The 112,283-nt window shown below is 40.6% G+C and overlaps 3 protein-coding genes and 1 pseudogene across 6 annotated transcripts; 2 read left to right on the top strand and 2 right to left on the bottom strand.

Annotated features, from left to right (window-relative positions):
• Positions 1-532: 532 nt before the first annotated feature.
• On the bottom strand, positions 533-5,362 carry LOC141796586 (aldo-keto reductase family 1 member D1-like). Of its 3 annotated transcripts, none has more exons than XM_074677798.1 (10): positions 5,157-5,362; positions 4,342-4,493; positions 3,944-4,111; positions 3,675-3,791; positions 3,260-3,337; positions 2,258-2,380; positions 1,515-1,624; positions 1,131-1,296; positions 868-950; positions 533-667 (listed from the first exon to the last, which is right to left on the bottom strand). In XM_074677798.1, the coding sequence occupies exons 2-10, from the start codon at positions 4,432-4,434 to the stop codon at positions 625-627; spliced, it is 981 nt and encodes a 326-aa protein (XP_074533899.1). In that variant the 5' UTR covers positions 4,435-4,493; positions 5,157-5,362; the 3' UTR covers positions 533-624. The 3 variants fall into 3 exon arrangements, with proteins under 3 accessions (XP_074533899.1, XP_074533898.1, XP_074533897.1); XM_074677797.1 differs by having other exon boundaries at positions 4,342-4,436; XM_074677796.1 differs by lacking the exon at positions 5,157-5,362 and having other exon boundaries at positions 4,342-5,135.
• Positions 5,363-5,648: 286 nt separating this feature from the next.
• Positions 5,649-17,640, top strand: LOC141796585 (transcription intermediary factor 1-alpha-like). The gene is made up of 18 exons (XM_074677795.1): positions 5,649-5,925; positions 6,095-6,213; positions 6,341-6,488; positions 7,635-7,767; positions 7,917-8,033; positions 8,221-8,335; positions 8,517-8,663; positions 8,851-8,965; positions 9,886-10,262; positions 12,186-12,317; positions 12,397-12,502; positions 12,588-12,648; positions 12,838-12,970; positions 13,469-13,806; positions 14,089-14,218; positions 16,137-16,211; positions 16,583-16,732; positions 16,839-17,640. Exons 1-18 carry the CDS (start codon positions 5,649-5,651, stop codon positions 17,055-17,057), a joined length of 2,892 nt encoding a protein of 963 aa, XP_074533896.1. The 3' UTR covers positions 17,058-17,640.
• Positions 17,641-20,786: 3,146 nt separating this feature from the next.
• Positions 20,787-59,283, top strand: fbln1 (fibulin 1). Of its 2 annotated transcripts, XM_074678483.1 has the most exons (17): positions 20,787-20,995; positions 26,377-26,485; positions 29,220-29,349; positions 32,218-32,377; positions 33,573-33,635; positions 33,732-33,818; positions 33,911-34,048; positions 34,137-34,274; positions 35,661-35,804; positions 36,027-36,152; positions 36,311-36,436; positions 36,791-36,910; positions 38,613-38,744; positions 38,847-38,970; positions 44,724-44,869; positions 46,634-46,774; positions 58,788-59,283. In XM_074678483.1, the coding sequence occupies exons 1-17, from the start codon at positions 20,941-20,943 to the stop codon at positions 58,925-58,927; spliced, it is 2,079 nt and encodes a 692-aa protein (XP_074534584.1). In that variant the 5' UTR covers positions 20,787-20,940; the 3' UTR covers positions 58,928-59,283. The 2 variants fall into 2 exon arrangements, with proteins under 2 accessions (XP_074534584.1, XP_074534585.1); XM_074678484.1 differs by lacking the exons at positions 44,724-44,869; positions 46,634-46,774; positions 58,788-59,283 and adding an exon at positions 39,713-41,980.
• Positions 59,284-67,148: 7,865 nt separating this feature from the next.
• Positions 67,149-101,729, bottom strand: LOC141796223 (sorting nexin-5 pseudogene; annotated as a pseudogene).
• Between the last annotated feature and the right edge of the window lie 10,554 nt (positions 101,730-112,283).

The raw sequence follows: 112,283 nt of genomic DNA, 5'->3' as shown, positions 1-112,283 counted from the left end.
ACTGGTGGGACTAGAGGATGGTTTTGGGAAAGACTGTAGATTTTTGTTTTTTATTTAACTGTGGTTAATGTTGCTGCCCTTACAGGCTTTAACACATGAAAAGTTGGGGCGTTGATGCATGAGATCACTACTCTTTGGCCAATACCAATGAAAGCCGTTGCCGTTTGTCTGATGCACTAGAATTTTTTATCAAATATCAAAGGATCAAAAAGAAACCAAATCTGCTTTAAAATGAACATAGTAACAGAACTATATTTTTATCTACATCTATATGATAACAGTTATTTACTAACTTTTGTCATTCAAGGCCCATCCGAAATTGGTTTGGTCCACCCAAAACTGAAATCCTGGCTCCATCCCTGTTACACAGAACTTGGGATTGAAAAGTTATGCAGGTAACAGAGTTAGAATTATTCAATCTGAAACAAGTTATAAGAAACAATCATCTATTTATGCATTTATATAAAAATTTAAGCTCATAAGAAAGAATAAGTAGCTTTGTCATCTGATGAAGTAACCCACTGAGGTGTCTGTTCATTGGCTGCTTTCATTTCTTGTGAGCTAGAGCCCTCTAGTGTTCGCTGTGAAAATGGACCACAGCTTGAGGATACTGACAAATATTTTTCAATATTCATCATGGAAAGGGTACTCAGGATGATCACTCCACCTGTGGACAGTAAAAACAACAAAGTGTTATGATTTGGCCTGTTTGGTAGATCTATTTCTCTGCTGTACAACAAACAAATAAATAAAAAGGAATGAATTCAAGTATGAACGGCATTCCATTCATATACATCACTGGATTATCACCAGTTTCAACTTCTTTCTTACAACTGTGTACTTTCTCCTGTGATGGTTTGTACTCACATCAGCAGTTCCACAAAGCGAATATTTTTATTCAGTGCTTCAATGCCTTTCATTTCCTCCTCAGTGAGGGAAAAATCAAATATCTGTAAAGAGAGATTTTATAGATAATCATTTTTTAAAATGAGTTAAATCATTTTGTAAAACAAAACAGAGTAGAATAAAATGTATTTTATTAATCCCCAGAGAAACTTAGGGCCGCAGCAGCAATACAAGAAAGTGTATGGTGCAGAAGATTCACAGGTTAAATGACGAGGTTTTCTGACCTGGAAGTTATGTTTGATCCTCTCAGCGCTGAAGCTCTTGGGAATCACTACAACTCCTCTCTGCACATTGAAGCGCAGAGCTACCTGAGCACTGCTTTTATTGTACTTTTTCCCAATAGAAACAAGGAGCTCATCCTCCAGCAGGGGGGGACATTTCAAATTCACCCTGAGCAAGAGACAATGAAAAATAAATGAAACCTGGACAGAAGCTCTTTAAAATCAGTGGACAATTATGATGTAGTGTCGTGTAATTTTTCTCCTAATGGACTTTAATTCACTGGTAGAGGCTGGATTAACTTGTTGACCAAACTTGTGTGTCATAATTGTTGAAGTATACACACTTATTTATCCTTTTTTTTTTAAACAAACTTTTCTTTTACATACCAGGATGCATCTCTGGAGGAGCCAATTGGGCAGTATCCAACTATCACTATGTCATGCTGGCGACAGAACTCCAGGAGCTTTGGTTGTGTGAAATATGGATGACATTCAACCTAAAGGTAAGCCAGAGGAAGAGTGACAATTAGCTTAAAGATACGTGACAGTGAGTAAGCTCCCTGTGCTCATGCGTTTTCTGAATAAAACAAGATTAAAATGAAAATGTCCAAACAATCAATCTGAGTTAAAGGGCGAAATTCTTTCATGAGGTGATTTATGATGATTTAATGTATCTTTGTTAAGTTGCAGGTATGAAATTTCAGCTTTAAGTAATCCAGAGTTCCGTCAAGTGAAAATAGCTAAAATATGAATAAAACTACCATAATATTTAACCAAAGAGGTAAAAAGGTATGGACCAACTAAGAACAGATACAATTTTCTCCAATAATTTTATAAGGTCAACGTGTATGACAAAATGCATGCATCCATTCCTCTGTTTGTGGTGAGTCTCAGTTTCACTGTAAATATACAGTAGTTGAGTTACACTGAGCCCATTACTGTGGGTTACTCTGACAACATTAACTAAAATTTAACAACAACAACAAAATAATTCATGACTAACTTGAAATTGATGGTTTTGGACTTCTGTATGACCCACACAGTTGAGTAATGTGATGTAAAATTGTTCCACAAAGACTGTGTTATCTCTGTTGTTAATGACTTCATTATCTCTGAAAATCACAGGTTACCTGGTTAGACACAGGTTTGTGTTTGAGGCCGGGTTTATTCAGCAACAGTTCCAGCTGTCTGCGATTAAAGTTAGAAACTCCCAGAGATTTCACCAGACCTGCGTCTTTGCACGCCTCTAAAGCCTGATGAGAAGAAAAGAGTGAGGCTGATTATCTTTGCAGACAGAGATAGTGGAGAAAAACAAGAAAGCACAGTAAAGAACAAAAATCAGACCTTTGAACATAGAGAGACTGTTTATGACAATGACCTTGGTGCTGCTTCAAACTGTTTGAGCATCGGCCTTCAGTTCTGAAGGACATTCATTCATCATGTACCAACTCTTTTCTATTTGATAACTTTATCCTGAGTTCTTTCACACCCATCTGTTCATCATAAGTATAATCCTGGATGACAGATATGACTCTTTCCAAACATGACTTCAATGTAAGATCAGCTAGTTGATCAGTGTGGACAAGAAGTAGCTAAATATGTCGCTAGGTGAGTTTGTTGAAATTACTCAAATTGTACATTTCACAAGACCAGCAGTTGAAGCTCCTGCAAGAATTTTTCATATGTTTTGAAACAGGCTGAAACTAATACTAATGCCTCTTTATGACATACAGAGATAAAATAAAAGCATCTGCACAAAGCTACACGTTTTTCTACACAGTATTTTTAAGAAACCACAGCCACAGTTGGTGCCAGAACAAGTGATCAGCAGCACACTGCTTAAACATGATCTCTGCCACTCTGTCATTACCTCACTTGTCTGTGACAAATGGTTTTCAAAATCGGCCTGTTATTTTTTTCAATACAGCTTACGTGACTGCTTTATCTTCGTTTATTTCTGTTTTTTATGTGCTTCATTTTAGGAGTTACATACAAATCTGTGCGCAACCCTGTGAATCAATATAACCTAAAAGAATGATGTATACATCTGAGAAACAGAAACCAAGTGTTGACCTGAAATCAAGTGCAAAAGTGTAGACATGAATCTCCATGCTGAACCCAGCAGAACATACCTCCCATGTTGCACAAAGGTCTGTGTGGTGGTAGATGTATTTTCCATCCTTGTCTTTTGGATAAAAATCTGCTCCAGGCTGAAATTAGGAACAATCATGACAATTATCAATCAACAAATGTCAATGACTGGGATATTAATGCTTCAATAAGGAGACTTAAGATTCATTTTTTGGTATTCAATGCGACACATATAAAGAATCGAACTCTGTATTTAATTTTGACAGGTCAATAAACAATTGGTTTGCTTTTAAGTCTGCTCTTAAGTTTTAACTTCAGACTTCTTCAATCAGAAAATTTTGCTTGACAGGAATCTATGAAAGCATCATCAAACCCGAACACCAACACTGTGACAGCTGCAATGGGAAGACAAGAGGAAGTTTGTTGCTGCTTTGTTGGTGTGAACTCAAAAGTCACCTTGAAGGCCATGGGAAGTTCAATAATGTAGAGGTCCACATAGTCTAGTTTCAGGGCCTTCAGCGTCTTCTCCAGGGCCGGTCTCACCAGCTCTGGTGGGTGGAAGATATTCCAGAGCTGAGGGAGACACAACAAAACCACAGAAAACATTGAATGAAGATAACATGGTGAACGGCACTCATTTTAAGGTGCCACGTTAGAAAGTTGTTTCAAGTGAAGAAAAATAACAATAGTAATTACAGAACTTGATAAAAAAACAAGTGTTTTACCTTTCCACAGTAAAAAATGTCTTCTCTTTTCACGACTCCTTCAGCAATTTTCTCTCTGATAGCTCGACCCACTTCATGCTCATTGAAATAGACCAAAGCCCCGTCAAAATGCCTGTAACCCACATCTATGGCCAGCTTGACACACTCAAGTGCTGTACCTTTGGGCGTCTGTTGAAAGATTCAGAGAAAATGTCAATAGCTGGTTTTGTTGATATAGATAAGTCCAAATATATATGTTTTCACAGTACTTCAATGTTTACTGCTAGCAAAGACATTGCTCAAACAACAGTTACAGTTTACCCACGTCCTTAAAGCCACTCCTACATGCAGAGAGTAGTCCTGGTTAAAAAAAAGAGTTGACATGCAAACCCAGAGAAGACATAGATTTTGGTTTATACCGTTCTGGGGTCCCCATAGGTGCCGAGTCCCAGTAGTGGAATCCGGTTCCCATCGCTGAGTGGAATACTGTGGCTCTGTGCTGTCAGGTTCATGCCTGCGAACACTGGAAAACTGAAGTGCTCCGTAGCTGCTCGTGCAAGTGGGTTGATAGCTAATAGGTAATTTATTGAATGACCGTGAAATTTGAACCCTAACACTTTAGTCTGCTTGCAAATATGATAGTGGCTTCTCACTGAAAGAGGTGGCATATGGTAGTACCTAAGCAGGTATACTGAGATGACTGTTCTGCATTGTGGTTTAATAGGTTTTGAAAAGTTTTAAGAAAAGGCAAAAATAAAGCATATATAAAGTGGATTGTAGAAGCTCCTTTTGTAATATAGTATAACAAATATATGATAAATACAATATAAACAATAAAAAATATAATTCAACAAACAAAAAATAAACAATATATTATTTTAAAGTCAATATTTGAAATTAAAGCTACCTCTGTTTTATGCTTTAATTTATTTCAGTTCATGTGTTGTCAACGTTCCCCTTCTATTTCAACATCAAGATTATTACTCCCAAAACACAGAGTGATGAAAATTCTAAACAAAGGGTGTTCTGATATTAAGACATATACCTACCCCCCTCCAGAGGTTTTAGGCATTAGAAATAACCATATACAAATGACATGCTGATAGTCTCATTTTCTTGCATAAATCATCCAGAAACTGACAATTTTAACTGAAGTCTGTTTCTTCACGAGATAAAAACTCATCACAGGGGCTTTAATGTAAAGCACAGAAATAAGGGGACTCTTTAAACTTACTGTGTCCTTGTTGTTTTTCATGCAGATGGACGCCATAAACAGTACCAGTATCCAATCATATACAACAGCATAACCTTACAGGTATTTACAACGCTGAGAAAAATAATTCAAATGATGAAAAACTATGTTTTTGTGGCTCAATTAGCCTCTGAAGAAGCCTGAGTAGAGCTTTCTCAGTCTCTGAGCATCTCATCGGCACGCGCGCACAGTTTGACCCCACCCCTCTGGTTCTGCAGCGAGCGCGAGCGGTGCAATTTGAGCAACATCCGCGGCTCGCGACTGTGAAAGGGACGTATTACATCCTTTGGGCTACAGTTCCCGTCGTATGTCGACGTTTTCAGAAAGGCTACATGTAAGTAAAATTCTTAATGTACGAACTGCCCTGTTTTTACGAAGGTGTGTAAAGCTGCTCTGTTCGGTTTAAGATTTTTGAGCCTGCCCAGCTCACTTATCAGGATATATCACCCAGAGAAACAAATTAAAGGTGTGTAAATGGAGGGACGCGCGAATGACCAGGAGTCCACGGATGCTGCCGTCATCGTCGTTGAGAACGAAGCAGAGAGCATGCAAGTGCACCAAGAAAAGTCCGTCACAACCGACCAGAATTACCTGGACACCTGCCCTGTTTGTCATCTCAACTTTCACAGTCGAGAGCCCAAACTTCTGCCTTGTCTGCACTCCTTCTGCAAGAAATGTTTGCCTCCACCCTCCAGGAATTTGGCCATGGCAGAAACAGCAAACTCTCAGGTTGACAGGGCGACCAAACCACGTGAGTGACTTTGTTTACAAACACTGACCACAGCTCGGTCACAGGGCATCACATTTTCACGCATGTAAGATGTCTCTTTATTGTAGTTGCGTCGTTTCACATGTGGGTTTGACACAAATGGTTTCCTTGTTTCAGCTAACCTGTGTGTGTGATTCTGTTGTGGTTCCAGTGAATGTAATCCGCTGTCCGGTGTGCAGGCAGGAGTGCATGGAGGTAGATGTGATGGAGAATGTCTTTGTAAAGGACTGGGTAGAGGCTCCCAGCAGCACAGTGGAGAGGACTGTCCAGGTTAGTGACAAAACACACCTCAATATGGATGTGGGTATCAGCCAGTACTTAAATCCAAAGTGGTATTAAGAAAGAAAAAATGGTAACAGGACAAAAAAATCCCTGTTTTTGTTTCATCTACCTGAAGCTCTGTATGACCTGCGATGACAACACTGAAGCTGATGGGTTCTGTGTGAACTGTGTTGAGTACCTTTGTGTTACCTGTGTGGAGGCCCACCAGAGAGTGAAATTCACCAAAGACCACACTATCAGACACAAGGCGGAAGTATCACAAGGTATGCTGACCAGTGTCTCTGTTAAAACGTGTTCATCTGCATCGTGTGTGTTACCATGGCAAAGGAAAGAGCTAACATACAATCTAATTTAAAATGACATCTTTCTGTTCAATTCAACGGGTGCATTTAAACTGTGCAATAAATGTAACACAACAAACACAAAGTACACCTATAATGGCATCACCTGGACTAGATAACCTTACCTACAATAAGATGACAAGGTTACACGTATGACGACTGCCAATCTGTAAGTGTTTGAATACTTACATGCAGTAGTACTAAAATCAACTTAAATGGTATTTGTATGTTGTTTTCCAACACTGCAAAAAACTGAAATCTTATCAAGTGTTTTGTCTTTTTTGAGCAAAAATTGTCTTATTATACTCAATATGAGCCACTTTCAACTTATCAATACAGAAAAATGTCTTGTTTCAAGTTATCAGAGTACAAAAATGAGGTTTGAATCGCTTGCAACCAGTAAAAAAATCTGCCAATGGAATTAGAAAAATTGCTTGAAAATTTCCTTGAGACTAGAACAATGTCTTAATACAAGTAACTTTTCTCTTGTTCCATTGGCAGATTTTTTTTTACTGGTTGCGAGCAATTCAGACCTCATTTTTGTCCTTAAATAACTTTAAACAAGACATTTTTCTGGATTGGTCATGTGAATTTGGCTTATATTGAGTCTAAAAAGGAATTTTCTACTGAAAATAAGACAAAAACACTTAATAAGATTTCAGTTTTTGCAGTGAAGAAGGAACAAGATTTTAACTGCAGTTGCTTGCCAAAATGCTTGAAATAGTTAATTTCAGATGTTGAACGCTGTTATTTTAAATAGGTAACACTAAAATTAATCATAGGCAACAATATTTTGTCAATATCTAAAATGAATAAATAACACACCGTGTGCAGGACTCACACATGCAGGTTTTCTTTTGTTACATCCAGTGACCTCAAATATATATATATATATATATATATATATATATATATATATATATATATATATATATATATATATATATATATATATATTAAAACAAGCACTTATTTAATCTTTTGCTTCAGATCTGAAGTATCCAAGCAAAAAAAAAAAAATCAGCAATTATCTTTTACCCTGAATGATGAATCTTGTCTTGATCTAAGATTTCCTCGGTGGGTCAAGTCTGAGACCGATGTTCTGTGACGTCCACAAACAAGAACCACTGAAGCTGTTCTGTGAGACCTGTGACCTGCTAACCTGTCGGGACTGCCAACTGGCCAAGCACAAGGACCACAAGTACAGTTCACAGTTTATCATACATCAGACATTTAATCTCTTTTACCCCACACAGTGATCCAGGGAATCTTTCTCACACTGAAGTGACATTTTATTAACGAGACAGTTTTTATGTTGTTATCGCTGACTTAATGTCTCTCTTTGGTTAGTTACCAGTTCCTTGAAGATGCTTACAGCAACCACAAACAACACATGGAGAACTTGACCCAGCAGCTGCAGGAGAAAAAGAAAGTGATTGAGGAGGTTTCAAACTCCATCAACACTGGGTATGTGTTTCTACAATAAAACATACCTGTTTATGAAGCAATGACGCTCACACTTTGAATATCTGCACTGAAGAGAGTTGCCTCTTTCACATGATCTTTAAATATTACTGCCTAAATAAGGAAACATGAGTTGTACATATTTTTGCAGCTGATTCCTGATGTACTGATTGTTATATTCTGCTCCAAGTCTCCTTCAGGTTGACCAGAACCACTCGTCTGTTCATAATGAAATAAAGAAGTCCATCTGCACTTTGATTTTGGAGATAAACAAAAAGGGCAAGATGCTGATTAACCAGCTTGAGGTATGGTTTATAAAAGAAATGTTTCTCAAATAATGTTTCACTTTCACTCCATGCTGTAGACTTGAATCCAGAAGAACATCCCCTTCTTGCAATCTCTGCTGACTGTTTTACCCTGAGGCCTTGAACGCACCCCCTCAAGCTGTTTAAACACTGCAGATGTTCACTTATTCATGTTTTTCAGGCTGTAACAAAGGATCACCAGAGTGTATTGCGAAAACAACAAGAGGACATTGGCTATTTATCCAGACACCTGGATCACGTCATCAAATTTACCAAATGGGCCACGGCCAGGAGTGGGGGCACGGCGCTCTTGTACTGTAAACGTTTGGTAAGGTTTGGCCATCGTTGCAAAAGTATTTCATCACAGTTTTGTTTTTTTGACCTGAAACCAGACTTAGCTCTTAAAGCTCTGTTAGAGTCTGGTGTATTTGGATGTGATGAATGGGAACATATGCTTTCTGTAACACACTTACGACCTTTACTGAAAATTATTAAAACCACCCCGTCTGTTGCAGATTCTGTTTCAGATTGGAAACCTCCTGCGGGCAAAATGCAGTACCTCATTTGTACCACAGAGCACTGCACGCTTCCAGTGTCGAGCCACTTACTGGGCTTCAAATGTTGATCTGGGTAAGACGAGCATATTTCTCTGCTGTGGAAGCAATAAAAACCTGGATTTCTAAATGTCTGGACACATTTTTATGCATTCCTCTTAGTTTGATACATTTTGACTTGGCATGGTTTTTAGTCAGGTGGAAATGTCTTGTTTCACTTTAAATCTCAATAATACCATCATTTATGACAACTCTAAAAATAAGGAGTACCTAGACATCACTTAGAAGAGTCTTTACACCACAAATTACTTTAGTAATCCTGAATATTTTTCTGAAATCCTGAAAGTTCCCTTGTGTAGTTCATTTTATTTAGGGTTTTGAACTTTTTTTTTTTATTCCTGCACTTGGTAAATAATTTAAAGTATTTTGCATCACTTTTTGCCACTTACCTCATACAAATTGCAACACTTGCTGCTGATTTCGTCCCTTGCCAGTTTACAATACAATTTTATATCTGCAAAAATGTTATAGAGCCATAAAAAAAACTGTCTGTGCGGAGGTCCATCCATCATAGGATATCTATCATGATTATTGCTGCCCTTTGAGTGGCTTGATTCAGTTTGAATATTGACTGATTACAGATCATTACTCTCTGAAGAGTTTGTGGATTAAAATAGAATAGTTCACAGAAATCACATCAGACAGAAAAACAGCCTCTTCAGCATGACTGACAGTGGAATTGCTATCAGCGTAAAGTTTAAAATTTGTCGAATGGTGTAGAGCTTGACAGTGGCTCAAAATGTTGGAGAAATGTAGCAAATAAGGGCTAAGGTAAAGCATCCTTACCAGATGGTTTTCCTGCCATCCCAAACTTTTTACAGAACTTTAGTTCAAACCTGATCCCCCCACAGTTTTCTGCAGAAGAGTAGTCTTTATTGTGTATTTGTCACCCGTACTTAATATGCTCATCCAGTCTCTCTGTGTATATTTCCTCAGGCTCTTTAGTGGTGGAGAGTGTGCCAGGCCACCAGCTTGGTGGATTTCAGGGTATCCCTCACCAGCTCTCGCACCCTGGGCAGACCCCCTCAGGCTCACCCCACAGCTTTGCCCCGGGAGGTCTCCATAACACTCTAGCTCAGCTCCAAATGCAGGTAGACAAGCTGAACCCGCAGGCCCACTGGCAGCCCCAACCTCCTCCTCCTCCTTGGACGTGGTACCAGAGCGTCCGTCTGCAGAGAACCATCCCAGGGCCCCATCATGGAGGCTCTCCCTCCCACAGTATACAGCCCCAAACAGGACGCAGGTTTATGGTGCCTGCACCCAACCATGTCAGCCCAACTAGCAGCTTACCAAGCCCTGGGTTTACACCCCAGGTTAGTGTGTGTTTCTGCATGAGTGTGTATGTACGCTCATGTCCTTGTGACTGACAAGGCCCCTTAACAAGCAGCGACAGCAGATGGCATTGTCCTAAATAGAGCTGACAGCCTTCACATCCTGGGCAATTTGTGTCTTTCCTTGTCAAGACAGATTTTAATCTTAGACAAACTGAGGATTCAAAATCACAAAATACGAGTACGAAATCTGCAGAGCAGCAGGAGCCAACACGTGACAGAGAGCAGACAAACGATTTCACAAGATATCATTTCATCAGTTGTTTAGTCTAGTTCTTCGGGTGTTTTGGTTTTCAGCTCTGAAGTATAGGCTCATTCTCAGGACAATACTGGCATGTGAAGTGTACACAATAGTTGTCACACTGATGGGAACAAGCTGTTATCATTGCATAACAGACTCCCAAGTGTCCTATTTAATGAAGGAACAACCTGTGTTTTTTATATTTTACTATTGAGCAATGACACTCCAAAGGTCTTATTTTTAAAGAGTACTTTGCGTCAATGATTTTTTGATGGTTATCTTTCTTTTAGCCATCAAAGAAGGTGCATAGCGAGTTTAGTGTTTAGTCTTAATGTCAGAGTGTATCTGGGGAAATTAAAAGAAAATTTAACTCTACTGGATTAATGATGTGATGATAAGTTTTTCAAGGATCATAACATCCTCAAGATAAGACAAAGATAAGAAAGAGTACAAACATTTCCAATCTTGGACAGTTGATTCCCATTCAGAAAAATAGAAACCAGCAGAGACGCCTGAGAGGCTGTGAAAAGACAGTAACGGCTGCAGTCTTTAATAGGTGGTTTGTCTTGAGGCCCTAATTCTTCTTTGATTGTTATACTAAGTGTCTTCATGACACCTAAAATCTATAATTTTTTTTTTACTGATGCTTTAATTTTAGAAAGGAAGACTCGCTGTAACTGAGGTCTGTGTTCGAGCTCACCCTGCCGCATTACATTTAAAACAGATCAGAAAAAAATGGTTAGACATAAATTACAACTCTCTCATTCCTTCAAAGCCAAACCTCTTTAAATGTTTTCACATTTTATAACAATTCCAAGTAATTGTATATGTATCTCAGACACTAACGCTTAGCTGTCATTTGAAAATTATTCCACCCTGAAGTCGTCCAGTGCTGAGGTCTGGTTGGTGTTTGCTGTAGTGCAGCCTTCTGTCACTAGCTGGGGATATAGCTCCAGTTAATAGCAACTGATGTAATAATAAGGCTTTACTATCTGGATGTAAATAAGCTCAGATGGTACATGTTATCTTGTAGCACAGCCCAGTTCAGCGTTATTTTGATCTAGAAAAGCGAGACAAAGTTGTATGTTGGCTTGGATACACAGGGATATTGACAAATACATGCAGCACAGGTATGTGGATGTCAAGCTGTCAGAAGGACTGGAGGCTGATGGTCCTATTTCTGCTAATGCCACACTTTAATCTTTGTCAGAATATTCTTGCTCTCACATCTCTTAAAGAAAGTGTCCTTATCACCCTGTGTGAATCCAATGACACATCATCAGTCATTAGAATTAAATTTTGAAAGATTTTATTTGATATGAAATGTGTTTGAGAAATGCTCATTTCTCACTTATTTTGTAATCTGAAGACTTGCAGCATCATCCAGGTTAAAGCCACATTAGACCACTATAACAGGTCAGCCTGGATTTCCAGAGATTTCTTTACACCTTAACGGCTCTGCTCTGGTTGTTTCCAAAAGGTGTCAACCCACATATTCATCATCAGGGCTCCAAAGATGTGAACCCTCACATATCCATTTCCGTCCTCACAGTCAGATGTATGGAGGAGCTGACAGGAATGTATATGAAAACAATTGCATCATATTCTCTTTAATCTTGCTCTGTCTCTGTCTGTGTTTCTCTCTTTCTGTCTTCTGTTTGAAGCCTTTGGGGATGAGGGGCAGTAGTCCCAGTTATCAATCCAAACCTGTGGACTTGTTCTCCTCATCTCTCTACAGTCACATATCACCGGTGTCCATCAATGGTGGCGTCAGTTCATCTCAATCCAGGCACACGGCAAGTGACTGCTTCTTCGTGTTTCCTACACTGATATAATTTTAACAGTGTCCTAAACAACATGTGTTGGTGTGTTTAGATTGAGCCGTCATACGTGGAGAGGAGGAATGACTCAGGTGGCCACATGTGTGTGCTGAAAACAAACTATCCCCAGAGCCTGCTGCCTTCGTTACCACACAGAAATGGTAAGTCTGTACCGTTCGTGTATTTTTCATTATGCAGTCTGTATGGTTTGCTGCATTTTTGATCAAGGACATTTTTAATTCTCAGAAGTGCAAGGACAGCAGTATTCACCAGTGTACGCTGCTGTATCTCAGGAGGAAAAACCAGGGTGAGAACACAGCTGTGCACACACACACACACCCACACACAAAAACAGAGACTCTCCCTCTCTTTCCATATGCCTAATTATTCTGCTGCTTTGAATAGTACTGAACTCAAAGGACCTTCAGTCCCTTCATATTGTTTCTTCTCTCCTGTGAATTTCTTTATTCTCAGTGGTTCATGCTTTTCCCCCCAGGTCCCTTTCCTGGAAACCTCCAGAAACACATCAGGCGAGTGCAGCAGTGGGATCAGCTGCAAAGAAAAGACGAAGGTCCTCACCAGGGCCCATCATAGTCATTAAAGATGAGCCAGATGATGACAGTAGCTATGTAAGGAGAAAGTGAATTATTGATACCAGCCAATAAAATGTCTTCTGGACTCTAGATTTTGATATGGTGTATGCTTTTATTAAAAGTGGTGCACTAAAATCAAATTTTTACACTCTAGAGACGTGTTAGATTATTACCTGAAGGCTGTTTTTTTATGTTTTGGGGGTTTGGGTAGAGTATGCAGCAGGAGGAGACGCTTTCAAACAAATGTTTGGGAGCTGAAGTCTGCAGAATGTGAACAACTTTATTATCAATGCACACAATGCTCCAGACTATCACCTACTGGGCTCACACATCTACTCATCCTGTCATCACCCAGACCTTTCCTAAGGCTAGCAGGAAAAGTCTGCATAAAGTCAGAGTAAAAAATCTGCAAAATTTGTAATAACTGGAGGCATTACTTTTTTCACCAGTTAAAAACTCCTCATGTCTGTGAGTTAAATGATCAGAATATTTATAATGCTGTCTCCCTTCTTTATTTTTTTTTTTGCATTTCAGGTTCATCCAAACCAAAGAGCCAGCCTCCCTGACAGCACAGGTGACCAACCTCAAACCTGTGTCCAAGGCGAGCCGAAGACAGTCCTAACTCCTCAAAGCACTGACGACAAACTCCACCCCCCAAACAAACTCAGAGAGCGGAGTAAGCCTGATGGTCCAAATCCCATCCCCTCACTAGGCGGAGAAAAGCAGGCAGATCAGCACCAAGCTCCACTGGAAGCCTCTAATGAAGTTGTGTGTGCTGTTTGTCAGACCGGGGGAAAGCTTCTGCGGTGCAATAGGTGTACCAAGCTGTTTCACCTTTCATGCCATGTTCCAGCTCTCCTCAAATCTCCCAGGCAAGCTCTGTCAGGGGAAATTTATCCAATACTGGTCTGAGATGGAAATCCAATAACTCATGTTATTGCTAATTTTAAAGTTAGTTTAAAGTACACCAGAATCAAAGACTTATGGTCTCTCGTGGGATGAAAAAGACCCTCTAGCTGTGTACTAATGAGTTTTTGACAAGCTATATTCTCATTTTGGTTTAGACCTGACGGCAGTGTCATACCGTTGTCAATAGATGCTCTGGCTTACTGGCTTTAACAGAAATTTATTGTGTCTGGACTGTCTTTTTCCAGTGGGGATTGGCGTTGCTCTCTCTGTCTTGACCTGTTAGTGCCTGGGATGGAGCATGAAAACAAACCTGAAGCCAAAACAGTGAAGACAGAACCTGATTCTGACGGAGGATTTTCCCCTGTGGACAAACGAGTCAGTATTCATTTTTTTAAACAAATGAACAGAATTAATCCCTCAAAACAAAAGATTAAACATATTGTAGTAATCAGACAGTGTGATTGGTAGACTGGCATTGTAAAATCAGCCAGAGAGCTCCAGCTCTTTTCTCAATTAGCTGGTAAAAGATAGATAAATAACTTTGCTATTGGATTTTTCCCATAACTCTCCTCACCTAACCCAGGCAGTTGAAAACATTACCCAGCAAGGCTTTCACACATATGATGTCATTATAATTGCATAATTGGTTGTTTTAGGATGATTCATCCCGTAATCCTTCATATCACTCTTCTGGATTGCAAATATGCCTACAGGCCCGCTCAAATACACTCCCTACCCCTTGTTCAAAGCCGACCAGAGCTTTTTTTTTGCAGATGCTTGCAATAGTTTGCACATATTACTGCCCCCTCCTCCAGCTTCTTCAGTGGAGAGAGTTCTACCTTTATATTTGAAGCCGTACTAACACACCTTTAGACTTTATCATTTTATTGCCATCCATGACCAATGATCTCTCTCTTCTTTATTAGAGTTTGTTGTGTGCTCCAGGTCAGCGATCAGTTCTTTGGTGCACCCCCCTTGCATTGATTAAAGGGGCTGTGAGGATTTTTTAAGAGATCTTGCAAAAGTCTCCCTTCTAAATATATGCCTGATCAAAATCCACACTTTAAAATGAGATTATCAGCGCCAATATTACAGGTCACGGGTTATTTCCAAATGCTACTTCTTAGCTTCCTAATCAGGTCGAGCTGGACCGTATTGATTTATGGCACGTCTAAGTTTCTATGACAACACCGCCCAGGCTGACAAAGTTTAGAAGTGAGAAGATAGATGTGTGTTTTTCTCTGCTGAAAATGATTTCTGTGATTAGTTTGGTGGTGATATTGGACACAGGAGTGTAACTGTCAGACAAAAAAAGGACGGAAGAGCAGAAGAAAGCTAAACAGAAGAGTGACAGTGCACGAGCTTAAGGCTAAGACATGAGCTTCAGGCTGAAAATGCTAAGCTGTTTGTGAAAATGTTCATTTCAACCCACATACAGCAGTTATTCTGCAGTGGTCTCTTCAGACTTGAGATTCTATCAATAAAATGACAAGAATGGACTATCAGCTGCATTAAATTAAGATGACTACTAAACTCCTTATAAACTGACAACAGGTGAGGCAACCCAATTAAAACAGATCCTCCTAGCATCTCTAAAGTGCAACACAAACCTTGTCATGTTGCTGTATGTAATAGTTATGTGTAGTTAAAAGCCGGGGATCTCATTCTGCAACAGTAAGTTGGGGGAAACACACTACTGTGTTTTTAGTGCTTGTGTGCACATCCAAGATTGGAAAATCAATCTTAACCTGGTGAAGATGAGGATATAAATGGAGCAAAGCCTGCAATCTAGTTCAGACAGGTAACTCAAGCTGCAATAATTTCATGCATCATTCTCACAATAATCTGACAATCATATCTTCACAATGAGGCTGGTTGTTAAAGCTGCAGAGTTTTCCAGTCCTTTCCTCTGCTTTGCTGTGCGTAGACCATCAGCCCCACCACCTTACCCGCATTCACCTGCAGGCTCCAGCTTTAGGGGATTACAGATATTATCTCACAACTTCACAATTTCTGCATGTAAAGAGAATGAGGGATGAGGGGTGAGGAGAATCAGGTCCTAAACAAAACCGCTGATCTGCTGCTGCATCAACATTATGAGGTGACAGGCTGAACTATTACACAGCAAGTCAATTGTGTAGTTGACATAGAACATTTAATGATTTAAGATGTAGAAACTTAAGATCTACTAATAGGTTTAAAACTAACTTTATGTCATTATGTGCTCGTGCTAACTTTTCGGTGTCAGGTAAATGTTAAACTGATGTGAAAGTGTTTTTTTCTATTGCTGCAGAAGTGCGAGAGGCTGCTGCTGCTCTTGTTTTGCACTGACCTGAGTTCAGGCTTTATAAAGCCTACAACCCCTATGGTGAGTCTGGAAGCATGTCCGACTCCAAACAAAAAGTTAATGAGATTAATGTCGCATTATGTTACTACAACAGACATTTAATAATGTGGACTATGCAGTATTTATCAGTGAAAACAACAAAAAATTACTTTAGAGGCAGACAGAGCAACTTTAACAAGACACTGTAATTATAGATGTATTTTTCTTGCTGACCTTGCAGGTCTTTTGGTGTTTATGATTACAAAAAGAACATGGACATTAATGAAAAATTACACTCCTTCACAACATCTTGTGCAAGTGCCGAACTATATGAAATATTAATCTCAATTACACTGCAGCATCTTCCTGTGAAGTTTAAAGTTGTTTTATCTTTCCCTCTCCAAATACTGCAGCTATGTGCTAATGAGGAGCTGACTATAAGGGGACCAAAGAAGCTGTGCACTGTGAAAAAGCGACTGGAGGCTAAACAGAGTGAGAGCTATCAAAGCCCTGCAGAGTTTGTATCAGACATTCGACTTGTCCTTGGCAGCTGTAAAAGTGAGGTACTGAAGAAAAAAAACCCTAAACATCTTTTTCTACTGCTTTACATTTCTTTACAACTTGTAATAAAATGTTTCCCTCGTTCCTCCCTTTTATTTATATCCATAGGAGGCTGGCTCAGAGATTATCACAGCAAGCGTGAAGCTCAGAGATCTGTTTGAAGAGCATCTGAAAACTACCTTTCCTGATCAGTTGTTTCCAGAAATAAAGCTGGAGATGATTCCTGCTGCCCCTCCTGACTCTCAGCTCTTATGTCTTGATAATGAACCCCACCCTGCAAAGCACCAGCGCACATGCTCAGACTCCCAGGATACACCAAGCTGCTGAGAGGAGGGAGCCGTTGAAAAAAAAAAATCTTTATCATCATTTCTATGTTTGACTACACTACTGACCCCAGCAAATACGTGGTTTGTTAAAGTTTACATAAAAAAGTTAACATTGTTTACCTTCAAGTGTCATAAAGGGTTTACAAGTTTGTTTAAGGATTAAACTAAAATGCAATCAAAGAGCTTTAAAAAGAGTTTCAGTCTCTGGCTGAGTGATGAGGTTTAAGATTTGGACTGGTGCTGATCCTTAAAGTGTTTACAGGGTAAAACTAACTGGAAAGGGTTGTATTTTGTTTCGGTTCATTGCCATGCAATATCATTTTGTTCTGCCTTGGTCACAAGTCTGCTAACGGAAAATATATTTGTTTAAAAAAAAAGACACATCTTATTTATGATGTGGCAAGAATTTATGTGTTTTTCCTGCTTTGCTTTGAGTGTTAAATGTTTTTTTTTCTTTGTGGAGCAGAGTTTGATTTAACTTTTTTGGGGGCAAGTAAAGTGCAAACAACAAAAGAACCAAAGCTGTGTGATAACACTACTAATTGTTTAAGATTTGCTATTTTAATTGATCAGAATATATTGAAGATGTTCTGATATAATGTTTTATAGTTAAGTGTTAAGTTGGGTATGAATGCATGTGTATTTATTTATTTATTTATTATAAATTATTACACAACCCACGAGGAGACTTCTTTTTCTGTCATTGATTTCAGTGTTTTCCACTCTTAGTTTTTAAACCTGAGAGCCAGAACCAGACATCTGAATGGCAATAAGCTTTTGGATATGTACAGGGTACAATTAAATGTGTTTTTGTTCATTTGTGGTTTAATATACATCTTTACCTCTTAACTTTGAATTGTATGTTTCAGTACAATATTGGTCAACACAACTTAAAGCTCCTGTGAGGAACTCCTTTGTTGAGTCAATTTGGCACCCCCTGTGGACAAAAACGTTCTTCCTCTATCTCTGCTGATTTTTGTCTTATGGTCTCTCGGATTCAAAATGTTATTTATTTATTTATAATAACTATTTACTGTTGATCACTGTTACACCTTCCATGTGACACCAGCTCCTGGAAGGAAAGATAGCATTACAGAGTTATCGTTCTTTTCACCAATTGTCCCGTTTGCTTTTACTGGTCATACAGAGACGTCTGTATTAGTTTGAGTCTGTCTCATAACCATTGAAAACCTCCTCACAGGAGCTTTAGATATCAGTGGAGTAACCCTGCTCACCCCTCCCTGAACAAGTTTTCCCAGTTGTGTTTCTCAACAGTGAACAAGTCCTTTGGGTCCCTCCGTGCAGCACCGCTGACCACCCTGCTGTGTTAGTGGCCCTCTGCTGATTGACACAGACGTGGCAAGACGAGCTTTGTTAAGCTTCAAAGGAACTGTACTTCACCCCCAACAACAAGATTAACACTGTTTGAAAGCGACCTCGGCCTCTCCAATTTCCTCTACCTGTGAGTGAGGGGTTCAGCAGGGTGCTGGTAGCTCTTACTTAAGCCTAGATGGGGGTTCGATGGTGAAGAGAGGAGTAGAAGTTTCTGGATAGCTCAGGTGTTCGTTGCACACAAGGATAGTCCGAGTGGCACTGATTTTGCTCACATTTGAGAGTTTCTCCATTTTATTACCTATAAACACTTGTTATCTCTCTCCAGCAGTACACCATGGCAAAGATAAGATAAGGACCAGATCAGCCACGACAGGAAGTTCTCTGCTGATTTGATAACTGTTACAGTACAAAGGGGGTGGCACATCCTCAACATCTGCAGGAAGTACTGTGATAGATACAGCTGAAGGTATTGTAAAGTCAGATGTGTTGCTAGGATAATTTAATTTTTTCATGCTCTATACCACACATAACTTTTTTCAAACTATGTTGCCGTGCTTTATCTTTCTAGGTTCATTTTCTTGAGGTATTATCAACTTGCAGAAAGCCTGCCAAAGCTGGGTCTAAAAGAAAATCTGTCTGAACAAACACTAAGTCTTCTTTAGATTTTGTCAAAAGAAAACATTGAAATATGCTAAAGCTATTGCAGATTGATTTTTAAAGCAAAGAAATGTAGACATTCTCTAATTTGATGGATCACCTCTTTCAGCGAGTGTTCTCATTTTTTCACTGGAGAATGGTGTTTAACATATGTTTTACTGGAACCAACTTTCATTTAAAAAGGCACTTATAGGGTTAGAATAAGAAAGATAAATGACATGAAATGAAAGCTCAAATTCCCCATTCCTCTGCTTTAGTTAAGTGCTGCAATAGTAGTGTTACAGTATATTGTTATTGGAGTTAAATGACTGTCTGAAAGGTACAACAAACACCCATAAATGTAAATCATGCATTTTAATGGGCTGAAACATCCAAAACACTGGCATGGTCGATTAATATGTGGTCTTTCAGGAAGACTGTAAACAGAGTGTAATTACCAGCAGAAAGTGCAGACTGTGGTGAACTGAGGAACACAAGGATTGAGATGAGACTCGTCACACTAAAGCAGACCAGTCACCCATTTATAACAGTCGTATACTTGTGGTCTGCCCCGTATGCCTGTGGTGTGCTGATATCAAGTCTTTGGTGATGTTTCTAGACCGGCTAGACTGGTGGTGGAGACATATGGCTCTGATTAGACGATCATTTAACCTCTCTCTGTCACCATGCCCAGAGTCAGCAGACTGATTGAATTTGCAGAGGGCCTTAGTTGGTACAAAATGTTTATAATGCAGTCTAGCAATTATTTCTGTAGCTCCTTGCCAACTCTGGTAGACTCATGTGTGTCTGAGGCTTGTTTATACCCAGCTCCCTCTCACAGTCCATGATCACTTTGGCTGATGGTGAGCCCACATCTGTGGCACTGATACAAAAACTTTAATTCATGAATTTTGCAGGAAAATGTCTCATTTTCTTTGGTACAACTGGGAACTTCAGTAACCGAAGAGAAATAGACTCACTAGAAAGCCTATGGAGGCCTTAAATAAAAGATACAGCATCAAATGCATATATTATGGAGAATGTAACAGCACAAAGCCACACTTAAGTTTAAGCATGCACAAAGATTGCAGTGGCACCCATATTTGTAGATAATAACACTGATAATATCAATATTCTGACTCAGATAGCCAAAAGGTTTCGAAACTTACAGTCTGGACAAAGCCACAACAGATTTTTAAAATACCCCAAAACTGTCTCCAGATGTTGAGTAATCAGCACAGTCATTAGTCACAGACAGAGAAAGTCTGCTCTGCCATTGATGGGTAGACAATTTCCATGTGTGCATACATACCTTGCAGCACAGTAGCCTGAAGACACTTTTAATTCCTCCTGCAGCCAGGCAATAAAAATATGGCAGCCCACAGTCCCAAAGTAGTATTTCAGGTCTAATGCTTTCCAAGATGCATAAATGATTCAATCATATGAGATATTTGAGATGGATAGGGCTCTGTGTTAACATTCCTCTCAGAATTATTAGAATATATTAATGTGACTCATTTTGGGTAGGTTAGGACTTTTAATCTGACAGGACAAATAATAAATGTTGGCTTAAGTTTATCTTTAGATAAAAGAGAATAAAATGAAAATGCACTCATAATGAAACGTTTCTATTTAGAGTTAATGATGGAAAAAAACAATGTGATTTGATTAGCAGTAAGTGGTCGGTGTCTGTGGCCCAGCCCGCCCCTCACAGTGCCATAATTAGACGCTCATTCTTCCAGTCACGCTGCAACCACGACTCACCCAACTCCATCACATCCACCTCTGTGCCTCGGACTTTTTTAAAGGAGCTCAGCTACTAAGTCGCTTATTCTGCAGAATAACTGACACCAGGACGCTCAAAACTTTCGAAAAACGTTTGTTTCATCTTTATTTGACTTTACTTTGCTTCAATGGGTCCGTGTGTGGTGCTGCTGTGCTCTCTGTTCGGAGTTCTCCTTGGCCAAGGTAAGGCACCTTTCTGCGTCAGACTACTTACAGTGTCGACTGTAAAAGGGGCTGCCGAATAAAACCAAGGAGAAAGATTGCTGTACGATAAGGTTGTGTGTTAGTTTGACCCTGCAGGATAACTTTTTTTCCCCATATGGAATCAAACTGCCAAAGATTGAGACCCAGGGAGGTGATGAATGTGCCATAGGACTAGTTGAGGCATGTGATAAAACCACAGTTCATTGAGTTAGCTGCTTCAAAGAGATTCAGGTCTGTCTGAAATGGAATAGGGCTCAAATTTCTTATTAAAGGCTTGATGACAAGTCTGTGAACCTCCCAGTTCACTGTTTGGCTTCTTCCTGAGTCTGTTTGAAAAGCTTTCATCAAGATGATAAAAGAAAAAACAAATGAAAAATTTACGTTTTTTTTCAAATTATTATTTAAATAACTCTGTTATTCATTGCATTTCTTATACACCATAGCCACAGTTACATCATTTTACATATTGAGAAGCAGTTTCCCAACTGTCAGAGTTCTTGCCGCCCATGAAGTCCGACTTCCCCAGTGTCAAAGGCCAAGTGCCCTGGTATGCTTGACGCTGTAATAGAACAACCTGGGTCCTACCAGGAGAGCCAGAGGCATGATTTATACTCAACCCCCCACAGTAGGGTCACTCAGGCATTTATGAGCCATATCCAAACCTTTACTACCCCCGTGGGCACACATGGGACAGTTTTCACAGTCAGTGGGACTACTTTACTTTGCATGGCTTTCTTTGGTGGGAGAAATGTCACAGGTCAAGTTTCAGCTCAACCACTTGCATGACTCGAAACCCAAGAGGTACAAACCTTTTCATGTAGAAACTGATGGACAGATAACAGGATGGTTCCAGCAACAGCCACTGATATTGCTCGAGTGGTTACAGGAACAAAAACCCCACAGGTACCTCCTAGTTTCATTAAAACCAAGTGATAGATAGATTGATAGATTAATAGATAGATTGATATACCTGCATTGATATTGTTCCAATATCAATACAGGTATTAATAACACTCAGGCACAGGCTTTAAAGTCTTGTAGATCTCTCTTGAAAGGGAACAGGGCTCAATGCACCAAACCTCAAAAATGCTGGTTTCAGGTAAATTATTCTTTGTCAAAAAACAAAAACAAAAACAAACAAACAAAAAAAAAAGTTTGGTGGCAATATGTAAGTTCTTGAGAATGACAGTATGTAATCACCACTTACTGATGGACAGTACTGTTCTTCATCCTCTAAAAAAAAAACCTGGAGTGCAGGGAGCCTGTGAGAGAGACACGCGCTGCTCTTGTGATGTCTGGCTAAGGCCAATTTCTCTCTCCACCACTGGGATCATTAAGCCTTGTTTACATGAGGTGTCTAGACGCAGGGAGGCCATGTGCTGTTCTGCCAAGACAGAATAGCCCTTGCAGCCAGCACAGCCATCCAAGATGGAAATCAGCCTCCTCAGACGCTTTATCACTGAGACAGAGAACTGTGGCAGGCTCTATCTAGACAGGGACATGGCTGTGCTGGGTTCTTTTGATAAAACAGCAGCACACAGGGAAAAGAAACTTCTGTTCTTTCAATTTAGGTTTTTAGAGCAGCAGGCAATGGTGGGGTCTGTGATTCCTGGTGGGTTAGAGCCAGTGATCAGCTAACTGAGAGCTACGTTTAGGGGAAAGCATAGGGGCAGTGAAGGAGTACTAACTGTTTGAAAGAAACCTTTTCTATCTCAGTGAGATGCTTTTATTAACCCTTTCTTTTTTAATTCAAATATTTAAGCAAATGCAGTCAGCAGAGTTGTTGAAGTACAGATGCTAGTTTTGGAAAGGCCTCCCATTTCACCTGAAAGGGGGGTTTGACATCTGTAAAAAACTTGCGCTCGATCAATACAATCACTTATTAATGCTCATAAAACAAAACTTTTTTGTCTTCTTCGTAGTACTCTTTGGCTGTAATTAGGATTTTTTCTAAAGCAGCAGTGAAAAACAGATCACTAGTAGCAGATGGTGTAGGAGAGCTAGCAAAAGTCTGCCATGTATGTGAGGCATTTTCAAAATTCAAGGCTGTATTCTCCTTAAATATATAGCTCAGTAAAGTAAAACTATATCAAAAAAAATTAATTGAGTTGTTGAAGTTGAAAATTTACATTACATTTGGCACAGGGCATGAAAGAATCACTGCAGCTAAGCTACCTCTACTGTTAGCTTCGCTAGCTTAGCTGAAGTAAGTCTTTCAGAGTAATGACTCAGGCCATTTAGTAATGATAACTGCAATTTCACACCCCAACAGGGTTGAATTTAGGGGTTACAGCTGTCACCTAACAGTAGTGTTTCTTTTACACTTTTACTGTTTGAGGAGAAGCTAACGCAGCGTTGACCAAAGCTAAAGAGTAAGTCGTGTTGTCAGTTTGCACACAGTTTAGAGTTGGTCGTTATATCATCAGCTCTAAATATGAGGCTGTTATTGCATCTTTTTATGCATATTGTTTTATTTTCTTTAGCGACATAGTTTTATTACTCTCACTGGATCGACTTCCTTTGCTAGCAGATTCAGTCTTTGTATTAGGAGATGAGGAGAGACTTTTGACGACCTACTTGGTAGGCTTGCGTGAAACCCCTTAAAGTGCCATCTCATTTCATCCAGCTGCTTCAAGGGTTATGGGCCAGAGGATTCTGGGATATGCCAGACTTCCTCAGTTCAGTAATGAGTCAGCTAATGTGCCTGCCTATTAAATCCCCTGCACATTCGTATCTGCTCTTTCCTGCCAGGTCGATCCTTCACTTCAATTAGAAGCCATGGTTTTAAAGTTTTGTTTTCCTGAGGTCTGATGCTTGAACAATGACGTGTTCTCCTCATAAATACCACATTGTTAATCTTAATCAACTCAATTTTTATATCTCTTACACACTTAGTTCTAGGCTGCAGGATTGAGTTTATCGAAAGCTTCAAATAATTTAGAGAAAATGAACGTTTTATAACACTGCTCACATAGTGTTGAGCAAAGTTCATGCTGTTTGTAATGATAACTATTCGAGCTCTTGTGTCATCTTTAATTTAATGAGTATAATAAAATTCCTCCTGCCCCTCTGGGAGAAAGCAGCAAATCTGTAAAACTGCGGTCTGCTCTTCCAGACACTTGTCCTCCCTACAAAATCTACGCTCTATCTGAAGTTGCTAAATCTTGCCAGACTTTCAGGAGAGGCTCCATCTCAAACAGCTGGATTTGTTCAGCGCATTTCACAATCACTTTTCCCCATTAATTCAGAGAGCTGAGTCAGTAACCAGCTATGATCGGTATCCTATTACAGTGAATCAACAAAACGTATCTCACGTTGAGTTTGTTTCTCTCTTGAAGTGTGTTGATGATAACAAAAATGATGCAATGATACTGGATTGAGCCAGAGGCAAAAAAAAGAAAAGAAACACAAGCAGCCGATCTGCTAGAGTTATTTTACATTTGGCAGATCATACAAAAACCACAAATGGATGAATGTAGATGATGTGATTATGACGGTTGATTGTTTACAGAGTCAAGACATTTTTCTTTTTCTAATCCACATGAGTAAACAGCCAGATTACCACAGAGCTGGTCACACTCCAGGCAGAAAGCTTCTCCTGTGTCTGCAACAACATACCTATCATTCATTTCCTTTGGCAAAAATATTGCCTACAGACATTTTAATTTGCGAAGCAGATTGTGAATTTAGATTTTCCATCTGCAGATTTTTGTGGACAACAATGACATACTTCTTTTAACATGTATATTTTGGGTGGGTATCTGTAAATGGTGTATTCAAGCATTGAGTTTTTTTGTTCAACGTGTTTAGATCTTGAATTTTGTTCAGTTTTTTTTTCACATGTAAATCTTTCATTTTTGTCTCTGTTTATATGCTGGTTAGGGGAAAAGCTGGGATGTCAGATCCCCTGAATAAACCCTAAAAACTGACTCACATGTGATGTGCATTTTTTGGGAAAATATAACTCTTGATGCATTCTGTAGACATCATCATCATCATTGTTCAACTTTTTTCTATGGTCTGGTGTTAAAAAGGCAAACTAAATGTTGCAAGAATCAGAAATATTAAAGAATCTCAACTTAAATTGAATTGGCACACAAAAAATCATCTAAGAATTGGATCAGGAGAGAAGCCTATCGTCCCAGCCCTAACAAATATATGTTTTTCAATGGATGTCTAGTTATCATCACTTTGCTGGAAAGGATGTCAATCAGTACCTTTTCTTTGCCCTGAGCAATACATGTTTATCTCAAGATAATTCTCTAAAGCATGAATTACTAACTAACAAAGCAACCATGACGTCCTGATCTTTGGACCCAGAGAGGCCAGGTTTGGACTTTAAAGGGTTTTTGCATTGCTGTGTCCTCATCCTGGCTGACTGATAGATGGGTTGTCTCAGTAGCCATGGTTACATGAAGAGTTTTTCATCTGTCCGAATGGAATGACTTTTCCGAAAACAAGAGTATACATGTGAAGGAATATATCAATCTCTGGTCTACATGCGCCGCTACAATCAAACAAATGTATCAATCAAACGTAATTTATCAAAGTTGCGTCTTACGTTATATCTGAGCATGCTCTGAAAGAACGCACCCTGACAACTTTCCATTTGAGTGGATACATGATTCATACATGATTGGGGAAAGGATTATTCCACCCCTGTGAAACTGATTAAATGACCGTTCGGATTGGCACTTTTCTTTCAGAATGAGGTGTATACAAAGGTTAAATTCTTTCTGTTTGAGCAAATAAACCGAATATTTGGGTCCATATATATCTGGCTATTGATCACAGGTAGCAACAACATACCAAACTTCTAACAAGGATAAACTGCATACTGGACATAATGTGGTTTAACAGCCTGCATTAGCTCAGCAAATTAGCCATCAACGTCTTGGCTATCATTTAAAATGCATCGATCTACATACAAGTTATACGTTCACCTTCTAGAGAAGTCTTTTTTTTTTTTTTTTGCACAACTGTGAACTATTTGATTTGACATTTTCCTGTGCATTGTTTAGTTTTTGTCTGTACTATCAGGCCCCCTGCTAGCCCATGGAGAAGTTTCAAGTTTAAGGCTCTTTAGGCCTAACAGCGACGCAGTGCTTATTACTGCTCTATATACTTTTTTTCTGCTACCTAAAGAGCAGACACTTGTATCAGGGTGAGTATGTGTTATGTTATGCATGAAGATGTGATAAGATGCTAAATCATAACATCTGAGGTCCGCTCATCTCCTGACATGACCATAAAAACTAGACACTGCAATATAAGAAACATGTACATGGTGTGTCACCTTTCACAGGGTTATGTACAAAGAAAAAAAAGAAAAACTTTCATCTTGTTTTTGATGTCTGCAGGAGCAGAGCAGATCTCGATGGAGGACTGCTGTAAGGACGGTCAGGAGCGAGGCTTTGGTAACCAAGACTGCACGTCCCTCCCTCTCATCTCGGGGTCATCTACATGCATGTAAGCATGTGTTCTCTGCCACTTTGCTCTTAAATGGATACCTGTACGCCACCTGCTTGGTGCTTACTACGATTTACAAGTCATTACCTGCTGCACCTTTTGTCACAATCTTTCATTTTCTGTCTGCATCAGAAGCTCCTGCAGTATAAGCCCTGAGGGATCTGGCCTATACTATGTAAGGGGGAAATATCTGCAGTTCCTCAATATTAGATTGCTTTACCTTACTCTCATAAATCATCAGGCACATTATTCACTTCATGTGAGAGCAGAAAGCATGAACAGTGATGGGATAATCACAGGTCTGCTAGTAACCCTAGAAGGTGTACTGCCACAGGTTCAGGGCTCATAGGCCAGGCAGACCTGCTACTGTGAGCTCTGATGGTAAACCCATTTGCCATTGCCACCCAAAGTGATCCCAAATTTGTCTAAATTACACTATCAAGGAGGAGGGGCAAAGGCCTGTGGGGGGAGGTGGATGAAGGGGCTCATAAGAGAGGCTGTTTCAAAACCAAGAAATATTTTAGAAGTGAAACAGGACTTGGAGTGACGCTGGAGTGTAACAATAACTGGAAATCTGAATGATGACTTCAGGGAGAAAAGAGTAGGTAGAAAAAGAAAAACAGGAGCAACACTTTGCCCGTAAAAGGTTCTGCAGAGGAGGTGTGTGCTGTGACATGAATGTGAGATCCACTTTAGTTTATGTGGAAAGAAGTTTCTGGTAAGAGTTGATAAAGAGGTTTGTTGGGAATGAGGGAGAGGAGGCGGAGAGGTGAAGTAACAGTGAGACTGATCAAGGCCAGACAGACACAGTCATCTACTCTTAACTGATTGGACTGCTCTAAGAGAGCAAGTGCCAGATAATACAATGCAATCTGATAAACAGAAGTGTTAGGTTACTGATATTTTTGTAATATGCGCACATGTGTAAGGGTGTGTTTGTGTGAGAAACTCCAATTCATATTACTAATATGCAGTTTTCCTTTGATCATTAAGAGATTTAAAACTTATGAACCACATTTGGAATGCAGAGGCCAAGATCTGAAGCAGTATTTTTTACACAGTACATCACAAAGTCTCTGAATCCACTGAATATATATTCTCATGAGATTGTTTACATCAGGAACACTTTGTTGAAGGTCAGCTCCTCTTTTCTATTTGTTAGTCCAATGGAGTAGATGCTGCTGTCCAGTTGCTTCTGGTGAGTCTCAGTTTCACTGTAAACAGAGGCTTTACTCTGGCTTTTCTCAGCTGTTAGGTCCTGATAAAAATTGGGTTCCTTGTGCTTAACGTAAATTTAATCATAACTTTGCTGATACAGCAACATCATGATAAAAGCTTTTCAAGTCATTCCTAAAGAAAAAAAAACAGATTTTGTAAAGCTTTTGTTGAATCAAGGTCCATCATTCTCCAGTTCAGCCAGCCTCCACCTCCACAGGGTCCAGGACTGAGCTTCTTCAGTCATGCTCCATCTCTGTCTCCTGGATCCTGTCTGCTCACAGCAAGTGAAGCTCTTCCAATGTGGTGTTGGTGTCTGATGTTAGCTCCGTTAGCCATGTCTGTGAATAGCATGATGCTACTCTGCCCTCTGGTATTCCCTCTGTTGCTGGGTTAGCACGGCTAGCTCGTCCATCTTATTGGAGATAGATCTTACGTTCCCAATAACGATGGATGGAAGGACATCTCGATGTCGTCACTTCTTAGCTCTTACCTGAAAACCAACACATTGTCCTCACCTCCTTCTCTACACCTTGTGGGAAGACATTAGGCCTTACACCAGTTAGCATTGACATGCTACAGGCTGCAAACAGCTGAGTTCACATGTAAACAATGCAGCCATGGTTACATGTAGGATCTCCAGACAAACACAGGAGAAAAAGTAGTAAAAATATCCACAAAAAGTTTGGTGTCCATGACCAACAAATGAGCCATACAAAGTAATGATCCACTCCAAATACAAAGATTATGAAAAAGAGACGAAAAAATTACATGAAATGGACAAAGAAGAGAGAGCTGCTGCAAAAGGCAGCCATAGCCAACAGGGCGGCGCCTAGCAACTGCGCCTATCTGTTATAAGGATAAATCTACATAGTCAGATTGTGCTATTTGAGAGCTGACATGTCATGGATATTGTGTCTTGCCTGTTTTTGCTCTCCACGTGAACAGTTTATACTTCATACTCCAATTCCTGTTGATACCTGATTGATCAATTCTACTAGGGCTACTAGCCTGCTACCAATGGAGACCAAAGCACTTCTGGTCCAAAATCCAAGGCCCTGCCTCGCCTTTAACCTCGAGTAAACTGTATGTACTGGAAACTGTTAGTCACCCAGCTGTTCCCACAGGACACAGCATGCTTATTTTAAGGGAGCGGTTTGTTTTAGTGGTTATTATTCTCGAGTTACGTCTCCAAAAACCACCAAGAAGAAAGCACTGTGGAGGTGGACTTCCTGGGACTGAATACTAGTTTCCCACAGCGTGCTACTCAACCCAGTTTGAGCCCAGGGATGTACAAATCACAATAAACCTGCAACGCCATCTTCTGAATTCACACAGGACAAACTCACCAACTCATCAAGGCCTCTCAGCGCGACAACTCTGAAATCCCCGTCAGGCATGCCTCAGGCAGATTTTAATGGGCTATCCTGTAAGGCAGACTTGTATCGCGCTGTGGTGGTTATGTATGGAGCTGTGAATAAATGCACCACCTGTGTTTTGTGTTTTATTTTGCTGACAGGATCGTGCAGCAGCAGTGCTGTGTGGCAGTGCTGGAGGACAGTATGTGCAACACTGGCATCAACATGGCCAAAGACCAAGGAGTGTGTGATTCATTGTTCAACAACACCTGTGAGACCAAAACTACAAAGGTGTGTTGATACCACATGTGTTTGATAGTGAGTGTGAAGGACAAAAAGAGGAAATCAGTCTATCTGTGCATTGAAAAATCTTCCTCTACTCAATCTATGTTGAGTATATCACTGTGCTGGACAGCATGTTAAGAGGGCAAATGATTAATGAGAAGATTTGGAGTTTTTTGTGTGTGTGTGTGTGTGTGTGTGTGTGCATGAATATGTGTGTGCCGTGAGCAGGATGAGGCATGTCACTCTGGAGAGGAATGGAGCTTGTTGCTGTCAGATACATTATAAATTTAGCTCTGACTCCAAGATCTTCCACAGGCACACGTCCAAGCAATTTTTTAGCCCATCTATGTTTTTTTGTCTCTGTGCCCCTTTATTTTCACATCAACACATCACTGAGATGAATGCTTGGCAGAATATAAAAAGCTGGGATGCTAGTTTTTCAATGCCAAGAGAGGATGAGTGGAAATAAGATTTTCCTTGTTTTGGTTCTGGGGGGAACACGTTACTAAGTCATCTGTCTCTTAAAACATGGAAATTATTGCTCATTGACATAAATAAAGTCTATTTTAATTTATGCCACTTTGGATCTATATGATAGTATGCACATCACAATTTCTTTACTATTGTGCAGACCTATTCCCAACGTTGCTGAGGATTTCATAAAAAAAAACAGCCTGAGCTGTTAATTGAGGGTTAAACTATTATCCAAACTTTTGCTTTCACAAAATTATAGAAATAACTAAAATTAGCAATTTTGAAAATAAGCATGGCTGCTTTCTAATGGTGAACTAGCTAGCCTGCTAATTAGATAATTAACACTTCCTCTATGTGAATATTATAGCTATGTTGCTAAAACCTAAAAAATGTTTTGATCAATTTAGCATTAGGGCTGGGCAAAGAGGAAGCAACAAACTTTTTCTTCAAGGAAAATAAATTGTCTGATTGTCAGATTTTTTTTAACACTTTGGAAGGCTATCATTTAAAAAATGAGGTTATATGACCCAAACCGGTGTTCATTCAAGTATTAGTGTGACTATTAGGACCTGGCCAAGAGATGGGCAGACAGACTGGTGTAAAAACAAATGTTTATTGACACAGAAAGTTAAAATTTAAAAAAGCAAGGTTTAGAAATGTGGTAGGGATGCACGCTATAAAAAGTTTGGCCGATACCAATATCCGATATTAATATTGCTGTTTTGGCTGATAACCGATGTTAACTGATATTTACTGACATTAATATTGGCTAAAAAAACAAAAAACAAAACAATCTTAACACAAATGATTAGTCAAGGTAGTTCAGAGAGAAAGAGCAGCGATCGTAAGAAAAAATGACAGGGACCATGGAAAGAATCAAAGGATTCAACACAATCAAAAAAGCACATTTTCTTTGTTTTTTGGATCAAAAACAGGAAGAGAGACATAAAAGAAGAGAGTCCACTCTTCTTCGGTAGTTTTGGTGTTTACATATATATAGAAAACAACATTATTTAGGTCTTGAAAGATCGTTCAAGATGCTCAGAAAATTTCCGGCAGCTAATGAGTAAATATCGGCCCACTTCTACATATCTGCTAATACCAATATGTTGAAAAAATGACCAACATCGGCTGATACCGATATTGATACTGATATATAATGCATCCCTATACACAGGTTCTGGCTTTGGACGGAGCCAGGCTAAAATCTCTCCTGTCTCATGGTGCTAAGCTAAGCTTACTGTAATGATGTATGCAGTATTTTCTACAGTGTTGCACAATTTCTGTAACGATCCTGAGACACATCCCTGTTGTATAATAAAGGGTTTATTTATGCTGAAGACATTTACAGATATACATGCAGTTTGCATTGTGAAGAGTACGACAGTTACAGTCTGTCATATTTCCTAGCTTAGCTTTACTTAGCATGTAGTATGCAGCTGGTTTGCAGCCTCTCTGTGGATGCAAACTTCACAAGAGACCAAAAGAACTGTTCTTTTTTAGAGCTTCTAGTTCTCTTAGAGTTAAGATGAAGTACAGTGTCAGAAGACAGGTAATGGAAAAATGCATCCTACCCAGTTTAGGGAACCCTGGTGATATGGAATTTTAAGCAGATTAAAATAACTCTCATTCAATCAGGAAAGGATAACCACCTTTTAGTAGGCACTGGCACTGTTGTTTGCACAATTTAAGAACATGCAGCCTTCAAACCCTTTCCAGCTTCTACTATTTTTGCTGCTCTGGAAAGTTTGTAGCTGCAAAACCCAAAAAGCTTTTTTCGACAGCGTCAGGTTACTCTGAATTGCACCCAGTAAAACTCATCTCAAGCAGAGTAGTGTAAGATGACTAATATCTGGCTGATTTAAGGCACAGATTCAGTAATGCTAGGATAAAATAAACCAAATATGCCACACATGGCGTGATTTCAGCTATATGCTCTTATTGCACAGACTGAAACACAAACACACCCCTCCCCCAACACTCTGCACCTTTCATCATCCTACTCCCCCAGCTTACATTACCTGGCTGCCAGAATGATTGATAGAGTCTGCTTCTGCCACAGGGGATGATGTCATCTCATCACTGTCTGTCAGTCCACCCCTTCACAAACTCTCTGCGTCGCACCTGTCTGTCAGTCTGTCTGTCTGTTTGAAGCCTGTCAGTCAGCTTGGCTTCTCAATCATTGGCTTTCTGCCTGTCTGCTTGATTGAGCGTGTGTGTTTCTGTTTAAAGTACACCTCCCTTTTTTCAGTGTAAAAGTCTGCAGTATTTTACAAACCACCACTTATACTATCCCTCTCTTTGGTCAGGAGCTTTAGGTGACATGGTGTTATTCCCCTCTTTATTTAAAAGTAGAGCCACTTTTTTATACTGATTTTTTTTCCACTGTGTCGTCCACAGATGTGCTGTAACTGTTGTCTTCTTGGGAAGGCTGCCCAGGAGCAGGGCCTTTCTTGTGACCACAATCTGTCTGTAGGCTACCAGTGTAGTCTGGTATACAGAGCCTGCTGCGAGTACGAAGCCCAAGACAACCAGACTGCATCTGCAGGACAAATTGAAAGTAGGTGTGAAAAAAAGGGTGAAGTAGACTCAATATATATTTTTTTCTTTGTTCTAATTTGAGTCGGTAGCTATTTACATCATCCTGGATGTAAATAGGTATAGCATTTTGATCAGTAGTTATTGGAGGGTAGTAAAACAACTGTATACTTGAAGGTTTCATCACCACTTCCTGCTCTCAGTCAGAGCCCTTTGTAATCAAATAACTTTCCTTTTTCAGAAATGCTAAAACAGAAAACCTAATTTCAAGGGTTAAAATGTTGGCCCCAAATATCAATATTAGCTTAAACCACTGATCAACACTCCCCCTGCTGTATGTTAACAGGCATTGCATTTTGGTCATTGCTATGAATTTAAAGAAAAAACAAACATTAATGAAAATCAAAGGTCAGTTCTCTTAAAATAGAGGCTCAATGTGTGGTTGTCAAAGATTTACAGTTGTCAAAAAAAAGCATCACTGCCCCCTGCTGTATCAAAAAGTAATTACTTTTTGTTTGTTGCTGTATGATTTAGAGGAGGTAGATGTAAAACTAGTGATATACTAAAGAGTTTTAGAGCTGAGTTACAGTAAATATGGGCATTAAATTTAATAAATACGGGGTGCTGGTGCTGTCAATTATGGGTATACACTGCCTCCTGGTGGACATACACAGTCTTTGCTTTTTGGCTTTTGTAATACCTCATAAAGGAGTTTGAAAAACAAACAACAACCTAGTAAAAGATTTTAGGGCTGTTTCATGCTCCTAGACTAAGGATCAAAGAGTAGTTGTCATGTCGAACAGAAGCCTGTGCTGCCCCCTGTTGGCTTGACCCAACAAAGATGGTTGATTTATGGTTTTTAAGTCATTGGATGTGAAGAAAAAGAAGAATAATGATGGCAACTCATTTCCAATGCTGTTGACAGCACATTGCCCCCTGTCGAATTTGCATGGTCACTGCTTTGTGATAATGTTCTTTATTGTTAAAAGGGAAGACAAAGAGGTTATTTACTATAAAACTTGTGTTACATGTCAATGACAGTGTCACATACACCAACACTGCCCTCTAGTGTACACTGGTGATTGCACAATGGTCATTCATTTAAGTTTCTTAACATAACTTAAAAAATAAATGGTCTCTGAGCGGTGAAAAAAATACAGAATGTGAACATGTAATATTTATACTGTGTCATGAGCATGTGTTTTTGTTTCTTTCAGTACCAAACCAGCTTGAAACCAAGGAGGATGGAGATAATTCAGTGCTCAATGATCAGTGTAATGGTATGAAATAAATTTACATAAGGAAATAAATATGGTATTAAAAAACTAAAGCCTGATATCACAGATTAAGTTGTAAGCATTTCACTTCATTTTTAGGCAAGTGCGCTCAAATATGTGTGGGCAATGACACCTGTGCATGCTCCAGAGGTTATAAACTCAAACCGGATGGAAAAAACTGTGAGGGTAAGCTGTCCTTTAATCTGATTGAATGTGTAGGTTTTATTTACCTTTGGTTATTTTAAAAAAAAATAATTTGTGCCTCCGAACACTCACAGACATCAACGAGTGCTTGCTGGGAGCCAGTAACTGTCGTGGAGGAGAGCGATGTATCAACCTGGAGGGCTCTTTCCGCTGCCAGAGGGAGGTCAGCTGTGGGACCGGCTATGAGCTCACAGACACCAACAACTGCCAAGGTCTGCCAACAGACTCTTGTTTCTTTTCATCTTTTTATTTCAACACCACACGTACTTAAAGCCATTCTTGTGTTTTGTCTTTACCCAGATATCGATGAGTGTGAGACAATGATCCATAACTGTGGGCCAGAGTTTGAGTGCCAAAACACGCAGGGGTCATTCCGTTGTCTCCCCAGGATGAAGTGTGGTTCTGGTTTCATCCAGGACGCCCTCGGCAACTGTATTGGTGAGCAGAGCACTTGAAGCACTTAAAAACTTGAAAACAAAAATTGCATGCACTTGAGATGTCTTTGCAGTTTTTCTGCAGCAGTTTCAGCCTGTTTGTGCGCTAAATGATTCTTAGCTATTTCTACACTACAAAACGTATGACTAGTCTGGGTAATTGGAGAACGAGTACTTCTGACTTTGGTCAACTCTCAGAAAAGCTGCCTGAGATCCACTTAAGGATCACCAATTCATCAATTTGTGAAGTCCTAGTTTTCTTCGGGATGTTATTTACTCTAGGGTCAAATTATGTCTTATTCTCTAACACTTTAACTTTTTCAGGTTAACCCTTAAGATTTTTCCTGCTACAGGATCTGCCTGTGACACACTTAAGTAAGAGATAGTGTGTAGTTAGTCTAATTAAAATAAAACTCCAACACAGATCTCCAGTTAAGTCACAGATAAATACTACTAATGCTGATTCTAGATGGTTTTATGAATCCAAAGATTATTTCTTTATACAGTTAAGGACATTTTCTCTCAGCTTTGACAACGTGCCCTGTTTTATGGCAATGGTAATCTTACGATCCAACTTATGGTTTGAATGAACAGAAAACGTAACAACACGATGATGTGTTGTAACCCTGGGCATGTCTGTGTCAGTGTGACCTGGTGCAGGTTGTGCTGGGGACCTAGGTACTGATGCAGGTGTGGCCCCTGATTTGCCTGTTTAGACTGAAATGCATCTTTATGATGGGATGAAAATGGACTTCGCTGGTTTGAAATCTCTCAAATCTCAGCTGTAGCCTTCTTTCTCTGTCTCGTCTCGGATTGAAAGTGGCAACACTTTCAGCAGACCGGAATTTCACTTTACATTCAGTAGTAGAGTAGGAATAAAAACAGCACAAGATCTTCCCAAGATTTGCTGAAATGGTAAAGTCATTGCATAGTGATGTGGTTCATGATAAATTGAAGGGATGGCCTCAAACACCAAGGTCTGCCCATAGCTCTGCCCTCCCACAGGCCTCCAGAGAACCGGCCAATCAGAGGGAGGGGTTTGTGGAGCGGGGAGCTTTAAAGAGACAGCAGCTCAAACAAAATGTTTCACATAGAGGTTGCAATATCTTCCGTTGGTATTAGAAAGTGTTGTTTTTCACAGGTTGTCAGCAGGAAGAGATGAAATCATAGATAGTACACTTACATGTGCTGTAACTTCTTCACGGATTGATTTTGACATACGCAAATCTTTGTCAAGGAATTTTTGACCAGTCAAATATCTAAAAATAACTTCCTGATTCACCCCAAGAATTAACAGCCTTTCTCCAGTTTTATTAACACCATCTTGTACACAAACCATATTATGACGTTTCTGCTTTAATGCTGTCTTGTTGTTGTACTTGTTTTTTAGATATTAATGAATGTGTGAGTCAGACGGGGCCATGCCAACGAGGGCAGATCTGCATAAACACAGTTGGCTCTTACACCTGCCAGAGGAACTCTGTGAACTGTGGTCGAGGATATCACCTCAATGAGGAGGGCACACGCTGTGTTGGTATGCCTGAAAAATAGGATTAAAATCTTCTTCCTACAAAGATCCAGTTTAAGTTCCTAAATGTCAAAGTCACAGCTGGTGAAGTAGTTAGTGGCATCAAAATGTGTGGCTCACACCAGAACAGCTCAAACATTAAAAGGATAATCATGTTTGAATTACAAAGTCATTCAGATGAGCTCTGAATGGTAATGCTCTCTGATATTTGCACCTTTGTCTTTTTAGATATTGATGAGTGTAAAGGCATTGAGAAGGTCTGTGAGGGTCATGGCTGTATCAACTTGGTGGGCTCGTTCCGCTGCGAGTGTGAGCCTGGATACATCTTCAACAGCATCAACAGGGTCTGTGAGGGTAAGAATGTGGGCGATGACACAAGCTGATACAGGCAGCTTTTCCCTCTTTGCATGAAATAAAATGTACAGTTCATGCCTAGATCTCCTAAAGCAGCTCAATCTGTGTGAGAAAATTTAAAGCTTCTAACTGTGACACTTTTTGACTTTGTGTTTTAGATATCAATGAATGCAGACACTACCCGGGTCGCCTGTGTGCTCATAAGTGTGAGAATACTCTGGGATCATATAAGTGCAGCTGCACAACTGGCTTCAAGCTGGCAGCTGATGGCAGGAATTGTGACGGTACAGAAAGCATCGTACATTTGTTACACATTAATTATGCATTGGTAGTCTTCATGTCTTCTGAGATGATCCCACCAGTTTTAATGACTGCATATGTGGTTTTTTGGCTTGGTTGGTTCAATTGAAACATCCTTAAAATATTCCATAAATTATTCAAATGTTTCTACCAACATAAAGGTATAAATGTTTCATCAAAGACATCAGACCAGGCAGTGGTTTAACAGCCATTCAGGCAAATTTGACAAGTTTATATCCATCACTTTTGAGAAACCTATTAAGTGGCCTGCTAGGATTTTAACATTTGTTGAACTACCAAGTTTGCTCCTAAAGGCTCTGATTTGTTTTTCCGTGTAGATTTGAACGAATGTGAAGCAAATCCATGCAGTCAAGAGTGTGCAAACGTGTACGGCTCCTACCAGTGTTACTGTCGCAGAGGCTACCAGCTCAGTGACATTGACGGCATGACATGTGAAGGTAAAATGAGCAACTTCCACAGATTAAGAGCAATACTTTTCACTGTATCCTGTGGCATTGGTCTTGGTGGCTGGGTTTGATTCCAAGCTACAGCTCCTTTATGGCACATCACACCCAACTTCTACCCATTCTACATCCTTTCTATATCCGTCTTTGGAGCATCTGATTAAGAAGGACACAGAGTTTTACACACTTGAAGTATTCAGAGCAGGAGTCTTGTGATATTTCTTACAACAGAGACATTTTCATGTTGGACAGGCTGTCAGCCATACAGGGCAGGTGAGAGGAATATCATGAGATCACCTAAAACCACAAAAATCCTGCTTCACAGAGTCAGGTTGTTGAAAATTGATATAGGGGTTTCTGCCCTACTGTGCCAGTCTTAGGATATTCTGCCTTGAATTTAATCCAGACTATCAGCAGAGTTGAAGTGGTGTCAAACAAAGTTCAAGCTGCAGCTTTCATTTTCTTGAAAGTGTTGCATCCTTGTGCCATCTCAACGCTTGGGCCTTCTGTCCGTCCTTTTCAGAGAAGCTTTCCAGAGAAGCTTTCCAGCGATGTTCTTTTTTTGTCGTTTTAGCTAGCTGACGGGCTTGATCTTTTTCTGTGATCACAGCTGTACCTCATGTGTTTTGGTATTCTTATTTTTATTTTTTTTTTTTTACTTGTATTGCGCTCACAGACTGTAAAATAGTGGACATCCGCTTGCTCGGCTCGAAGTGAGGTCTCGGTAAGAACTGCTCCCCCTGGCTGGCTGCAGTATATGTTAAAAAAATCAGGCTTTCCAGTCATTCCAGATGGGCTGTGGTCAGACTTTAAAAAATTAATACACCCCGCCGAAATGTTTCTCGTGCGCCATTGTTGTGTTGATTTGAGGATATTATTTGGCTGTCTTGTATTCAAGTCCTCTTTTTTCTGAAAAGTTTTGTTTTACATTAGTTATACAAGGTTAAAAACGAAGTTTTACATAACGTGTAACGGTGACTGACAGCTGCCGTTCTCGTGTATTTTTTTCGGGGGACTATAAAATATGTCGGAAGGTAGAGTCAAGAAGTGATTATACTCTCGAAAGAAAAAAAATATATAATTTTTGTCACCCAGCTCCACTCAGATTCTCCCAGAATCCCTCATCATCTCTACTGCACAGACTCTGGCTGTGCCTGTGACAGAATTTTGGCTTCAAAACCGTACAATGATAAATGGTGGAGCCACTCTGTCTACTCTATATACGGTCTAAGATTACGCTACTACTTTTCTGCACAAAAGTTCCCTCTCTCCCCTTGATATTTTGATAACTTTAATAGATTTAATTTTTTTTACATTTCTACATTTGACTTATTCTTTATTATTTTATACTGACTGTTTACTATTTTTATAGTAATGTTAACTGTAGCACCATGGGCCCTTGAGCATTGCAGTTTCAATCCTCTGTATGCGTTAAACATACTGCAGAGGCGACAATAAAACTACCTTGAACCTTAAACCTTTGACAGCGACAGATGTGTCCAGGTGCAGAGGCACCTGTGATGGGCAAAGGCAATGGTTATTTTTCAAACTAAAAAACCTGCAGACTGCTCGTCAAAGACACAAATTAATTATGAATTTTATTTAACCTTTCTGCAGCCTGAGGTTGGAATCACCTGATTTACAGTGTATTTATTTTTCAATTCTGTTTCTGCTTTTCTCTCTGTAACATTTGTAGATATAGATGAGTGTGCTCTGCCCACTGGAGGTCATATTTGCTCTTACCGCTGTCTCAACACTCCTGGGAGCTTCCACTGTTCATGTCCTGCCACAGGCTACACTTTGGCCCCGAATGGGCGCAGCTGTCAGGGTAAGCTGCTGAGAGTGTAATGCCAGAGTTGGCCAGTATCAGTTGTAACACGGGATGTTTCATCAGTGATTTGGTATCACAGTTTGTCTTTGCCCTCCCCAGATGTCGATGAATGTGTGGCAGGAACACACACCTGCACAATTAACCAGAGCTGCTTCAACGTACAGGGAGGATTCAGATGCCTGTCCTTTGATTGTCCCAACAACTACAGACGTGTTGGAGAGACGTAAGTACTTTGAGTGACACAACAGTTGTAGATTGGCAGATACCAAAAATGGCACAAACACACTCTTATTTATTGTTGTCGTTTGAGTTCTGTAATATAATCAAAGCCACACAGTATAGCAGCTGTGTTTGCTTTTACAGTACATACTAAGTCCTCCACTATTGTTCAGTCAGAATTTGTTGAATGCAAATAATCTTTCTTGTCATTGATGGTCTGTAGGTCATAAAGAGATATCAGTGTCATTCTGTCACATGACCTGCTAAACACTTTTATTTCATGACTATGATGTGGTTTCATGCCTCGCCTGTTTTCATAACAGTATGAAAAAAAACCCAAACACTAATAGAACCAGAACCAAGTGAAGATGATCAAACAGTAAACACTTTTAGGTCCCCTGAGCTGACCCTCATTCATATGTATCAATAAATGCTCTGCATGTCCAGTTTGCACACAGCTGGAATGACGTAAGAAGAGATGTCGGCTGTAGCATGTTGTTTCAGAGAGAAAAACTGCATATGGATATTTTCTTAGAGGCTGTGTTTGATCACGCAGTCACAAAACGTCTTGCATGCTCCCTCAGAGGTCACCACGACTGGCTTGTGACTACGCTGCAGACTGGTGGTCCTCACAATGCATGCTATGCACGGCAAATGTAAAATTCACACCAGGTCTCTTTGTCTGTGTGCCTGTTTTGTTCTGTCCTGTATCGTCCTTTTTGTCCCCCATCCTCCTCTTTTTGCAGCCGATGTGAGCGCTTGCTTTGCAATGAGTCTTTGGAGTGCCTGACCATGCCCATGAGAATAACCTACTACTACCTCACCTTCCCCACCAACATCCCCGTCTTCACCAACATCTTCCGCATGGGCCCCTCCCACACTGTGCCTGGCGATGACATCCAGATTGCTATCATTGCTGGCAACGAGGGGGGCTTCTTCAAGACAGAGCGGGTGCCCACCGGCGGCGTGATGTCAGTGGCAAAGCTCATCAACAAGCCGCAGGACTTTGAGCTGTCTGTGGAGCTAAGCATACGTCGCTACAACGTATACAGCAGCTACCTGGCTAAAGTGCTGGTGTTTGTTACAGAGGAGGAGCCCAGAGTTCCTTACAACCCACTCCTAGAGTAAACACCAGAGATTGACCAGATTACACAGGCTGTCACACTCCAAACAAAATATGTTTAAATGCTCTGAAAAATTTGCAATCAAAATTAAGAAAATTACATGTAAACGCAATACATATACTGTACTTTTGAAACTTTAAGTTTGTTCTAAACATTTGAATGATTGAAAAAAATTGCCCAGATTAATGCAGAGAAATACATTTGATACTTTTCATAAGTGCACCTATGTAGATAAAAATCTTAGAGTCTACATCGAAGTTCTGATTTTATTTTTTCAGTATGTTTTATTATCTGTTAGAATAGTCCATGTGGAGAGGGAAAAAAAGGCACAACACACACCGCTGTAATGACATCCTGGCTCACATTAATTTTCTTAACTTTGTCAAAAAATATCTTCATGCGAGTGTAGCTAACAAACAGTTTCAGATCAAAAATTATAACTTGAGACACAAATCTGCTCAACACTAACATACCAGTCAACATTAGACTTTGACAAAGCGGGAGATTCCCCGCCGCCTGCCTCTGCCTCAACATTTTGTCTGTGCTTTGTACATTTACCTGCCAACATCTCCATTGTTTATGCTGAAATCTGATTTACAAACCTTACATCTACACGGCTCGCAGCAAAAAAAGGAAATGACTTGTACCAAGTTGAATTGAATAAGGGGGCGTAGCTCTTCTTCTTTGGGCCTGATTCAGACATCTTTGACAGCAGCTTTGACGGAGTGATGCATAGTAATGCAGCTTCAGTGAGGAAGCGTATGCGTGTGCCAGGTAGTGATTTTATGAATGCTTGTCACCGCCAAATTGGGTTGCCAGGTCTGACGACACTATAACGATGTATCCTGCACAGTCCTTGTAAATGAACCTTTGATTCTTATCAACATGATCAATCAGGAGATACTTGGGAGAAATTACAAAATGGGAGTACAGCAGGAGAATGGGTTAAAAAGTGGAAGGATCCCACAGAAGTCACGAGTGTTGGCAGGTATGCACTGTGTTGCAAAAGCCCGTCTGCAGTTGGATGCCCTGCAGCAAAATGATCCAACTGAGCTCTATTCTACAAACACTTAATTTTTTTTCTTTTTCTTCTGTGGACAGATGTGACAGAATAAGTGCTTATCATCATAAGTCAGTGTGTTGTCCTTGTAAACTTAAGACCCCTGAAATAAAAGTAAATCATTAGAAACCATGTTTCTGGAGTGATATAGTACTGTGGTACTGGAAACAGATTAAAAGAAACTATCTTGGGGATGTAATATACAAAGAAAATGGCAGCAATAACTTCTGCCACATAAATGCTGCATGTTAACTCCTGCTAAAATAAACTTCTACAGCAGTTCATGCTGATGATGACTGCTGGAAAAACACACTTTTTAAAAAAAGATGTTGTCCCTTCACAGAGGTATATGTTGCTTCTTGTCTTCTTCTAAAAACAGAAAAAACTAATGCTGGATAGATTCTGAAATCACATGGATGGTAATGGCAGGTAATAAGATCGACTTTTAATCTATGCATCAATTAATTACAATTCCTTTTTTTAAGTAAAATTCAAACACATGTAAACCCTTTTTGCTCATTCCCTGGATAATGGACTAAAGATGACACATTTTTTTGAGAATAATTTTAAAAACAACACATACAAATCAGAAACACAGTTTTAATATCACAGCATTTTACCTTATCAGCTTTCAACAGCAGACTTAAGGATCATCAATCAGCAGCCTAAATAGGGTCCACTTGATTGTATTGTGTTAGAGGTAAGGTGTCCTGATAGCCTCTAGGTGGCGTTCTAGGTTAGGGTAAATAATGGAACGGTTAAGTCTCGAGTCTGTCTATGGCTGAGTGTAATCTGATAATGGTTGCATGACACAGTCTGACGTTTTTCAGTATTTTATGGTTTATGTGTTGGATGAACAGTTTTCTATTAAAAGTGAAATAGAAATAACACATGTTCAAGTCATATCCAGTTCTTGATCATGGTGCATTTTGGGGTTTAATCAAATGCAGCCAAGGGAGCAGCTGGAATGTGAGGGACGAATCACAGATGGAGGCATGAAGATTTTCTCACATAGTTTCATGGTGCTTTTGTTCAGATGGCATCCATGGAGAGGAAATCAAATGATGCATGCTTTTAAAGTTATATTAACATTCTGATGGTCTTTTAAAACTTTGACGGAAGGTCTTTAAACCCTCGTATAAGCACTTTTATTGATGTTATTATTAGCTGCCATTAGTTAGAAATGTTTCCTGATGATTATAAAGTTTACCTGTGTGTCCACACAGAGCAAAATGGACAAATCTGAATCAAAAGAGAAACAGAAAAAATGTTACCACTATTATCATCTATGAGCCAAACTCTTGAGTTTTATGTCATGAGCGCATTTACCAAAAATTGGCAAACTTTATGTCTGTCCAGTAATTCCACACCTCCATTATTCTAGTCAAAGCTGAGCCTTTTATTGCATTCTTCCTCCCACTTCCTAAACATTGGTCACCATGCACCACAAATACATCTTTCTGCAGCAGTTATTTTCATACACATCTCTTTACCTCCTGTTATAATTTCAGCTTAATGTAAAATGCACAGATTTCCATTGCATACTGCGGGTGCAAACCCCAAAGCAGACAGATAACCCAAATGAAGGCTGAGTAAGTGACATGCGATGGGATGCAGTGGCAGAGGAGAGGGAAATGTGCACCAGCAGGAGAGGGTATAAATAGTCTGACATGCTGTGAGGCTGCTGCCTGAGGGCTGTGGCTTATAATAACTGTAAATTCAGATTTCGTAGGTTCCTCCTGTCCTGAGCTGTCAGGACCAGTAAGGATGCACTCAGTCCCTAGAGGGGATATCCTTAAAATAAGAACATAGTGGCGCACTGAGGGTTTTTTCCTCCTCTCTGACATTGAGTTATGGGGCTCTGGGCTCTGGCCGGTGGTCTGAACAATTTGTGGTGCAGTAACATCACCGCGCACAGAATGAATGATGCCCTGCAGTGTTTGTGTTGGGGCGTTATCAATGTGCCGACTATAAATAATAATTACCAAAAAAATAAAAGGCCTTACGCTTGACCAGAGGACTTTCATCCAAAAAGTCTGTTTTTCTTTCTGGTCTGAAAGTATTGGGGTTTTTCTCCTGGGCTGGGCCACGTGAAGCATGGAGCGATGAAGAGGACATGCATCTGTGCATGCACAACACATACACAAGCATGTTTGCATGCACACAAACACATGTGCACATATTAACATGCACACATAAGAGCTTTGGTTGCAGATGTACACATGCACGAACATACACGGAGCTGTAATTAGCTCCACTTGCTGCCCCTGCTTTGAAGTGCCCATCTGTGTGAAGGGGGGCAGTTCACCCTGGGTCATTATCTTCTCGTAAATTTACTTTCTGCCCCAGCAGAGCTTTCACCTCGTCCTCTAGAGCCCTGCTCAGGCCTTTCTGCAGCTCAGGCCGCAGTATTTTAAACTAGAAGAACATTTTGTGGGTTTGGCCTGGGCCAAAGCAAAACTTGGACCCACCCGCTAATTGCTAATTACAAGCCCCTACCCAGTGGTGGCTTGACTTTTTGTCAGGGGCTTCTCTCCTTGCTCTCTGTGGAAGGATCCCTGCAACCCAAGTCGGGCCTGTGCTTTGAGCTGCAGTCTATAGGTCCCCTGAGGAACTCCAGAGATCCACGGCTCACATGACTCACAATGCGGCTATATGGCTGCCATACACATTAAGTAGACTTGTACATGGCAACTTGGCTGTTTTTATAACCCAATATAACCATGTACCGACTTGTCTCCTCTGTGAAGACAAAGCTTCAATTTAAGATCTTGGAAGTCAAAGTCAGGGCTTTTATTTTGTTTCAATAGAGCTTTATAATCACAAGTTCCCCTTGGTTTCAAAGAAAAAACTCTTGATCTATGGGCTTGTTAATGCTGCAAAACCTCTCTGAGTCCTATACAACAGACAGGTAGTGAATGGCAATACTTTAGGTGGCGTTAGCTTTAGGAGCCAGCAGGGGCCCTCCATTCTCTTGGACCTGTCAGTGATTAGTCTGTGAAATAAACAAAGCCTTAAATAATAGGATGAGAGCTGCCCCGGGGGGGAGGAGGCTGGAGAGTTGTCTAGTCATGTTGCTCACAATTTAGGAGTCTTTTAGAACACTCCCCCGCCCCATAAATCCTCCTCAAGAGATTATCTGATGTGAAGCCGGGGATGTTCAGCAAATCCAAATATTTTCCTGAGCAGGTTGTGGATCATTCTCTGCGAGTGCCGTAATTCATTTCCCACACAGCTTGACATAGTGCATCAGAAACGCATCAATAGCACTGCCTGTCTCCACAGGCTACAAAATTTTACATCAGCATGAACTTGCAGCCACCTTTAGTTCATTATCCCTCCAAGTCACTTGGAAATTTGACTTTTTTCAATGTTGGCTGTTAAAGCTGTCCTTCATGGCAGGCTTTTGAGCTGGCTTCTCGGTTACACACCAGCCTGCTATCAAGGATTCCCTTTGAACTCCAAAAGCATCTCTGAAGTCTTCCTATAGACATTACCTAAAGGTCAGAGGCCATGTGTGTGTTTGTGTTTTCTTTTTTGTGTGGGTGTGTATGTGTTTTTTTTCTCTTTTAGAGTGACAAGACTTGAACGCTCTGACACCATCCGCTGTATTAAGATATGTCAGCCAAATGACAATGCCTGTATTCTGGACCCCACACACTCAATATCCCACACCTTCATTTCCCTTCCCACCTTCAGAGAGTTCACGAGGCCAGAGGGTAAGTACAGGTCCTTTCATCTTCCTGTAAAGGCTTGCTGTAAGTTTGTAGAAATCCAGTTAGGGAAAAATGCCACAAAAGAAAGAAAATGTACACAATGGAGTCATAAAAAGAACTTTACTTTGTAAGAAATGTGGTCTGAAAAAAGTAACGTTTCTAAAACACTGATTTTCATCATTCTTTCTTTCTTAAAAAAAAAAAAAAAATCATTGTTGGGAAGATAGTTCAGTTGGCTAACTGTCATTAACTTAGCAAAGGCACTTTTCCAGAAAGTATAACTACTGTCACACAGGCATTAAGACCATGCTATGTCAGGATGTATATCTCAAATGTAGGGCATTTGACCCATCATAAACAAATCATTGCTCCTCATCCACTAAAAACTGAAAAGATAAAGAGAAAGTCTGGAGGAAAATTGTATCAACCTTAAAAGTATAACAGCTAGGATAACCCAGAAGCAACAGACTCTGCTCAGTAGGCGCTAACATTAGCATTTAGCCTCTTCACAGCAAATTCTACCAGACAGGAAAAGGCTGATAGCTTAAAAAGCTGCCAGGTTGTATCTGTTGGGCATTTGAAACATATTAACAATTCATGTCTTCCTCACTGACTAAAAACTTAAAAGATGACACAGAGTGACTATCTGGAAGGAAACTGGTCACCCTTTGATGACCCAGATGCAGCAGGTGTGACATGCTAATATTAGCACTGAGTGTCTTCCTACAAAGTCTACCAGCTGGGACAAAGGTTGGAATTTAAAATTACTTTGCGGTAATGTCCAAGAATAAAAACCTGAAGCGGAAGAGTAAGATAGGAATTTATTTCTTTACCAGTGTAATGTTAGCTCGGATGGTTGATGGTTGCTAACATTAGCTGTTGTCCAAACTGAGCCAGTGGTTCATCAAATACAGTATGTGACTACAGTAATTCATAATTTAGTGTGCATTGAAATGTCAGTAGATGCCAGGTTTCCTAACTTTACACACTTTACATATGGGAGCACAGCAGTGTGATGCCCTAGCATGATTTTAGCCTGCCATCCTGAACTTCAGACAAGACAGCTAAAGTTTAAATGTAATGAACCACAAAGATACCTAAAAAAAAAGTTTTAAAAAATCTAGTTTGAAATGATATTAATTTCTTGTACCCCCTTCCAAAAACTAAGAAAAGAAAAATCTTGTAGCTAAAACTCTTAAAAGAATGTCTTGCACACTTTAGAAACTAGTTACCAGGATGCTAGCAAGCTTGTCTCTTTTATGATGATCCTCAACCCCTTTTATTTCCTTTTAGCTCCACTTTTATCTCCCTCTACCTCCCTTCATCGCAGAGAACCCATCAAAATATATTTTCCTACAGTTGTCCAAATCACTGCAACTTCTTCTGATCCCCACTTAGCTCCACTATGATGTCCTCCATGCAGTCAGAGAGTAAATGCTATGCTGCTGTGTAATCAGTTGACTGAAGTGACAGCTGACAAGCATCTATTGGCTGGGGTGTAGCGTAAGTCTCACATACACTCATAATCAACGTCAAGGGGAGTTGAGCTTGTGTCATTTCTTGTAAGCTCTGAGCCTGGTTTGTATAGGGAACGCTATGTGTATACCCTCTCTGTGTACGAACAACACAGGCCTCTTAGATTTTATTGTCTTGGGAGAAATAAACACAAAAGCAAGAACTGGTGCTTTCTGAACAGCACCATCACAGTTTGATGGCAAAGCTGCTGGTCTAAAAAGCTTTTTGTGTCTTGTTTTTATCTGCTTATAGAAATTGTCTTCCTGAGAACGACAGTGCCAGCTTACGGGACCTATAACTTGGGCAGCTACGACGTCAAGTTTGACATCTTAGAGGGCAATGTGGAGAACGCCTTCGACATCCTCAAGCGGGTGGAGAATGGAATGTATGTGGGTGAGTACAGGATTTGACTTTGTTGAGGAGTCAGGATTAAAAACAAGCTGATGCCAAACATTAGCAGCATTAGTGACATTGGAAGCCTGACAGACTTCTTAAGAGATTACAAAAGTTGGGGTGTCAGTTTCATCCAGGTCTCATTTTAAAATACATTATAATAGATTTACAAATTTCACTTTTTCCTTATCTTTTTCTGATTTGGAAATACTTACCTTTTTGACATGGGAGGTGTTTTTTCTTACCCCTTTTTCATTTTGAAATGCATGTGTTTTTGATTGCAAATCAAACTCACATGTGCACGTTGAGGAGAGACACAATAGGCAGAAAAATATGCCCTGAGGAATGTCTGGATGCCCTGACTAAAGTACATCTGACGCAGCCTGTTATGGTGTGTGCAATGTCGTGGCATCTTGTAGCTGTCATCGTCTTCATGGGGGTTTGTCAGTGTCTGTTTCTTTGCAGTGTTGTCCTCTGAGTGGCTTTACGAGACAAACGCAGGCCTGTGTCTGTCTCACCAAATACTTGGCGCAGATTTTCATCATCTTGTGGTCAGACAAAGCACTGTTTGATTCACTTATCTATGGCTACGTATAACAAGAGCTGATCATTACTCCCTGCAATAACTTAGAGGGATCTGAATGGATGGTAAAAGAGTGTGCTTGTCTTTCAAATGCACTTATGCATGGGTGATTGTATTTGACAAGCAAAACATTCATCATAACCTGCTCAGCCACCACCAGCATGCAGAAAAAGAGCCCTGAACAAGTTGTAGCAGTAGATACCATCTCCACCGGTGTGTAACAAAAACACGTTCGGTTGAAAGCAGAGTCTGACCGGGTCCAACATGGGGCCAGTGAGATTTCATGCAAGTTCATTTGCTGAGCCACTCAGTCTTTTTTAGAGCTAATAGTTGTTTTCAAAAGAAGAGTTTACTGGCGCTAGATTTAGCTTTGACCAAAACTCAGTATGTAAAAAAAAAAAAATCTGCAGTGTGCCAAAAATACACAAGGTTAGTATATCCAGGAAAAATTTGCTGCATGCACCAAGCAAGTCTACCTTGTATACTGTTTTCCACAACGCACAGCGCTAATGTTAGCACAGCGCTAATCATCTGTTTAAGTTTATAGGGGGAGTGCACTCAGTTTTAGGTGCATTAAATCCACCTACTGTGATGATTTGCTGGAGCAACTCCTAAACTAGAAAGCTAAAGTTTAACGGTCGATTACCAGTCACTTCCAATCATTACAGATGTAATACACATCTCACAGGTAACTGCTTTTTTCTAGAAGAATCATAAAAGACAAACAAAAATACTTGATTATGACCATAACTTAATGCCACAGAAGACGTTTTACTGTTAGCTGTACTTCCACTTTCCAAAACCATAAACAAAGCAAACTGCAATTCAGACTGAGCAGAACAGCCATACTACATACTGCAAACAACATGACAGCTTGTGTGGCTTAATCTTGCTTTAGTGTATACGTAAAATTGTCTGCAAAGGGCGTCTGTGAAGTGGGACGCTAAAAAAAAAAAAGTACTTTCTACCCCTGTGTGGGGTAAGTTACTGGTTTGGAAACTCTAAAATTTAATTTTTAGTACCTTTAAGATAGGCTTGAGGAAAAGCCATGAGCAGATTTGCATTAAAAAACCCGCAACCCACCTGCACAGCCACACTGGCTATTTGAACCGTGCTGTACTCAAGCACGATTGCTTCCCTGCAGTACCGTTCCCCTGCTGTAGAGTACGGCCTGCGGTCACACTGGTCAAACGATCTGGACGTGCTCAAGCATGGTACAGTTACTAGTGTGACCGTGTCCTTGATTAGACACTACAGAGGTCCGTTTACCTTTTCGTAGAGATGTTCCCAGGGAGCTTGTATTAACCTCACTGCCACAAACAAATACCACGTTCTGTTTCTTAAGTGAACTGTCCTACAGAACTGTTTCTGCAGAAGATCTCTGAACATAAAATTAAAACATATTAGATGTGACTAATAAATCGCTAAAAGTACAGAAAAAGGGTTATTTCCTATTTTGGCACCAAACCAGTTAAATTCATAAGATTGTTTGTCACTGGCCCATCAGGTGGTGACCCAGGGTTGTGGGAATGGCAGAGCTGAGCCTGACTTTGAGGTGAATGAGCTTAAAATGACAATATTGAGTCACTTTGTTTTGTTTTTTTTTGTTGTTTTTAGGCTGGGATGCAGGCAGAATGGTAGTTGTTGGGGCTGTTTCTTCTTACATACTGAATGGATGGAGCAATAGCCCGTTGGTATGCACATCTGTCTTTATAGAATGAAATAAAGGGAAAGGGAGGAGGAGAGAGTGTGACTGTCATTGGATCAGACTGGATTGTGGGTGCATGCAAGTGTTCATCTTTTGTACACTTGTACAGAAACAGATGTTTTCTTGTCAAACGCACCCTGCTTCAATTAGAAAATGTGGGAAAAGTAGCAAAATTCACTTGGTTTGCTGAGCTTTTAATTATGTTGTAGTCTCCTGTAATGGTTTGCTTTAGTTTGAATCGTCTATTTCTGCATTAGAGATAAGCCTTATTTTGTAATATTTCATCAACCGAGTGTGTCTGCGCCTGTGGGTGAAAGGGGTTTAAAAGTAATTCCCTGTTTATACTGCTGCTCGTTTGCAAGGGCAAGTATGTATGTGTGTGCAAAGAATAAAATTCCTGAGAGAGAGAGAAAGACAAAGAGGGAAACTGCAATTCAATAAAAGAGGAAAGAGAGAGAGAAATATGTGCAGAAGTAATCCTGGGCGCTTTGCTTCATGTGGTTAAATGTATTGTTCCATTTCCCCACGCTAGGCCTCAGTGTCTCGCCGAGCATTAGAGCACTTAAAACCGACGACCACATGAAAGGCGTGTTTGTGAGGAGCCACTTCTCTCCCAAACCCATTGGATGGATTCTTATTGGATGCAGCTCTTGCATGTTAGCACCAGTTGCCCCATCACATATCCAAATTTAGGCCTCGTGCACTGGTGCCTTACGGTCACTGCCTGCTCGCCATGAAGTGTGGCGTCCACTGTGCGTTGAAGGCCCTCTTGGTTTTGGTAAGTGGGCTGTGCTGCTGGTGCTTTGGCCCGTGTGCGGTGCTGTTGTGCAACCACTGTATGAAGCTGACGTGTCACTTAAGGAAGCTGAGTTTCCACTATCTCCAGTGTCTCCAACAGTGGTATTACAGCTTGGTGGGATGTGAAGAGAAGCAGACATAGAGGCTCCACTAATGAACAAGTGCGTGAACTCAAGCAAACTCTGGCCATTGTTTTTGGCCACTTTTTGTGTTTTCGAAAGGGACAAAAGAGGCAATTAGGAATCCCAAGAATCCATTGCTAACATGAAAAATTGAATTTTAAAAGGTTCGATTGGCTGATGCTCTCTTCGGCTACACTCAGTCATACTCAGAGTTCTAAACCAAGCCTGCTGAAGACACAATAGACACATGCACATGCAACCTCTCACATTTATACATGCACACTTAAGGGGTTAAGAGTGCACCAAATAGAGCAACAATCACACCAGTCTCTTCTAGTTTTTGGTCATCCATCACAGGCTTTCCCAACACTGTCACATCTGGTAGACAACCCTGACAGCCTTACGCATCTGTGCAAACACAATCGGCCCTCAGCACTTGGAAGACATGATCTGAACCAATTCAGCAGTTACGGATTCCCATGGCAACAACGGTAGCACACTGGCAACCACACAAACTCCCTGCAGGTAGGTAGACACTGAAGATATCCTAAGACAACATTTATGGCCCATCTTAGCATATTTGGAAACACAAACAGAGGAGGAATGCATTGCTCACACTGATGCTGTCATCCACTTCTGATTGGCGACAGGTTGTTTGGATTGGGCTGATAATGGGATGATTGATTTTGGCAGACAGCAGGTGGATAGATGAGCCCTCCCTTTGAAAACACTGAAGAACAGTGTGGTCTCTCTGCTGGAAGCACGGGTTAACTTCTGGGCTGAGTCTCTCACCTCTGACAAAATGCTGCTGCTTTTTCTGTTTGCTAATCTGTCAGTGACATAAATCATTGTGGGAAACAATATTGTCTTTAAGCGCTCCCAGAAAAGGTTTCTTGGGCTAATGCATTTTTTTTTTTACCTCTATGTAACAAGGTCGGAGTACTTAACGTGAATTTCTTTTAGCTTTGCTTAAACTCTTACATAGACCTCCATTCAAGTCATTTTCAGTAAGAAAATATTGTAATAACTCACCAATCTTGCTAAAATTACAAAAGCACTTTGCTAACTAAACAAGAACATGCCCTGCAACATCATTCAACCATATTGATAGCTGACCAATGATCAATATGATCTGGTATCTGTCAAAGGATGCAGATTGTAAGCTGAGTCAGAAGATTTTTGATACCCCAAGTTTTGTTTTGTTTTTGGCTTCATTTGTATTCAAAGCAATGAAATCCTGGTTCAGCCATTTTGTTTGTATATAGTAAAATTGCAGTCTACTTTTGAAACCAATAAGCTACGAGCATCAGCACAAAGATACAGGTAACAACAGTCCCAAGTGTGCCCATAAGTGTGAGTTCAACTTAAATTCATGGAATTTACAGAAGGGGCTGTTTTAATTTACACTTTTCACGACATAAACTTTGAGTGACAGTGGGGGACCTTTGTTGCCCATTGTTGCCTGGGTTTACACTGAGGCCTGAAGTCCTGTGAGGATCATACTAAACAGGCCAGTGACATATGGAGAAAAAATAAAAATAATGAATAGAATAATGAATAGAAGGTGAAGACAGGTTACCAAGACGAACTGTCCCACTTTCTGGGACACTTTGTTTGGGTGCCAGACTACACAGATCCGATTCCCAGAAGGTGGAGCAACAACACTGCAGACCACTGATTGGTCAAAAGAATCGTCACTTACCATGCGACAGACAGAGGCTGTATTTCTCCTTGCTGCACTAAGCCTTCTCAGAAACAAAGCTTGTTTGCACTTTGTAATAAAGTGTCACATGGCAATCACAAAGAAGACGAGTTGCTGGATGTCTGTACTGATCTAAACCAGACTGCTTGGTGGAAATGGGGCTTTAGTATGCAGCATTGCAGTTAGCCAATTAGCATGGAGGATATTTAGCCTATGCTAGTTTATGTTTTTTTTTGCACTGCAGATTAATTAGCTGAACTGACATTTGAAAAGTGGCAAAAAGCCCGTTTTAAAGCTTTTTTGGGAATTTGGAATTAGCTTTGGACAAAACACTACTCAATTTGATTTGTTTAAAGCAAAAAATTCAGTCTGTGTTTCACGGGTCACTTTTTAAAAGTTTTTTTGGGGGGGGCTTTTCATGCCTTTAATCAGAAAGGATAGGACAGTGGATAGAGACAGAAACAGGGTGAGAGTGTGGGAATGACACGCGGGAAACAGGCCGCAGGCCAGACTTGAACCCAGACCACCAGCTCAAGGGCGAATGGCCTTGAGCCTTAGACCACCAGGCCATCTGTGTCCCATGGGTCACTTTTTAAACCATAACAGTGAGAGATGACAGAAGCACATTTATACTGTTAAGATGGTTGTGTAGGAGTTATTAAAACAATGTGAATTGCAGGTGTGTGTCAAGTTTATGTGGATGGTAGGTGAAATAAAGCCCATGACTCCTTAAAAAAATCCTCAGCTCCAGGATTCTTTGATGAAGTACGCCATATGATTTATTCCTTTTTAGTTTTTGTGACAAAAATAGGGCTTTATTGTGTAGAAATTATATTATCTTACTTTATAATGACAAATAATACCATATCACCTCTATGAATTATTGCAAATCTCTGGAGAAACTGTACAGCCACAACTCTGCAGCTAAATTCCTACCATTTTTGAAATGCTGGTTGAAATATGCCTCTGTGGTTTAAATCCTGTAGAGAATACATTCTTTTTGGATGACCATGGGCACAGGGCTGGCAGCCAGTGAGGCAGACAGAAAGATGAATGGAGGAGGAAGTGGACAGTTTGTCTCTACGCAGGTAGTCATGGCCACAGATGCTGGAGGAATGTGAGCCGACTGTGTGAGACATGACTTCTTCAGAGCCGCTGCAGCTTGTGGCTCCTGCTTGTGGCTGTGCTGCTGAGGAGCTGAAGACAGCGGCGGAGATAAGCAGACACCTCGAGTTAGGATGAATCATGGCATTGGCAGCAGCGGGCCCACCAGAGAGCGCCAAACCCACGAGGAATCTTTGTCTGAACAGCACAGCTAATCAAAACAGGGTCTTCTCCTCCCAACATCCCCACAGACTCACAAAAAAACTCCCCTCGGGTGGTCCCCCATCAATGTACTGATGAAGAGATAGTGATTCAGATACTTCACGCTCCCAGAGACATACCACAGTCAAAAACACGCTGGTATGTACACATAAAGTTTAATCTTTGCAATGAAACTGTCTCAATAACTCAGAAGTTATCTCTCTTGGTTTGCCGGTCCATTTATTCTTTGCTGTCTGGCTCTGTGATTTTAAGAAAATGTAACTTTGTTTAAGTAATAGCTCAAAATGAATGAGCTTTTTTCTATCCATACTCATGCCAAAAGAGATAGCATTGTACTTAAACATCCCATCCAAGCCCTCTGTGCCTCCAAACACAGACTTTAATTTGCAAGTGCAGCAGATTTTCATGTCAAATCCTCTCCATTTAGCAAACATTTTCGAGTGTATTTTCTGCTCCTTGGTTATGGGCTTTTGCTTTGAAAGGTTACTGCAATACAGCGCAAAGGTTGTGGTGAAGATAATAGCGCATGTTATGTCATCTCAGCTGCACACAGGCCCACAACTGCTAAAACAGAAATCCTAGAAAAGCACTAACCGGCTCCCTACGGCTGCTTTACAATGATGTCACTGTCCAGATTGTGAGGGTGTCCTACAATGACCCACCAGCCACTGAAGAGATCTTTACTCACACATGATACGTCAACTGACCTTGATGTATCATGTGTGAGTCTTTCAGAGCAGGGGTGGGCATGTTTCCTGACGTCTGTGTGGAGTGGACAGACTTGTTTGAACAGCCTAACCTAACTGGACATCTTTGCACCAGTCAAGATCTTATCCCTGAGAGGCTTGTACTCATTTTTTCTACTCTTGATCATGTTTGAAAGGATCATATTTTTGCTTTGTGATGGGATCTCAAAACTTAAATTGGTTGCTTAGCTAATAGGGTAACAAGGGAGCTATTAAGTCTCTCAGCTTCTCTGGACTTTTTCAGGCAGTAAAAAAAACTCTTTGCCTTGTTCGTGTTGATGCCAATAACACTCAGCAGAACATCAGAGTTATAGTTAGTTACAAAACACATCACATTTTTAGCCATAATGATGCTGCAGAATGCCCTCCAGTACCCTCTTTGCAAAACTGTAACTTTGTACACCACCTGGACACTCTCCAGTGGTTTCACTGCAGTGAGCATGCATAGCGCCACAGCCAGTGTGTCATTATACAATACTGTGGTGAGGCCGATGCATATTTTTCATTTGTCTCCGGTGTTAAACCCGTTCATTTTGGAGTCTGTCATACACTTCCTCGCTGAGTTGTAGAAACCAGAAAACCCAGAAATTGTACTGTTTACATGTAACCCTTCAATATTGCAGCCCCGGTAGCCATGAAGGATGACAAATGCCTCCTGGCACTGACCTCACTTTGTTTTGTGGCAGTGTCTCTGCTACTATGGATGCATTTATTTATGGCTATTTTCTACTTAAGGGGCTACTTTACGGTTCGTTGGAATGTTTTTGGAGAGCGGACAGAGAGCACAGCTGTTTGTTTGATGGTTTCTGTTCAGGCCAGCACAGTCACATTTGCAGATACCTCAGTGAGATGGAAAGACACCACAAACCTTTCAAGCTTGACAACTGGATCTCCTGCAAGGGTGCCTCAGGCACCCAAGTGGCATGACCTTGCAACCCAGTCATATAAGGTTTTGGAAACTTCCTCTTGTGTATTTAGATGAATCTCAGGTAGTTTAGTCACCAGCCATAGTAGACCTGTTCTGTGGCTGTTGGCTCTTTGCCGTGGATAAAAAGTTAAAGATGAGTTTGCGGTTGTGGTTTCACCTCAAGTTCACTGTGAGTATGTAGAGGCCCAGCTGTTAGCTGATGCTTTCCCCTCATTGAGGATACTGCTGGGCTTTTGATGGAGAGCTTACGGAAACTTAGAGTCACCATAAACACATGCACCAGCTTTGGTATCGAGCTTCTCAGTGCAGAATTGAGCCCAAGCCCACATTATAACAACATAGTTACCTTTTGTGCCCTTTAGGCTGTGTAAAAAAACAATTTATCAAAGGCGAAAAGACAACATTTCAGTTCTTAATGTGTCACAGTCATAGGGAACATTTCACCAGTGAAGGCTATTGGTCTGCCAATGATCCACCTGCAGGATTATCAGGGGGCTAATTTTCAGCATTTGCAGGTTATCTGTAAACACATTTTATTTTAACAATGACTGATGAAAAGAATTAATTTAAGTCTGGGCTACTTTAACCCTGAAGCTGCTGAGTCTTAACAAATGCCAAACATCAACTACTGCAACTCTTACTTGAAGTAGAAATCTGAGCACTTTAATTTTTTGTTGACACATTCATGAACTGGAAGAAGGTGAACAGTTTCCAGAGATTCAAAAAACAAAGAAAAAACAAAAACAAAACTATAATGGGGATGACCATATTCATCTATAGTTATTGGTTTTAAAGTGGCTTAGTTCATCCAGTGATAGGACCAAAGTCTTAACTTTGACAGAAAGACATGAGACATTTTCACAGCAGAAATAAAAAAACATGTTTTTTTTTTTTTTACACACTGTACAGAGTGATTTATTTCTCACTCAGCAGTTTAGAAGATGTTAAAAATACAAGTTAACCTAATCAGAGGTACAGCTCGGCCGATTGACAGGCAGGCGCCCAATAGCTAGTGGTGGTGAGGAGGCTCAAAGCCTACCCCATTTCCAGTATGGCCACTGACTTACTTCAAAACCTCAGTTTTAGAAACATAGTGGTGATGTCACAGACTGTTGATTTAGACAGTCATACATACAGTCAGTGGTTGGCACCAGTCAATCCAAGAGTAGCTGACAACTAGTCAGAGCTTATCTAGCTGTGCCAGAACAACAACAACAACAAAATCATGGTCATAAACACAGACTTTGCTCTCCACTTAACCTAGCATCTAGTTTCACAGCTGGCTTCATCAGGGGCAAGGTCAGTACATTTACATGCACACAGCAGTACAACTAAGGTCATTGCTTGATCATATAGAGACCTAGTCTTGTCAGCATAAAGATAGAGAAAAGAGAATCATACTTCTGGCTGAGAACATCCCACCATGGAGGCGCCATGCCCCTTTTGCTAAGCAGTGCCGCTTGTGTATCGAAAAAGTGTCAGTTCACCTGAAGAGGAAGCAACATTCCAACGACCATGGCCGAGATGGACGCAGCTGTAGCTTCTTACGTACTATGTGTGTTAATTATGTTGCAACTCAACATTGAAATCCCAGTGCGTGCTGACTAGGAAGGTTGGACCTTATGTTCCATGTCAGATCATCACTATGTTACCAAGCATCTTAATAAACACCAAAAACAAATAAACAAAGCATCATGTGTCGAACAGAGTCCACTTGGACAAAGTGTAACAGATTGGTGGGGCAGTTGGGCACTTAACAGAATTTTGTGTTCGTAAAACACAGTGTTTCTCCCCACATGTGCTAATTTGACCACAAAACATTTCACAAAACACTAATTGGCCTCAAACACATTCCACATATTGCACTATTTAGACGTACTGAATACATATGAGACACAAATTGTTTTCAAGATTTCATCATTTATTTATGCGGTAAGATTGTTTGGCTTCTTTTCATCATAAAGAAAAAGAGTTTGAACCTTCAGCGGAAAAAACTTGCCCCTGGTTTACCCTTATTATGGAGTTTGGTCCTCATTAGACACAGACCACACTTCCTCCAATTAAAAAAAGGCTTAATATGGACAGAAGCCCATCTGTCTTTGAGGTGGTCCATATTGTGTTCATAATATCTTACTCATCCTCACTGTGTGATTACTCAACCCAGCACTGAAGCTCTTTAGTGGATTTTCTTTGGTCTAAGTACACGACAAATCATGAACCTTCTGAACTCACTTTGAGTTTTCATCACTCAGTTTAGCCAGTGTTTTTCGTCTGTTAGTGCATGTATGAGAACAATTTCAGACTCAAAATTTAATCTCTTTTTCCATGTTGATGGTTCTCTAATATTGCTGTTGTTAGGTTGAAGCAAAGGTCACCTCTGTCTGATGGTGCTGACGCTTCGGAAACAGTCAATTCTCGGCCCCGCTCTCCTCCGTGTAGTGTCACCATGCAACAGAGAACCAAAACACCAAAACAAGGGGGCAACCCTGGTAGGAGCGGGCCCCATCCCACGCTCCAACATTTGCTTATCACCAGAATCTGCTGGAGTCTCCACAGATCTGACTCCGAGAGGGACGAGAGTAAAATTTAGTGACAGAAAAAAGAGAGAGACAGACTGCGATGGCAGTTTGAGTTCCCATTGCTGGCCGCTCTCTGAGTTAAAGATGGATTCCTGGAGGAATGCCTCCATGGCTGAATCGCGTGACTATGACTGCTCCCCTCCATCAAACACATGGGACTCATTTACCCTTGTGGGCCGTAGTGATGGTGCCACAAACACCAGGCCCCCCTCAGGAAGGAAAGAGGGGGAGGAGAAGGAGTGGGTGGAAGGGATCTTCAATCACACAATGCCAGGGTCCCAAAGGGCGCAGCGGATGGCGCATAAGAGATCATCATTTGTCCTGTGGTGAACAACAACCAAATGGGTTTTACTGCTTTGTTACAAGTACCACAGAGAGGGTGTCATAACTCATGTGGTGATTTGTAGTCATTCTAATCCACGTTGAGTCATCGCACAAAAGGCTTCAGCACATCACTGACTCATTAATAACCATGAGAAACGAGAAGGACTTCATGAGAAAAAGAAATGAAACAGCTGAAGGTGTGACTGGCGGAAAGAGTTGGAATATTGCTGCCTGAATGCACTCTGACGATGGCTGTTCAAAGAGTGCGGAGCTGAAATGTCACCGTCTCTTTGTAGAGAAAAAGCCCGCTGACAGGCCGACTAAACACAAGATTTTCTCTCCCTGTAATCTCATGTTCACTCACAGAAGAACATCCACTGAATTCAATAAGCACTTAGTTTATTTATTTCTTGTCTCCTATCTCTTTCAACATGACAGAGGTTTATGGAGGCAGTTTAAAATTCATAACACAACAACAAAACAAATCAAAGGAGAAAAGTGCTGAAACCTGCAAATATGTTGGGTCTGCAGAGCATAAGCAACCAATTAAGACAGCATACGACTGAAACTAATTTACAGACTCAATAGATTATCTGATTTATTGAACTTATACGTGTATGAGATGAAAACCTCAAACATGGTTAATGTACAGCAAGGCTGGTTATGCAAATCAGAATCCTGACAGGGTAAGTGGGATCCCTGTGTGAAGCAGAAGGCCTTGTCTCATCCTGAGAGAGAAGAGATTCTAACTTACAATACTACCATTAATCATACATGAATTTCTTAATACCTCAACTACAGCTCTGAAATTTTTTTCATCAAACTTTGATTGACAGATGATTTTATGTCATTTCAAACTGTTAATTTATACATTTTTTTTCTCCAAACCCACAGTTAGTAACGCTTTCACAGCAGCAGACTCTCATCAGCCTCTTTGAGGGGGGATTTAAATGTACATTCACATTCAGTTATATTTACTCTCAAGTTAAAACACAGGCCTGCTTATTTTTTAAAACTTCTTTGAAGGTAGCGTTTAACTCGGAGATGGTTATTACTTCATGATTCTCAAGACCAGCCTCGGACAGCAACTCATTTCATGCTTTTGCAACAATTTGCATGAAGTGACTTGTTCTCAAACAACACATGTAATCCACATATTATGCCTGCCTTTAAAATTCTTTCTTCTGTCTCTTTCAGGTGTGGTTCGCCAGGTGAAGCCTCTGATTGGTCCAGTTACCACAGCACTCAAACTGTCAATGCGCAACCTGACGACCCAGGGTGACTTTAGCCAGAACATCATCAATGTCCATGTCTTTGTTTCTGAGTTTTGGTTCTAAATGACAAATACCAGGCTTTACCACATGTATGAAGCTGACCTGTTGTCAGTACTGTGCACATTGGTTTTGTTATATCAATGCATAGCTCAATGTCAAGGTTGTGATAGTAAGTTTGATTACTGCTGAAAACCTATGAGAAGAAAGGCTGTGAGCTGCTTCTGATGAGAGGTTCTGTTATTTTGATAAGCTCAGTCAGAAGATAGAGGGAAAATGGTAAGCTTCATTTGATAAAAATGATGCTTTCAGAGCGTATTAAAACTGAAAGTGCATGCATTTAGAAAGGATATGATTCAATTATGCAATATTTTATTTTATTTTTTACATTATAAGCCTTTATTTGTACCATTCGCTTTCCTTTCTCACTGTATGCATTAGATGACATATTTTTTGTATTGAATAAACACTATTTTATTTACCATACTTGTATTTTGAACTTCTTTTAAAAATTAATTAATATTTTACTGAAGTTACAGTGGTGGGCTCATTAAGTTCACTTGTTCAATATGTGAAAATCTATCAAACACTTTATTATCATAAGAGGCGACTAATAATAATCAGCACCTACTTGCATGACAAATTGGGCATTTAAGGCTACCTAAAAAACATTTACAAGGTACATGAATTGTTATTTTTGAAATGTTAGTATAATACAGTAATGATCTTTGATGTCCTGTGATGAGTATAACTATCGTTTCTTTGCTAATGGAAAGAAATAAAAATCAGTTATGACCCCTTGAAATGTCAGTTTCATTTTTTTTCACAGTAAATGTATTAATTTGTTCTAACTTTATAATAATTAACAAGAAGTTAATTCGCCGGAATTATTGAAATGTGAACACTGTTCACGTCTACTTGTTTTGATTTTTCAGACCTACGACTTCCTACGTAGCGGATGTGCTGACGTCATGCAGCAGCACATCAACTCAGCCAATCAGGCGTCTGCTTATGTCTATCGCAGTCGTGCGACATGATTGGTTTGTTCAAAACGAGCGTAGGCTCGCATATACAAACTTAATTGGCAGTGTCTCCGTTCAGTAACTCCATTTAATGAATACATTGAGTAAAACAAACGTTTGTGCACACATATTATCGTTTTCTGGGCAGCTTATGATGAAGAAAGGTCAGATCAAAGGATTTCAGAACTTTTTATTCCAACCGAAGATGAGGATGCTAACATGTGCTGCTGCTGATGAAGATAAACAACGAGGAGGGGATGAAGGATAACCCTGCTGGGGACCGAGCTGCGCCGATCCGGTAAGTTTGCGCTGTGAGATGCAGTACTCGTTGTCGTGGTGTGTGCCTAGCTACAGTCGGCAGAACTGCTAGCTGGAGTAACTGCTGTTGAAGCGGAATGCATCTGCACCGTCACGCATTGTTAAAGATACTTTCATGCGGGATTTGGTGAACTCACAGATGCTGTTGTTTATTTATTTATTTCTGTGTATGATGTGCAATAGACCTACAGTGAATTAGACAAACTAGTGATGAACATCTGGTGAGGTGGATCTGGTTTTGTAGGTCAGGGGTTCCCAAACTTTTCAGCCTATGGCTGACCTTCTAAATAGTAGTGACTGTGACTGGTGACCCCCGACATGTCAGACACTGGTAGGCCATTCTAGGCAGAGACAGAAAAAAAAAAAAAAAAAGACTTCCTATGTGCACATATTGCTGTGTTTCCAAAAGTAATCTACTGCCAATGCTACCAGTGTTTTCCTGGCTTGTCCCCTCAGGGGTCTTTTTGCAAAGACAAAATGTGGAAAACAGATCAAATATTTTCTATTTATGTGGTTTTGTATGGAATTATTGTTATTGTTTACATCTGTGCAACAGTGGATTAAAATCTGCAACCCCCTCTAAGCTCTTTTTGCAACCCGCACTTTAGGAATCACTGCTGTGGGTGGATCTTAACACCACGTCCAGATGAATTCAATCTTGTTTGCCCAAGTACGTTTAGTTTGTTAATTCTTCTATATATATATATATATATATATATATATATATATATATATATATATATATAAAACAATTTTATCCGCTGGAAATAGTTCAGCCCCACAATAGCTCCCTTAATCACATTTAGCTGCTAATAAAACCTGAGTAATGTTCTGTCTGAGATTAAGAGTCCCTTTCTATTTTCTTATTGAGATTAGTGACCTACACTAGAAATGAGAGCAGTTGCATTTAAACTCTGATTTCTTATGCACAATATAGTATCCAGATTTAATGCATTATAGTGAAAAAGTTATGACTGTACCATTTTTGCACAAAAAATACTGCATTTGAGAAATGGCACCAAATGATATGATCAAATGGTAAATGGACCAGTATGTCTATAGTGTTTTTCTAGTCCCTCAGACCACTCAAAGCGCTTTACATTGATAGTGTCATTCACCTATCCGCACCAGAGTTTTTTTTTCTATTATCCATCAGATTATCTACCATATTCACACCCATCCATACACCTCAGACCAACAGTGGGAGCAATTTAGGGTTCAGTGTTTTGCTCAAGGACACTTTGGTATGTGCACTGCAGGAGCTGAAATCCAAATCCCCCACCTTCCGGTTGAGGGGACAGCTCTACCACTGAGCCACAGCCGCCTGATTAACAGCGTGTAAATTACTGGTACACTTAGAATGTGTAACCCAGTGACCGTATTTTATAAAAAAGTGAACTGACTGGTGTTAAGTCTTTTTTTTCAAACATAAAAAAAATTCTCATCCAAATGTAACACACTCTCTCTAATGGTTTTCTACTTGAACTCTGGCCGCAGTCATAACCCAGCGACAGGAAACTTGATTACGATAATTCGACCATGTCAATATTAGCTCACCAACAGAGCCACGCAAATAGAGCTATCTCAGACAGTTTACTTTATTCATGGCAGTCTGGGGAACGTCAGCTTGCACAGTGACATTTAGAAAATTCAGTTTACACAGCACCCAGCGATATCTGTTGTGGGATGGTGAAGATTTAAATCAGCAGCTTGTCCCCAGCGTGCCCTCTGTAGAGGTACAAAGCACATAAGCTTCTACTCAAGATACTTTGTGTGCATGCAAACATGTTGGTTGTGGGTTTCATGCATGGTCTTTTTGTCTCTCTGGGAGTAAAGGAAATCCTCTTTGGTAGAAAAACTGAAAAAGGGGGGCTAAGGTGGCAGCAGTAGTTAAAGACCATGGGCAAGGATACCAGCTAACCACAGTCCTAATTACATTTCTCAGTGAACTAGAACCCTTCTCCCCATCAGACAGAAAGTGAGCTGAACACATGTCAGTAAAGGCCCGAACTATGAGACTCTAATCATCACTGTGCCCGGGCAAATCCAAAGCCTTCAGATTCTTCAAAGACAATGGAGGAGGAGGCGCATACATCAGGATTTGAAGTCGTCTGCTCTGATGGATTTTAAGGCTCTAGTGAAGGGGGATATCCTCCTCAGCGGAAATAGGGGCCAGCAGGTCAGCCTTGTGGTCGACATGAAAAGAGGGAAGAAATGCTGTGTATGTGTGTGTGTGAGTGGATGTTTGTGTGTGTGTGTGTGTTGGCTCAAGAGCCATATAACCACACGTTTTTATCCATAGGTTAAAACAGACTTATTTTCTAAGGCTTCTGATACAGTTTACAAACTTGATATTAATTCAAAAGTAATCTAAATTATATCACAAGAACTTACAAACACTTAGTCACAATAACTATGGCTTCTCTCCAGTCCAAATTCTTGCTTGTGTTGTACGTTGCTTTGGACGTAATTATCTGCTAAATGAAATTTTTGAATAGTTGAAGAAGAAGAATTACAAATGACCTGGTTTGGAGAGTCATTTTTTTTTTAGATTAATAATAGGTTATCCAGGATCCTTTTTTTGCACTGATGAGTTTAAGTGTTAAGATTCGCTTTTGCGACCTTTGTTTGCCAAAAGTAGGCTGTGTCCCACAACCCAGTGCAACCATAGATTGGATAGTGGTCAGCGTGGTTCTGCCATTAACCATTGTAAAGTTTTGACGCCAAAATTCCCCCGTCACAGGTGCAGCCATTGGCAGTAGTCGTTCAGCCAGAGTCTGTGCAGTAAAGACTGTGAGGGATTCTGGGAGAATCTGAGTGGAGCTGGGTGACGAAATTAATAATTCTTTTTTTGTCTTTTGAGAGTCTTTTCACTTCTTGACTCTACCTACCGACCTACTGACCCTACCTGCCATATTTTACAGTCTCCGAAAAAAATACACAAGAACGGCAGCTGTCAATCATCGTTAGACATGACACAAAACCTTGTTTTTAACCTCTTATAACTACTGAAAACAAAACTCTTCAGAAAAAAGAGGACTTGAACACAAGGCAGCCAAATGATATCTTCAAATCACCACAACAATTGAATGTGAGAAACATTTCTACGAGATGTATTAATTTTTAAAGTTTGACCACAGCCCATCTGGAATAACTGGATAGTCTGATTTTTTTGACTTATACTGCAGCCAGCCACCAGGGGGAGCAGTTTTTGTGGTGACCTCACCTCGAGCTGAGCAAGATGACGTCCATTTTTTTACAGTCTATGAGTGCAACCAGTACTACAGTTTGAAATGGAGAGAGAAAACATTTTACCCAAAAGGTGGTGCTGTAGTCAAGGTAAATCTCTGATGCAGATATGCGTCATCATCAATACTAGTGCAACCCCCATCATCACCATTCCACGCAGCCTAAAATTACTGAAAGTTTTCCTGCACTTATTAATTTTTTAAAAATCCAGAGATATCACATGGACTCAAAATTTGGAGCACGTCTCACACATAGCATGTGTAGCCCGTCTGACACACTACTGAAACACTGGTTTCAGAACACTGAGCTCCTCAGCAGATCACCTCTTGTGATCATTTTTCTGCTGTGCTCTAACTGTGGTTGTAGGAAGTTAGGGCAAAGAAAGTGGACAGTGTTCTCTCTAACTGATGAAAAAGAAACCATATCAAGCATTTTGAGAGTTCATAGTAAGCAAATCTCTAATGGGCCATTAGTGAGCAGTTCTGTCCTGAAGTCCAGAGCATGTGTCCCAAAAAACTCCAAACGCGGCTTCAGCTGGATGGTTGCTGTCCAGTGCAGCAAACAGTGGTGTTAAGTAGCTGTGATTCTTGTGTGTGCATGTGTTCACATGAACAGTGTCTTAATGTCAGCCTGTCCCAGTGAAGCCCTGACATTCAGACAGAAGAGGGGTAGGAGAGAAAAGACCAGCGGCCATACTAAACAAAATAAACACTCAGAACAGCTATTTCTCAATACATGACAGTGTTGGTCCTTTTTAAGTTGTGAGAAGAAATTTACTCTCAAAACTGAAAACAGAGCTATTGGCCAGCCTTTGATGATGTAAATTCCAGACCCTGAGTTTTTCTATTATCTATTCCGTGTACTATTTTCAGCTGAGTTGGTTGACATAAGTAAGTCAAACTGTTTTCAGGTGGGTGGCATATACCCTGTAGCAATCAGCATTATCACTGACTAAGTTTATTTACCTTGCCAATAGTTAAGAGAACTGCAACTTCACTTCTGTTATAGAGTTTTCCGACTGGATTTGTCTTGGAAGACATTTTAAACCTTTTCTCACGGTGGACCCAGAAAAACAGACTGTGTCTCATGCAACCTACTGTATTCTTGATTTTACAGTAACTCAGTTTCCTGGAAGAGTTGCACAATTCTGGCAGAATCAGCCCACTTCTCAGGTTAATTAAAACAGGATCACATAACTAATGCCTTACACAAGTCTGTTATAACTTGAAAGTAGCTCAGATAAAAGAAAGGGTGAAAGTCAGTTTCAGTAATTCGCTACTAAGAGAAATACTTTCAGTTTTGAAAACAATGTACTTGTGTATTTTGTCCCCCTCTGTAATCCATACCAAAACCCATAGAAATCCTACATAAACTGCCAAATATGAGCGCCGTAGCGCGTAGCCATATAGCCAGACAGTGTGGGAGGACGTTACGCAGGAGTGGGCTGGCTGCCTCTGAATCTGGACAGTAAGAAAAGCTGGGGCAGCAGTGCCTCGCAGCGTTACCAAACCACATACATTTGTGGGGACAAATGAGCAAATGTCTTCTGCCAGATACTCCATCCGGAGCCAAGAGGGAGCTGCTTGCACTGGAAGTCGATTGTATGACTAAGCCGAGTGGGCTTGATGAGTCGACGTAATGGCAGGGGAGCAGACCTGTGTGTGTCTGCGCTGTTTGTTTGTGTACTTGACTGTGGCACAATGGTGGTCAGGCCTCTCAGTACAAGTGGTCATGGCGGTGTCTGGCTCAGACTAGACTGGGTATGGGTCTGATGAGAGTCTAGCCCGGGGGTTGGTGTGGCAGACTGATCTAGACAGAGACCAGAGGACCTCGGGAGGCACGTGCTCGGCCGACTCCTGGACTCACCCACTCCCTCTTTTTCCTGGCGGCCTCACCAGCTCCCACCGCAACACATGTTATAGGATATAAGTGAGTTCTTTTAATAAATTTTGGGGTATTTATTTTTTTCCTCTATTTTACAAACCACTGTTTCTCATTACCATAAACACAGAAATGTTTCTTTTTGGATGGGCAATACCAGCTTGCTGTGGTTTTGCTCACTTCTCCCTCTGATATCTGCTGTGTGTTCAGATAGAGAAGATTATCTGTGCTCTTTTCAGTGTGATGAGGGAACTTTTCTAGTTTTCTATCTCTGTTTCTGTTAACTTTGCTCGTGAGTTAAACTGTTTGCATTTCATCACACCTGTGTCAAAGTGTGGATGCACTGGTCTGAAATGAATTTGCAAAGTGGTGTTTCATTAAAGTCCAATAGATGGCAGACATATACAGCAGAACTCTGCACAGGCAGAGCCTTAACTCTGGATTGCCTTGGACAACTGTCACCACTTTACATGACAATGACAGAAACAGCCAGTGTAAGACCAATGTTTTTTTCAACTTTAAGTAAAAATTCCCCCTCATGAATCCTGTCTTCCATTCAGAAGAACAGACGTTGCAATAAAACCTTTACTCAGTAAAATTTATGCACATAATTTCTGAATTTATTCCACTGAGAGCTAAGTAGTACAACATTAAACCCTCATAAGATTTGGATGTAAGCCTAACAAAGTGTTGAATTGCATAAAAAACAATATTAGGAGTCTGATCTAAAGGTTCCACAACAGTAGACGGGGACCTTTCCCTGAAACAGGATCATAAATGATGGGCTTCTCAAGGCTGTATTTCATTACAAGATCAACAGTCTTTGCCATCAAGCGAGTCTTATTAGTCTCTACTCTTAAATCAATTAATTGTTTTGAGGTTAAGGGTGATAGACAGTCCACCAATTTTACAGGGGCTCCACCTTGACCTAAAGAAAAACACAAAGCACACAAAGTGTGCGCCTCCATAACTTACAGATTTCAAATGTAACCATTTACAACCGCTACTGAACTCGACCTGTTGCCAGAGTACACAGAGGATCAATCACATTTGGGAATATAGACCGAGGCTGTACTCATGAAAATTCAGCGTGCAGTTCCTGTGTTGTTAGAAGCAGCTCAGAAAACACTGTGACGTCTATAAGGCCTAAGAGTATACATATCACTGGGAAGGAAGGAAACAATTCTAACCGCACACAACCGTGGTGTGATGGTCACCGAAAATAGTCTGTGACCTTAAAGTCATCTTTTCTGAAATGAATTGAGGGATTTAAATGTGGTATTTATTCAGTACAGTCTTCTTTTACAGCCTGTTGCTGGATTTAAAACACATACTGTCTACATTTAAAAAAAGATGTGTTGTTTATCAAAATAATGTTATTTTTATAACAATAGGAAAATAATCCCTGAAGCAGTGGAGCACCATGACTTGAAATCTAAGTCTTTCATCAGCCTGTCTTTGAAGCTTTTCTACTTTTTTAATTACCATGCCACTTTTTGGTTTTTCCTAAACAGTTTGTGCAGAATAGAAGGATTTTAAAAAGACTTTTTTCCTCCTAACAAACCTACGTCATCAAGTCGCTGTTTTCACTTTAGAATACTGGTCTAGCTTTGAGACTGCCTTTGCGCTGAAGGACTTGTGCCTTTTACCCCGACAATGGCCATGATTTCAAAGCCTGTCTGCGAAAGGCTTCACTGACATAACTGACCTTTGGGCAAAAAATGTTTGAGCTCTCATTGTGAGTGAAAATGAGCTGGGAGTTTGCTGTGTCTGCCAGAGAGTTGTTTTGTCTGTGGCTGAGTACACACACCCAACTGTCACCTCTCAGAGGACACCTCGCATCGTGTCGGATGTCTCTGGGTCTCTGCGCGGTGACCAGAAGGGGAACAGACCAGCAGTATGGAGACTCGCTCTGTAAACACAGGGAGTTGTCGGTGGATCTTGGCCCTGTCTGCAACAAGGGGAAACCATTACGTACTGTATGTTTTGATATGAGGTGTCAACTATGTAATCAGCAGGAACTCACTTTGCACTTCCCCCTTTGAGTTTGACAAATATAATCATCACTTACAGTGGTCAGTATTACACCCTGTAATTCACCACTACATCACTCAACAGCATGTGTAATGAAGCCAAGCTCTAACTGCTTAGTTCTTAACGTTGTCTATATAAAAATCCAAGAAAACATCTGGTTTCATAATTAGCACAAGTAGATATAACAAAACGAAACAAAAGCTCCTCCCGCTTAAAAACCACTCTGATTTACAGCCTCAATTTCAAGAGTAGTAACAATGTATAAAATGCTAACAAATACAGATTTGTGTGGTTTTTAAAGTTGTCAAATTATCTAATTTTGTAACAGAAAAATGTAACAATTACTTATTTTAAAGGCTCATTTTAATGTTTTTAGAGATATAAAAAAACATTTATAAAGATGTGAAAGCCAAAACTTAACCAGGAACCTCCAACTGTGAGGAAGTGCAGAAGTGCGGAAAACTGTAATTCAACACTTCAAATTGTTCTGCAATTCCTCCTAATGGCACACACTGTGTAATAATGGAATTTATATTTTACTCTGTAGTTAAGAAGATATAAGAAATAAGAGTTTTGCATAGTAAGAAGCACAGCTGACTTGACTGGCAGGAGTGTAGGTTATAGCTGTCAGCAAGGAGGCTCAAAAATCACCTCAACTCTGTATCTTTTCCTCACTGTTGATTAGGGGTGGGAGAAAAAAGGATGTATCGAAGTATTGTGATTTTTTGTTCAAAAATCTTGTCTTTTTTCCCTCTTTTTCTTCATTTTAATCTTTGTTTATATGCTGGGTTGGAAAAAAGTTGAGTTGTATGATTCCCTGAATAAGTCCTGAAAACTGACTCACCTGATGTGAATATTTTCAGAATATATGGCTCCTGATGTTGTCTGTGGACATCATCATCATCATCATTCATCTTTTTTAGGTCGATCAAATAAAGTTGGATTCAGCATTTCTGAGATGACACCAATGATTCCAGGCTTCAAAACTTCTTTTGGAATCAGTTGACGTGCCCTTCCTTTTACTTTTAAAAGTCGTAAGCTGGCCCTCATTTTAAAATGATCAGTTGGTTTTCCAGTGATGAAACAGTTCACAAAATCCACAGTTCAATTCTTATCATGGTTTTCAGTTCGGTTTGGTGTATATTGTTGTTGTTTTGAACACCTTTATTTTTATGACATACCCTAAAAATCCGCTAATAACGGATTATTTTTAATCAATTATGTCATGTATAGTCATTTTTTCGTAATCTTTGTATTTGGAGTGGATCATCACTTTGTATGGTTCATTGTCGGTCACGGACACCAAACTTTTTGTGGCTTCGGCGATATTTTTGACTACTTTTCTCCTGTGTTTGTCTGGAGATCCTACATGTAACCATGGCTGCATTGTTTACATGCGAACTCAGCTGTTAGCAGCCTGTAGCATGTCAATGCTAACTAGTGTAGGGCTTGATGATTTCCCTCAAGCTGAGGAGGAGGAGGTGAGGACGACGTGCCGGTTCTCGGGTGTGAGCTGGGAGATGACAACGTGGACCTGTCCTTCCATCCATCGTTGTTGGGAACGTGGGATCCAGCCCCGGGGGATGGATGAGCTAGCTGTGCTAATCCAGCGGCATCGTGCTGTTCACGGACGTGGCTGACGGAGCTGACATCGGACGCCGGCGACACATCGGAGGAGCTTCGCCTGCTGTGAGCAGACAGGATCCAGGAGACAGAGACTGAACAGACTGCTGGGGAGGCTCAGTCCTGGACCCTGTGGAGGTGGTGACTGGCTGGGCTGGAGAGTGGTGGACGAGTGGTGGACGGGAAGTCGTCATCTATTTTCTTGTGGACCTTTTTGCACTTTCTATACTCTTTCTTACTTTTGTTTTCTTAAATGCTGCGGTGACTCCTGAATTTCCCCTCGGGGATAAATAAAGTATTTTCTATTCTATTCTATTCTATTCTATTCTATTAAAAACCTGACAGTCTGTTTCCCATTTGAAACATCATTAAAGCTGAGTGATACATTGCTAGTTTCAACATGCCAACTCCTCAGCAAGGAAATCCTATTGGCTGTCCCAGAAGTCACTAAAAGCCACTAAATGGCACCATTGTCTGATTTGCATAACAATCAATTTGCATGTAATTGTAATGGACTCTGTGGGCAAGAGAAATTACATGGGAGAGACAGAAAGCAGGTAAAAACTTTTTTTTTTTTTTTAATGTCAAAATGAGAGTCCTGAGACCAGAGAAGTCTGATAAGTCATTAAATGTAGCAACTAAGTCTCTTAGCAACACAAATTCGCAGTTTTATCCTCCACTTTCTTACCGTCATCATTAGAGCTCACACTGAATCTAAAAAGTGCTCCGTGACAGCAGAATGACTCAATGCTATAGGTATACCCTCTAACCCCTAAATTCCATTGCATGTGCTGCGCAGCACAGCGGTGCGCTGTGTTCTTGCTCTGATTGTCAAACCTCACTGGAAGCAGCGTGCTGCGCAGCACTGAGCAGCACTGCGCCGCTCAATCCGGAGGGGGAGGACTGGTCCTCAGAGAGTCCCAGGCTCTTGTGTGAATAGCAATATCACACGATCACCATCCACTCCCATAACTTTTGATATGTCAGTCTACATCTTGTCCTTTCTACCTGTATCCTTATAAAAAGGATGTTTGGGATCATACAGAATGTTACACTTATCCACTTCCAAGATCAGCTTCTCTTCATCCATGCCTTTGTGTTGCATCTGGGACCCTGCGACCGACTGTTTACCTAATGCACGTGCCTCCAGATGTGACGTATTTACAACATATGGGGAAAATTTACGTTCGATAGTTTGTGCATTGTATTTTATTTGGGATCTTCCCGGTACTTCACACAGTGACTTCCTGTCTAGTGCTTTCTTATAGTCAGTGAATTTATGAGGTTTGGAAGCGGCCGCGCCGAAAACAGACCTGAAGCGTGTTTCTCGCGGCACGCGCCGGCGCTTCAGCAGGGCTTGCAGTGGAATTTGCTTGATAGATTACAATGGAATCTGAGTGCTCCACAAGGGCGCGACGCTGCGTGGCGCTTGCGGTGAAATTTAGGGGTAACTCTGTCTTTTCTGCTTGTCATGTAAACAACACACACGCCTCCCCACAACTGCTCAGCTGTATCCTTCGCCTCCCACTGTGCAAACGTATGATTGGAGCTACATACTCGCTCCAAACTAAGTTGTCACACAAAGAAAAAATAAAAAATAAAAACAAACCGAACAAACCTCACGTGCCCCGAACAGAGTGAGCAAAACCAAACTGAATAGTTCAGATTTTTTTTCAATAATTTTTCCATCCCTATGATTTTCATGAAGGGAACATTTCCTGTTTAAAAAAATGATATGGGGGTTCAAATGTTACACTCACTATCAAAGTCTGTTTTTATTAACATTTTATGCACCATCCCAGCTATTTTAGAAATGGGGCTGTTCAAGTGAAAAGCTGCTATGAGACAATATTAAATCAGTCATTTCTGAAAGTGTCTTTGTGATAGAAATACAATTTATGGGTTTGTAACAGCTAAAGCCTATTCTTCCAGAGCACATCTGTATGTCATTGTTTCTTAACCACTGTCTCCACGTAGAACACACAGTTTAAGAAAAGAGATTCTGAAAAGAGAGCTATTTGGAGGCATCATCATGGGGAAAAGGACACAAAAGGAAAACAGGCTCATTTTTAATTTGGTGACAGTCACAATGCATTCCCCTGCTTTCCAATTAAAATAATTTCATCTCTGTCTGCTCAGACCTCTTTTTCACTCCACACATGACTTGATAGGATTTCCAGAAACCACAATAAGACAAAGCTCATCTGTATTATTAATGACTGGAAGGCCTTTGAATCTGGCACACTGGAAAGGAGCTTTTTCTGTTTTTTTTTTTTTTTAAACTGAGCTTACAACTGTCACAGACAATTAATATGTCACGTGTTTTTTTTTTGTCAGGAGGGTGTTTTCTGCCTTCCTAACTTAAGAGTTGGGGAATCTATCGAAATATTCCTTTCAGTAGTACTTGGTCTTACAGAGAAATTAGGTTTGGTTAATCGTTATCCACTACAGTGTGGATGCCCTGGGGCTTGTTGCACTAGCTGCGTACGCCGTGGTGTAACCTTGCACTGGAGTCAGAGCTGAAAGTTAAGACCTTTAAGTTTTTCCCTGTGCACCAATTAGACTTGGACCCTGATTGTGTTACACCTGAGAGTAACTTTTAACGCCCAGGAAGGAGCAGGTGTTTGTAAAGTTACAGAACACTCTCAGGATTTTTGCTGTCTGCTCAAAGGCTTCTCAAAGCCTAACCTCTCTTGGCCACTAGGCTTTAGTAGTGCCCCAAAATAGTCCTATTTGACTTACAGAGACAGAATCACAGTGCTGTGTCTGTTCTACAGGTGCATATTCCTCACAGTTTTTATTTAAATCACTGAGCTGTCCATGCCATACAGCTTTCTGGAGGCAGGAGAATTCTTTCCTAATACATGAATGGTTATGCATCTTTATAACCTCCTTGGCACCATATCAATAGATGACTACATTTTTGGAAAGGTACTCATTAGGGCTGCAATGATTTGTCGACATAATCGACTTTGTCTACGATAAAAATTAATCAACGCAAATTTTGATAGTCGACGTGTCGTATTATTGTTTTTATTGTCAATGTTACATAGTGAAATCACATACCAGGGTGTAATACTCATTTGTAACTTCAGTTCACAGCATGAGGTGCTGTGTTATTGGATACTTTTATGGGAAAAGATCACTATGTTCATACATGAGGAATATTGATGAGGAAAAATTTCCACTCCCAGGGAGCGCTGTGCGCTGACGGAGGCTCTACATCTCCGGCTTGGACAGCCTGACAGCTCCCGGAGTTTAGCGTCTGATAACAGGATTTAGAGAGTCTCCTTCACTCTCTGTTACCGACAGTTTTTCAGGATCTGAGTCACAAACTAGTGTCAAAAACTCCCCTAACTTTTGAAAAGAAAGGACATTTATCTGATGGATCTCTCACTCTCAAGCTCACACTGCACCTGTAACACTCAGCGGGGAGGACTGGGGGGGTGCGCATGAGCCAAATAGCGCATGTAGCGAAACGAAACTAAACGCATTGTCATGGAGAGCTGGGAGAGAGTCAGGCGGGATCATTAATAGAGCAAAGCAAGCCCCAATAAGCAAATAAGAATTAGAAAACAAGCCCTAAGTCACTAATAAGCGGTCTGTCCAACACTGCGTACAACAACTTTGTTTCCCTGTTACCTGCTTCATTCATTTTGAGATTTATTTATTTTTTTGTATAGTAGGCTACTTATATTTTTTCATGTCATCATGAATGAAATAAAGATAAACAAACATACAAACATGACACAGGGCTGACCAATCAGAAGTGAGAACCTAACTCTGTATAAATGCAGTGAAAATGCAACACACAGGTTGAATTTTAAAGGTCTGCACATTTTAAAGGCCAAATTAATCGACTAATCGAAAAAAAAATCGATTAATTAGTCGACTTTAAAAATAATCATTAGTTGCAGCCCTAGTACACATCAGACTAACCCCTAATTTACACATAAAGTGTGAGCGCAGCGCCACACAGAGCCATGCATTACCCTGTAACCACTCTAGTCAATCATTGCAGCGGTCCATCAGCACTTGCACTGGAGTCAGAGCAGAGTCAGATCACCAACTGCAGTACACAGCTGTTTTGCTGCGAGTCTGTTTTTGCCGGAGGATGCTGCAGATCTGCGTCAGTCTCTGCAGAGCAGATTGTACCAAACAGGAAAAGGACCACAAAGCGATCAGAGTATCCAGTCATTTCAAAATAAAGCACGATGTTACTGGCTCCTCGTCATAAATCTCATCCTTGTGTGTCAAAACTACGTCACTGACACATGGCCAGAAGTATTCAGAAGGTCAGATCCAGAAGAAATCTGATGTTTTGGATGAGGTAAAATTGATCTTGGAAGTGGAAAACTTAATAAATGACGACGCATTTTTTCTGCAAGGACACAAACAGAAAGGAGAAGGCATGGACTAAAGTTGCTGAAGGTTTGGGAGAGCCATGTGAGTTGAACATGCTAATTAATTTCCATGCAAGTGGGTTGTCATGGGTGGGATTCTTGCACCAACATGTGGTTCTCCTGTGATCTTAGCATCCAGCTGCTATGGAGTGCACTGCCCTGTGCTGTGCAGCGCTCACACTTTATGTGTGAATTAGGAGTAAGTGTTAAGAGCTCTGCATTACTCCTCAAATACACTCGACACGTTCGCAGCCCGGCTTTGCAACATTGCATGTTGACTGTGTTTGTCCACTCACACCGGCTGTGTGTTCTGTCTGGTGAGCCCTTTGACTGACAGACAGCTGGAGTCAAGAGACCAAAATTCCCACGCTTCCCACTCCATTGATATGTCTCTCTTCATTCATGTTGGGCTGTAAAACCTCAAACCTGTTGACTCCTGGTCTGTTCAATATGTCCATTTGTCGTTGTACTCAAGCCAAAATTGAAGTGATTTTGACACAGTTTGTTTTACTTTGAAAGTCACTGTGTCAGGTGATTTAAGGTAGTTTGCGGTCAGCTGGTGCTGTGATGGAGAGCCGGGGGACTGGAGATGCATGTGGTGTATTTCAGCTGTTAAGCTATGTGGACCTGCAGCGTTGAATCAACGCAGGGTTGGAACTAAGTTTCAGTTCATGCACAGTTGCTGCCTGTTGCCCCTGGAGAGCATGCTTAATGATTATAATATTCCTCACAAACAGACAGAGTCTGCTTGCTGGCTGTCTGTTTGCCGGCTGTCTGTTGACACAGCGGTCACCCTTGTGAACACAGACAAATTCTTCAGAAACAAAACAAAACAAAATGCCATCTTAATGGACATATGGCCTACATTGTTGTTCGACCACCATGACAATGTCTCTTTCTGTTTCCTCTTATGTCTGGATGAATTAAATAGATCAAGCTCTCTTGATTGTGACCTATTAGTGTAAAGTTCAGAGAACCAGACTGGTTGTTAGACACCATATCCTGAGTGTATAATGATATTATACAAACTATGTATTACACAGCCTTGTTTTGTGGTGGGGACAGAGTAGATGCTCCAGATAAGGTTTGGGTTGAAGTGAAGCTGGAGGAGATTCTGGAAGCCATTGAGGCATTGATCTCAGGGTCCCCCAATCCATACTGGGCCCCGGGTTATTCTGTACTCCCTCACCCTTCCTTTTTATAGTCTTTGTTGTGGTCTCTGGGACAATCGGTTACAGCCCAGTGAAATGGAAACCACTGCTGCAGCAAACTATTAAACAGAGGATCCAGTTACTATGACCAGTCTGGGAGGGAATGTGTCTTTATGGGGGATTTAGATACTAAGAATAGTGAGCTCTTCCAAAGCAACAGCAAATGTTTTATACATGTTAAACAAATTACTTTCATTTCAACTGGTGTGATTCCTTAAGTTACACAGAGATATTTCATTTCGATTCCTCTGTAGATCACTTCAAGCCTCTTTGCTGTGTTTACTTAAATGTTAATGTTGTGTTTTAACCAACTGTTCCCCAAATATCTATTTGCATTTGGGATTTCAGGTTGGGGATGAAGTGGCTTCATTCCCAAAGCTATCAAAGAAACAGCAGACGACAAACACAACAATGATGATGAAGTGGATAAACAACATTCCCCCCGGAAACCCAATACAACTTGTTCCTGTGAATTGGTCTGTCTGTGTGCCTCACTGAGGCAACAATGGTGAGTTCTGTTTGAGTCTTGTGGGTTCCAACCCCAGACCCTGTCTCCCAGTTGGATCGGCACAAATGGACGGCCGCGGTCGCTGTGGATGCTTTGTTTTCCACAGTCCTTTCTGACTGCTGTCCCGCCCGCGATGGGACCATCTGCCTTCTCAATTAAAAGGCATGTTTGTGCTCCACATTTGTTTGTGCTCACAGATGATTTTTGTAATAAAACTCAGACTTTCTGGTATTTCTTGGATTCCTGGGTGATGACATTGCGCTTTGCTTTTTTGGGCTTGTGGCTGTCTCCCATGGAAAATGAAGCTTGCAGAAACTACTAGCTGCTTTCTGGTGTGTCTGTGGGATGAAATGAAGAATAGAATGAGTCTTGCTGATGTTCTCTCGGCCACAATTAAGAGCAGACCCACTCAGTGCAGGGGAACGCACAAGTAGAAGGACTAATGGCTGAAAAAACTGTTTCTACCAAGAAAATATTTTCATTAGGGCTGCATCCAAACATTATTTGGAAACCTGATTAATCTGTTGATTATTATTTTTTGATAAATCAATGAATTGGATATAAAACACCCCTTATTTTTTCAATTCTCCTTGTTCAAAAACTATTATTTTTATAATTACTCAACTCAACTTTATTTATAAAGCACTTTAAAAATGACCCCAGCTGAAACAAAGTGCTGTACAAAAAATATGCTGCACGCATAGATAAGTTAATGAATAAATAGAAAATGCAATTACAAATTACATAACAGTGACAAAACTATAAAAAAAGTGCACTAACGCAGGTTAATTTTTGGCTGGCTCTTAAGTTCAGGATGCAATCCATTAAGACAGTTGCTTGCTTTGGTGGACATAAACTGTTTCTTGTAAAGTACTCACTCAGGTTTGTTGAAAAACAGTAAGAGTATGCATTATAGCAGGTTAAACTCTGTCCATTTAGTTATCATTCATAATTAGTATTTGCATAAAGGTCATTAACACAAAGACCATCTTCAGACAAGACATTTTCATTGAATATAACAGAAAACCCATGTTGAGTGGTGGAAAGAGGCCACATTTTTGTCAGAATTGTCCAGCTCTAATACTTAATGTCTTTGATCAAATGATTTTTTTTTTCATCCTCCATGTCTCAATGCCCCACTACTCACATATCCAGTTTCATCACTCAGACCTTCTTTAAGAGAATTAAAAATCAAAATGAAATGAAAGTTGAATAAAAATACATTGTTATGGTAGTTACTGAGTTTTTCCTAATGTCAGTAAAGTAAACATGTTGGACTGATAACAGTGTTACAGGAGACGCCTGTCAGTCATTCTTGATACCCCTGACAGGGATCTGACAGACCATGCATGTGACTGAGTAATTAGCGTGTGTATGTGTGTGTAGTAAACCTGAGCTTGGTCTGAACCTCTTCACCACTCCACAGAATTTGTCATACTTGCCAAACGGGGTGACCAGGTAACAGTAGGACAAGACAAATTCTCAGAGACATGCCAAAATTTTTCCAACGTTAAAATTGAGTTTTGTAGTTTTGTGGTGACTTACCTCACTACGACCTCACCTCCTCCTCCTCCTCAGTTGTTATTCCATCTCTGCAGTGCCCTTGTGCAGCACCTTATAGTAAATGCAATGTTTGCATGTAACACACTTTCTAGCTTTACCTGACATGATTTACCCAATCACTCAAGCGGTTTTAAGCCTAACTGCTTCCTTTGCGTCCTCTATAATTCACGTGTCGTTATTTATTTTGGATGGCGACTTCACTTCATTTCCACCAAGCTACAATCGTATTTACATGCAATGTAAACAGCTCCACAACTTAGTGACGCAATAATTATGTAATAATTGCATCAATAATGAAGTACATTGTCAATGCTTTAATTAGTTGATTTGATCAGTTTTATCAACTTGTCATTGCAGCCCAAATTTGGTCATTAGGTCTATCATTCTATCACTGTCATTGTCATTTAGCTCTATCATCAGTCACTAGTTCTTAATCATGAAAATATAACCTACTTAAAGAAGGACATGGACATGTTTTAAAATGAAACTATTTTAAGTATATTCCAGAAGAGTAGATTTTCCTATTGCATATATTTACTATATATTTACTACATTTAGTATTCTAAATTTAATTCCCCAGTGTTGAGGACATTTTAATACCTTTTTCCGTACATTGTGGATTTGGCGTTGGCTTACTTTTGAACAGTGTTGTACTGTCGTGGGAGCTCAATGGACCACACACAGCCATTTTCCCAGAGCTCATTCTGGCCGGTACCCACTCGCCTAGACACCGAGTCTGGGAAGAGAGTGTTACCAGAAGTGACCACCAGTCACTCTTTTGATGAGCACTGTTCCGCAAAGGGCCCTGCCAAGAAGCTGTTCATTTGTAACAGGGCTGAGATACGTTTGAGAACAAATCTGACCTTTTAAGCAGAAAACTCCAGAGTAACGTACCTCTGAAAACAGATGATCAGGAGCTCCAAGTGTCCAAAGTACAAAACACTGACCCCTGCAGTTTTGGAGCAGAAAGCATAACCCAGCCTTAAGACCATGTGAGCAGTAAACATGGGGAAGTCTGCACAACTGACAGGAATTCCACTTTCAGCTGCTACTGTGAAACATGGCATACCTAATTGTACAGTGGTCACCCACTAGGTCTAAATAGGGTTCAAGACCACACAGTATGATACAGGCCAACTGTAGAAAACACTACGAAACACAAGAGGAAACAGAGCTTTCCTCACTGGTTGTTTTACTTTAGGGTGACCCATCTGCATAAGGTCTCAAAATACACAGTTTTCCATATCTGATTCATTTCGACACCTCAAGCTTGTGGTACATGACGCCACTTTGAGTGTGAATCCGTGTGACCTAGATGTTTGCTGTGTTCAAAGCATTGCTACTACTGGAAGTTAGATAATAGCACCCATAAGATTTTGATCATTCAAGTTATGCTCTTTCCCTCTTTTTTGGAAAACTCATAGCAGAAATCTTCAACAATTCAAAGACCAAATGGTGAAGAGGTGAGGTTAATGAGGTGTTAAGTAGTGTGCTTCCTCATGAGGAGAGCCCCATATGTTCTCCTTAAAAAACCTCCAACAAAAAAGGGAAAACAAAGAGTGTCTATCACTGGCCAGCCCAAGTTTAGATCACCCCCTCCTGCTAATGACACATTCAAATTAGCTGTGGTCAGGGTTTTCTACGCAGCTAGATTCACACAAATTCTTCTCCCCACCTCACCTCTCTCTGGTCTGGCCTAAGAAAACCACATGCCGGGGTCAGTGAGCTCTCCTCAAGCCAAACCAGACCCATAATTTTGCTTTTGTTTCAGATCTAGCCTCAGAGCTTGAAATATAAAGACCCAGGCCAGCCTGGGAAGGTCAATACGCTGAAGGAAAGAGTGAGATAGAAAGTGGGAATGATTGAAAGAAAGCAAGCAGGAAAGAAAGTAGAAGCGAGACTGGGTAGAAGGAGAAAAAAAGATGTCAAGAGCGCTGGTGAGTGTAGTGGTTTCCAATCTGTTGAGGAAGTCTTTATTATACAGTATGTGTGTGGATAGGAAGAGCTGTGTAACAAGGAGTGGATCTCGCCAAACCACTGGCCATTACTGACCAATGTTGACCATTACACCCAATGAGCTTTAACTGTTTCAGTGCTGTTATCTCAAGGTTGACGGGGTGCATTCACACTTAGGTGATCTCATTCAAAGTGACATGAGAGTAAAATACAACTTCTCTCACAGTACTGTTAACGGCAAACCACTGATTTTAATATAGCTTCAAAAATGTAAACAAACATCTGCTCATGCATGACTCACCTCTTTTTCTTTCTAACCAGCTGTTTATGAAGACTCAAAGTGATTTTCTGTCTCATTGTCTGGTGGTGCACATTGAGTGATTGTGCTTGACAATCAACAACCATTGTGTGAAACTTGCCCCTGCAGATAAACTTTTACTTGGGCCATTCATAAATTGGCTATTTAAAGCATGTTTAACTTACAATAAATTGTTTCTTCTTTCCTAAAGTCCTGAAGGCCAAAAACCTTTCCAACAATGGCACTATATACACAGTCTTGCTACTTAATTTATACACAGCTGACATTTAGGTGGGCCAAACCAGAACTCCAGTCATGATGAAACAAGTTTTGTGCCAATCACCACCTTGTGTTAAATTCAAAAAGGTCAGGATACACACACCATAAGGCCTCCATTGTAACAAATGGAGAGAAGTGGAGGTGGTGTGGTGTAGGGGGGTGATGGACTGAAACCCAAAAACCTCAACCTCCTTTTAAGAACAACAAACCAGTTTTATTTGAGAGGCAGCTCGTGTATTATACTCCCCTGACCTCAGGAAGCTTTCTCTTTCAGTCCAGCTCTGGACACATTGTTCCACCATGAAGGGACCGAGCAGATCTGACACATGTGATGGGCAAACTGTAGCGTGGCCTCAGCCACAAACACAGCAACATTTGGCCTCTGGAGCCTCGTTTCATGGGAAGCCGAGGTTTGAACCACAAATGGACAATAACATGGTTTTCTTGGCGCACATCGGTTCTTTGTGTATTATGTGACATATTGCTTGGCTTAGCATTACCCATTGTAAAAGTATCGTAAATCATTAAGCCTCATGGGGAGATGCTGAGTAATGACTGGCAGTATAATATTATAGAATAACATTTGCACACACATTTCTAGAAAATGAAATAGAAAACTATTTTAAGAAAATAAACGGAACTTAAATGTTTACCACAGCTAGAGTTGACACAGAAAAGACATAATGGCAGAATCATATACTACTGGGGTCACCATCCTGTTATGGAACCTGTTTAGGACAGTCATATTGTAGTGATGTGGTTTTTCAAAAATGTGATGTCGGGTGTGGCTCAGAATTTTCATAAAAAAGTCAAAACTTTGACTTTGATCTGCTGCTGGGTGTATGAGAAAGAATTTATGCTACCATATTTATACTGAAGTGCTGTCATAGTACATCACAGATTTCTTTCATTCAGCTTTGTGCAGAAAGTTGGTGCATATGATAACACTGTCTTAGATGCCCAGCACTAGGGCTGCATGACATTGGGAAAAAATGACATTGCAATTTTTGTTTCCTGTGATGCGTATTGCAATATATTTAAAGAGCAGAATCCTCCCTGAAATGATAACATACTCTCACCTGAGCTGGGCGATACATCGAATATACCTGAGATATCAAAGGTTGTTGCACATGAGATGTATAAAATGACTATATCCCAAACATTGCGTACAAATAGTCACGTTATTGTTTCCAGACATTGGAACGTAAATCTCTTTGGTGATCCCCTCGTTTCACTCTCTGCTGCTCTGCTGTTGCTCCCCTCACTGCGAGCACTTCACTCCCCCCGCTCACCACTCGCTGTTGCATCTTCACAGAGAAGACGCTGGGAAATGTTTCTTGTGGTGGTTGTGCCAGCTCTCTATACATAATGTTCTTTTCTGTGAATGTAAATGCACGCACGTGTTTGTGTGTCTGCGACCGCGTTGGGACAGAACTTTGCTGTGTGCAAAACAGCGTGAGCAGAAATGTGAAGGCGACGGTGCACAAATGACATCCTGTCACTTAAATTAGATAGATAGCATAAGGCTGTTTAGTTTGTTAAATTAAAAAAAACAAGATATACACCTGATTTATGAGAGAGGTAACTCTAAATCACTTCTGCTGTGATCTGGCACTATACAGAAAATAAAATTACCTTGACTTCCAGGGGGGCAGATGCGTCTGTTGGGGAGGCGGGCATCTTGAAAAGATGGTCTGCCTTGAAAAGAGAAAAAGGGTGATTTCTGCAGGAAACAAAGCAAGCTTTAAGCACAGATTAGATTAACATTGAACTGTGACTATTTTAAGTTTTATGGCAGCTCATGAAATCATGAGATGTGGGAAGGAGTATGTGAAATAAATAATAAAATGTGCTACCAGAAGATCGAAACCAGACATTAGAAACAAATCGAGAGTTCATTCTGGCTGAAGACGAAGATGAACACACGGAACTGGAAGCCGCTGCCTTTAACCCCAAAAGTGTTGAATATAGCACCTCATGTGAGACAGTTTGAGCAGTGAATAAAGACAATAATGTTCAAGAATAGGCATCATAATGAGTGCAGCGTCTGGACGGACACTATGTCTTACTTTACTAAAGTTGTGTGCATTTCTGGTCGTAATGGAAACACCAGCAAGGCGAAATTGTTCTTTATAGAAACTTCAGAAATATAGTTTTTATTTTGCGAAAACGTGTAATGGAAACGCAGCTTTTGTCGGTCGGCCAGTCATTCAACCACTTACACTGCATGTGAGCCCTGATAACAGCAGGGGAAATGACAGAGTGCTGACAAAGTGCTCTATTTGTGCCAGCTGTTACATGTAATATGGTAAAATATATAAATGGATGCTCATTTAGATCTGTCAGGATTCTAAAATCAAAGTCAGAATCAGAGTAGACTGTACAAAATGTACAAAAGTAGTCCAGTTGAAATTTAAGCATGTTACGTATGTAGTGTTTTTTATTATTGTCTACACCTGCAGCACACATGGTATGGTAGTGTTGTGTGAGTTGCTGTTGTCTTGACTTCCCCTTTCCTATTAAAGACCTTTAATCAAGGCAGTGCCTTATAGGAGATAAAGACATTGTTTAGTTACTCCAGGTTCTTTTATAAAGATCAAATTAAGGACAGTATCACAGAACAAGTTTGATAACCATTTTCTGAGATTAACTGCCACGGAAACCTGAATTTTAGAAGACTGGCTTAAAAAAAAAAAAAAAAAATCTACTTGTATCTTTAGGGCCTGAACATAAGAATCTACAATGAGTGGTCTAAGACAGACCACCATGGGGAGATTTTCTAAATGGAAACACTGAAAAATTCTCTTTCTAAGCAATTATCTCACTGCCCCTGATATTGAGCATAAAACAGAGAAATGTTAGCATCTGGCTGGTCAGGTTATGCACTATGATTGGTGAAATTGCCAAATGGCAGGCACATTATTGTAACATGATGTACACACACTTTATATTGTAAAGTAAACAACCCAAACTGCAGCCCAAAGGGCAACAGTTTAACCCAGAGTGTTTCTACCTCTGCTGTGAATTGTTTATTTCTATGAAGAAGTTTTACTGTAGGTAATTGCATCTGACAGGGTGCCCTGTGACTAGAAACCACACTAAGACATTATATGCTCATAGTTTGGAAAGAAATGTACACTTGTCAGCATTATGATTTATTTTGCCTTGGTATGGTAAACAAGATGAGACAGGCAATTCCTTCCTTTCTGAAACAGAGAATTTCAGACTGGATTCCATTCCTCTCCCATTACATTTCATATTTTCTGCAGCCCATTTGAACAATTGTGTTATTATGGCAGTGTAAATAGACCTTTACACTGGGCAAGGCTTCAGGAATGCTGATGATGTGTTAGCTGACACTATGCTGACCACAGAAAGCTACAATATCATTCATTGGAAGATTGGTGGCCCCTGTGATAGGTGGGTGGGGTTTATTGCTAGCCAATCAAAAGCATCGCCTGTCGTAGAGTGACTTGTTAAATGTTATCAGTGAATCGAACAGAATAACTAGTTTGGATCTGTAAAAGCCACATACCAGCTTCTTTGTGGATGGGAAAGAGAAGAGCAGCAGACACTAGCTTTATCTGTCACTAGACCATGAGGTAATGAACAGAAGCAGAGCAGTGACATTCATGTCCTCACGTCTACTGCGCTAAAATATAACTTTACAAACATTAAGCATAGCATTATGTCAGGAAGGCCAAGAGGTCATGCTAGGCCCACAGAAAATCAGCTGCTCTCCACACCAGCCCCTATCAGCTGATAGCTCAGCTGTTTGTATCTACACGTCCAGTTTCTAAATCCTAAAACACACGTTCTCAACGGTGTACTCAAACCTGCCTGTCTACTCTCCCTTTGCTTTCCTTGAAAAAAACTTAATTACCCCAGCTCCTTTTTGTAGTCTGTCTTTTTTTACCACATTGTCACTGATGCTGAATCTGATCTGTATTCAGAAGATCTTAGCTTTTACTCCCTCTGTCACAACTTCTCATGTATGCACATAAAAATGATGCTTTTACATTTTCTGGCCTACATCATAAATTTGTATATTTATTTAAACGTAAATTTTACCTTCCGTGTCAGCTTGCTAGCAGCTGGAGCTGCTACGTGAGACTACGACAAGCTGTAAGTGTGAGTGACAGGGCGAGAAGCACCGCAGCTGTAGCTGTAGCTGCTTATTGGTGAAAAGAGAGAGAATCTTTAAACTCAACGCGCGTTGTTTTTTAGAAAGGTAAACTCGCTGTGGATCGATAAAGCCACAGGATCAGTCCAGAACATCTGAGAAGATGCTCCGGTGGAGGGTTATACTTCAAAATCGCTGACTGGCTCGTTTCACTGTCAATCAAAAAGGGATTCGGCCTCAGGCAGATCATCCAATCATCATGCAGAAGCCCAGCGTCCAGGCCAACCCACTGCCTCATAGACCCCCAGAGACGCTGAGCGTCCGGTGGGCGGGACAAAGCCCAGCGTTTATCCAATGACTGTCCCGTTTCCACAGTGGAACAACCCACTCTACGCTTCCCCACTGAAGTCAGAAGACGCCCAGCGTCCGACTGTGTTAAATCGCTGAGACGCTGCGGGGATGAATGAGAAGGAGGTCGAGCCAGTTACCTGTAATAAGTAGCTGATTCTGAACAAAGGATGAAGGAATTGTAGCACATATTTTGCAAATGAAATGTACACACAGCAGTACATATCACCACATTTTTGGGGAACATTTTAGGGGAAAGCTGAGCTTCCCTTGCTGTCTGAGAGCAATCACCACTGCTTTGTAAGGCACTCATTAAAATACCTGAAATTGAACATTTCAGCCCTGGAGAATTATTGTAGGACATGAAAAGACTTTTTACTCCCGTGATTTTTTTTTTTTTTTTTATTTTTCAAGTGTGTGCAGAAGTAACCAACAATAGTTCCTTGCTCTGTAAGGGGTTAAAAAAGGGAGTAATTCTACAGTTACAGGAGTGTAAGTTAGTGCAGGTTTTTGAATGGGTGTGTATGTGTCTTGTAATGCTTCTACGGGCAGCCTCAAGTGGTCAGTTGGGGAACTGCAGTTTTTAACACAATGGTTTTCTTTCTTTAAAATTAAAGGCTGCCTCTTAGTTTCCCCCCATGAAGATCATTCACTGTTCTCAAATCTGTCACTCGTGTCAGCCAAAAACTTGAAATTAAAATGCCCTCCCCTGTACAATGCAACAATGTTTAACACTGTTACAACCAGGGATGGGTACCTTTCACATTTGAAATGATACTGTACCGAAGCCCAGTACCTGGCTGTCGACATTGGTACTCAATGGTACCAATTTTTGGTACTTTTGTGTGTGTTTATATGCCAATAAATAGACATTTGTTTGATCTTAAAGTTTTTCAATTTAACATATTTCTCAGTATATAAACTTGCAATTCTGTTTATGTCCAGCATAGAAAATCCCTTACTCTTCGACTCCCTCACAGCCACAATGTTGTATTTATGGACCGAAACATAGTGCAGTTTGATTTTTCATGAATCTGTACTAGAGACAGAATTCTGTTGGTACCTATAAAAGTACCTCATTTAGTACCCATACCCCTAGTTGCAAATAAGTAAAGAAATTGATATATTATCTTCCACCAAGTTGCACATCGCTGAAATGATTTTTTTTCATTACTGATTAGATTCATCTTGTCTTCTGAGAATCTTAACCCTTCTAGTGTTCTTTTTAAAGACAAAAAAGGTATTTTTTGCCTTGACATGTTTCGACGAGCAACCTGCCGTCTTCTTCAGAAGCTGTCATCCAGACAGCTGTGTGGTGTCTTTTTGTCAGCTGTTTCCGGTAGTAGCTGGCGGGACAGATTGATCACGTGGTCTGTCCCGCCAACTACGCCCCCCGTTGCCTGACGGCCTCTGGAGAAGTGTGTCCCAGGTGTGCGAGAGCTGGAAGGCTCCTTCATCCCTGTTGATGGTGTCCTTTCCCCGTTCTCTGATTTCTATTGATTCTTTTATCCATCTTTTGTATTTGTTGTTTTCTGACCCAATTATTGTAGATTTGCCCCAGTCCATTATGTGTTATGAATTTTTTTCATGTCTTTCAAACATCTGTTCCCTTTAAACATCTATATTTAACATTTGATCTCTTTTCGAGTATACAAGTCATACTGCTAACCGTTGCAGAAAGTTGGCATGGTTTAGATATTGTCAATAAACCTTTAAATGACCAGAAATTCTATGAACATGTGTACCAACCAAGGCTATGGACCACATTTCTTCACTCTATAAATTTTGCTTACACAGCTGACTTAAACCACAACGAGCAAGGCCAAGTGAATGAAGTTAACCTGGATCATGGACGGCGTTTAGATTAACCCTCTTCTCCTCCCAGCGCCTGTCTCACTGCTCTGGCCTTGGCTGCCCTCTCCAAGCTTGCATTAACCTGTACAGAGGAGCCCCACAGAGCCAAGCTGAAGGATTCAAATTTTAACAGCACCAAGGAGGCTGCAGAATTCTCGCTATCTTCCATTTATCATGTGTTGTGTTTTTGTCTTGTCAGAGACAGAGATTTCTGTGTAGATGGAAGTTTCGGATTTCTGTGAAAGTACTAATATGATTTCATAGTTTCATTTTTTCCCCCTTTCTTTCCACTGTATCCATTCGGCTGTAAACCTATAGTTGAAATCAGGGGGGTGTAAGTATAGAGGCTTTAGCGCTGAGCTCTTATGGTGTACCTGAAGGACAACCACAGTGTAAATCTTCTCCCCCGAGGAAGGAGATTCAGGATGTGGCTTTAAAAGAAAAGCAGAACTGTGTGTGAGTGTGTTAAAGCAAGAAGTGTATGAGGGAGAGAGCTTTGCACTCAGCACGCATCCATGCATATGTGCTGGTGTGAGAGTGTGTCTGTGTGGTCCTTTTAGTGAGGTGGAAAATTATTTTTAAGTTTTAGTTAAATATTTGCTTTTCCTTCAAGTTGCCAATGGCATTTTTAGAATTAGGGCTGAACTTCACACTGGAGAGACTGGCTTGAAGGGGAATAGAGACACTGGATTTTAATGTGGGATATTGTGAATGAGAAACATGATAAACAAGGAGAGGAGACGCTGAGACTTATTTACAACATGAGAGGAGAATATGTTCGCAAGCAATTTAAGTCATGTTTATTTTCATCCGGAGGGTGTTTGAACCTTGCCCCATCTAGGATTTACATTGTGAAAATACACAGACACAACTGCAGACATCACAAATGAGTAACTTGGGATTCATGACACGCTGGCAAAACCCAAACAAAAACCCTGGTCTGTTTAGCCAACCTGACCGGTACTTTGTGTTGTGGGTAGCTGTGTTTAGCAAAGTTTCACTGTGATACAACAAGTGATTTTGTCTTTCAGACTTTGAACAAGAGCACTCTCAGTATGAGCCCTGTAGAAAATTCAGTCATGATGAGTCGACGTTGCACTGTTACATTTCTTACTAAGCTTCACAGTGCTGTTTTGGTGAAATACCAAAAGCCATTGGAAAACGAAATTCACTCAAGTCTTTCACGTTTATAAAATCTTGATCTGTTATGATAGTATAATATATCTAATTACATACAGGGGTTCTCAGATTAAATCTATTCTTCATGAAGAGCTAAGGTAAATTTAAACAACCTGTAATTGGTGCTCTCTTTTTACACAGTTTTCACAGTTATTTTAAAAAAAATTGTTTCTAAATAGTAGGAACTGATAAATTGAAAAGATATATTTTATGTCTGACTAGTTGCAGCCAACATCGATTTTTAATGCGAGACATTAATAGTTCTTGCGTTTGCCCACAAACAACATTAATCTGCTTAATTTGCCTCTCTACAGCATCTTCTCCACACATACATGCAAACACACACATGCACTCATTCTACCTGAGTTCCAAATGCGTTTCCATTATGAAGAGGTGATCAAGGTGTTGATGGGTTTATTAAAGATGTAAAGTACTTCCGTTATCTAGAATTGAGAGTGCAGAATAACATGCAGCAAAGCATACAGAGAGCATAGAGTTATATGTGTGAGTAGAGGCCATAGACTGTAAAAAAAATGGACGTCTGCTTGCTCGGCTCGAGGTGAGGTTGCCACAAAAACTGCTCCCCCTGGTGGCTGGCTGCAGTATAGGTTAAAAAATCCGGCTTTCCAGCAATTCCAGATGGGCTGTGGTCAGACTTTAAAAAATTAATACTCCCCGTAGAAATGTTTCTCATGTCCGATTGATTTGAAGATATAATTTGGCTGTCTTGTATTCAAGTCCTCTTTTTTCTGAAAAGTTTTGTTTTCGAGGTTAAAAACGAGGCTTTACGTAGCGTTTAATGATGACTGACAGCTGCTGTTCCCTGTGTATTTTTTTCGGGGTTTGTAAAATATGTCAGGAGGTAGAGTCAAGAAGTAATTATACTCTTGAAAGAAAAATATATATATTGTTTTTGTCACCCAGCTCCACTCAGATTCTCCCAGAATCCCTCATCGTCTCTACTGCACAGACTCTGGCTGCTCAACCGCTACAATGGCTATGCCTGTGACGGGGGTATTTTGGCTTCAAAACCGCACAATGATAAATGGCGGAGCCACACTGTCCACTCTGTATACAGTCTATGGTAGAGGCACAGAGAGAACACACAAATTGAAGCGACAGTTTTGAGCCAATATTGGCTGGCTATACAGTAAACAATCTGAGTCTGTCATTTCAAAATGTATTGATGACGTCACTCTGCACATTGTGTACACTTACAATGGTAGCTGAGCATTCTGTAAGACCTGAGGGGTTTTGCTTCTTCACTGGTACTGAAATCTAAACTGTGATATTAACAGGTGTTGTCACTGTGGTGATGAGCCAGGCAGATGTTAATCAGAATGCTGTAGGCCATACCGCCATAGAGTTGGGAAATGTTCCAAACAGCAAAATGAGTCATCTGTGGGTTTCTTACAGATCTGAAAAATGAATATTTATTTTTTCCCTCAAATTTCTGTGGTTGCTCAGTGATACTCAGTTTGTAATAGGATATGTGTTTTCACTACTTGAAGCCAAATTTTCAAAAGCTAAAGTGAAAATGGTTGGATCAATCCTGGTAATTAATGATACCTACAGATACTCCACAAACCACACACAAGTTCGTTTTTACCAATTTTACTGATTTATATAGCCCTTATACTCAAAAAGAAGCAAAAATGTATTAAATGACTTGGTAAATGCAGCAAACCACAGGGGCATGAAACTTATGATTACAGCTGTGTCACAGGGCAACCCCCCAAAACCAGCCACAGCATGAATTCCTGCATGCGCCTCAACTGAAACAGAACCAACAATAAAATTAGCATTGATCATTGGAGCACCAGTTTATAACATCTGGATAAAATGGCATACATGGATCAAGACAAGAACATTACTATTTGTTAAGAGTGTAAAGAAAATACTATATGATGGAAGAACTTGTCAAACCATTAAAAGGAAAGGTTTTTTCAAAACTGAAGCCCTAATCATTTTCAAACTGAATGCTCAAAGTGGAGTGTTTTGTGTTTTGTTATCATTTTATTACCACATACTTAAAATTTCTTGGGGATCACAATTCCAGTGGAAATCTGTGAATCAGTCAAAACCAGAAAACCTACAATTTTCCGGCATTTAACACAAAGCTTTTCTATGTAAGAAGGTGATAAAAAGGTAATTTTCCATGCTGGATATGAACACAGCAATGCAAGGTTATATATTAAGAATAGATATGTTAAATTGAACATTTTTTTAGACTTTATTATTAAACAAATTGATATTTTCTATCACATAAACACAGAAAAGTACTGAAAACTGTTACTGTAGAGTACCGGTACCGATTGCCAGGTATTGGTACTGTATCGTTTCAAATGTGAAAGGTACCCATCCCTATATGTGTGTGTGTGTGTGTATGTATATATATATATATATATATATATATATATATATATATATATATATATATATATATATATATATATATATATATATATAAACTAACATTTTAATGTTTCCTGCAACATTCCAAACCCACATATTCAATAGGTTCTAAATATATTTGAACAGCTACCCATCAAAAAAGATTTTTGTTTTATTCATGTTCTTTGCAGAATTTTATTTTTTTTTACACCACATTCACAAAGTTAAAAGAGTGCCTCTGTATACCAAAACTGAACTAAGACTACGTTTTGGCTTTCATCAACTACTGAGTTGTTTGTTAATTTTGTAGTTATCAAATTTATTTTGTAGTTATAAGAAGTTATAAAAAGGAATAAAAAGTTATAAAAAGGAATTGAAATCAGGATCTTGTGTGATTTGGCGTTCTGCCCTTCACCCTTCTCCCCCCTACCTCTTTATCCTACTTTTATGCCACCCCTAGCTTTACCTTGCCCCACCCAAAAGCCTAGACAAAATGTAGGGTTTTTTTTGGCAATTTAAAGCGGTAGGGGGCTGGTGAATTTTCTCAACATCTTGAAAGAATCAGCAAGCTTTTGCTGACCCCTCCTTCCCTTTTTTTATTTGTTACAATGTGGTATCTTAAAATTTGATGGAGTTAAAAACCTTCAGCAAACAAGAAAGATCATGGTGAACAGGCCACAGAGAAAAGATATCTACTATTGGAAACAACCTACTCAGCAGTGTAGCTTTGTAGGCGACAGAGAATAATGTGCAATTTGTCTCAAATGTTCCCCTAGTTTGGCCAACTCCAAAAAATAAAGCTGTCCTCAAAAGGCATCAATGGACTGCCTGGTGTAGGCCTAGTCAGCTTACAGCTGTGACGCATGTCTGATGGCAAGGGTTCATAAAAACTGTTTGATGTTGTTATCCAGTTTGCTCAGTGTCCAAAACCTGCCCCACAGAGCAGCATGCAAATATGTATTTGTCAGTTGATTTAAACAGAACAGTGGCGCCAGTGTGCCTTGATACAAACAAACAGGGTTGATTGAGTCAGACAGGATTGTAGATTTATGATGGGTCACTTGATTATGACACTGGAGCTTGTGCCTGAAAAAAGAAACTACAAATTTGTCTTTTTAGACTCATCTGAGCACACCCATGTAGAATGTTTCTCCAGTGTCTACCCCGCATTTTATTCAGAAGTGTTGACTAATCTCCTAAACACAATTTGTTTGCTTAGAAATCGCTTTAATCTAAATTTAGAAATACCAGAAAACTTTGGAAAAATAACTCAGGACTTCATCTTCACTCTTAATTAAGTTGTTAGCACAAGTACAAGCTTGACTTGTTCAGTCGATAACTACAAAATGAGCAAACAATTCAGTAGTTGATGAAAGCCAAAACTTAGTTTTAGTTCAGTTTTGGTATACAGAGGCACCCTTTTTAACTTTGTGAATGTGGTGTAAAAAAAAATATGCAAAGAACATGAATAAAACAAAAGTCTTTTTAATGGGCAGCTGTTCAAATATATTTAGAACCTGTTGAATATGTGGGTTTGGAATGTAGTGGGAAACATTAATGTAAACCAACAACTCTTTAGTTTTTTACACACACACACACACACACACACACACACACACACACACACACGTATGTATATATATATATATATATATATATATATATATATATATATATATATATATATATATATATATATATATATATATATATATATATATATATAAGTTGACTATTCTATTCTATTCTGTTCTATTTTAGTCTAGTCTAGTCTAGTCTAGTCTTGTCCAATCTATTCTTATTCAAAGATCATGACTGGTTAGCCTGTTGTTTTTTGGCAGTGAAAAAGGTTTTACTATATATTTGGTTATGTACAAGACAGAGGCCTGTAAGGCAAAGATGGAGATAGAAAAGCCATAAAAAAAAACTTTGAAAGCAGTTGCTTAATTTGGGCTTTTTTGTGAGCATTTCCTTGCCTTTTCACTAGCTGTTCAGTTAAAATTTACATCTCTGATTGAATTATCGGGAAATTGTCTCTTTGGGCCATCCCAATCCACGAAGCCGGTGATCTTGGTTTCCTCTTAAATATTTTCTTGCTAACTCCGCAGGGTTGATTTTTTCAGATTTCACAAGCTCCACCTCTTATTTCCAAATAAATTCCAAAACATTTCCTCCTTATACATGTCATGCACTTCACCACAGGCGTCAAACTTAAAAGATAGCTGTCACTGAGAGCAAGTGACTACTGCCTGCAGGCCTTGAATACCTCATGTTTAAGAAAACAACTGAGAACCCTTTGGCAAAATGCTCTCCAGCTACCCTTCAGCTGCTGAAGCCTCGTACCTTTACTTCCCTGTGAAATCCCCACCTGCAAGGAGAGGTACCAACATCTCTTCTGCCTGCCTCATGCCAAAGACTCCCTGGCTCCTCATTCCAGTGAATCTTTCAGCACTGACTCTCTTATCCTCATCTATACTCGGCCAGAAAAGCACCTGAGGGTCTGCACTCCTCTGCAGGTATTTCTGCTGAAAGCTATAATAAATCATTTGCCTTTTGTGTCTCGGCTTTCTGCCTATTTCGTTAATGTGTTTTCTCTCCTCCTCCTTGGTTTCAGAGTTGAAAGAGGCTTACTTAAAATAGGTGCAGGAGTGTGCTAAGACAGGTTCAGTGCTGGCAAGTGAGTCTCTTCTTGTCATCACTCCAATGCCCCATTTCCCTTAGCTGAATAGCACAGGAAGCACAGTGCTGGAGAAACAATGTGACAAGTAACAGGTAGAGGAGATGAGGAGGGAAGAAAAGGCTTTTCTCAAAATGTAGTGATTTGGAATTTGATTCATAGTCCTGGGCTGACTTTTGTTGTTGTCCACAAGTGTTTTGACCATAGCTCTATATCTGATGCCAGTGCCTTTGGTTGTGGTAAAGTGACCCCGCAGGGAAGAAAGCATGGTGTTTATTCAAGGGGGAGAATTTCATATTTGGACTAAATTGACTCTGTATAGAGAACGTCTCAGCAGGCCATGTAAATATCACAAAAGGTTTAATGAAACCATGAGGGATGACAGTTTCCAAAGAACATATTATCAATGGAGAGGTCACAGCGGGAAAGCAGCCCGCCATCCATCTGCATTGCTTTTGGTGGCCAGAAAGTCATGAGCAATGGTTGGAATTTTCTGGTCAGAGCTTCTCGTTTGAGCCCAAGCCTTCCTGACAACCCCTTCCTCTCTCTGTCATCCCACCATACACACTGACACACACACACACACACACACACACACACACACACACACACACACACACACACACGCACACACATGCACACATACACACAGTGAGACATACACACAAAAAACAGTCTGCCACCCAGCTCAGTGGCTTGGAGCTCTTGCAAAGTTCCTAAACCAGCCTCTTGCATTCGGGGTCGGTGGGAGCGGACTTCCTGAAAACAATGGAATGGACTTATCTGCGGATTTGCTAGTGGATTTAATAAAGGCCCATGTTCTAAGCCACAGTTTTTCTGACCTCTTGTTAAAAACGTCTCGTCCATCCCCCCAAATCCTTGTTCCTTTTGTGAATGGGGAGCATGGATTAGCAAAGGTGCTGTCTCTCTAATTAAACTCCATTTGCTGGGTCATCCCCCTTTGCTTATATCTTGTTTCTTTTCCACTTTCACCTAGACAACCAATGCATTCTCCATTTCTTACGGTGTTATTGCACAGCTTGAATGAAAAGAATCATGCTGGTGATGTCCAATAGAAGCAAGGCATAGCAATGTCAGGGTCACAAGTCAAAGGTCAATCCACAGCGGTTAGGCGAAGGTTAATAAGGTGTTTTGTCACTTGAAGAAATGTCTAATCTCCCTGAGACTCAAAAGACTACATCTTTCCTTTTAACAAGTAGCCAGTGACCTCTTTCTCATCCCCCTACGACCTTTTCTTTCAAGTCCATTCCCTTTTGTATTCCACCCTTTGTAGTCCATTTCAGCCAGGGAAACTTTCAAAAGCCATGGCTTTCACCAGGAATAATTTACAGCAACATTTCCTAAATCCGTCCTTTCTATCTCATCATCTATCATGGAAAGCTGTCCTTTGCTGGCCTGAATGAATGGTTACTGAGCTGATTCCTGTGAAACAGTTAAAATTCCTTCTCTTGCCCTCACTCAATGAGCTGTTTTGAAGAATGGAGCTCAGTCAAGCACAGAGGCAACTTTGCTGACAGGAGCCCACTTGATGAGGGTATTATTTTAATGGAAAAGAGTGGCCTATTCATTACTTGCATGCGGCTATCATTGAGACACAAAGCATAGATAATGACAGGAACACAAAGCTGGCAGGATGCCAAGGTCTACTAGAAATGCAGTCCACTTGCCAATCTACTGTGCAACACTATAAACAGACAGCTGGACACAATAAAGTAAGTAAAAAAAAAGCTTGCTTTGAGATCTTTACTGTACTAAAAAAACATATTTTTGTTTCTACTGTCAATCATTAGATATGTCATTTAAAGTGCCACATGATGGAGCAATCTGGCTGAAATCTAGTACAACTTCTTTTGCAGTGATAATCTGCTGGCTGGTTTTACAATCTTTTCCAGAAATAGATGCTTCCATCCTGAGGAGAGGCTGGAGCTGAAACTGCAGAATGCATTTGGCATTCTTACGCCCATGTTTCCTGTTTACCATATTATTTTCTCATGTGGTGCTTACTTCCTTATGGGTGGGCGGGGGTATCTTATGATGCATTTCTGTTAGAGCTAGGGATATGTGCACCTACTCTAAAGCATTGTCTATAAAAATCAATGTTGAAAATGTAAAGTATAGTCTATTTTCTCTTTTGAGTTGCATTCCACAACTTATCAGTGCAGCATATGGTCGTGTGATATATGCTAGTGAAATATGCTTAGCTACTCGGAAGAGGAAACCCACAACATTAGGTCAAGGCAATGTGGTGTGTTACGCCACTGATGGTTGAGGATGTGACATATTGAGGACAAACAGGCTTTTCCACAAACAAAAATACAGGGAATTCCCACATGCGTGTTTTCCACTTGTTTGTGGAAGAACCACACTGTTATTGTTTTCCTTTCAATTTGAATTACGGTGGTGTGAAAGGACTTTTTTGCTCTCCCTACAATCACGCCTGAACATTGCACTTTGCTGAAGAAAGTAGTTCGCTGAGTGACTTATGAGTGACTGTCATACTGGTTTGCAATGGTCTTTAGGGTGTTGTCCGCTGTCCTGCTGGGTTCTGGTTGCTTTTCTGGTTGTCATCTCCCTAATTTGTGAAGTAGAGTGAAGTGTCACTTGACCGTCAGTGGACCTCAGTGTGTGATGTCATCAGCAGCTTCAACTGGGGATTCCCTACAAGCCTTATCCACCGCTTAACTTCCACAATTTTTGCCATTTCCAAACATCCTCCACCGATCGTCCATCATCTTCAAAAACCCATTCAGAGCAGAGACATCACGTTGAAACTCTGAAAAAGAATCCTATTATAAATCATACACTTTGTGCAAACAATGGGATATTGTGTGAAACTTGCTCTCAAAAACATATGCTGTCATATCTATTGGGTTCATGCTGGCATCAAAAAAATCATCATTGTTTCAAGGATTTTTCTTTTGTATCACATGTCCCAAAGATCACAGAGTACAGGCAAAACCAAATCCTGCTTGGCACAAATGGATGGTAGTCTTGTTTCTCACAAGTCCAAATAGAAATGAGCAAAGGGTCCCAAGACAGTGGGCTGGGCCATATTGAGCTATAACTCATTTTCTGTGACATTGTCAGGTTTTAAACGGCTATTAGTACGTGTTTTATCCAGTGACAAAATGTTAATGATTAACTGTATCGCCACAGATTCAAACACAATACAATGTGGTTTTCCTTCTGAATGCTCTGTTTCATTTGGCAAAAAAGCCTTCAATAACCTTCATTTTTCCCTGTTTTGGAGTACTTTTTGAAACCATTGAAAGAACATTGGATATTACAAATCTGCCTGAATGTCAATCAGTTTCGTCTTAAGCCAGTAAACACTTTAAACATCCCCCAAAGTGTAAGGGAAAATGTACTATGTGGAGTCCTTGACACTCATTGGTGATGACTGATCATCTCTGACGTTCTCTCTGCGGTCAGTTGTTCTAACAGTGGGTTACAGCTCCTCAGCTTTAACCGTGGTTCCCAGCTTTCTCTGCGCGTCTTGCGGTTTGGTATCACCCAAAGGTGTCTAATGCATTTGGCCGTTGTGCTCGGGTGGCCTGCCCTGTGGTTGCCCTCTGTTTGGGTTTCTGCTTCATGCTCAGATTAGCAGCTATCTCCACTGGGCTCTGGCTTTTCCTGGAAGCTGGCTCATTCATTGAGTATTTGCTTATGTTTCAGTGTGAACTGGCACACTCTTCCGCGTTCCATAGCCGCGGCTCTGAATGGTTCAGCAATGTGCCAGGAGCCATTGTGTACTTCTCAAAATCTCTACCTATTGATTTACAGTTTCAACTATGGATGGTAGAGCCACTTAAGCCTTTATCTGATCTCTTGGTACATAAACAAATTTCTAAATTACACAATCAGGGATAATTACATACTCTACTTGTTACAGTGGTAATTTTGTTTATGAACATAAATGACTTAATTTTCATCAGTGTGTTTTGTTGAACTGGGTTTACTGCTGTTGTCAGAACATAGTGTTCTTAAAATGTTTCTGTTTGTTCTCAGTGGGAGACTGGTATAGTTTACAGGTTTTAATAGCCAATATATCCTGTTGCGTATGATTGCATATGCATCAATTGACAGCAGTAATGAGGAATGCCGCTGCAAGTCAGCAGCATGAGATGTAGAAATATCAGTTGCACCACCAGACTCGAGTTAGTGATACTGCTCGAGAGCTTTCACCACACAACTCAAACATGATCAGTCCCAATGAAGCCATCATATGGCACACAAAGATTTTATCCACACTGCTTGCTCATCTTTGCAAAGTGTTATTCCAAAGCTCAGTGACATCTGTGCTCATGGAGTATATGTTTACAGCATGCTCTGCTTGTAAGGTTTCTCTCTGCAAATGAGTGTATCCGTTTGCCTCCAACTCCAACGAACAAATTAACAAGGGTGATTACAATGCCTCGTGCAAACATTATCTGCTAATCTCTTGTCCTCCTGCTTTCATTTACTCTCTCCCTCTGTGTCTGCATGGTGGGAATACATCATTGTCTCAGCAGCTAGTGTGTTTCAGTCCCTCTTTGAATAAGTGGAACCTCCTGAGATGTGCCAAGTGCTGTTTCCCAGAGGTTTACCAAAGGATGTCGCAGCACCTCTCTTGCTCTCCTTGCTTTCATTGTGCTTATTTGCATTCATGATTAGTCTTGCTCTACTGGAAGTGTGGCCTCATCCCCACGGCATGAGTCCAAGGCCTTTGTTGGGTTCTCTATAATAAATGCAAAGCCTGGCTTTCTTAATTGGTTCGATCATTGTCTTGTTTGCTGTTCTCCGGTTTCATTTATTTAAACTGGAAGGCAAATATGAGGAAGTTTTTTAGCTTCTCCAACCTAAACTTGCTAGACAAGGGACTAGATAGTAGATAGGTCAGGGAATAAGCTCCTCAGAATTCAGTCTGAAATCTTTCGACTGCAGTCAATATCGACTATAGCAGCATATTCTTGAAATATTTGCCAACACCAGTTTTGCTATGGTGTGTTATCACTCCTACTCAGAACACCTTTCAGTCACCTGATAAAAGCAGATTAAGATGTAGACGGTGACAGAAAATAATCAGGGTGAGAAAGAGATACAAAAGAGGATGTGGGTGAAGCAGTTAATAGAGAGGGCAAACACAGAGGCGGTCTAAGCCCCATCACTCTCACGAGAGCGCTCCTGGTTTAGATTTGGAAGCCAGGGCAAAGTGCCAGGGGCTCTTTTCACCGGGGATGAGCCACTAATCTTAGTTTGTGTCCCACTGATGGGGCTTCCTGACCAGTTGAGGATGTTGTCATCATTGGTTAATGTTGAACTTGCTCATGGGAGGTCACTTGAGCTGCTGCCAAGCAACCACTGCAGGAAGGACGGGGAGATGGGGGACTGTCATAGTGCAAACAATGTGTTGGATTATTCAGGAACATTAAAGTTTTATCAAATGTGTTTCATTGTTAGAATTAAATTGTTTATGTTCAACTGTTCCTTAATTCCTTTTTTGTTAATAATGAGGAAATGCACCAGCTTCCCTGAATGATGAAAAGATAAAACCTCTGACCTACCTGTATTTGAAATCTGTAGTCAGAGACAGCATTTATTAAGCTTAGACAAAGATTCGAAACGGGGAACCAGCGAGTCATACTCGTCTCAGAAAAAACACGTCCTAGAAGATGTAGCCACTTGCTGGACATTGCCAGTTATCTTCTTCTATCCAGTCTTCATTTAGGATTTAGAAGAGAAATAAAGAGGTATGGGCAACATTTCAGCTGAGGTTTGTTATTTAAACACCTCTTGTCTGTGTCTACACAAGTGATAGAAATAAAAATGGGTACAGGGCATTGGTGTGAAAATGGTGCATCCCATTGCTGCTTTGTACTGGCTTGCTGGGAATCAGTTTGGGCAGTAAAACTGAAAAAATTCGATATGAACGTGCATATTCAATAAATATTCAAGTCTCAGTTGATGGGTCTATAGAGGACCTTTTTGATGACCTCTATAAAGTTGTGTTTCCACCAAGCAGACCGCATTTTGTGGCGTTTTCACTGATTTATCCCAGGACAGATCCCCAAATAACCGGGACGAGATGTCCCACTTTTTGGGACCCTTTCGTATGGGTGCCAGACTGAACCGATCCACTCTCGGAAGGTGGCGCTACAACACTACAGACCGTTGATTGGTCGAAACAATCATCACTTACCGTGCGACAGCAGCTGCATTTCTCCTGGCGACACACAGACTTCTCTGAAACAAAGCTTGATTGCACTTTATATCAAACAGCTCCATGAAAATCACAGAGAGGACGAAATGCTGCATTTCTTCATCTGTGCTCTTTGTTAACTATGTTGAGTTTTTCTTCTTCTTTGGATTTATTCACGGGTAAACTGTGTCGTGCTGCTACGTGGTCACACTATTGTTTAACAGCTGTGGCTTTCGGCAGCCAGCTTACACGGCTCCTACCACGAGAGGGCACAGTTTTGCTGTGGAAACGCAAATGGGATCAGGTTTAACTGTACTTGGTGGAAACGCGGCTTAAAATGTACCGAAAAGGTACCTTTGATCTACTTAGACCGGCCTATGAAAGCTGACAAAGGTTTTCTTTTAAGATCTTTTTTTTTTCAATTCAATAATTCAATCTGAGAGCAATATGCAAAAGAACTTTATTCTGAGGCGCAGATGGCCCGGTGGTCTAGGTTACGCCCCAAGATGCTCACCCTTGAGTAGGTGGCTGGGATTTAAATCCAGCCTGTGGCCTGTTTCCCATACGTCACTCCCCACTATCGCCCCTTTTATCCACTTTCCTTCTATCCTAACAAAGGCATGAAGAATCCATAATAATAACTGAAAACTTTTATACTCTGTCCTGTACCACACTTCACTTTACCTTTTGTTTTAAACCAGCTTGCAGTTAACCTTTAAAGTCTCCTTGCTGGTGGTAGTTTGACTGTATTTGAGGTAAACATCATCCTACTCAAAAGCCACTGTTTGACATTTGTTGCACAAATCTTTGGGGACATGTCTTCAGTTATGGTCAAATGAAAACAAATGAGTTAACCTTTGAAAGCTGGCCTTTTCCTTTGACACCCTGGGTGCTACACTCCTCTACAGGATATTATGGAAACTGTTTATTTGAACAGACTTAGAGAGCCGGGTGGCAGGGGTTTGCCACATCAGTTCCATACAGATAGTCTGTTAAGTTCTTGATGAAAAGTATAATAAACTGTCCTCCAAGCACTTTTCTGAGCTTGTAAAAACTTTCGACTCCCTCATTCATTGTCTGTGTGGCGCATCCTACAAATCTGGCACCTGTGTATGTAAAAACAAACAGTAGCATGGTATTTTCAACACTGTTTGACCTACGTCTGCCCCAGGGGAAGAGTGACTACAGTAGAAGGGCTATATTTATACTCTCCTGTTCTCACTGAGAGGTTTTTTTTTTTTTTTAAGAGTACCAGCTCTTACACCACAGGAAAGGTGTCATGGTTAAGCAAGGTGTGGGCACAGCACATTCCTGGCATGGCATGCCAACCCGCTGGTTAAAGCCACCCTGCTACCGGCCCTCATGCGGCTACAGAATAGAGGCTGTTGGGATGGCAAATGAGGAGCTTCAGGGATGGATTCACGTCGAGGTAAACAGAAAGTGTGACTCACTGCTTGTCCAGACGAATGCCACCCGAGACCACAGACAGATAAGTCTGCCACACTGTCTGTTAGCCACAGATGATGTAACAGGGATCAGGTCCCCCTCCCCACAGCACCGCTTACACCACCACCATCCTCCTCCCCTCTCATCTCCTCTGCTGTGTTTGTCATCCCACTCTATGCTGACAGCTTGGTAAAGGCTGAGTCGCCAGAGAACTCTCTCCTCCCTCTCTTCCGCTCCCTTTGGTCACCTCCCAGACTTAACCAGCTGATTCCTGCTGGCCACTATGATGCTAAAAAAGTCTTGTTATGTGATTGCCATATGCGCAGCCAGACATGAGCTGTGTTCAATAAATTCTTCCTTTCAGCATCCCAGACACCCTGCTTCAAGATGCAGATGTGAACTCAGCCTGATGTTTGCCACGCCCCATTTTTTCCATGTGTTTAGGGAACAGCTAAGAGGGCTGCAAAGGAGCCCAGGGGTGCGGCTTTGGTGTGGTTCAGTAGCACCTACGTGCTTAGCATTCATCAGTCAGGTATAGGAAGGAATTTGTTCACTGGAGTCTCGGCTCATTTCCTCAGGTATCACACCACCACCACCACCATCATGCCTACTAGTATAAACAGCAGAAAGAGAAAACATGCTGCTATAATTCCAATGGGAGGAAGTATTGGGTAAAAACCTCTTTCTGTGGTTGTGGTGGTCCTGCTGACTTCATGGAGGACTTCATGGGATGATCACTGGAGGAAGAGGGCGGCTTGGTCATCCTATGGCACCTCATTATTGTGGGTGTGTATTGATAGAAAATGCTCAGAGGAATGTCCATATCCCACTCACCGTCACCTAGCAGTTTTTTGATTTTTCACCAGGGATTTTACTGCTTGACTTTGTAAATGATCGGGCTTAACAAAGTTATGTTAACTAGTATAAACGTTTGATATACGCCACAGTAAGCAAACAGACCAATATGTGTGATAAACAAAATCTGTCACTGCACTTCAAAAAATCTTATGAACATTTTTTTAAAGGCATGAGCCAGCATCAAACACCTGCCACCCAACTGTCACCTATTCAGTTTGATGCTGCTGGGCTAAACCTGGCCTGTAATAAATGAACTGTGAATTCAATACACAAAAAACCCTCAAAGGTTTGGATGTTTTGCTGTTAACCCCAAGTGCAAAACCAACATTACCAAAGAGTGTGTTCTAGTAATTAATTACTTTAATATTGGAAAGAATCACTTTGACATTGACAAGCCTCGTCTGTGATCCCTTGGTTAAGGTGGCTGTCAGAGTTTATCACTGGCGTTGCCCGGCACAGCCAAATGAAGAGCCACAGCAGCTACTGTCTGGGATGCAGCCATTCACGGACTTTATGTGAATGGAGTCCACTGTGTCATCAAACTACTACTTACTGGTTTAATAAGTTTAGTAAGTAAGTAACAAGTACAAATGTCTCTTGTTTTTAGTACTTAAACTTTGCTTAGAGCAAAGCAAAAAAATAAAAATAAAAAATAAAACATGACTTTTGATACTGCTAAAAATGCTTAGTGCAGTTAAATTTATGTTGAATTTCTGCAGGCAGTGCTGCTGGTGCTCCTCCGTCTGGGGGATGTCTCTACTCTTCAGTCAAGCTTTGTCCAAAGTTTTGTTGAAGTTCTCGTAATCAGCTAATGCCTGGGCTCGCCGGTACAGGAGGTCCTTGGTGGCCTGGATGTCCCTCATGTAATATCTCAGAAGCTCTGTGAGTTTCAGCTCCTGGTCAGATGCTACTCTCCCCTCCACTTTCCTGAGCTTCTCAAACAGGTCGGCCAACTTCTCCAGGTGCTTCTTGTTGCGGTGCTGTCGTCAGCAGAGAGGCTGTTCAGGGTGGCAGAGACGTGAATGTAATCATCAGCAATGTTTTTATGTGAGCGGGTCATTTTCTCTGCTTTGGCGGTTGAATCTTTTATCTTGCTGTAATAGTCGAGTAGGAACATCTTCTCCTGCTCAAAAAAATTCATCCACTTCCTTTATTCCTGAGATAAGAACCTTATCAGCTGTCTTCACCATGTTTTTAAAGAATACGCCAAACATTTCCTTGGCGTTCTTTCTCCTCACACTCAGATCCTGGTTATACTCTAAGAAAATCTTGAAGTTTCTGTCTTTGCTTAAAACAGGGTGCGAGGACAGTATCTGCCGGAAGACTAGGTGCACTTGGACCGTTTTCTTGAACACAGCCAGGTTCAGTTCAGTACGGTTTGGCACGGTTTGGTACGGATAAGCCTGATCCCGTTTGTATTTCCACAGCAAACCGTGCCCCCTCATGGTAAGCGGCCTGTAAGCCTGACGCCAAAAGTCGCATCTGTTAAATAATAGCATGGCGTCATAGCAGCATGACCCAGTGTACCCAGCTTATAGATGCAACGAAGAGGAAATGCCACACAGTAAACGAGGAGCAGCGATGGAGGAAATACAGCAGCTTTTTGTCTTTTGTGATTGGCATGTGTCTCTTAGATAGCTTTAATGTCCTGTTTTGATGAAAACATAACTGGACAGCGCTAAAGGCTGTTTCCCTGAAATACACCTGTATTAATAATAATATTGTGACTCAAGGGGTGGGGAGGTATAGTGCTCTTTTTTCCCTGGTTCATCACACACACACAAACCTAAAAGCTCACATATGTCTTCACATTTCTGTGCACGGAGTCACGCCAACAGTTCAGCGCTGCTGTGAAAGTGTATGATAGGGGTGCTGGAAGGAGTCACAGACGGTTTTATGTGGGCTACCAACATCAGCAGGGCCGGCAGAGCTGCTGAGAGGGGTCCTGGAATTTACACGCACAATTATCACTCTCTTCTCTCTGGCTTTTAGAGGCTCCCTCTGCACACGCACATGTGTGTCTGTGTCTGTGTGTGTGTGTAAAGTAAGTCAATAGAGGCATGTGTGCTAAGCTTTGTGTGGTTTTGGGAACAATGTCACATTCAAGTGTGTTAGCATCACTCACCTCTCTCCCTTAATTTTTATTTTGGTTCGAGCCTCCCTTCTGTTTGTTTTGACAATTTAGCGTGGGAAACACAAACCTCTCTGTTTGAGTTTTTCATACCTACATGGATCTTCATGTATTTAAGGGCATCACTGACAGGCTCTGTCTTGTGTTGCTTTTAATACATCTATTGTGATAAACTTGATGCAGGCAGCTTGAGAGGTAATCTCTTTGGTTTCTCGCACCAACACTAGGTGTCAGTAGTGTGTCTAGCCTCTCCTTGTGCAGGAAACACTTTCCATTCTCACATTTTGACTGACTTTGAAATTCCCTAACTAAATGTCTCATTAAATGACAGAGACAGGATTATAGTTATAGATACTAACTTTAGAGGCTTTATTTTTTGGAAAGCTTGTAAGGGAAAAATAGGGTAATGATGTGGTATCACTGCTGTTCAGGCCACAATGAGGAATTATCATACAACAAAAGACTAGCAATAAAGGTTATATTTATGCTTGGTTATAAAGCGTCTGAAGTTCCATGTTTGGATTAATTCATGTATTAAGCTGGACTTTTCTGTCTCAAGTTTTATGAAACACCCTATAAAAACAAACACATCTTTCAAATAAAATTACTCTCTTAAAACTTATTTATAGATATATAGAACTGGTTCTCATTGTTTTCATGGTCCATAAAAATAACCACATATCATGTCCTATTTGTACTGTACCGCTCTAAGTGGTAAATCATCAGCCACAAAGAGAAGTAACTGACCTCCTGGTTTTTAAAAGGTCGTGTAACACACCATCTTGCACCCTGACCTCTCCAAGGGCCCCTCAGTGAAGACATGGTGGTGCTGATAAGGATGAAGAACACACTCCTTCACATCTTCATTGCACAGAGAGACGGATCTGCAGAATGTCAGCAACATGCTGGTGACCCCTGGAGCAACAGCACCCTTTTTCAACAAGAGAGAATACATCTGACCTTTCACCTCTGACTGCCTTCACTTCCTCTTTAGTCTCTTCTACCTCCAGCACATTTGTAGACACCCTTCTCCTTCTTCTCAGTCCTCTTAACTTTATTATAATCTTTAGTTTGGAAACACTGCATAGTTGTTTTAGGCTCAGTGACTGGCGGTAGCTCAGTTTATGGTGATTATGCAGATTAGTTCATTCTGGATGACATGCTGTTGTTACTGGAACAAGGGAGCCCATTGGTGTTTCCCAGTTTTGCAAACCAAACCAGCCTCAAGAAACCACAGCCAATTTGCAGTAATCCAATGTAGCACTTTCCCCCGTAAATGAAAGAGGTGCTGAGCTGGTGTATTATTGCTGTTGGTGGAGGTTTGTTGTGCATGAAACCTTATTGACTTGGCCAGCCATACTTGTAAAGGAGCACACCAAAAGCTGCATGTGCGTACTTCAGCCAAGTTTACCCAATCCTTTTCTTGATTTTTCCCCTTCAGATGTCAAGGTAGATCATTCCTGGTGCTTTGGTGCCTGGAGCATACCACTTTCATCGTATGAGATGGCAGTTAACTGTTAGAGTTTCCCAACTACACCACTAGTCCAGTTCTCAAAGGTTCCACAGCCTCTGTTTGCCTGGATCGGCTTAATGGATCTCTTTCTACCGATACTGATCCAGCTTTCAGGGACAATGATACACCGATAACCGATACCACTGATCGGTGTAGGTGCATCCCTACCACATACTGTTAGGGCTAAAAATCAATCCCATGAACAATAAAACAAGAACTAGAGCCTCTTTACATGGGGTGCCTGCTCTACCAACTCAACCAAACTAGCACCAGTAATCGTGACTGTTCTTGTGTTTTTACTACATATGAGCGTATCTAGAATACTAATGCAGACAGTGTCATGGGAAATAAAATTGAGCTCCTTTGTTTAGACCACTCGAGCTTCAACAAAGTAACTTTTTGATTCAGTTTCAATTTGAGTTCATATGTTAACCCAAAATAACTTGTGCTTAAGTGAGATATAGCCTCTCTGGTCATTTGCTACCATCCAGCAGAAAAACCTGTGAAGAGGAGAAATTAGCCCTAATCTTTTTTTATATTCATTTATCTTTTTTAAGTAATTTAATTACCCTTAAAGGATAAGACAGCTGAAGAGAGACAAGAGATGTGGGGAGAAGCGACATAGGAAGACATGGCAAATGGCAGTAGACGGGACTGAAACAAGCAACTGCTAGGAGAAGAAGTATTACCTCTGTCAGGGGGTCATACTTAGACGCCTAGGCCACCACATGTTTTACTTTATCAGTAAATCAACCCTGTAAAACAGGAAACTACTGACATTTCTGACAGTCTAGGATATCTTTCTTGCTTTTTTTGATGGCTGGATCGTTGGATCATATGTACTTCATTTGTGATAAGTATGTTACGTATTCTTTACAATTTAAATTACCTACTGAATAAAAATGTAGAACATTTACATGTTAAGAAAACTACCTGCAGCCACTAAAGTCTAAAAAGCTGGTTTGAATATTGAGTCCTAGCTCTAACAAGGTGATACCTATCGTAGTTTGGGACTTTAGGGTTCCCAATAAGATTTTGAAGGGTGACGTGCCATCCCTGGTGAACCCTCTAGCTGCACCCCTGCTGTAGGGTGCAGTCGCATTATCCATCCATACTGATGTACTTGGGCAGCCCCCTGCACCACTAGTACAGCCTGTGGTCACACTACGCAAATATTTCGGCCCACGCATGGCCCATCTACGTCATCATGAAGCGTATTTTTAGACAAAGCATGGTCTCATCAGAGTCAGCACAATAGAGGACACAGAGAACATTGACACAACTTCAGTGACTTTTTTGGCTTACGTTATGTCTTTTTGGTCCGACACAGCCCTCTAACACCTCTGTTAACTGCTGAAAGGCGCAGTTGCAGCAGTAATAAATCACTTGTGAACATTATAAAGCAAGAAAAAACATTTTCTGCCACTTTGTCACTGTCTTTTGTATCGTGGAAATTAAATGTTCAGTTGAATATAACCTCTAGTAAACAACTACATATTTTGAGCTTGAGGGGAAAAAAGTAACTTTGTCACTACCCCTGAGGTCAAGTGATTTCCCCAGCATCCCATGGTGATTCAGCAAGGTGTATGTTGTCACCTGTGAAGAAAGAAAAAACAGACAAGGACTTGAACCTACATACCTGGTGTTTGACTTTGAAACACTTGCGGTAATGGCTAATTTCTTATTGAAAAAATCACAAGTATGTGTGCCAAGTTTATAAAAGAACATGGGATCCATGAGGAGTTGGGTGCCCATATGGAGCTACATGCTTTGCGCGTCATAGAGGAAATTGTTAGATTATGCCTTAGGCCTGGCCAGTAGTAATTACCCAAGAAGTGGCCTATAATCTGTGGTTGTTCTGTTATGTGTGTGAGTATTACTGTGATTGTGAGGAAGCTGGGATGGCATTGTTGCTCATATTTTTGCAGTGTTCTGTAAAGTAAGTTTGTGGCAAAACACATCTGCATCAGGTGTTCTGAACACTTCATCTTTAGAATTGAAATGATATCAAGGTTTAATGTTTGTTAAGATTGATAATAAGGATCTACCATCTACTACTGCTAATTGCATGATAAAGCTGTAAGCTGCTGACTATTTGAGTATATATAATATCTTTAAGTTTAATCTTTGCAGAAATGACCTACATTCTGACTACCATGCATCACCTGATGGAAAGAAACTGCACAGACTAGTAGTAACAAACTTTTACAAAGAGAAATTAGTCTGTTCTGCAGTAGCTGCTGGGCACTGAAAGCCCTTTAGAAAGCCTCACCTTTGATCTCAGAAGATAACTGGCACAGTTTAATTAATCATCAGTTTTTCTTGGCTCTTTCCTTGTCTGGCTTTCGTCACCTTTCCCTTGGCACCAGTTTCCGCATCAGGATTAAAGTTTCACTGAAATCATTACGGAATAAAAAGTTATAAATTACCAGCCAATCATAATCTCTGTCATTAAGGCTTGATAAAAGGCCTCAGTTTGGTGGGGAGCACCTGCTCTACCTGCCATCAGCTCCTTGTGCTGTGTGCAGCTGCTACTTTGGCTGGCATGTTGTTGGTTCAGTTCCAGACCCTGAAGCCCTTTACCATCAACACTCACTCAAAGCTATCACATTAAGGTTGGTGACAAATGACCCCTAAGGTCATGGCTCATCATGAAACCGCATGACAACACCTCACAGTAGTTCCTGACAGCTCAGAACATCTCGTTCCAGTCAGGTCTTTGAAGCATGCCAGCCTCCGTAACCACAAAAAGAAGCTGAGTGTTAGTTGCATCAACTGATGTTGCAATTAGGGATTTCCCGGACAGACAGGTAAGGACATTAAGAAGGAAAAGTGTCTAAATCATAGGAGACAATGAATGAATACTCTTTTAAAGTCTGACATGTCTAAATTAAGTTGCAAACAAAAACATCCCTCACCCCAAACATATTTTGACTGCAAATACTTGAGATATGTGCAGCCAGTGGAGATGCATGGAGTCTTTAAAGCATTTATAACATTTAAAACTGCGTTTATAACACTTTGACGTCTCATGCATTTAAACTTTTAGAAGTAATATGTCGGAACAAGGGCTGGTAGGTGTGTGTGTGTGTGTGTGTGTGTGTGTGTGTGTGTGTGTGTGTGTGTGTGTGTGTGTGTGTGTGTGTGTGTGTGTGTGTGTGTGTGTGTTTGTGTAAAAGGTTGTCTGTCTGTCTGTGTCAGCCCTGTGATTGGCTGGCAACCCCACCTCTCGCCCAATGACAGCTGGGATAAGCTCCAGCCACCGGCGACCCTGAACAGGATAAGCGAAAAGTTCAGAAAATGAATGAAAGAATGTCGGAACAATAGAAAAACTGGAGGCACCACAATTGAATAAAATAGAGTAGAACTTATTTTTCATTGTAACAAGTACAACAAAATTGAAGTCACAGCAGCAATCAAGAAAACAAAAGTAAGAAAGTGTATAGAAAGTGCAAAAAGGTCCATAAGAAAATAGATGATGACAGCTTGTCCATCATTCTCCAGTTCAGCCTCCACCTCCACAGGGTCCAGGACTGAGCTTCTTCAGTCATGCTCCATCTCTGTCTCCTGGATCCTGTCTGCTCACAGCAGGTGAAGCTCTTCCAACATGGCGTTGGTGTCTGGTGTTAGCTCCATTAGCCATGTCTGTGAGTAGCATGATGCTATTCTGCCTTCTGGTATTCTCTCTGCGTTCGCATCTTACTGGAGATAGATCTTTTATTACCAATAATGATGGATAGAAGGACAGGTCAATGTCGTCACTTCTTAGCTCACACCTGAGAACCAGCACATCATCCTCACCTCCTTCTCTACACCTTGTGGGAAGACATCAGGCCTTACAGCAGTTAGCATTGACATGCTACAGGCTGCTAACAGCTGAGTTCACATGTAAACACTGCAGCCATGGTTACATGTAGGATCTCCAGACAAACACAGGAGAAAAAGTAGAAAAAATATCACTGAAGCCACAAAAAGTTTGGCGTCCATGACCAACAAATGAGCCATACAAACTAATGATCCACCCCAAATACAAAGATTACAAATAAAAGACAAAAAAATTACAGGAAACGGACAAAGAAGAGAGAGCTGCTGCAAAAGGCAGCCATAGCCAACGGGGCGGCGCCTGGCACCAATTTTTCCCCTTTGGGAGAGATGACCCTTGGAGTGCTAAAAAAAGGTGACTTGTGGTGGTTGCAACATTATTGTTTACCTGTGTTTGACTGTTAGACTCTTTGTGACTTATTAGTGGGGTACACTGTGTTGTGCTGCTATGGCGTTACGCCTTTATTTAACAATGGCATCCTGCTATCACTCCGCCTACCACGACGGGGCACAGCCAGCTGTGGAAACGCAAAAAGGACCAGGCTTAACTGAGCCAACCCTTACCAAACCGTACTGGACTGCTTGGTGGAAACGGGGCTATAGAATTAGGTTGGTACCTATAAAAGTACCTTACTCGGTCTCCATCCTTAACGACAACAACTTTATGTATTATTTATTTTCTGGACCTGTTATCTGTATATACTTTGACACCTTTTCACACCTTTGAAAGCCACGTAAGACCCATGGCTGACTTGTTAAAGATGTATCTGGTGTTTTCTAACAAGAGTTTTCTCTTAATATTCAACACTTTATTTTTTGCATCATAATAATTTTCTCCACAATGTTTTTTAGACAACTCACTGACTGCTCACAATTTGTTAATGAATCGCTTTGCTTGCCCCAATACCATGTTTCTTTTACCCTTTGATTTTCCTTTTTGTATGCTATCTGCTTGCTTCCTGTGATGGCCTCTGTAAGATGACTTATTGTCACACCACAGAGAGGCAGTGCTTGCAGCATGGAAGAGGAGAGGAAAAATAGCACAAGGGGGGGATACAAAAGAAGAGAGAGGAGTGTTTAGTTGGAAATCTCCTCCTTCTTTCAAAGACCTTCCTCGTTGGTCTGTAGCCTGTCCTGTTTTTCTTCCCCTTGGTGCTGATTTATGGGCTTGCCTGTTGCTATGAAACGGACACACACAGTGGTTCTTCATCACTCTGAGTGGACCAGTTTCACTGCCAGAACCCGATTTGGACTTGGAGCCAAACACTAATGCCTGCACAGAATGACCTGCAGTAACTGTAACCTAACCTGCCAGAATGAAAAAACACAAGCATTAACCACGAGAGTGCAGCATGTCAAAGTAAGCAAAAATGATGGGATCAATGAACTTATCAAATAACAATAATCAGCCTCTGTTGCTGAGAGACTAGAGGTCATATTTCCCTTTTTGATTCTACCACAGCTCTCATACCTGACTACCTATCTGCTAATTGCAGGTTAATCACAACGTAATGACTTAATGCGTGCTGTGGGTTTGACTCAACAGGAAGCAACTGCTCTGTTTTACATCCATAAGCATGCTCCTGCAGCATTACTTACCCCTACTGGGCCAAGACCTTGGCTCTGTGCAAGACAGTACAAAGACCTGCTTGCCTGCCTGACTGACAGATGGGGACGAAAGTGGTGTGTGGTTTAAGAGAAAAGGTGGAATCAAGGGTGAGATAAAGTACAGTTGATGTTGTAGGGATTGAATCAAAATGAGGATTTTAGATTGTAGACAGCAGAGAACTTTGAGGTTAAGTTCAAATAGACTGAAATACTGCTGGAGATTTCCTATCCATACCTCAGTTGACTTTTTCCTGCTATGTTATTCTATTTGAGTTTAACCACTAAATGAGCTCTGAGTGTTTGCTTAATTAATGTATGAATATCATGAAAAAATAGCCTGGGAACTAGACACACAAAGCCTTGCTAAGAGTTAAATGTAGCATACCTCTCTGTCTTCTGTCAAAAGTAGCAAGTAACCAAATGTAGTGCTTGTGCAGGATCTTGCAAAGGAATCTCAGGATCTCCTCTATCCCAAGTTTCTTGTCTCTTGGGACAATTTTTTCTTCACCTCCCTGAAGGAGGGGGCTCGTGTGTTTACCATGATGCCTACATGAATATCTGTTGTAGGTCTGTCCGCTCTATCTGTTCTGAACACTCAGCCACATTATTTTCATCAATTTGATCGCTAGTATAGAAAAAGGAAGCACTTCTAGACTTTTTATTCATTTTTGTATCATTTTATCTTCATCTTTACTGGTCATACAAAAGACAACTATTTACTCCAGCCATAAGTGAAGCGGTCTATTCAATGTTTTTTAATGTTACTGTAGACTGGACAATTTGTCCGTTCCCATTTAAAGCATGATCCAATACCATAATTTGTAATGTCAAAATAAATTTACTGATAAATGATCCTGTCCAGAGGCAAGTCCAGAAACTTCTGAATGCACCCTGATGAAACCTTGAATACTGTTGGCCACATAAAGAAAAACACCAGGGACCAGGTCAGGCTACGTTTAACCTTTGAGATTCTGTAATCCCCTCTTAATGCTGGCTTGCTCTTCCACTTAAATAGTCTGCATGTCCGAAGCTAAGCTGACAAGATGGAAGGTATTGACATGAATCAGGCAATGAAGAGCTGCCGGTTTCCCTCTGTAAGTCTCTCTGAGGTCAGTTGGCTTATGCAAGTAGTCGACCACCCGTTACTACTGAAGAAGGATTAGGAACTCACTGTAATGAGCCCACAGCCACTGTGAATGACAGGTTTGATTGAATGGATGTTTGAGTAGATATCAGTTAACAATAAATACAAAAAAAAAATTCTAATGGTGTATCTCCAGCTCTGATCTTCTGTTTATTCTGCCTGTTTAGTTTGATGTTTAAGCTCAGTCACTACAGCTGATTGGTTCCAGGAATGTTCTGAAGAGACTACTTTGCCATTTGGTTGAATTGTTTTGAAAAGCAGTCAAAATTAAATACTCCATGATTAATCCAAGATCCAAGATTCTGTTTTATAGGCTTTCGACTGCTCCTTTGAGACCCCTGTTATAGCTTAACAGTATTTACAGTCCAAAAGAATCTGAATGTTGCTCTCACTGGAGAGAGGTTAACCCTTTTTCAGATTCTGTCTGAAATGCTTCGTTTTAGCTGCTGATTTTTTGAGGCCCCACAAACGCTCTCCCCTCTAGTTGACTGGCCTTCTTAAGACCTGTTGGGGGCAGAGCTATGGGCAGACCATGGTGTTTGAGGCCACCTCTTCAACAGTTAACCAGTTAGGAGATCCTTATGCAGTGATGTCAACACTTCAGCAAGTCCCGTGCAGATCTTTTGCCATTTTTAGAATAGACTGTTTTAAACAGTTTGAGATGGAATATGGAGGGATTTTCTCAACACATGAATATGCAGCTTTGGAGTTTAAAAAAATCTGTACATTTAGTATGGACATCCAGCATTGTTACTTGATGGCCATGTTAGAAATATGGGGAAAAATAATTACCCCCTCCTTAAAGCTATGGAAAAAGCAGCATTATAGGTAAGAAACAAAAATGACATCAAGCCGTATGTGCAGTAAGTGAAGTCTTATAATAGTGATGGGTCAAACTTTAGTATAAGCTAATACTTGCCTTGTTGACAGACATCAGCCTATTCTTAACTAGGGCTGCACGATTATCGCAATCGCAATCGCAATCGCAATCGCAATCGCAATCGCAATCGCAATCGCAATGTCAGCACATGCAATTCAGATTTTTCTCCATGATAACCAAGCAAGTCTGTAGACTCATCATGTTACAACTTTTTTTTTTATTAAATCGCAAGCACAATCGCAATCGCAATATTGTCCACCTAATCGCAAATCGCACCTTTTCCCCAAATCGTGCAGCACTAGATTCTTAACCCATGTACCATTCAATCTAGTCTGCACTTTCATGTTTATTTTGTCTCATCCATTTAATTCTGGCAAGTTAACAAGAGGGACTGTTGATTCTAAGAAAAGGTTTTTGTGTTGGGTAGAAGACATCAGCTGTCACAAACTCATTATCTGCCGTATCTGACAATGTTAACAATTATCTGAATTTATAGTGGAGCCATGTGGAAGTGTTTCTCTAAAAATGAGATCTTTAACATACATTTTTTGTAAATAATAATAATAATAATAATAATAAAAATAATAATAATAGTAATTATAGTAACAATACTACTACTACTACTACTAATAATAATAATAATAATAATATGATTTATATAGCACTTATTAAGGATACTCAAAGATGCTTTACAGAAAAGATTATCATGTGACTTTTTAAGGTAAGGGATACTAGCAAATGTTTAATCCATAATATTCATTGCTCATTTTAAATCCTCACAAATAATTACCAAGAAGTAATGAAATATCATGGTTGTCAGCATTTTCAATGTCAGTACTGGCCCTGTTTTTACAATTGGTGTGTTTCAGATTAACAGATATGGCAGCTGGATCTGTAAATC

Source organism: Halichoeres trimaculatus, unplaced genomic scaffold (assembly GCF_033239565.1).
Source record: "Halichoeres trimaculatus isolate MK-OKI-2021-1 unplaced genomic scaffold, fHalTri1.1 fHalTri1_scaffold_10, whole genome shotgun sequence".
Taxonomy (NCBI): Eukaryota; Metazoa; Chordata; class Actinopteri; order Labriformes; family Labridae; genus Halichoeres; species Halichoeres trimaculatus.
The sequence above is the reverse complement of the archived record's forward strand: the minus strand, read 5'-3'. Positions and strand labels throughout refer to the sequence as shown.

Excerpts from the sequence above, each read along its gene's own strand:
- fbln1 (XM_074678483.1), top strand. The coding sequence starts at position 20,941 with ATGGGTCCGTGTGTGGTGCTGCTGTGCTCTCTGTTCGGAGTTCTCCTT. Across the intron at positions 32,378-33,572 it reads ATCTGCAGGACAAATTGAAA|TACCAAACCAGCTTGAAACC; the intron begins GTAGGTGTGAAA and ends TGTTTCTTTCAG. Across the intron at positions 34,275-35,660 it reads CGCCCTCGGCAACTGTATTG|ATATTAATGAATGTGTGAGT; the intron begins GTGAGCAGAGCA and ends CTTGTTTTTTAG.
- LOC141796586 (XM_074677796.1), bottom strand. The coding sequence starts at position 4,590 with ATGCCACCTCTTTCAGTGAGAAGCCACTATCATATTTGCAAGCAGACT. Across the intron at positions 3,338-3,674 it reads AACTTCCCATGGCCTTCAAG|CCTGGAGCAGATTTTTATCC; the intron begins GTGACTTTTGAG and ends TCCTAATTTCAG. Across the intron at positions 1,625-2,257 it reads ACAAACCTGTGTCTAACCAG|GTTGAATGTCATCCATATTT; the intron begins GTAACCTGTGAT and ends GCTTACCTTTAG.
- LOC141796585 (XM_074677795.1), top strand. The coding sequence starts at position 5,649 with ATGGAGGGACGCGCGAATGACCAGGAGTCCACGGATGCTGCCGTCATC. Across the intron at positions 8,966-9,885 it reads GGCTTCAAATGTTGATCTGG|GCTCTTTAGTGGTGGAGAGT; the intron begins GTAAGACGAGCA and ends ATATTTCCTCAG. Across the intron at positions 12,649-12,837 it reads TCTCAGGAGGAAAAACCAGG|GTCCCTTTCCTGGAAACCTC; the intron begins GTGAGAACACAG and ends TTTTCCCCCCAG.